Source organism: Lipophrys pholis (assembly GCF_963383615.2).
Source record: "Lipophrys pholis genome assembly, chromosome: 8".
Classification (NCBI taxonomy): domain Eukaryota; kingdom Metazoa; phylum Chordata; class Actinopteri; order Blenniiformes; family Blenniidae; genus Lipophrys; species Lipophrys pholis.
In genome coordinates, this window is record NC_137630.1 from 19,858,356 (window position 1) to 19,999,434 (window position 141,079).

Here is a 141,079-nt window from a genome sequence, read left to right on the forward strand (position 1 = left end):
AAGACAGTGATAACAGTTTTGAACATGAGCTGAGCTGCCCGATTGTCTATTTCACCAAAAAGCATGTGGGTTTGTTTGTTTATCACACTGCACTACATTCATATATTACTGCTTTTTTTTTTTTCAGTACTTTCTTTGTTTTTGTTGTCTATTATTTGCCTGACTGATTATTTGCATATTTTAAAGACTCTGTTAGACAAATTAGTGTTGTGGTGTTCGAATACAATGGCCGCAAAGTCTTTCTATGTCCTTATCAACTCTTTTGTGTTTATGCAGGAGTAGGACTTTTGTAATGACAATGTTCACATTGCTGTAATTAAGTAGATAAGAGGTTTTTAAGAGCGTATATGCTTTTGTGAGATCTGCTTTTTAAAATTCCCCAAATGGCGCAATCATACTTTTTAATAAATTGTATCTTATTATTTTATCCAAGAAATTATTGCCTTACATCTGCAGTTCTTTCTATAACAAATAGTTTTTGTGTTTTTTTCATACAGTAAATTACTTGTCTAAAAAAATACTTTAATATAAGTATTCAAAAATACTTTACGCCGTCATGTGAATAAAGAAGACCATTCGTCCGAGAAACAAAGCCATATGAGACTATACTAAATATATATGGACATATACTAGATATATGAAAAATATATCAAATATCAAATAGAAATAATATGTAAAAATACATTGTACAGGATTTATTTTCTCCACAAAGTTCTGAAGTCTCATCCGTGGATGAGTTGTCCTCTGGGGAATGCTGTCAGTGGACGAGTTGTCCCGGGGTAGCAGTTGTCCTACAATCTCTCCAGGGCTGCCTGGAGACACGTTGTGTTGCAGGGTTGTGTTCACCTCCTGACACACTGAGGACACTGTGAAATGTTTTTTTAAATACACAATTGTTTTGGCTTTTCTGAGATTTACAAATTTCATTACCAGACGGCCATTTGTTGAAGAAAGTCTAAAAGTGTTACTATGCCACATTTTTGGGAATTACTTCAACCAAAATTCACTTGAAGGAAATGGAAATACAACTGTCCGATGGCGCCACCTACTGTTGACATATTGAAAGCATCGCTAGAGGCTCGAGACATATCCACCAGGGGGCCACCAAAGACCACTGACGCTGGTGTTTAAAGCCCTGAAGAAGAGGTCAACTCAGAGGTCAGATCTGACAGGGTGGCCAAGAAAATATGCAAACGTCACATTATGTTACTAGAAACCGCTGACTAGATTCGATATTCATATGTAGAAATCATTCCCCCCTGAGTGAAGAAATGCCAGTTCAAGACTTTAGACATTAAAGTCACTGTGAACCAACATCCCTAAGTGCTATTTATATATAATAAATATGATGAATTATATTGAAAAGCATTAAATGACCCAAACTCAATAATTATGCTTTAAACAATGCATTTGGTTTCTACAAAAGATTGACTGCCAACTTTTGAAGAAAAGAAAGAATTAATTATATAATTCGATATGCTCATGTGCCTTATGAAGGCCTAATAATCTCCACACGTTTGGTATATTCTGACCACAACTCAAACTATTGCTGGAGCTCTATTGTTCTTGCTAATGAATTATCTGCAGTGACATCTATCTCTATATGTCTATATCAATTGATTTGTTTTTCATAACTTAACCGCAAGTGTTGTTAAACACATAACATAATATGATAAAGTGAACATGTTTATTACATGAGAAGCAAGTTTTTGTATGATGCTGAGGGACATACAGTTGATGAGGTAGGTTGGACCACCTGACAGAAATCAGGGACATTAAAAACTAAATAATCCTGGAAATAAAGAATGAGAACTGCCTCCTTTTTAAATGGGTGGAAACTGATTTCTTCATGTGAATATTCCTGAAGATCTTCTAAATTTAAAAATGGACAACGCTAATCTTCAAGAAAAAATACTGGCCCTGACAAAAGAGAAAGAGCTAGTATAAAGCAACTTAAAACAACAAAGGAAGAAGCGCTTGATCACTCGATTACTTCAGCAATATTCCTATTTATCAGAATTAGTTAGCAATAAAATACAAGCAGTTTTCTTTTATTAAAAAAAACAACTTGAAACTCATGCTGTTCATTGAAGTAAAAATGTAGAAAAAATTCCTTAAAAATCTTATCTTTAAATGGAGAAAAAATCCTGACTGAAGATTTCATGATTCATGCAGGGAAAAGTGAGCGATAGTTATCTTATTGTGTTTGTGTTCATTGAGCTTTGGAATATTTACACTTTATTTGTGTTGTCGTTTGAGTATTGTATTTATTTTAATTCCACTGTAGTGTTCTATCATCGTAATCGCTGTGCACTTTTAAGAATGTTAACTTTTTATTAAGTTTTCTGAAGAGAATGACTTTGGGAGAAGTTTCAATTTTTATTAGATTCAGACAAACGTGCATTATGTATGAACAATTTTAGGGTGCGCTTGTATTTTTTGTGAGAAAAAAAAAAAAAAAGCTGCATTTTTGTTTGTGATTACATTGTATTTCACTGGTCCTGTGTCTTTGACATCAAATTTGAGTTTTATTTGACTGTTTAAAAATATTTATATCACAGTATTCAAAACATTTTTGGTGGCAATATCATTCCTCAATATGACCTCTTGGAGTGGTTATTACAAATGTGAGCCTAAAATCTGTGTGCAAGAGGTCAAAACAGATATTTTAATGTGTAAAAATATCAGGTAGGCATTTTATATTTTTATATGTATCTTAGGTTAGAAACATTTTCTGTCTTAACATTTAATATCCTGAAGCACTTTTGTCTCCCACTAATAAGATACACCTGAAACACTTTTGTGTTTATTCCACACCTAAAAATGTAACATGAATATCTGATGATCTCCATAGGAGGGTGTCACCAGCAAGAGTGAAAGGTCAAGTCTTCTTTGCACATGTGAAGTTAGTAATTTAAAAGATGTGGTGAAGAAAGCAGATAGGTGTGTGAGGATCAGCCTCAGCTGATACAAAGCAACAAGGCTTGTAACTGAGAGTCTCGGCTTCGCCCTGATGCACACTGACATGCAAACAACGTTATGCAATAATAAAGTGATTACACTGAGGTATTTGTGCCCTGTACGTTGTGCCAAAGAGGGAAAATGTCAGTGATGTTTGTTGTGATCTCGCAAATGTTAATCATGTGTGATGACTCAGCACTAAACCCTTCAGATTAATGAAGAAGACAATATGAACTCCTGTAAGCAGATGGTACATAAATGAGACTCCTGTCTGTCTGACATACGAGACCAAACCTGTTTTTCTTTCCTTCGTTGAAAGGAAGTCAGATTTCTCCACTGGTTGGGCAAACATTTCACTTCAATGCCACCATACTTGATACTTAATATTTGTGGCCTTTCAGGATGACTTCTGCTGGCTTGCATGTGTTTTACATCACCTTCAAAGCTTGATTGGGGGACAACAATGTTTCTTTAAAAGACAAACTGGGGAGCATTTTACTCATACATGTGTTGTGTGTGCTTCAGACACCAGTGATTGATAGTCTCCTCCTTTCCGCCATTAAGGTTAGGGTTAGAGTTAACCCGAACCCTAACCACCATTAAAAATGTAAGATTGACAACTGAGCTATGGATATGGGACAGTTATGCAAAGATGGATGTTTTCAGGTCATAATGTGCAGACATGAAGTATGTAGGTTAAGCAGCCACAGATGCCTGAATAGCACCTGTGAAGGTTGTGACCCTGGCAGTCGTCTTGCTTTGTGGTAGATAGTGTATCTCACTGGACAACCAGCCACGACTAACTTTCTAAAAGCAGGTGACATCTATCTGTGTCAGGCTCACTTTTCTGGATAGGGACTTAATGACATTTTACCCCATTCCAACACAAGTTGTTTCTTTGAGGTGGTGGGGTCAGCCTGTCAGTTGACTCATTCCTTTGTGCGACTGCAGAATGAGTCATCTTCAAGCAAATTCAAGCTAATGTCTTATAAGCATTTACTTTTGTGCTGTGTACCTGTTTGCTCTGGACATTTCAGCCTCCTCCCACGAGGAAGCATTGACAGTCAAATTAGTTTTAATGTGTGAGTGTGTCAGTTTGTGTGTGTGAGCTTCCTCTCTCTGTAAACCCAGCGATGGATTGGTGTACAAGATGTACTATTACCTTTGTCAGCTGGAATAGACTTTTTTTTTTTTTCCCCCACAATGTATGTAGCCAAAATGGGTCTTGGCAGAAGCCAAGGCTTATTTTTGCCAATCCCTTACAAAACCATAAAGTTACCCAGGACACCAGTGATACGAGATTAAAAAAAAACTGAAAAAACTAAACATAACAGAAGTAATGCGGACGAGAGAAAACAAATACAGACAAATAGAACATAACAAAAGTAATACAAGAGAAAAACAAAACAAAAGTAACAGAAATCATTTTTCATTGTAACCATTGATTATTTTACTTGTCAATGGTTTTTTGAAGCACAACGAAGATTTACACATTTTTAAGTCCTCACTAATTCCATTCCATAAAATGACTTTCAGGGATTGAACAGAGAACAGAGTGTGCATCAGGACATGCCTGTTAACGTCTGTCAGAATCCAAAGGTACTGAAAACACTTCTTGTGCTACTTAAATAATTTCACTTTGAAATATAATGCAAGCCTATGAAATATGACACTTGTAGTTTTGCACTAATCAGCCTTTTTATTGTTTGAATAAATCTGCAACACAGGCTCACACGCTGAAAGAAATAATTCTCAGTCATTTCCACAAACACAAAAATAATTTGTTGAGTTAATGTAATTTAATCATGTCACACATTTCCATCTATTCATATTAAGTAGATTGAATCCCATGTATTCCTATTGTCTGAACAACATGTATTAGAATGAACCATTTAACAAGAAGAAACTCAATATGCTCATGTTAATCAAACATATTTCTGATATGTCAACTGAAAAAGAGAGTGAAACAAATTCAGCTCTGAACAGGTTTGTTTGTTTGTTTGTTTGTTTGTCTTCATAAGAAAACCTCCTGCCGAGAAATGCATCCCCCTGACCCCCATTTTCTTTCTGCAGCTGCACTTCACCCACCCCACACCCTGGAAACTGCAAGTCCCAACATAACTTGAAATAAAATAGAATATGCAACACTTCCCCTTCAGAACATAATAATTATAGTCACTGTTCATTTATGAGTCCTGAGGGGGAAAAAAAGTAAACACTTGTTCTCTTATGATTAGACCTGCTTAGCTCCGTATATATTAATATATAAAATAACTTGTTTTAACTGTATGCTGTCATACTGACATTTTAACTTATATGCTATTTGTTGTGTGTTCATTCTATTCTATTCTATTCTATTCCGGTAGTATTTGTCGGGAAATGTTTGGAGAAAATTATTTTGGGTTGTGTGTTCATTCTATGCTATTCTATTCCGGTAGTATTTGTCGGGAAATGTTTGGAGAAAAAAAAAAAACTGAACTCAAAAAAAAACCAATGGAGATGCCGGGGATTGAACCCGGGGCCTCATACATGCAAAGCATGCGCTCTACCACTGAGCTACATCCCCTACTGGTGCTGTACGGACTCTGCACAAATTTATAAATTCATATACCATGACTAAAGCGTCGTAAACTGAGCAGTAGACGATGTTAAACGAGTTATTTATATTCCAGTCAGTTATGTAATCTCAGTTTACAACATTATCCTCGATTCAACTCCAGAACCTGTCCCATCAAATGATTTCTAATCTATGTGCGACTGCAAATTTGTTTTTTGAATGATTTTTGAAAAGAGCTGGCCTTTTTTCAAGAGCAGAGCTGAACTGATGCCAAAATAAAGGTCTGCAGGGGACACTGTTGACTTTATTGCTCTGTTCTTTTTTAGTTAACCCTTGCCTTGTGCTATTTTTACACTGCAGGTCATGTTTTTGGTCATAGTCAGGGACCCGTCTGAGCAGGGCGGTGGGGGTGGGGTGCGCTTCTTCCCATGCTAACTCTAAAGCAAAAATAACTATGCAGATGAGGGACTATTTCATGAAATATAGCATTTTCAAGACAATATGTCCATGCTGCACTGAGTCAAGCCCAAGTGGGCGAACTCCATCTTTGTAGCCTCACCTTTGTGGTACCCTGACACTTTAGGTTATTTGACATACCTCCCCAGATCAAGTTTCACAATATCCTCCAGGGGATTGAAGATGAAGGGCCGTTGTCCCCAAACCCTCCCTGGAGAGCACAGTCTGTCCTCGCTCGTGCAGTGTTTATCGGTGCACCCTTGCCAAGGACACCACTTCCAGGCCATATTTGTTCTGGCCTTGTAGGGACAGACCCATGGCTGGCACAAATGAGGGCTTTGAGAGGGCTGGGAAGGAGATGGAAAAAGGTGAGGGGCTGATACCTTCCAAACCTCTGTCTGCAGCACTGAAACGCAAGGGTGGCTGAAAAGAGGTGCCACTTCAGAAAAAAGAAGGAGGGATACCACCCCTGTTACTGTTGTAGTTGTAGTAGTAGTAGTTGTTGTTGTTGTTGTTGTTGTTGTTGTTGTTGTGTGAATTGGGATTGGTGATTCAAAAGCATCATGCTGACTGTGCTGATCGAGTAACAAGGAATAGTAGACAAGTGGTGTGTGTGTTATGTGCTGACAGGTTGTCTGAAGACCGTACAGTGCTGGTTGGAGACGGGCTGTGCGCAATATGAGCTGCATGTAAATGTGAATATCTAATAGCATCAACAGTATCATAAAGGCATCAGGAAGTCATTCATGTTTTGAAATCCCCCTTTAGAGGCTTCATTCTTTCTCAGACCAGTGTCTGCACGACTTCAAGGTAGGCCAGGTGCCAGCTCGCACTGAGCAAAAGGCAAAGTACACCACGTCACTCCTCTGTAATGTAGGACAGGGAGACAACCAGCCTCACAGTCACAGTTGGTTCACCTGTTAACCCAGCAAGCATGTGTGCAGATTGTGCAAGGGACCATGCAGCCAAAGGAAAACCATGCAAACGCCACAGGGAATGACCCCAGCTCAAAATTAACTTCGGACCTTTCACCGTGGGGTGACAGCATATTGTTACACCACCATGACCCCCAGATTACAATCCTGGGAATGTATTTACATTTGACCTACATGGCATACGTTGCACTGAAAGGTTTGGTAACACATTAGAGCAGGTTTGACTTCATATCTTTTCGGGGGGGGGGGGGCTACTGTCTTATCATCAGTCAGCAGCCAGCTATGCAAAGCCAGAGGGGCCAGAGAGGAGATGGGCCATCACAAATAAACTACACAGTATGAAATAAAGTGCAATGAGTTCAGATTGTAACAAAAATGGCTGCTCTTGTTTATGTTTGAATCATGAATGTAACTCACCTGGTCTGTATTCTAAGTAAAATAGATGTCTGAACATATCCTAAGCCATTTTGAAGATTGAACACCGAAACTGAACGATAAGTGTTAGGAGTGTCTTTCATATCCAGCGTGCCCTGTCAAGATTGGATGACACTCAAACTATGTGTTTCAAGCATCAACACACAATATGCTGGACTTCTGAGTCAGCCGACTCAACCTGTCTATAGCCACGCCTTTGTCTTTATAACCACAAACAAAATAGTTGTGTTGAGAGTGCTGGGTTTGATTAGATAGAGCCATTTGCATCCGTACACACTGTTGGGTGAGCTGTGTGAGCTGGGGCAAGGACAGACATGCTGTTTAACAAGAGCTGCATATCACATTTATGAACATGTACAGGGAGGGAGGAGAGAAGGAGGGGAGACACGGCTGTGACCTTTCACACATTTCTCCAAGCAGCTCGGGAAACTGTGGGAATCCTGTGAAGTCGGGCAACTTCAGTGAACGCTCCGACATGGATAAAGTAACAGGATAAATGGCAGAGAAGGAAAACCTGTTACAGGTTCTCTTTCTGTGCCCTCAAACTGCATAGTCAAATCCCATTTCTCTGTGGCTGATGTGGTTTTGCTTGCATATATCCAAGAATAATATTTACAAATAACCTGAGTTGGGCCTATTGTTGATTATACCTATTGACATGGTAAGACCTGCTGCAAGTACATGACGGGACAAGTACAACAGGCCAGTGGCATCTCTGATTACTTTAGCGACCACAGACGTTAACACAAATACAGATGCACACTCTGTCCTTGTTGAATGTTTGTGTTCACTGTGTTACCAGGGTTTGGATATCATTATCATCATCATCATCATCATCATCATTACTGGTGAGTGAATGTGGGTATGTGCCTGTCGGAGTTGCCTAGCACCTGGTAACTGTATAGGCTGAAACCTTATCATCCTGACTTCAGAAGGCTCATCGTGAACTCCTGCTATCATCTCTCACCGGTGGATCGAGCAGCATGACAAAGTCTTTATGAACAACTCAGATAGAAGACCTAGGAATCTGGAGGGGGTAAAAAAAATCCTCTCAGGTGTGGTTTGTTTGTTTTCAGTTTGCATTCAAGAAATCCAGTTCTACGCCCTGCCTATATTACACACATGCAAAAGCTACGATGACTTTTCAGCTGATACCAGGAAGCTGTTCTTCAGTGAAACTCCTCACTGGTATAAAGTAGACTTTTTTTTGTTGATTTTCTTTCTTTTTCAATAGCACTTTATCATCTTAATAACTACAATATAGTGCTGTCAAGAGTAAGGGGCGAGAAATGACCGATTGTGTATATAACCATGAATTTTGAAAATTTACACACAGTGAGTTACGGAGTTTCACCATGACCTCTCAAGCGATTTCTGAAGTTTCTGACAAGTGTAACAAATTAAATATAGAGTGATAGATTAAAATACTATTTTTTATTCAGATATTACATTTATACCAGTCACAAAAGAAAACACTTCTTGATTATGGGTGTGCCTTTAATTAGACGACTTGACTTTGTGCCTGATGTAAAGGTCAAATACGAATAAAATTTTTATCGTAGCTCCTGTTGGACTGAGTTCCTGAGAATATATGAAGCTGAAACCTTTGTACAACTTGGCATCATGTACAAACTGACCATAGATGTGATTATTCCAATGCCAAGCAGCTGATCAAAGATCTGTAAAGTTAATTGAATGTAGCTGCTTTGGTCAGATTTTCACATTTTAAAGATTATAGCTGTTATAGGGAAATACTTTTTTTCTTTTTTTTTCTTAATAACCCCCCCCCCCCCCCCCCCCCCATACACATTGACACATGGACAAAGATTACAGCTCTGCTCACAGACCCAAACTATGGAGACTCTCAAGGATTATGTGTATATATATATATATATACATACATATATATCTGTATAAAGTTGATCTTTCACCCAGACGAACACGTGCACACACGCAGACACAACTGTGTAACCACAGACACACACACACACACACACACACACACACACACACACACACACACACACACACACACACACACACACACACACACACACACACACACACACACACAGTTATGTGATCACTCAACCGTTTACACAATCTGTGGCAATAAAAGGCAAGAGAGGATATTCTCTAAGTATTACAGACTGCCTGCATGGCGCACAGATGACCACCAGGGGTTTTGAATGAGTTTGAGGAAGCTCATTGGTTACTCAAATGCTGCATTCAGAAAAGGCACATTTGATAGGCTGAGAATCACACAGAGGTCCTCCTCACCAAGGCGGAGTTAAAATAAATGGCATCGAGGGGGAGGGGAGTGATCTCTATTAACAAATTAGATTTAAAGTAATATTACACCTTTGAAAAAAACAAAAAAAACAACTCACTGACAAAACCTTGTTTGATGACATTAAAATGTAACCTAAAATGTGAACTATGCACCATAACATTTCAGACAACTTGAGCAATCCAGACATGCTCAGTCATTGGTCCTTTCAGGATGTGACATAACAGGTTTGTTGCAACAGCTTCTCTCTCTGCAGCTCGAATTGCTTTAATTAAGTTGGCAATAGGTTTGCTGTCAGCAGATATTTATTCCCACTTGTTGTAGGCTGCACTGCATCTGGGGCTCAGTGATGGGTCAGTTTACCCTCCCCCTCCACTGGCTGCAGGTTGACAGCCCTTCTTGCCCAGCCCCCACCCTGCTACCTAGAGGCCCGGCTGTGGCGGGTGTAATATTCTGATTGGCTGGTTTGTTTGGGGTAGGCGGTACCGGGGGCGCGGTTTGGAGTATTGTGATCTCACAATCAGCTGTTTTGTACGTTCTACATTCTGATCCGAGGATCAGCTGGAGGCAGCAATAAACACAAGAAAAACCTGCAGCGGAAGAAGGAAAAAAAAAACAAACACAGAGGAAGAGAAGCAAAAAGCTGCAGATGTTATGATCTGAAATCATCAGTGTAATATTTTTTACACGAAGCCCTTCTTCTGAGAAGAAAGCCTTTTATTTTTATATTATGGTGTTATAACTACCTCACATAAAGGCTAACTAAAGCTATGCTTTAAGAGTTGTCGTTTCTACTGTGTGTGAGATCTCGTTTACAACTTGAACAGTGCTGCAAAGGCAGGTAAGACATCCTTTATTATTATTTTTTCACTTTGAATCAATTCTAACTGTGATGTGTGCCAAAGTATGTGCTCTGGTGATGTATTCTACACAAGTGAACCATCCTACACAAGTTAACCTGCAGCATCGCTCAAGAATTTGTAGGAAAAAAGACAGCAGATACCTGTTATAGTCAAATCATATAAGATTTGCAAGGCTTTGTCTGTGAACGTTTCCCTGCATAGATCTGCTCTGCGTTATATTCGGTGATGACCTATTATTAGGTCACGAATAAATTTGATAGCAGTCGGTCCGTTGGCTCAAAGCGAAAGGATTAAGTAGGTTCACACGTCGTCCTATATTTCGAAAAGCCTGTAAAAAAAAGCCCGTTTCTCCTTTACCGGACACCATCGGTCGTTGTTTTTGCAAATTGCACCAAATGCTGATGTGGAGTCGATGGCGGATGTTGACGTTTCTGTAGCAGGCGGGCCTCTGTTGCTCGGGATTTTATTAATTTGATTTCGGATACATTAAACTATGTGATCCGGTTATATATATATATATATATATATATATAAAAAAAAAGATTTATAATAAGAAACCGGCCCAGTCGTCGTCTTTCGTCGCTGAGCCACAACTGTCATTGCTGTGACCCTTCAGCTGGAGAGCTTAGACGGATAATTCATGTTTAACCTGGATAACCAGCAGTGAAAGTCATGTCTCCCCTCGCTCGTCGAGTTTGAGATTTTCATCCAAATCCCAAAGTATCGTTGCGTGAATAAAATGTAAACACAGCTGCCCCGAGCAGCGTTCGTGTATTTATTTATTTATATGATTTTTTTTTTTTCCATAAAGGATTCAGCGGTCGCAGTCAAACACGGGCGGCTCTTTATATCCGGATTTTTATTTTTTACTGCATCGCGTTGCTAAAAGCATGTAGGAAGTCTTTTCACGGCTGTTACATCTTATATTTTTACTGTTTGTATCGCCAATGGGTTTTTTTTTCCTCCTCTGGTCACAAAACAGCGTCAGTGACGTCGTCTGACGTCACGTGCGTCTTGTTTTCATACGACGGAGCCCCGCCCATTCAGCTCGTCTCCTCCTTTTTAAAGAGAAGGAACATCAGCTAACCCGAACTCTTTTATAAGACTAGTTTTACTCTGTGAAGATGACATTGCGCTGTTTCAAATATTGCACATAATGAACATTTGTAAAGGCTTAAGCTGCAGTGGGACTGTCATATGCTGTATCGTGTTTTTAGATTAAATAATATGGGTTTATTCACCTCTGTGATAACACCAAATTAGGCATATGAATCCTAAAATGATCTTGTCTCTGTATAGAACCTTGAGATAAACATACATCCTATCAAACATTAAAAAATGAGGTTTTGCAAATGTATTGTTTTTATCCTAACATGTACTCACAAGCATAAAAAATAATAATGAAATTATCACAGATTGACACTCAAGTAAAACCGTTTTTAATCTAGATTTGCAAAAGTCTCAGTATTGCGTTTGTGGCCTCATATATACACCTTGTTTTGTGGGATTTAAACTGTCAAATTTAGTGACACTGGTGGCCTAATTTATTTTAAACCACACTATTATACTTGTGGAATCACCCAAAACACCAAAGAACAATATTAGTGTTTCCACCATATGTAACCTGTAAACACAAAGTTCCTCTTCGTCATATCAGTGTTTACTATTGAGGACCTTTAGGCAGTATCGGTGTCTATATTTACATAAGTTCGACAGCCCTAAATGAGCTACAAGCACCAAACTGAAGAAAAAGCTTTTTTTTTGCTATGCTCAGTCTTGTGTGGTTCTGAGTGTGCATGTCACCTTGTGCAAAGAAGACCACGAGGCCTAGTCACAATCATGTTGTTTATCTGAATTTATTTGCCATGGTCTCATGATTCAAGTTTTTTTAGTCCAGGAAAGCAATCTCAGTGTTGTGAATGGACCACAGTATATTAGTCGATAGTAGTCTCTTTGGCGAAATGTTTTGGGAATTTTTTACGCATCACTGAAATCAAGTCAAAATGACACCTACCAACCGTAAAAATTAAAACACAGGGCTGGTGTCCCAGTACTATCTTTGTGTGTAGGCATAATGATGTGCTTAAACATTTTGTCTTTTCAACTTATTTTCCTTTTTTTCTTTTAATTATCACTTTATTATGTCATTTCAAATATATGCACCTATGCAAAGAAAATCACAGGTAAGGTTAACCTTACTAGGATCTCTTGTGACCAAAGAAGTCTGCAGATCATGATTGCGATTCTGATGTGTCTTTTCATTATGTTCCTGGTCACCATGGAGATTTTCCAAATATGGGCAAAAAGTGTCAGCTACCTAACACGCATCCATGCATGTCTCGCCCCAATGCCCCTCAGCTCCATGAATCCTTCTCACACAGCTTTCACATTTTTCCATGTGTGTCCTCCATTATCAGTCCGTGTATTATGTCAACCCATTCCTTTATTTACTGACAAAAGAATTCTAAATGAGCTTCCCCTTTTGGGATTATCGAGTTGCATTTCAAAAGGTCTATCCACTGAAATAGATTATGACTCTTTACAACGCTAAGAATAGCATACAAATATTATATAACATAATGCATCTAGCCTGAGATATTTAAATATGAATCAACAAACTGCAGGAGTATTGCAGGATTACCTGCACTCTGAGGCCTATTAACTCAGTGTGCACTCTAACAGAGATTAAATCAATGACACCCTCAATCTTTAAACATGTAGATGTTTGTCTTAGAAGCCATGACGGTTCAGAAATGTGTTTAACATGACATCAGCGGGTTCAGTTTCAGGTCTGATTCTTGTTCTATCTCCATGCATTAGTGCCCTATGTCATTTCAACATGTGCACAATTACTTTGTTTGACTTGACTGAATGGTTCTTTGTATGAACTGTTTTCATCATGACCTCCTCCTCTTCTTCTACAGCCGTCCATCTGGCCTTAAACTGTGCTGATGGGTTATCAGCTGAGGGGAGTCAATGTCAGCTGATTTATTTATTTCTCCATGAAACAAAAATTTTGTTACGATTGCATTTATTGGCACTGAGTTTTTATACCAGTGTATCTCACAGCATAGGGCATAATAATGGAATGGCCTGGACATCATCTACAGTATACCATTTCTGAAAAAGGAATTCTCATTCAATGCGGATGCGAGAGGGACCTCATGGAGGTGATGAAATGAGATTAAAGGAGATCGGTGTTTGTTGTCATGGAGATGCTGCAGCTTACATACATGAGCAAAGCTTTGACAGTTAAGAATGTCAGCACTGAGAGGCAGTCACACAAACCTTCCCCCCGAATGTTCTAGTTACTTCATGTAGTTTTACAATCAACATCAATTCAGTAATTGATTCAGGGAAGGCTGTATCTTATTGTCTTTGTCTAATCAACTGGTTTGTGGTTGGAAATATTAATTTTGTGAGGAGAAACAACGTCATTTTCTAACAACAAACTATGCTTTTCTTTTTCTTTCTCCTTTTCTGCAGGCCTTTGCTCTAAACCAAGTGAAACCTTACATTTGCACTACAGAAGCCTGTCCAACCCCGTTGGTCAATATAAAAAAAGAAAGATCCTACAAGAGGCTTCAAGTGGAGAAAAAAAAAGATACTTAAAGAAATCAGACAAAGAATAGCATAAAACAACTAGTATTAGATATAAAAGAGAAATTCCAAAAGGCAGCTACAGCTTTTCTTTGTGTACAACAAATAAAAAAAAAAAAAAGCACCTGTCATCGACATTTGACATCACGAGCAGCCATGTTCCAACGTCTTAGCAATCTCCTGTTTGGAGAGGTGGAGGAGGTGTCGGCCGACCTGAAGGGGCCCAAGCCTTGTGTGACGGAGGCCGACGAGGAGGGATGGATGCTCGTCAACCTGCCTGGTGAGTCAGAGAAATCATAAATAGACTGGTGTCAGGTTTTTAAAACCACAGCAGAGTGACAATTTCTAAAATAATCTCTTTTGTATTGAATACATTAGAAAAAAATAAGAATTCACTGTGAAATAATTTGTATCCTGGCTTCAGTAAAATGTTCAGTTCGCATGTGTGCTTGAGTAGTTACAGAGATGAAGCTGACTAAAAGACAAACTTCTTTTTTCCAAGTTTGGCCAGCACTTGTTGGTACCAGTCAACTTATTCCTCAGATTTGATGAAAATGCTGAAAAGGTTGCTTAAATCATCCATCTTGTTGACTTCGATTACCTGAAGCCAGTCAGGGGAAGTTGGGCACAGCTAAATGGGATATTTTTAGTGCACACAGCTTTCTAGCTACCGTACGTAAATCCCTTTTTAGTGAATCTGCAGTCTTGCTTGCGTATGTGTACCACTGACTAACATTGGCAGTGGAAAAATAACGGCGGGGATGATGGAGTGGAGTGACTAATCAGTTCGGGCGTGGCTCAACTACACTGCTGCTCATCCATATGGCTGCCGAATCAAAAGTGTTGTCTGTCGAGAGATGGAAACACATACTTATCTGTAAACATATTGTCCTTTCACTTTGTTTATGATCTGGATCATGACAAATGCGACTAAGTAGGACAATTTGCTTTTGTGCATAACATTAGAACAAATACACAAAGTCAAGACAAACATTATGTTACTGACAAAATTACAACCTTAGAGGGTCAACACCACTAATGATATGACTCTTTTATGTTTTGTGTTTCCTTACCCCCCTCTTCCTACCCTCCTTCAATTTGTTTAAATTCCCTGACATTCCCCACACTGGTATGTGTGCGCGTGCGTATGTGATTCCTTTAAAATGATCCACCTCAACCCGCATGGCTTTTTTGAAAAAATCTGCCACATTTGCATAATTTGTACATCTACCCCTGTCTGAAACATCTGTCTCTATTGACCACTCCACCCCTGATCTCATCTCTGCCATGTGCTCAGAAGAGTGCATGATGCAGTTAGAAGATGAGACGGGAACCCCACAGATTGCACAATCATCCTCAGAAAGTCCTTCATCAAATCACCAAAACACACAAAACAGGACTGAGTGTCCGGTCCCCAATCCCCACCCACCACACAAGCGTCGTAGGACACATAAAGGCCGTGCACAGGGTGCAGTAGTATCATCAGACCCCCTATTTTCCCCCAGCGCTAGTCCATCGGACATGGGTGCCACATCACCTGTGACCCAGCCAAGACGAGCCAGACTGTCCACGCCCTCCTCCACCCCGTCAGTGTCCCCAGGCTCTGGGACTGAGTGTGGGGGCAGTGGGGGTAGCAGTAGGACAGGCTCAGAGAGAGGCTGCATGGATGAGAGCTGGTTTGTCACCCCTCCCCCCTGTTTCACTGCAGAGGGAGCCACAGCAGAGGCCAGCCCGATGGAGGACCTGCTCATAGAGCACCCCAGCATGTCTGTGTATGTCTCCCCGAACAACCTGTCCATGCTCTCCAACAGCAACCTGTCTGTGGTGGGAGAAGAAAGCATGGTCAGTCTGACAAGCACCGTGAGGTAAGAAATCTCTATACTTGACCCACACCTGCTTTTCAAGAGTTAGTATAATTATCACAAATCCAAATGTTTTTTTTTTGTTTGTTTGTTTGTTTCTCTCCCCTCGTAGCAGAGTGGCTGAATCTGCCACTGCTCCTGCTACCCGTGGCACCGCCCGGGTGACCCGCGGAGCAGCTGCCCAGGCTGGAGCCCTGGCTAAAGTCACCCAAGTGGCCCGGGTCCAGCGTAGCAAAGCACGCATCGAGCGGCGCCATCTGGCCCGCAACCGCATCCAACGTCAAAACCGCACCAGGGAGCAGGTCCCTCGCCACGCAGCTCACGCCAGAAACACCTTCCTTCACCAGCCCAGCAAGCGCAACTTCTGCCATTAAACTCCCCAGTAACCAGAGCTGTCACTCTGAGGGCATTAGTAATACACAGTCAACTCTAAAAATCCCACTGAGCAAAGAGTGGTCCAAAAAACATCTGTAAGACGTCATCTCTATATCTCCAAAAGGCATCTTCATGAGGTATAGAGATGTCTTAAAGACATGTTGTTGTTTTTTTCATTGCATTATGTCATCCAGAGGTCTTGTCTGGACGTTCATCTGACGTCCTAACAGGACATCCATGCAATGTCCAGGAAAGACGCATAAAAAACTTTCATTCTGGCTTCCCTGGAGACGTCTTAAAGATGTGTTTTGGACCACTCTTTGCTCAGTGGGGATATTCACCCACAGCATATTTGTTTAAATTACTGCACATCTTGCATTATTACTCAAATAAAAATAGACCAGTATTTAAAAAAAAAAATTTGGTTTGGGTTTTGGCACAAACAAGTTTTGAATTGTAGTTTTATGCCCAGATCTGCCCTCTGATTAGATTCTTCTTGACCTTTCTCATAGTTGTCCCCCAGTGCAGTATACAAATAATTTTTTTTAAAAAGTCTTTAAAAAATTCATGCAGGTAGTAGTAGTAATGTCAAAGTACAACAAAAACTTGAGTTGTAATAATTTTCTGCACTATTAAAGCCTCCCTCTTATCTTTCAGTAGAAAGGCATGTTTTTCTCTTGTTGATGCAACACTTATATTTCAATATCAATTAGTTTATTTTGCTCAACTGAAAATCAAAAAATTTACATGTACTCCATTCTGACTGGTGAATCTGACTTTTCTGGTGGAAACAATGCAAAGAAGCATTCTTACAGTAAACACAGCTCGACACATCTACAAAGCTTTTATTTACGGATGCTTCTGACAAGATGTCCTTTATTTTGTTCGGAAGAGATGGAAGAGTATACCGCGGTGGGGTTGGAGCGAGAGGCAATTCACAGGACACTTGTTTCTCTTCAGTCACATTTGCAAACATGTAAATGAAAGAAAGGGCACAAAACCACAAAGCAAACAAGATGTAAAATTCCTCTCCTCTAACCCTCTGAACGCGAAGAGCAGGTAGATGATGGTGAGAGTATGAGCAAAACAGACTAAAGAGTAAAATAATTAATTTGACACTGAAGGTAACAAAGTTAGGAAGGACAGGTTGTGGGAAGGTGTTTTGTAACCCTAAGCAGCTTAAAGGAGAGTTTTCTGAATTAAACATCCCGCCTCAATGGAAAACACTCAGAATATGGTTAATGTTTTGCATATTCAAGTGACTTTTCCAGGAAGATGAATTAGTTAGACTCTTTTCGTGAACAGGCGTAAAAGGGCTCCTATTATTCATTGCATCTAAGTAATACGGATGCAGTAAAAGATGCCTTTGGGTTACAGGTAAACCAGGTTATGGTAAGTGCAGAGCGGTAATGGCTGGAACGCTTTATTTTGTTTTGTTACAGTGTTATATACCTAATTTTGTTCGATAAGTTTGTAGCATTAAGTTGCAGTCTCCTTTTGCATGATTCCACCAAAAGAGAAAACGGTTCCCAGAACTGTTCCCACTTTGTAGAAGAAGACAAAGTGCTTGTATGACTGTTTGACTTCTAAAGTCAATAAGTTATATTAAAAAAAAATATATAAAATGATAAATGAATAAATAAATAAAATAAAAATCTACTCTGGAATCCTGAAGCGCATGATGATCATTACATAGTTTACAAACTTAAGTCATGTGCCCGGCACACGTCAGTCATATTCATCTACAGTGAGTGTGCTGTGATCCTATTTTATCCATGTGAAGACCAAAAAAATCTATATATGATCGATCCTCATGTCAGTCACTTTTCTTGCAAATTAAAAAGTAACTGAGTTCACAGAAGACAGCTGTAAGGAGGGAGGAATAAACATTTCCTCAATGCCTCACATGAAGCATTTTCCCCACATTCACCACAATGATCACAGTGACCTAACGTCTGCTCCATTATTGTCCCTTTCTTGTGAGCACATCACGCTCTAACAGTGTCCACTTAAAAATCTAGCTTACTGATATGTATTCAACAACAATAGTAAACAATGGTGCTGAAGTGTATACTAATGTTTGTAAATTATTTGAGACATGGATGTAAGTTTGCACTGTCATACTTTCTGTGAGTCAAAAGTTTTAGCGGTGTGCTGTGTGCTGGTTTTTGTTTTTGTTTTGTTTTTTGTTTTTTTTCCTTTTAATTTTTGTTTTGATCCAGACTGCGCGTGAGAAAGTGTGCCGACACCTTATATACTAGAAACTCTTTCTTTAAAATAATACTGATAATAATATTTGTCATTTGTTTCTCTTGTAAATATATACAACTGTTTATAATGCTCCATTAGATGTCAAAGTCTCTCAGGACTTTAGTCCTCAACATTGTGTCCAATGGGACTGATGAGAATCCACTCTTTGCCTAATCTCTGTGCTCATTTTCTAACCAAGAGGGCATTCCAGTGGCCAAAGTGATGTCTCTGCCCCAACTTCAGTCCCATTCTGTTGAGAGCACCAGAAAAACAGCGCTAGACTCAGTGTTCATGTGCCATAAAGGCAAAACACTGCCCTCCAGAGGGGCCACTCAGCACCTGCTGTATTCCAATGCATCCGTGCTGGTGGATTACAAGACAGATTGAGAGTCTTTGTATTCATTTCATGGTTGTTTAAAGAAAAAAAAAAAACATTTGTTGTTTTGATCTAAGATCAATTAACTTCCCTTGAGTCGCATACCACACAATTGTCTTTTCTGCCAATAATCCTATAAATTACTATGTTTTAATCAAAATATGATAATTTATGACACAATTACTATTTCTGTTGTAAAGATGACCATGATTTGTGTTGTTTCATCCAGTGCAGTGAATGTTTCTGTGGTGATGTGAGTAGACACATGTTGATCTCTGTTTAGGCTTCCACACTCTTGAGGTTTGACTCTGCCTCTGAAATAGAAAAAAAATGTGTATAAAACAGGGTAATAATGAGAGATCACTGGCATGTGTGCGTGTGTGTGTGTGTGTGTGTGTGTGTGTGTGTGTGTGTGTGTGTGTGTGTGTGTGTGTGTGTGTGTGTGTGTGTGTGTGTGTGTGCGTGTGTGCAAAAAGCACTACAGACACTTGCCACTGCAAACATGTCATGTTTTCCCTATTTTTAATTTTTTTTTCCTTTCTCGCCAGTGTCATGTAAAATGGAAGTGTGTCTTTGGTATGCTGTGTGTGATTATTGAAAGTTGTGGTTCTATGAATTTATGAGTGGACGTATCCAGAATTGGGGAGAGGGAGTGGTCACCCGATGTGTAGCTAGGGCTTATTTCACTTGAGGGGTGTGAACAAGGACAATGTGAGGCAGAAGACAAATAGTTCAAATATTTAAAAAAAAAAAAAAAAAAGACATGAAATGTGTTGTAAAAATTCTAGCATATGCTTGTATTTTCCCATATAGTTATTAGAACAGTTGTTCAATAATAGGATGTTTTAAATGAAAAAAAGCATTGAATGTCTGGGGAGTTTCATATGTTTTATGTTGTGCCCTGAAATAATGGCAGCTTAAAAACATTTTGGGTTTCACCCAAATTACATCTGAATTAGTACACCTCTCCCCCCCATAAAAATGAAATATATATAGACATATAAAAATCGGTGTATCTGATATAGTTGGTGATTTGTGCCTTTCACTATTTCTGCATGGTTTATGTGATGTATCAATTTCCATCCTCAAACATGGACTGACAGGCAAGACCTATGCAAAAAAATCATCGAATGGGTTATCCAGCATCCATTCAGAAAACACAGATACCGTCACCAAAAAAAAAAAAAAAAAAAGTAACACCACCAATAAATTCTCAGGTTAACACCTGAATCTTGTGTCATTATTTTAATAACACCCACCAGTGGTGGACAAATTCATACATTCAAAACTGTACAAATAAATGTAGTCATCAAATTCAAATGTAAAATAGTTTAAATTCTATGTACCACCTCAGTTATGATTAGAGAAATTGTGCCAGTATACTAGTCATATTAGCAGTCCCCAGGACTTTATCCTTGTGATTGCCTCAGCAAAGGGAACAGAGTGACAAAACTCAAACCTGCACAAGAAGAACATGCAAACGCCACACACTCATCCACCACACTCAAACTAGGAATATTGTCACTGTGACTCAAGGGGGGGAGGCATGTTTTTTGCACTGTGGGGGAAGCCGGAGTACCCTGAGGAAACCCACACACACACGGGGAGAACATGCAAACTTCACACAGAGAGGCCCTGTATTTGAACCCACGGCTTTCTTGCTGTGAGGCCACTGCGCCCCCGTGCAGCCGAACTGTCCGGTTTGTTTGAAAAGGAACTTGAAAGACTGAACATAAAGAGAGCACTGAGAGACCCAGAGGTGGGATTCGACAGAGGTTCACTAAGCTGTCAGGAAATATGTCTTATGAAGGTGGAGAACCTATCAAAGAAAATGTAAAATAGGGAAGACGTTGAAAATCCAACCAACTCCAAAACAAAATATACCAGGTGATTAGGTGGAAGCGAGCTACATCACGTCATATTAATCCCCTTTCTGGGAAAGGGAGCATAATGCAAAACTTCTGAATGATTTCACATTTATTACAAATTAACAATAACAGTCATAAAATTAACACAAAAATATGATGATATAGTTGTGCTCATCATTGGGATTGTCCAACTCCAGATGCTAACTGTACCCAAACCCATGTTTTAGCAGAGCAATCTCAATGTTTGGTTGTAATTTATCTCGCTTATTACGCAGACTGATGGACTTTTTAACAGTACAATCGCAGCAGGTAAGGGTCAGTTCCTCCACCAGGTCTCCTCAGGGCTGTGTCTTTTTCCCACCTTCATCTAATTTCTTTGGTTTTTTTATTCTTATCAGCATCAGCTAAAGTTTGCTGACGACTCCATTTTCTCTGTCTCCTCAGCAGAGATGATCCTGAACACGCATCATGTGGATTTAACTGAATGATGTGAGTCTCCCATCTCAAAAATAAATATTTACAAATTGAAAGAGATGTTTTTTTGACTTTTGAAAATAAACATTCAATCATTTGATCTGTGGCTACATCTGAACCTGTACCTGAGAACAATTCTTGATGAGTAACTGATTACTGAAGCCAATGTGGGCTCACTTTGAAAGAAGGCTTATCAGCAAATATCATTTTATCAAAGGCTCTGCGGTTTTAACGTAGATTCTACATCCGTGAGAATGTGTTTCAAGATGTTATCATTAACCTTTACCTTCATCTGCTGATTTTTTCTTGTAGAAATAATAAGCATTCCCTGTGACAATCTCATTGATGTGCACAGTTGAGAAAAATAAATAATTCTAGAAGGCCACATGGTGGAGGAGCGGATAGTGTTCTTACCTTGCAGCCAGCAAGTATGTCATGGCTTTAAATACTGGCTGGGCCTTTCTGATTGGCGTCTGCCTGTTCTCCTGATGTGTGCTTGGGTTTCCTCTAGGCACTCTGGTTTCCTTACACAGTCTAAAAACATGCATGTGAGGTCAACTGGTGATTCTAAACTACCCTATAGGTGTGAATGTGAGTGTGCTTGTGATTGTCTGGCTCTCTGTGTTTGCCCTGGCATGGAGTCGACTTGTCCAGGATGTACCTCGCCCATAGTCAGCTGGGCTGGACCGTGATCAAGATAAGGCAATATGGAAGAAGGATGAATGGAATAAAGCTGGATTGATCCTGCAGACAAACCAGTGTCTGCCACCAGCTCCTCCTGGGTACAGATATACTCAGATACAAGACAAAAACACCAATTTTATTTGATGTATTTGTTGTTTCCTTTAAAAATTGTCCATTGTAGTTTGTGATTGAATTTCAGTATGTTTTTTTTAAGTAGAATAAATCCCAATTGTCTGAATTTGGGGAACAAAAACATAATGAAATGATTTTGGTTAGTATTTCAAAAGATTTTACAAGCACAAAAGGAAAATAGAAGTGTACATTTTCAATTAGAACAGGGGTGTCAAACACAAGGCTCGAGAGTCTTGAGCCAAAGTCTGCCTGCAAGACGCTCCAATCCACCCCGCCAAACCATCAAGCAAATTGTAAAACATTGATGATTATATACAATAACAATTTCCTAAGAGTAGAAGAAACAAGACAACACTGAGACTTGAGCTGAGATGTCGGTGATACTGCCAAGATTGCTGCCTCATTGCCAGCAAACTAGACTCAGAAGTATGCTGTCAGGGTGAGCTTGTAAAAACATGCACATTGCAACAGCTATCGAAGTTTTTGAGACAATTCACTGAATCTTGCACCTGAAGGCGTCATTAAAATCGGCTTTATGTTGCAAATGTAGTCATTTTGTGATGTAATTGTTTGGTTTTGAAAAAAAGTATCAACATATTAGTCAATCAATCTCTGCACCACAACAAAGAAACACTTTAAAGTTTAAAATCAAGGTTTCCATGGCACCATTTCATCAACCCACTCAAGATGACATTGGATTCTCTGTGGGCAGTCAACTGAAATGTGTTTGGTCTTGAAGATGCAAAAGTAAAATTGTCTTTGTCTTCTTCGTTGGAATAGTAAAATTCCAGTTATTTGAAAGAGTTCCCTACAAAGGTGTTAACGCTTGTTTCGAGACATAAAGGTTTTCGAACCTGAAACCTGAACTCTTTCGTGCAGCAGCCTTAAAAAAAAGAAGAGGGGAGGTGCCCAAGGTGTGTGCACCTGCTATAACCTGCCTATCCACTCCCTTCAGTTCACCTACATTTAGATGCTGATAGCGACCAAGGTGAGCAATGTCATAGCAGAGAGACAGTTAAGAATGTAGGGCTTTTAAAAAGTCAAATCTTAGAGAAATCCCAGGCCCGGAGGCCGGCTGCTGTGAAGTTGGTTTCACATTGACGAGCAACCCCGAGAGAGGTGTGTATTCTAAGATTGTGTCTGGGCAAATATTGTTAAAGGAATCGCCACAAGTGGTAGTCGGTGTTTGTTTTACGCGAGCAGGTTTTTGCCATTTGCCTGTGTTGAAATTCCAGTTCCGCGCCCGGTCTGACTGGTCGTTCCGACCGGTAGTGTGAAGCTAACTTCTCCGAGCGGCGCTGTGAGCAGTAATTCAGGAGGTCGGATGAGCTGCGCGCGCACACACGCACACATCTCACCTGCCCTCCTTAGAACCGAAATACCACCATCTCCAGTGGGGGGGGGGCGGGTGTGTGGTGGTGGTGGGAATTTCTTCTATTTATTGGATTCCGCGCATTGAACGACGCCGGTAGGTGACGTTAGATCCGCGCGGAGCTTTTTTATTTATTTCTGCGTAGCTGAGCTGATTTAAGAGGGGTGTGTTTGTTATTTACACCGGCACGCGGAGGCGGTGGAGAGGAGCGGCACCCTGCAGGCTGCCTCTGCGTCTTTTTATACGCGTAATTACACTGTTTCATCCTATAATGTCGCTTTTCGGCCCCGCGTATATGCGCAGACACGCGAGCTTTGCATGCTCGTATTGATTGCGGGATATTTACGATAGGTGTTTGGTGTAGGAACTAGTTTCAGGGTGGGTTAAATGTTTGCCTATTGAAGCTCCTTCTCAGAACTGGTTTATTGTTTTCTGCAGGTCTCGCTTTCAAATTTGTGATGGCCTAGCAAGACGAAGAAGAAAGAAAACCTTCAAAGAAGCAGCTGCCACGATATTGTAATACAGGCGCTTAATAAAGCTACAAATCCCTGTTGGTGGGAGTGTATCCTATCAGGTAAGTCTGGTGCGTCTGCGTCAAGGTATTTAACACATTTTTTTTACATTGTTATTATTATAGTAAGATAATTTAGGTAATAATATGATAATAACTTATAGTTTTAATATTATGAGAGAAGATGATCATGTTGCCTTTGCTGTCATGGTGGAATACAGTGAGATAAGAAAGCCACACTCTCAGTAGTCAAAATATAAAGAAGCAGATAACAGATTGCAGATGGTATAGAACTGGTATTTACAATCATAATGTCCACAATCTGAGGGAAATCAGAGCTGAGACACATGATAATGCAATATAGACATTTGACAGTGCCGATAAAATGCATATTTATAGACACACAAGAATAACTTGTATGTCTTTTTTTTTTATAAAAAAATGTTACTCTGCAATGTTGGTGTGAGTGTCAGATATATAAGCTATAGTTCAATGTTTTGTTTAAGTCTCTTTCAGTACACTGTTGTTAAGGTTATTGGGTGTCACACAACTGCAAGCAGAGCTGAACTTGATCGCGGGCAGTTAATAGAACTTTTTCAATGAACTGTGTTTCTGTACAATAATTTTATTAATTACAAACTCAATTAAACAATTGAATATTGATTTAATTTAATTTTTTAAAGTGTGAACTTATTGTCATTGACCTTTCATGGATCACCTTCAGTCCACATATTGGGAATCACTGGTTCACAATAGATAAGAAGCAGGTGTGACAGAAATGGACCTCCTGCAATAACACTTTAAGACACATTACAAGGGCTCAGTTTGTGGAGCAAATGAATTTCAATCCCCATCTTACCCTGTCCATATGTTGAATTGTCTTTGTACAAAAAATCCCCAAGAAACTGTTTCTTTTATCTTGTAATAGCATGAAGAATTTAGAGCTCACAAAAAAAGGCTTTGTGGTTTCAGGTTATGTGCATTTTGTACCACGAGTAACATGCTGTGCAATCAGGAACATTCAAATATTTGTTTGGCATGCATTATGTTGTTTGCATTGTAACGTTCTGCTTGGAATAGTTTTGTTTCCATGTTGGTGTGCTTGAGATTAATAAGGAATGATGGGATGATCCATTAAAATGTTACAACCTGGAATAATGTTGGTGGAGAAACTTATCGAAGATTTGTGAAATATTATTTCAAATATCTGAATGTGCAAACCTCTAGTAGATCAGGTTCAAGTTGCTGCTGGTGGAGGTTGAGCAATTTGCATGTAACCTCGGCGTGTGAATAGGTGACATAAACTAACAGCATAAAGTGCTTTGAGACTGATTAAGTGTGGAAAGTCCATCATCCATCTACTGTATCACTGCAGGAATCAGCAGCAGCCATCATGCACAACCCAGCACCTGAAATTGTGGCGGGATGCCCAGGTGGAGTCGTGGCGGATAAAGATGTTAATCCAGAGACGACCTTGGGCAGTGCCTACTCCCCTGTGGACTACATGAGCATCACCAGCTTCCCCCGGCTCCCAGAGGATGATGTGACAGCTACAGAAAACACCTTGAAATCTCGCAAAGATGACGACAATGTCCTGAGTGAGCAAGACACAGGTCAGACAGACACCATGTTATCAAATGTACTTTACTCCAACACTGTTATGTAGACTCCACCTTGAGCCTGTTAAATAAGCGACAAACATCATTGTCTGTCATATATTTAATTGATTTCATTAGTGTAAATAGGTTATAACCCAGTCTTCTGCTCTTCTCTGTACAATCCAAAGTTGTTGTTTTTTTTAATGTGTATCTCAGATCCAGATATGTTTCTGAGGTCGGCTCGCCTCCAGCGTCTCCCCTCTTCTGCTTCAGACTTAGCAAGCCATGACATAGCATCCCTGCAGGAGACCTCCAGAGACCCTTTTAATGAAGACTGCGCTTGTCAGCGAGATAGACTGACCGTCATCATCACAGCCTGTCTCACCTACGCTACTGGGGTCACTATCGCTCTCATCATGCAGATCTACTTTGGAGATCCTCAGGTAGGGTTGTTGATGAGTCTTTCTGTGGTTGTACTTGTTTCACAGTGTTGCAACAGGTTCCCTCCTCCTAAGAGCACAAGTGATTATGGGATTATGCATCTGTACCTGGTTTTTAAATTCCCTCCCACTGGTTTGTTTATTCAGATCTTCAACCAAGGAGCAGTGGTGACGGATGTAGCTCAGTGTACATCTCTCGGGTTTGACGTCTTGGGGAAGCAGGGGTCCAGTGTGGACGCGGCCATTTCCGCTGCACTGTGTCTGGGTATCATCCACCCTCACACCTCTGGCATAGGAGGGTGAGTTCAAGAAACAAACGCGTCTCTGCTCATAAGGACTGGCACTGATGTTTGGTAGCCTTTCTGAAGATCGCTTTTTGTTTTGTTTATATTCAGCGGTGGCGTTATGTTGGTGCATGACATCCGTAAGAGTGAGACGAGAGTCATTGACTTCAGGGAGACAGCACCGTCAGTTCTCCATGAGGAATTGCTGCTGGCAAATCTTCATCTCAACGTAAGGGCAGTTCCTGAAATACTTTACGTTTGCCGAGGCGGGTTAACATATGCACCCTTTTCATATGTTACATTTAGCCTGGTCTGCTGGTGGGAGTACCGGGCATGCTCAGTGGGATGCATCAGGCACACCAGCTCTATGGCAGGTACTGTAATTATCACTCCCTGCTAATTTCTACTTGTTCTCATATTATAAATAGCTGCAGGCCGTATGCAGACATCTGGATCTTGTGTATTCCCTCTTTCTTGTTGCAATTCCAAGTCAACTATGCAGAGGACCAAGATGTTTTATCCTTATATGATATTATTGACATTTAACAAAGTCATTTCTTTAAGAATGAGCAGATCAGAGTGTTTGCGTGAGCTTTAAGTATATTTAACCAAACCTGGCATTCATGATGTTTGACTTCACCAGAATGCAGTGGAAGGATGTGGTGTCACTGGCAGCAGATGTGGCCAGAAATGGCTTCAACGTCACCCATGATTTAGGTAACAGCACAATGTAATGCAACATATCAGTTTCATGGCCAGCCACAGCATAAATATTGTGTGTTATGTCTTTAAAGCTGAAGCTCTGGCTGAAGTCAACGACCAAAACGTGACAGATGCATTTCGAGATTTGTTCCTACCCAACGGCCAGGCTCCGCTTCATGGATTATTCACCAGGCGACTCGATTTAGCAGCTGTTTTGGATGCTGTTGCAGAAAACGGGATATCTCAGTTCTACAGTGGGAATCTGGCACAGGAAATGGCAGCAGCAGTAAGGACAAGATTGTTTTTTTTTTGCAATTTCCATGGACAATTATATAATTAGTCATGCATTCTACATAATGTAAATGTTGTGTCACTTGCAAACAGAAAATTCACAGCTGTCCTATTGTTACTAAATAGAAATTGATCAATAGATGGGTCAGAATTTCCTCTATATATGAAAAACACAAATCACGTATTATTAAACCAATGCCTTACTGGATTGAGTAATGACATGAACACCTTGTTGTCATTGAGATTTGTCCTTTTTAAACTAAATATTTCAATGTCTTTTTTGTTTTTAGTATAAACGTGTACATATAATGAGGTGACTGCGATGTCACAATATACCCAATCTCCATTTTGTATAGGCACATGTGAAAGGCGGCGTGCTCACAGAGGAGGACTTTGGAAATTACAGCACAGTCGTACAGAAGCCAGCAGAGATCACCTATCAGGGTAAATATCCGTTTGCCCATATTTACAGTTTTGAGGTCTCCTTGAAGGAAAACAATGGCATCGTGATCAGATTCTATACCAATACCCGCTCGATGCAGGCTAGATATGTATTTATCTGGAAGACGGGGCTAAGTTGTGTACTGGTTAGCACTGCTGCAGCACAGTCCAGGCTCCGTGCACTTTGCATGTTTTCTCTGTACATGTGTACGCTGGTTGAAGTTAATTGATGACCAACAATTGGCTGTAGGTGTCAATGTGACTATCGCTGTCTTTATGCTGTGACAGCCTAGCGATCCGCCCAGGGTGTAACATGCCTTTTCCAATTAAAAAAAGATGAGATGAGATAGATGTAATACAGTGTGCATCTTCACTCTTTGTTCCGAATTTCATGGGCCGACGATGCATGAAAGGATTAAGAGATACATCCTGTATTTAATATGTAATTAAATCCATTTGTTGTATCCTTGTCCCATAAACACTTGTAAATATCAATCAAGCTCACTGATTTGCTTAATTTTTACATTTGACTGCTTTTTAACTTTCTTTGATTGATGATTTTTAGTTTGAATGTTTCATTTAATTGTGAATTGAACGCGGCAGTCATTTCAACGGTCACAATTTAGTTTTTCACTTTAGAAACAGTTAATCCTTCTGTCTTATGACCTCGTCATGTTCCTTCAGGACATCTCGTGATGACAGCCCCGGCCCCACATGCAGGAGTCGCACTGATCACTGCACTCAACATCCTGGAAGGCTTCAACATTACCAGTCAGGTGCCCAGGAACAACACCTATCACTGGATTGCAGAGGTAGTACAGGGTGTTTGTTTTTTCTTCTTCTTTTTGTTGCTGTACTCAAAACAAAGTGTGTTCAGTCTGTGTTTTGTTTTCTTATACATTATTAATTTCTAATGACTTCTAGGCTGTGAAAATAGCACTGGCCATGGCTAGTGAGCTGGGAGACCCCCTGTATGACGCCTCTGTCTCAGAGATTGTTTCCAAGATGCTGAGGTAAATAACACCATATATAATCCATCACAGTTCGTTGTAACATTTCCATTGACTCTAACCTTCTGACATACCCATCTCTCAGTAAAACAGAGGCTTCACTGCTGCACCAGATGATCAGTGACACACAGGCGTTTCCTGCCAGCCACTACACCACAGCGTTCACCGTGGAGGACGATGCAGTGGCTGCACAGGTCATGGTGATGGGCCCAGATGACCACATTGTATCAGTCATGAGGTATCTCCTGCTTTATTTGAGCTGTTTTATGTTGTGAGAGTGAATTGCAGCGGACATGTTGGACCTGATTATTATAGTTTTAACTGAGGTCACTTTTCTGCTTGTTTCAGCTCATTGAACAAACCATTTGGAAGCAGGATCGTGACTCCTTCAGGAATCCTTTTGAATAGCCAGATCCTCGGCTTTTCCTGGCCTAACAAAACACTGAACTCGTCGCCTAATCCTGTACTTACCTTTCTATTAAAATAAAAAAAAAATAAAAAAATATATATATATATATATAATATATATATATATATACACATATATACACACACACACACAGTATATATCCGTTGTTTATAATTTTATTATCGTCATCTTTGTTGTTTTTCATCTTTTTGCTTTAGCATAACAGCCTCCAGCCTGGAAAAAGGCCCATGTCTTTCCTGATGCCCACAGCAGTGAGGCCGGCTACAGGTTTATGTGGCACTTACGTAGCTGTTGGATCCTCAAATGGAGAAAAAGCACTGAGTGGCATTACACAGGTAACCTAATTGATTGTGTTATTACTTACTGCATTAGGAAATATGTTTGATTTACTTCTGTACCATGCAGTTAAGCTACAACAGACTTTATTAAAGATGTACCTCATGAAAAATCCCGAAAAAGTGTCGCCAAAACATCCTATTCAACCCTTGGTGTCTTGCGGTACAGTAATATATGCTCATGATTACCTATTATTCTGATCCTGCACAGGTGCTGATGAACGTTTTGTCATCCCGTAAAAACATGAGTGACAGTTTAGCTTCTGGGAGACTTCACCCGCAGCTGCAACCCAACACACTCCTGGTGGACTGTGAGTGTCTTTCAGCTGGTTTCTCCATTTTACAATGTCGTCGGTACAATTGCCCTCTCATGCCATCACCGAGGCAACACTACCCTCAGACAAGGAACTACACTTCCTTTTTTATTATGTTATGCTTGTTCGTGGTTAATTTAGAAAGCAAATTTCACTTTTCATTGATCAAAAACACAGGGAGCATATGTTTTAATGTCTTAACTTGCGTTGGAGTTCCCTTAGCGAGGCTCCCAATTATTTGGCGTGCATCAGGAAGGGCATCCAGTGTACAACCTGTGCCAAATCAGGCATGAACTGCTGTGTGACTGCAGATGAAAGCAGATTCAACGTGTTTGAGTTCCTCTACTTTAATGAAAAATGCTGATTCAGTAAGAAGCAGTCAATTTTATGTTTATCTTTTTGCATGAACATTGATTCTGATGTACCAAGATTAGAGACAATACAACATCTTTCATTGATATTCATTAAGTCTACCCTTTCTTTATGAAGACACCTCAAATGTGATTTTTTTTTTTAAACACTCTATTTTTAGGCTTGATCTTCTATAGTACATATGTTTACATCTCCTTCCTACTTTTTTCTCCGGTAGCCGAGTTTTTGGATGAAGATGTGGAACTGCTCCAAGCAAAAGGCCACATAGTTGAAAGGAAGGACGTCCTCTCTCTCGTTGAGGGTACTCGGAGAACCAGTGACTTCATTATCGGGGTGAAGGACCCTCGCAGCGCCGACGCTTCCGCCCTGACTATGTCTAACACGCCCTAGTGGCCTCACTCTCCCGCGCTCATTCATGGTTCAGAGGCCGAGACCAGAAAGTGGCTCATGAGGGAGTAAAGATGCTGCTGATAAACTACAGAAATCTGGTGGAGAACCTCTGATTTCAGAATTATTTTGCACAGAATCCTACAAAGAATCACGATTTCATTTTGAAGTGACAGTCAGTCATGGTGCACACTGTGTTGAAAAGTCTGTTCATACTTATAGAGGTTTAAAGCCTTCAGGCTATATTCTGTAAATCAGGGCACAAACGTGACTAGAATAATCTCGGAATCATTCCAGCTTTTTTTCAGAAAGTCATAAATGTGTCTCATTCAGCAAAGTCTTCATGAGTGGGCATGAAAACATTAAAACGTAAAGTGCATTGGCTTCATAGAGCTACTTTTCTCAACCAATAAAACAAGATATTTGAGAGTGTTCAACACTTTCTTTGGGGTCAAAAGTATATATAAATAAATAGATTCTTTGTAAAAACAAAAAACGAGGAGCATATAAAGAATAGTAATGACACAGGAGAAGGTCAATGTTAAACCTGTAGAGTGTTTAAACTGAATTTCTTCAAATCATGTTCATCAACACACACTGCAAATACCACAAGTAATGTAACGGTGACAATTTTCCCAACAGAACTACTTGAATGGAACGGTGTCAAGCAGTGGTTCTCCTGCACTTTATGTGGTGTGTACCTGTGAAAGGATGTGGTTCAGGAAAGCTGCTGGAGCTTTACTGTAGCAAAATCTCACTGGTTCTATAGGACCATGTTAGGAAGTGACGACACCATCGCATCTCATATTTTGCACGTGTTAAATTTTGCTGATTTTAGATTAACTGTATTTTATGGTCATAATTTAAAAACATTGAGTTGCATTGGACCAGCTCGTTTTAGAAAAAGATGTTATTGTATGTGCCTGTTTCTGTATATTTATGTTATTAAGTTTTGCGTTGCTGTTTTTAATTCAGAACTTACAGCATTTGTGAAACATTGCACTCAACACATAAAGTGTATATTTCTGTCCACGGTGGCCAATGCTGAGTGATCTAGCAGGCTGTCAACCTTCCTCTCTCTCTCACCCTGGGTACAAGTGCAATATGACTGTTGATGTTTCTCTCCTGTACAGTAGATGCCATACCTTAAGGCACACATTGCACAACATGTGTTTATTTCCACTGTGCATTTGAATCTGATTCATGAATTTGGCACTGCTGGAATCCAAGAAATAAAATGTTTGCACACATTTTAACTCTGTAAATGTCTCACCTCTCTATTTGTTTGCAATGTTTTTGATCTTACTTTTGCTGTTTGTCAATATGTGATCTGATTAAAAACTGAAAACACAATAGAGATGTACACATGTTGTATTGATTCTTTTGCGAATTAACGTTTTCGATAACTTCTGGATTAATTCACAAACTGACTGGTTTATCAAGAATTTATTTTATTAATGTAATTTATTAAGAAGTTTTCTTAAACATGATGGTTGCTTATGAAGAATTTTCGTGCTTGTAAAATCACAATGCATGAAACTACACACGATTAAAAAATCAAGCAAGATCTAATTAAAATTTGGTGTTTAGTTGCTCCATGCATGAAATGAGAGCATTGTCTATGCCAGGCCTGGAAAGTAGGCTTAAAGACAGGACATTAAAGTCAGGAGATCATAGCAGAAAAATTACTTCAATTTTTACTAGTTTGTGTTCTGTTTAGAAATTCATGTTTATTGTTAATGTTTGTGCCACAAAAAAGAAAAATTGCCAATTCATTCATCTATCAAGAGAGAGGTTTCTTTAATTTAATTTATTTTAGAGACTATTTAACTTTACTACTACTACTACTACTACTACTACTACTACTACTACTACTACTACTACTAACTTTATTCATAGAGCACTTTAAAAACAACACAGTGTGTCAAAGTGCTGTACACAGACAAAAGTGCTGTACACAGACAGAACAATAAAAACAAAATAAAGCAAGAAAAATAAGTAAAAATGTTAAAAACAATACAAGTCAACCTCTCAGACTGAGTTAGAAGCCAAAGAGAAAAAGTGTGTTTTTAGAGACGTTTTAAAAACAGGAAGTGAGTCGGCCTGTTTGCTGTGCAGAGGCAAGTCATTCCACAATATTTCCTCTTGGTCCTAGGGACAAACAACAAAGACTGATCTGCCGACCTGGGAGAGCGCGAGGGAGTGTATGGCTGGAGCAGGTCGGACATTTACGCTGAAATTTCCTTGGTTGGTTCTACTTCCTTTATGTTTTATTATGAAACCCCCCACCGGATGCAGTGACTTCTGTTAGCTCAACGCCATTTCTGGCTTGCTTCTTGTGATTCATGTTTTGTTAGCTAATCTACCGAGCAGAAATTCACCGGTTGAAGTTATTTCCAGACGATCATGTGTGGTAAGACCTTTGTTTTGCCCCTGCGGCGTTACACCAGAATAATAAATAGGGAGCTGGAGGCGACGAACAAGGAAGCTAAGATGTTGCGTTTCAGTGCATTCACGATGAATTACCTGCTATGCTAACCAGCTAACGTGGCTAACGCTAGAGCTGTCTGGGAAGACTGCGTGTCTCCTCACGAGCCTTCGTCTTCTCGCGTACTGCTGTCAGAAATCTTCACATTTGACATGCTAGAATTGAGGTGAAAAGTACGGGAAACAAGTGATCCCTGCGCGCTTTCCGTTGGCTTGTGTTCGTGCCAAGGCCTGGACCGCTGCTGCTGGGCCCATCATGTCAACCAAGCTATCCACCGTTTGTGGCAGTGAACACTAACGTGAAGAACACGGCCGAACAGCTGATATATGAGGCCTTTTGTAACGCTTCAATGTGTGTAGTGATTATTTTAGCATCACTGACGTGATGACACTGACGCACAGGTGTGTTAAAGTGTACTCCACTTGTTTAAGGTTCGTCTGATCACAGAATATATTGACTTCTCTTTTATCTCTGGTCTCATTTTGGACCTTTCTGAGTGGTCTCTAGCCCCCTCACAGCACCTGATGTATCAGATATTCCCTGCAAATTAAATCTCACTTGCGTCTTTTGTCTTTTCTGTCGTTTTATTGAAAGTGGATTTTGAGATGTATTGTAAGGTGTGTGTCACTGCACTTTATCACGTTGTCCATTCTCAACTATCTTTACATGTACAAGTCATGGCTCCCAATTACCCCTGTTCAAATTAATTTCATCCTCTGTCAATGCTGCTTGTTTATCAATGATCACCTTACTTCACTAAGGCCCTTTCTGTTATTCTATCACTTGCTACTACGACACTACACACTGAATGATAGTACTTAAATCTGTGTTTTTGCAATCTGCTATTGCAGCTTAAACCAGTTTGGACGCCACTCCTAGCAATAAGGGAGGATGGCACACAGACCTACCCCGCCTGAGCTATCCCAGAGGACAGCGGACCTGGAGCCAGATAATGAATCTGACAGGGACTCTGGAGTCGGGGATGAGGCAGGGGAGGATGCTGACAGTTGCCATGGAACTGCAGAGGAGGAGAATGCTGGGACGCAAGATGACTTGGACGAACATAGCGGGGAAGGAGAGGATTTTACAGTCTTTATTGCATTTCAAGGGACTATGGATGATGAGGACTTCAGTCACAAGCTTGAAACAGTCCTCAGTGGGATACCCAATGTACTTGATATGGGTTAGTTTGATTTTCTTTACCTTTTTTTTGTTATACAAATAAACCGTATGGATACTAGTTACTGATGGCTTTTTTTACAACTCTTATTTTTATTAATCATAACTCATATCCAAATATATTTGTGTTTGCATCTCAATGATGTTTTTTATAACACTGTTAATATTGTTGTTGTAGGCTGAGTAGTAAAACACTCCTAAATAGTAGTTACGAGTCAATTGTTGAATTGTGTTCACATATTTTTCAAAAGCACTGACAAATTCAATGAATATGTTTTTTTTTAAGGCTCTGAGAGACTAAAACCACAGCATGTGGAACCATGGAATAGTGTGCGAGTTACCTTCAACATTCCTCGAGATGCTGCTGAGCGGCTCAGACTGTTGGCTCAGAACAACCAGCAGCAGCTCAGAGATCTGGGGATTCTCTCTGTACAGATAGAAGGTAACAACACAGTCTTCACACTTTTTTCACTTCATTCGTTTGTTTTTATTTTCCTCTTGTTCGTGTGAATCCCCTGCATTGACTGTTATGAAAGCCATCTTCTTTTCTTTTCCTGTGCAGGTGAAGGGGCCATCAATGTGGCTGTGGGACCAAATAGAGGACAAGAAGTCAGAGTTAATGGACCAATCGGTGCACCTGGCCAGATGAGGATGGATGTGGGCTTTCCTGGTCAGCCTGGCCCAGGTATTTATAGACTGAGTATAGCTGTCAGGAAGAATTTGTTTCGATTTAGTTTGATTATTTTTCAAGTATTTCGTACAAGAATAAAACTGGATGCTTTCTTCCTACATATTGAAATATTGTGCATGTATTTCCATAAGCAGGAGTAAGGATGGCAAACCCAGGGATGGTTCCTCCTGGGCCAGGCATGGTTAGTCAGACGATGTTACCGGGCAGCAGTGGACAGATGCATCCTCGTATTCAGAGACCAGCCTCACAAACAGGTTCAGGTCTTTTTTTCTTGTACTTCAAACGATACACGCAGGAATTTTCTATATGTTTGGGCTTTTGCAATAGTGTCACATATTAACTGTCTCTCTTGGTCACAGATGTGATGGATCCAATGATGCCAGGGATGCCCATTCAACAGCAGCAACAACTTCAGCACCAACAAGCTGGTCCTCACGGCTCTGGCCCCATGCCTCCTCAGGCTGCTCATCACATTCAGGCTCTGCAGGTCGGGAGACCCCTCAACCCGGCCACACTGCAGCAGCTCCAACAACAACACCACCAACAGCAACAGGCTCAGCAGCAGGCTCAGCTCTCCCAGCTTGGACCGAGACCTCCATTCAACCCATCTGGTCAGATGGCTGTACCTCCTGGTTGGAATCAGTTGTCTTCTGGAGTCCTGCAGCCGCCAGCTGCTCAGGGAGGTCCTGCCTGGAGAAAGCCCCCACCCCAAGCCCAAATGGTTCCACGTCCACCCTCCCTTGCTGCGGTTCAGACACCCAATCACCCTCCGCCACCGTACCCGTTTGGCAGCCAGCAGGCCGGGCAAGTATTCAACACCATGGGACAAGGACAATTACAGCAACAACAACAGCAGACAGGAATGGGTCAGTTTGCTGCTCCTCAGCCAAAGGGCCAACAGGCAGGCCCAGTTGGTGTCACAGGACCACCTCGACCTCCTCCACCCCTTCCACAAACTTCTGGGCCTCAGGGCAACCTAACTGCGAAGTCCCCTGGCTCGTCTTCATCTCCTTTTCAGCAAGGTTCACCGGGTACCCCACCGATGATGGCTCAGAGACCCACAACTCCACAAGGTTTCCCCCAAGGTGTTGGTTCACCAGGAAGAGCAGCCCTTGGCCAACAGGGCAACATGCAACAAGGATTCATGGGAATGCCCCAGCATGGACAGCCTGGTAAGCATTTCCTGTTAAACTGAAATGCCCTTCAGAATTTTATTATTATCTATATACACGTCCACCCTTTGCATCACGCAGTGCACCACATCTCCTTTGCAAAGAGTTGATCAGGTTGTTGATTGTTGCTTGTGGAATATTGGTCCACTCCTCTTCAATAGTTGTCCTGTCTATTCAGCATTTTAATATGCCACACCTGTGAGGTGGATGGATTGTATCTGCAAAGGAAAAGTGCTCTTGAACACAGATTTAGACAAATTTATGAACAACATTTGAGTAAAATAACCCTTTTGTGTACATAGAAAAGATCTTCAATCTTTGAGTTCAGCTTATAATGGGAGCAATGACAATTGTTGTGTTTATATTTTTTGGGGTGTATGTGTGTGTATATATAACAGTTAAATGTGTAACAATGGAGACCTTGGAAAAGTGCAATCCCTCGATCACTAATATTCTCTGCAGGCATGCCAAAGCGTCCCATGGGCTTTCCAAATCCAAACTTCGTTCAAGGTCAGGTGAGTGCCAGCACTCCAGGAACCCCTGGAGGAGCAGCCGGTCAGCAGCTACAGAGCAGCCAGGCAATGACTCACACAGGTAAAACTTCTACAACGCTGTTGACATGGCTCAGGGTTTACCCACATTATTGTTTTACAGTTCATGACAATTTTGTGTGAACACTGCTAGTGTCCTGAAAATTCAAATAAGTACATGTCGCTTGTTTGTTTTGGGGACTTCTAGGAGCAAGGATTTGTCATTCCCGACATGCAACACACAATTTATATTTGATCCAAGATATCTGTCACTTTCATATTTGAATAATTGCTTGGATGTGTTGACTGTTTTATATGGTATGTCTTTGCTTATCATGCAGAGGTAACTGTTGATTAATGCCTATTTTGTTTTTATTTGTTTTTATAATTTTTTAGGGAGGTGAATTAATTCAAACCACATTAAGTAACTTTTTAACTTTTTCCACTCCGTTTAACATTAGGAGCCCAACCATCGGCGTCCACACCAAACTCAATGCAAGGACCACCCCATGCTCAACCCAATGTCATGGGTGTACAAAGTAACATGGCAGGTCCACCTCCTGGCACACCTGCTGGTCCGAGTATGGGCCAACAACAGCCTGGCCTTCAGACCCAGATGATGAGCCTCCAGCATCAGGCCCAGCCTGTGTCCTCCTCCCCCAGCCAGATGGTTCAAGGCCAGGGTGGAGGTCAGACTGTCCTCTCACGGCCCCTCAGTCAAGGGCAGAGGGGAGGGATGACCCCACCTAAGCAAATGATGCCTCAACAAGGCCAGGGGGTGATGCATGGGCAGGGTCAGATGGTTGGAGGCCAAGGGCATCAGGCCATGCTCCTACAGCAGCAACAACAACAACAAAACTCAATGATGGAACAAATGGTGGCCAACCAAATGCAAGGCAATAAGCAGGCATTTGGAGGCAAGATCCCAGCTGGGGTCATGCCTGGCCAGATGATGCGTGGCCCATCTCCAAATGTACCCGGTAACATGGCTCAATTCCAGGGCCAAGTTGTCCCGCAGCAGATGACCCCACAACAGCAGCAGCAAATGGCTCAACTTCAGCAGCAGCAGCAGTTACAACAGCAGCAACAGCATCAGTTGCAACAGCAGCAGCTTCAACAGCAGCAGCAGCAGCAGCAACAACAACACCAACAACAGATGAACCAGCAGCCACCCCAACAAGTCCCTATTGCTGGCAACCCTAATCAAGCTATGGGCATGCATGCACAACAGATGAGACTTCCTGCTGGCCATCCACTCATCCAACAACAGTTACAGCAGCAGCAGTTGCAGCAGCAGCAGAAGCAACAACAGGCCATGCTTCAGCAACAGCAGCAGCAGCAGCAGCAGCAGCAACAACAACAAGCAGCTCAACAACACCCACATGCTATGGGAGATCCAAATGGTGGGCCAGGAGAATTAGGCGTTCAACAAATGGTTCCTGACATGCAGGCACAGCAACAGCAAGGCATGATGGGAGGGCCTCAGCACATGCAGATGGGAAATGGGCACTTTGCAAGTCATGGTATGAATTTCAACTCACAGTTTCAAGGTCAGATGCCAATGGGTGGACCCTGTGGACAGCCTGGAGGATTTCCTGTCAGCAAGGATGTCACATTAACTAGTCCTCTGCTGGTCAATCTGCTGCAAAGTGATATCTCAGCCAGCCAGTTTGGACCTGGAGGAAAACAGGGAGCAGGTGGGGCAAGTCCAGCAAAACCCAAAAAGAAGAAACCAGCTCGAAAGAAAAAGCCTAAAGACGGGGAAGGACAGCAGCAAGCAGAGGGTCTTGGGTAATACTTAGTTTTATGGGGCATCATTTAGTTACATGGCTGTTTTTATTCCTTATTATTTTCATTCTTTGTCCCTTCTCTTTTCTTAGTGGTCTTGATGTGGCAGCTGGCATGGAGGATGCAGAACTGCCAAATCTGGGTGGTGAGCAGAGTTTGGGCTTAGACAACTCGGGCCAGAAACTGCCTGATTTTGTTAACAGACCTGCAGGTGAATTGTTACACTTTTCAGTGCTTTTTATAGGTCGTTGTCATAGCTTTATCTATTTGAACTTTGTTACTGTGTTTACATGTACTGTCTTTGCATTTGGATGCTTTAACCTAGGTTTTCCTGCTCAAGCTGGTGACCAGAGAGTATTACAACAGGTACCAATGCAGTTCATGCAACAACAACAGCAGCAGCAACAACAGCAACAGCAACAGCAGATGCAGCACATGCAACAGCAACAGATGCAGCAACAACAAATGCAGCATCAGCAGCAAATGCAACAAATGCAGCAGCAGCAGATACAACAGCAGCAGCAGCAACAATTGCAACTGCAGCAGCAGCAGCAACAGATGCAACAAATGCAACAAATGCAGGGTCTCCAAAATGCTCAAGCTCAGCAGGGGATGGCGGTGCCACAGAACTCAGGCCAAGGCCAGCCCCAAATGCACCCTCACCAACTGCAGCAGCAACAGCAGCCACAGCAGCAACCGCAAACTCAACAACCTCACCTGCAGCAGCAGGTAATGTTATCAAAATGTCATAGTTTTATGTCTAACAATTTGTTTATGCTAAATGTTCCATTTCACATTGTAGCAACAGCAGCAGCAACAACAGCAGATGATGATGATGCTCAAGATGCAACAGGAGCAGGCAAAGAATCGCATGCCCATCCCTCCAGGAGGGCAGCTCCCTCCTCGAGGCATGGTAAACCCCCCTGATGTTCAGAGACATCCTGTTTCACAGCAAGGTAACATGCCTGTAATGATCAACCTGCAAGGACATGGAGGGGTACCACCATCACCTGACAAAGCTCGAACACTGCCTCTCATGGTAAATCCACAGGTGAGGACCAAGCACAGGGTCACTTGTCAACAAGTCATGACAACCACATTTAACTTATGAATACACCATTAATTATGTTTAGAGGGATTTATTCAATTGTCTTTGTTTATCCTTCTAGCTTGCAGGAGGTGCTCGGAGAATGTCTCATCCTGATGTAGGGCAAGCTACCCAAGGCCAAGTATCTGAAGAGGCTGCTGCAGTCACCCAGCCAAAACAGGACAGGCCTGGTGGCCCTGAAATCGGCGTGCAGCCTGGAAATGGAAACCAGCAGATTATGGCACCTCAGGGTTCCAACGCTCACATGATAAAACAAGGACCTGGTCCAACTCAAATGCCACAGCACACTGGAGCCAGTCCTCAACAACAGTTAACCACTCAGCCTCAGCAGGGAGGCCCAATGCCAGGCCTTCATTTCCCTAATGTACCAACAACCTCACAGAGCTCCAGACCGAAAACCCCAAATAGAGCCAGCCCCAGACCATACCACCATCCACTCACGCCAACTAATCGTCCACCCAGTACTGAGCCCTCTGAAATCAACCTTTCACCAGAGAGGCTGAATGCCTCTATCGCAGGGCTCTTTCCTCCAAAAATCAATATTCCCTTACCCCCTCGGCAACCAAACCTAACTCGAGGATTTGACCAGCAAGGTCTTAACCCAACAACTCTAAAGGCCATTGGGCAAGCCCCCCCTAGCTTAACCCTCCCAGGCAACAACAACAATGGTAATACGGGTGCAAATAATGCTAACAACAGTCAGCAGCCTTTCTCTGCTGTGCCCGGTGCAACGGGTGTTAAACAGGACAAACAGCCTGGAGGACAGGGCAAGAGAGCAAGTCCGAGCAATAGTCGGAGGTCAAGCCCGGCCTCCAGTCGCAAGTCCGCTACACCAAGTCCAGGAAGACAAAAGGGGACAAAACTGGCTGTCACATGCCCTCCTCAGCAGCAGTTGGTCAACCCACAGGGACAGACGATGTTGCTGAGTCCCTCGTCAGTACCTCCAAGTCCAGTTTCTATGCCTTCGCAAGTGAGTGGAAGCGTGGACGCACAACAAACCCAGAGCACAATACATGGAATTCAAAGCAATCCTGCTGATGGAGTCCGGGAAACTCTGGCAATGATGGCACCAGAGCAACGTCAAGTTTCCCAAGTTCAGCCTCAGCCACAGGCTTTAAGGGAGTTATCAGCCCCCAGAATGGCAAGTCCTCGTCTGCCTGTGCCTCAGCAGCCTAAACCTGACGTAGAACTTCAGGCTGGCACAGTCGAGAGGCAACAAACACATCCAACACCTGTGCAGGACTCAGAGGTTTCACCTGCTTTAAGATCAGCTCCAACGTCCCTTAACCAGTTACTGGACAATGCAGGTGTTCCAACCATGGCTCAGCGGCCCGTACAAAGTAATACTGTCAGAGAGGTTATGGGAAAGGACAGTCCGAAGTCTGCGATGGACTCAGAGAGGCCACCAGCCAGCAATTCCCAAACTACAGAAATGTCAACTCCTGTTGCTGCTACTCCCACTATGACTGAAACAGAAACCAAGCCCAAACCTGCTATTTCATTCCCTACTGGCAATCCTAACTTGCAGCCTTCTTCAGTTCCCAGCTCACACCCTCCTACTAACGTGATCTCCAGCACTTCACTCAGCCTTACCCAAAACCCCAACTCCACTCTGCGTGTCAGCCAAAGTCCCAATATAAATTTGACGCCTACCCTTTGCAGTACTGTCAGTACCAACACTAATACCACATCAAGTGTAAGCCCCAGTCCAGTCATCTCTGGTCCGAATAGCTCCGTTTCAATTGTTAGCACTAGTTCAGGCCCCAGCGCTGTTGTAAATCCAGTTAATACACTTTTAAAACCAAGTCCTAGTCCTAAACCTGTGACAAGTGTTCACTCAGTCATACAGATCCCCGCCTCTTCCACCACTATTTCCCCAAGCCAAATTACTGTATTTGTCACCTCCAATCCCATCACTTCTGCCTCCACCGCACAGGCACCCACTTCAGCCACCATGGTGGCCGTTGCTAGCAAGAGCATAAGATCTCAGGACATCCGGCAACAGAGCCCCGCCTCCCGACCTCAGTTTATTACCACCACCCCTGTATTTATTAATCCTATTTTTCAGGTCCCGGGTGTATCTGTTGCGCCCAATTCAACGGTGGTATCTCAGCCTGTCACGATGATGGGGTCTATTCAAATGTCCACTACAAACATTCAAATTTCTCCAGTTCCAAGCAACACCATTTCCACTGCAGCTAACATGACCAGCACTCAGACCTCGAGAAGTGCTCCTGGAACGGTCCATATCACCACGAGCATGTCGTCATCTTCATCAGCACCTTCCCCAGTTGGCTCTCTGGTAGCTACTCAGCAAGTTAGTACGGGGCCCATCAAGACTGAAAGCTCCAGCGAGATATTGTCTACTCAGAAATCTACTCTCTCAATCCGGCAGCCCTCTCCCCACCCAAGCCCTTCGGTATCATCTCCCTTTCAGCCACCTCTGGCTTCCCCTCCTCCTTGTTCCAGTCCTGGGGCTGTTAATGTGGTCCGAAAGAGCCCCATGTCTCCCTCTCCAACTGCTCAGCTGAAAGGTAAGCCTGCCCAGGCTGCTGTAGCTGTTTCTGGTGCACCCGACACGCAGCCAAGTGCTGTAGAAAGACCTCCACAGGTGCATCCAGGAGCTGTATCACAGCAAGTGTTTCTTCCCCCTGCTAGTCCAGCTGTTCAGACTGAAACACAAGTTCCTCATGCAACTGCTGCTGCTGCTGCTCCAAACAGCATTACTCTCCCTGCAGTCTCCTCACCAGTCACAATTCCCGTCCAAGTCAGTGTTCCAAGTCAAATTGCCAGCCAGACTCCCGTGCTTGCGTCAGCTCCGGCCTCAAACCCAGCTCTGGCCGTAACTTCCCAAGCTCCCATTGTCACTGTAGTTGGTCCTACCACTGCTGTCCCTACGTCTGCCTTGCTCTCCACGGTCCCTCCTGTGCAAAGTCCCGTACCGTCCATCGTTCCAATAGTGGTCGTACCTGCACCCGTTCCAGAGGTTCCTCCCACCGCACCTTCTTCCAGCGCTAACGCCAGCGTGGCTCCATCAGGCCAGTCTGACCCTCCAGCTGTGGAGACCTCCATACCACCAGCAGTAGCACCTGCTGAAACCATTCAGACCACCCCAGGTAAAGACATAAATTCACACTACAACAATCATTAGAGCTGTATAACACGGATGGTGGTTTGGAGACGCCATCCATTAACAGGTCAAGATGATGACTACACAGAAGTAGACACAATGTTACTGCTACAGTAAGGTGTAGTTCTTGACATTTGTGATGCCTTTTAGGGAAACCTTTGCTCTGTGTAAAGCTGATAGTAATTATCAGTAATAGTGGAGAAATGACAGTTAAGTTGAACACATTTATATTTTAGAACTTGTGTGCTGATAGTTTGCATGATCAGTAAAGCATGTGGGTTGTTTTTTTTGTACCTGAATTAAACTAGGATCTTTTATTGTCCTAGTACCTACTCAACAAGAAGCTTCACAGGAACCTGCCACTGAGAAGACGGGTAAGTGTAGTCATCTCTGTTGTATGGGTAGTTAACATTGCTTATAATATTGTAATGCCATCATCAATGAAGTGAGTCAATTTGAACTAAATGTGAAGTTTTGTGCTTGTTATTTAGGTGAAGAGTCCTCGGCAGGTTCGGAGCAGGGGTAAGATCTTTTTATCTTTGTCCTCCAAATTGCGATATCGCTAAATACAATGCTTTGTGGGTTAGGGTTGTTATGGTATCCGTTGCACACATTTTGCAAACACTGGCCCTAATCTTAAGACTCATGCTCTTGAAGAAGAAATACTTAGACATTTCAAGCTCTCCTGAAACTGAGACAAACAAATGAAACAAATGAAGAGAGTTCATTTGGTTGCCCATGGGTGTACACGGGGAAAACAATGAGCCACGTGGCCTCAGCACATGGTATGTACGATTAGCATGTTACAATATAAATATGTGAATGCATGTGTGAAAGCAAGAAAGCTTATAAGAAGAAAACAATTTTACTGCCTGATTGTGATTTGTGGCCATTTCTTTTATTATGGGTATTGTCACAGAGGTCTCCAACCTCGATCCCCTAGAGCCCCTGTCCTGCATGTTTTAGCTCTCTCCCAGTTGCAACACACCTGATTGCAATGAGGGGCTCGTTATTGGGCTTTTTCACAACCTTGGTGATGACATCATCATTAGATTCAGGTACGCTAAAGCAGGGAGAGAGCTAAAACATGCAGAGCAGGGGGCCCTTGAGGACAGGAGTTGGTCACCCCTAAGTGTTGTGGGAGTGAAGCCATGTTTGTATAGCACAGTTTATAGTTTACCGCTGTTTTTCCACTTCTATCACAGATGGGCAAAGAAAAGAAAGACGCCCATCAACTTAGTCCCAAGGTATGTATTTTAACAAGTTTACGCTGCAAAGACACGAGCAGTAATCACGTCGACGTAGTGGATGCTGTCGGGGTGAAGATGGACAGTATCTGTGGTAGACGAGGAAAAACAGCAGAGTCCTGATTGGTATTCTATCTTTCTGTGAGTAGAGCAGAGTTAATTAACACCATTGCCTGTTTAGTAACAAGTAGATGTGTTGTGTTTCCCCTCCTTGTCGTTTGTTGTTTGTCTGATTCTCCCAGAGCTGCTGTGGAGAAGCCCAAGGGTCCGAGCAGACGCAGCTCACGGGCAGAGAAAGAAGTGGAGGAGGAGCCGGTAGCGGACAGTGGCATGAGGAAGCGGTCAGCCAGGCCTGGAACCAGCGCAGCTGTTAAAGGTAACCCAACTGGAAGAAAAGAAGAGTTTACTCTCGATGCTTTGCTTTCTCTTTAACACTTGTTTCACTTTGTACTACTGCAGCAGAAACTGGAGCCAGTCCCACCCAGGCCAAACGAAGGAAATCTAAATAGGCACAAACTGTTTGTGGTAACCTGTGAACTGTACTGTAAATGTTTTCTTTTCTGCTGTGAATCACTTGATATTGGTTTCGATCACTCAAGAGTATGATTTTTTTATTTTAATTTTTTTTTTCTTGAGGGGGTGGGGGGGGGGAAGAAACCATGTACAGATCATTCGAGACAGAGTGATGTTAGTTTTGTCCTTGTTATCATGTGAGACTGTAGTTAGAATGTGTGCATACAGTTTGTGTGAATGTGCTTTTTATATTACATGCTGGATTAATCATGTGAAGACTGATGAATAAGCTTAATAAGTGTAATTATGTTGTAAAACTGAAATAAATTTTCTACTGCTTTTGTTCTGTGAAATGGTGCCATTTAATTTGTGTTACTGTTATTTTAAAGCAAATCTGAACTGAAACAATCATGAAGCGTTGAGATAGAAGTAATGTAGCAGTAAACAACTCATTGGAGCATTTATATAGCGTATCTCCTGAAACTATTAGTCTTGTTTTAGAGCAGTGTGGTTAACTTTTATCTTAGTGGGGGGCACAAAATTGTAATCTTGCCTCGGGTGAAATTGTTATTTGAACAATGTTTGAGAATTGAAGCTAATATTTTATCTTAAAAAGCAAGTTGACTGGCTATAAATCAATCGCATTGAATTCAAATGCAAGTGTTGGATAATTTCAGATTAGGTTGATTAGCCTACCCTTCTGAGTGCAGGGCTTTGGTTTTTAATATCCAAATAATAGTATTCACTCTTTGTCTCTTCTCCAGAGACCACATCACTAAATAATGGTCACTTTGTATGTTCAGTGTTACAAGATTGTGCAATAGATTCTTCCAGGACCATTCCCTTCCACAGAGAGGCTGTTACCTGATATCTTTACTCCTATTATAGGAGTCTTGATTCATTTTGAGGAATTCCTTTACTAAATCTCAGTTAATATTTGTGAGACTCATTTAATGATTGTGGACTTTTAGATTTGCCACTCGGGTCAGTTTTCTGTATCATTGATTGGGTAGATAGTTGTGTGTGTGGGGGGGGGGGGTCTATTACAACTTTCTGGGTTGATTTGGGGCTCAGGCTTTAACTATAAGTAGTGGAGTTTATGTTTTCCTTGTGCATGTACAAGGGTTTTTAATACCTGTCCTGTTTCTGCAGACAATATCAGATAATAGCTTTGTGTCTCCGAATCAAGCATAAGTCTTGGTGAAAGGCTGCATGTCTGCGTCTGCCCTGTTGATGACCTTTGACCTGTCCAGGGTTTACCCAATGACCAGATGTGACAGTACAGTGGTAGGGCGTTAATGCTATTTTCCGGCAGTGGTGTGTGTGTGTATATAGTAAATTGAAGATAAGAAGGTATTCTGTAGCACTACTACATATAAAGAGAGTAGACAGGTGGTGAGTTGTTTATAGTGAGTAGATAAAGGGTATTTTTTTATTGTAGCAGTGTTTATATAGTATGTGGAAGAAATATTAGTAGTAGCTATATAGTGAGTACATAGATCAGTGGTCTGAAACTCAAGCTGTGCTGGTTGCCACAGCTGATACTGTCACCCTGTGTAAAGTCGTACCAAAGAAATGCACACGCATTTCGTAAAAGTGTTTTTTCCCCCCAAATATTGTATAATGAAACAAAACTACAAAGAGTCACTTTTGATCTGTTTACACATTCTCAACTGAAGCTTTTCAATGAACCAACAAATTGATAAATAAATTGGTCCTCTCATTCGAGGTGCCAGACAACAATTATGATCATATTTACTTCACAATTGAAAAAATAAAAGTATACACAAACTTTTTGTTTGCTAATGTAATATATTTTTGGAAAACAACGGTTTCATTCACCACTATGTATTCAAACTGAGCATTTAAAAAAATATCAATTACTGAACATCTAAAATGAATGCAAGGGACTGACACAGTGAGTTGATGGAGATGGTACATACAGTTTGTACTGGTTCTGTTAAGGACCCGGCATCCATTTGTATGATGAGTAGACAGATGCTGAGGAGCAGTGATACATGCTATTTTCTCACTGTCTGTATATGAATAGTAGATGTACAATAAGTGAGCAGACAGTGACTAGTATATAAGATGTCACTTTGTAGCAGCAGTGTGTATATAGCGAGTATAAATAAGATGATATTCTGCAGCTGTTTTTCTCTCAGTGTTTTCAAATAGTATGGCAAGAGCTGCACAATATATCAAATCTATCACTTTCAACATGCAAACCAATGATCAGCATTAACAAATTAAAAAAGTTCAATCAAGACAGAAAAAGAAAAGCACAGTTTGTTTAGAAGAACAAAACTCAGTGCACAAGGTATTTTGACTTAATCTAATTAAGTGTTTGTATTGAATGCTGTGAATGCTGCTTCTAACAGACTCGGTGGGCTGATGGAGGTTAAAGGTGAACTGATTCTTTTTTTTTTTTTTTGAAGTAACGTGGTAAAAGTACTCTGGTTCAGAGGAGCAGCAGCCTGCAGCTGACTCGCTTTGCTGATGCGCATGCGCACTGGCTGAAGGCTGGGACTCCATTCCAGGCAGAGACCGAGGCTACCCGGAGCCTGAGCCCGGCATCCTGAAGCCCGAGCCCGGCATCCTGAGCCTGAGCCCGGCATCTCGTCCAGCTGCTGTCTGCTGGGAGAACTTTACCTGCGTCTCAAACAATAACCACTCGACCATGAGCGGAGATCATGGGCGCGGAGACTCTCAGGTAGTCAATAATTCATACATTTAGTGCTCAGTTTCCATCAAATGGTCGGTAATAAACGTCATAACACGGTATAACGGTGAATAAAGGTTAGGCCGGGTTGTAAGTCATCCCGTTATCCAGAGACAACTTTTGACCGAGGGGCATTGTAGGATTTCATTGTGACAGCTTTATTTCCAAGTTGAATAACCGAGCTACCGGCATTTTTAAAATTGCAATATTAAAACAATTTTTTCCCTCAATTTTCAGGTCAATTCTGGATCTAAAGGAAGCGGTAGGTCCTCTGATGATGGGGTTTTCTTTATTTACTCACATGCACTCTGGTTTCTTATTGCAGCCGCGTCTACCTGTGTGCTGTTAGTTTTTAAAGGACAGAAATGGCGTCCCAGAGACTAAGTCCCTTCTCCTACTCTCTCTTGCGGCTATTGTTCAAAAACAGGCTCTGAAATGCACACTTGCCGGCCTTCTATTCTCCATCTGATGGGTTATTCCTGCAGGGCCTGGCGTCCTGCAAATTACGCATGCGGTGGATGGGCGATATTTAGGCGCAAATGCCCCGAATTTTAGAGCCGAAAGTGGCCGAATTGAGGCTGAGGACTTAGTCTCTGCGCCATTTTCTTTTTTCTGTGGAGCAGCCAGGCGCCGATCAGTGGGCCGACAGTCTGCCGCCTTCATGGAGGCGAGAGCCGGTGGCCGGGATGCCGGGAGCCGGGAGCCGGGGGGGGGGGTGATGAGCCTGGAGCCCGGAGCCTGGAGCTCCTCTCCTCCGCCTCACCCACCGCTCACATTTATCCACTCACCTGACAGACAAAAGATTCCCCACATTGGACTTTAAAACTTCAACACAAAGTTGCATCACGTTACTGAAAACATTTTTTTTTACACAAGTGTCCCTTTTCTGTGCCACACATCCAGGACAAGGTCCCTCACTCCTGCAAAGTCTACTCTAGAGCTCTAACAAGTAATAACGGGTCAATAAGATCCATTATCAGAACATTTTTTTTTATCAATAATATAATAAATTGTTACATTGTTGAAGTAGCATTTCAGACAATCATTTCTAATTGTAATAACTGCAGTCAATAATGTAACTACACATACATATGGCTGCAATTATTGGCAATGAAATATTTTCTTTGTTCTTTTTGTGCAGTTTAAAATAGGTATAGTGGATGGGAGTGTTGTCATATTCATTCAATGAGGACACATAGTCTGCAATCTTTTTTTGTTTTATTACATTATTGGGTAGTTATTATGTTATCGGCTTTATTGCATTGAGAATGGCCAACATTATTTTGTTATTGGTTGTTACAGTGGGACAAAACCAACCTTGCAGTGGGAGCTGGTTGGGTGCGATGTGTGTTAGTGTTTTATATGACAAGGGCAGGCTGATACTGTTATTAAACTGCCATGACAGCAGGGAGCCACAAGGTGATGATGAGGCCAAATCCAGGTCCTCCTCAGGAGGGACATCACTCAGCAGGACACTTTTTAATATCAGGACTCCAGTTTAAATCATTATACACTAATTATTCATCTGGCAGCACTCAGGTGTAAAAAGCTATTTTCCATCTCAAGTGCCTTCATATTTATAGTACTGTGTAAAGGTTTATACTGCTGTAAAGGCGAACAAGCCGCAAGTGTTGAAAACCACAAAGTATAATTGCGCTACCAGTTTATTTTGGTAACCTAATGCAGATTTCAATGTGGAAAAAGCTGGATAGAAGTGCTTGTATGACCATCATTTGTTTTTAAAGCCGCATCCATTTTTCTATATTCATTTTGTTTTAGGAACTCATGTTGATGTGCTTAAAAACATCTTGTACAACTTTATGCACACAGGTCTTGTGTGCATATAGCCTGCTTTAGATCCGTCTTCCTCTCCATTTAAACCTACACAGACTACATTATTATTAATGTGGAGCCAATGAGACACTGTTGGTGTGATGAATAGTATACTATTTATTCACGTTATTCGTAATCACCTAAAACCTTTTTTCGTACATTGCTAGAAATTATGCTGTAGAGCTATCTTTAATAACTCAAGCGTGGGGGTTGACATCCATCAATATTGACCAATTAATCTTAAATAGTGTCATAAAGGATTATTATTATTATTATTATTATTATTATTATTATTATTATTATTATTATTATTAGATTTTGTGGTATTTAGTTGTTTTTTTCTTTTATTGTGCAACTTGTCAAAATTAATTCACGTATATCTTATTATACACTTTGGTCAATTCCCTGCCTACAATTAAAATTCATGTTCTCTTAGTTTGGAGCAGCCATCTTTAAAAACAACACCAATTATGTTTTCCTCTGGTCCACAAAGTGTGAAAGCACTATGCACATGTTTTCTTCATATCTTATATGAACTACAGTCAATCAGTAGAACTTTATTTGAGGATCACCTTGACTAAATGATGGGATGAAACCATTGAAACAGGAAAACCAGGTTAATAAATCCATCATACAATCTTCATTAAAATCCCTGCTGCAGATGTACCTTTTGATGCTACCAGTTATTCCAGGGTGCTTCCAACAGCTCTCGGTGTAAAGAGCAAGCGACGCCTCACCAAACTCACCAAATTTCAATCGTTAAAGAGTGCTGCCTGGCTCAAACACTGTGGAAATTTAAGTTGTGTCTCTGTTTTACGTCAGCTGGCTGTGTCTGTCTTTAGTTTTTGGAGTTTCTGCTCGTTGATTCCTGTTTTTGGTTGGCAGTAGCAGTGGAGTAGATATGGTCAGATATTCTTGTCGCTTACAACTCTGTGTGGTAGCCTTGGACCTGAGCTTATGCTTCTTCTGTCTTTCTTTGACCGACTCAAAACACCATCTGCTGGTGCAAATATGTATCGCAAAAGTAAACGCGCTTCGTTTCATTTAGGTGTTAATATGCTGAAATATTTTATATTGTACCAAAACTGTAAAAAAATAAAACCTGTACGGTGAGCACCAGAAGCTCGGAGTGTGATGGATGTGTTGTACTTTTCTTTACCTGACTTTCTCTTTGTTATGCTTCTCTGGGAACATAACTTACAGTAATTGACTGCAGGATGATGGATGCATTTACTTAAGATGCTCTGGAGTAGATTTTCTCTTCAAAGTCAGATAAACTATATGTAAACCAATAGATAAGAAGAACAAGTTCTCAGATTTTACACAGTCGACAAAATATATCTGTCCGTGCTATTTTCAATGGTGCTGAACAGGTTGTTCTCTTCTCTGGTTGGCAGATGCTCACAAGCATAGGGACAAGCACAAAGACAAGGAACATCGACACAGAGATCACAAGAAAGACAAGGAGCGAGAGAAATTGAAGCACACCAACAGGTAGGGTCACTCTTTCTTCTTTCATTTGTTGTACATCTAAACCTCCGATTGGTACCACGGGCAGACAGCAGCTTGAATCATTGTTTGAATTTTAACATATTTATTCACATTCTAACTAATGGAGCTCTACCATGTTGAACCACTCTCATAACTTCTTCACAGTGTTTGTACTTTCAATCAGAGTGGGACATTTGCAGTTGTTTCTTTTGGCCTCGTTACACTTGTGGGCTGCAGTGTAATAGCAGAGTAATGACTTTGGCTTGTTTATTTTGGCACATGCCCCCGAATCTGTCATCGTCTATGTGATGTGATCAAGTGTGTTTTGGTGGTGGCTGCTTCTTTTCTTTTCTTTTCTTTTTTTTTGTCTATCCTCTTGCACTTGATCCCTGACCTCTTTGGGTTTTTTTGTGTCAGTGAACATAAGGAGTACTCGGAGAAGAAACACAAAGACAAAGAGAAGCTGAAGCACAGCGACGGCAGCTCAGACAAGCACAGAGAGAAACACAAAGAGAAAGACAAGGACAAAGAGAAGAGGAAAGATGAAAAGGTTTGTTTGTCGCTCTCGCTGCGTCTTTTATGTGCTTTTGGTGTTTTTTTTTCCATCAAGCCTTAATGTCCCTGGAAATTTCTATGATGAAACAAGAAAAGATGAATTGTGATAGATACACAAACAGGTTCGCTTGTTTCCCATGAGTAAAAGTGTACACATTAAGCATTTATAATCACTGAAATGACAATTTTTATCCAAGAATATTTCAATCACACAATCATGTGTCATTTACGTAAGGATATAATACTGTATGATTAAAAAGAATATACTGGCCAATTTTAAGAACATTTCTCTATTTTCAGCACAAAAAGTGCCACAATTCTCACAGAATTTATGTAACAGATTGCATAAATGATATAAGCGCCACTGTGTTGTCATGTATTGTATGATTCTCAAAGAAAGTGTTGGAAAACTTGATCGCGCTCATACATCGATCAGGTGAACCGACTGGAAGGAAGTTATGTAAAACAAATCAGCAGCAGCAGCAGCAGCAGCAGCAGCAGCAGCAGCAGCAGCAGCAGCAGCAGCAGCAGCAGCAGCAGCAGCAGCAGCAGCACTATTCTCATTATTTTTTATGTAATTGCCAACAAATACAAAATTTGAAAGAAAGTGGACGACCGCTGTAAGATACTAGAAACGATCATATCGGGTGAAAATGTCGTTAAAAGAAAGTAGCTGATGCACATGTAATTTCTTTTGTTCTTCACCCCCCCTCACAGGTTCAATCGTCCCACTTAAACAAGCCTAAGAAGGAGAAAGAGAACGGCTATGTGAGGTAAACAACATCACTTTGTTTGCGTCTGAGATGATTTAAACAAAGTGAGAAGGTAGCTCCGCCTGTCAGGTCGGGTTTGTAATTTGAATGTTTTGGTTTTTGAATTTTAATTATGTTTCATCAGTTTCATAATATGAACTTCAATGTCTTCATTCTGTGACTTAGAGGCTCCAGCCCTTCAATTAAGAGCGAGCCTGAAGAAGACAATGGTTTCTACCCTGCGCCTCAAAACAACAAGAGCTCCAAACGAGAGTACGACGATGAAGAGTAGGTGTCACCGAAACCCCAAATCCCAAACGTTTGCTTCGAGTTGTGCATTTTCTTTTGGCTTGTTTGTGTGTTTGATGAGAAACTCCGCGTGTTCACAGTTGTGAATACAGACCCAAGAAAGTGAAGGTGGAGCATGACAAGAAAGCCAAGAAAAGGAAACATGAGTATGAAGAAGATGACGAGGAGGAGGTTTGTGAGCTTATAGATAGCAGCTGGCATGTTCTCCGTGCTGTAAGCATTTTGTGACGTTGAGATTTCATGTTTTGTCTCCCTTGTTTTAGGATGTCAAGCACAAGAAGAAGACAAAAGACAAAAAGGCAGCCGATGGAAAGAAAGCCAAAAAAGAGGAAGAGGAGAAATGGAAGTGGTAGGATAGTTTTGTTGGAGGAATGCCCGTTTCACCAGGAATTATTCGCTAATGCAGCACATTGTGCTGACAGGCTCTGTAGTGTTTTTCTTTCTCATGCGAGCGGCGCGATGTTGTTGTCTGTGTTAATTAGGTGGGAAGAAGAAAGATCCACCGACGGCTCCAAATGGCGCTTTCTTGAACATAAGGGCCCCGTTTTTGCACCTCCATATGAACCCTTACCTGGAAAAGTTCGATTTTATTATGACGGTGAGCCTCTTGTAATATCATGGATTAATCATTGTTCCGACGTGACTCCATTTTTATCCCATGCTCACTTGCTGTTTTTGCAGGTAAGTCTATGAAACTCAGTGCTCCTGCTGAGGAGGTGGCCACGTTTTTTGCCAAGATGTTGGATCATGAATACACCACAAAGGATATCTTCAGGAAGAATTTCTTCAAAGACTGGAGGAAGGTGAGCCGAAGAGACAGGAAGTATTCTCCAAAAACATGAGACTGGACTCTGGAAAGGGTGAGAAGTTTCTCAGGTGAACACGCTTCAGATGTCTTCTCTTTTGTTTAAGGAAATGACATCAGAGGAAAAGTCGGTGCTGACTGACTTGAATAAGTGCAACTTCAGTGAGATGAGTGAGTACTTCAAGGCCCAATCAGAAGCTCGGAAACAGATGTCAAAGGCGGAGAAACAGGTAGACCAGCGGTCACTCACGCTCTCCCCACCTCGGAAAGAGTGTGGAGTGACTCTGGTTTATTTTGACGCACTTGTAGAAAATCAAAGAGGAGAATGAGCGGCTCCTCCAGGAGTACGGTTTCTGCATCATGGACAACCACAAGGAGAGGATCGGAAACTTTCGCATCGAGCCGCCGGGCCTCTTCCGGGGCCGAGGCGACCATCCAAAGATGGGCATGCTGAAGCGCCGCATCAGACCTCAGGACATCATCATTAACTGTAGCAAGTGAGAAATGTCATTATTTCTATCGTCCGTCCATTCATCCGTCGATTCCGGAGTTTCACCACAAGGTGGCCCCGTCAGACCATGATAGGCACCAACGTGCACCCACTTGATAAGATTTGTATGTGATTCTTAAATAATGAGGTGAAAATGTGATGCCTCGTCACATTAGAAGATATTAGATATTTTCAACCACAGCCAGATGATTCACCGGCCCCTCACTTCTTTTTAAACTTCCTCTCCATCTTGTCTCTCACATTGATCTACGCTCTGATGGCAGTCAAAAGCTTTTAAACGTGTCACATCCTGAGTTGTGGAGCTTTGAGACGCCATCAGGAATACAGTACGGCCTATGTATCGCTGCTATAGACTTACACACATGCCGGCACTGTGTCAAAGGTAATCTTCCTGTTAGAGGTCGCTCTGTCTGTGTGAACAATAACACGACCCTGCAAGGACATCACAAGGCTCTAACGCTCCTCCATACACTCTTGTCTTGTAGCTGTAGTTTTCACACCATGAACTCAGCCACATTAAGCTGTCGAAACTGAATATCTAGGAGAGAATGCACATTATTCTACATAAAAACTCAAACCCGGCAGAAATCCCCTCAATGCTTTAGATTCGATGTCAAATGTTTAGTGGACCTGGCTTTTTTTTTGTAGGGACTCCAAGCACCCCAAACCTCCTCCAGGAACAAAATGGAAAGAGGTGCGCCATGACAACAAGGTCACCTGGTTAGCATCGTGGACGGAGAACATCCAGGGCTCCATCAAGTACATCATGCTGAACCCCAGCTCCCGGATCAAGGTAGCCGTGCCCTCACACCTTCAGTCTCCATTTCTATTGGTTTTCCTTTGGAAGAGAAAAAAGAAGAGTTTGTGGCTTTGTGCAGGGGGAGAAGGACTGGCAGAAGTATGAGACGGCGCGGCGTTTGAAGAAGTGTGTTGATCGAATCCGTTCCCAGTACAGAGACGACTGGAAGTCTAAGGAGATGAGGATCAGACAGAGAGCCGTGGCTTTGTATTTCATCGACAAGGTGTGTGAGTGTCGGGGGGAAAAAGCCTGTTCCTTAAGTTCACCAACATTTCAATCCTCAAAACAGTAATTTCACATTTTACATCTTTGCACTGACCGTGCTGCCATGGCGTAGCTGGCACTGCGAGCGGGGAATGAGAAGGAGGAAGGTGAGACGGCGGATACCGTCGGCTGCTGCTCGCTGCGGGTGGAGCACATCAAGCTGTACCCCAAGATGGATGAGCAGGAGTACGTGGTGGAGTTTGACTTCCTGGGAAAGGACTCCATCCGCTACTACAACAAGATTCCTGTGGAGAAAAGGGTGAGGAGCGAAGAGAGAACGAGAGGAGAGAGGCGCATAGTGTTTGTGGTTTTATGAGGGAGGTGTTGGGTGTGTATTTGACAGATTTGGAATTTAGTGTAAATGAGATAAGAAGTTTGTATGCTGTGGAGGATGTTTGCACTGGCAGGTGATCAGACACCGAAAGCTTTCCGTCAGCCTGCCTCTGAGGGGGTTCTGTTTCCTGCTATTAGAGTGTACACACACACACACACACAAAATGTTGAATTTCCAGTATCAGATTCAGAACCTTTCTCCATCAACTTGCTACATCATGACATTATATTCCCACTCAAAAAAAGTAGAAATACTCACATGAACATTTAATTTAAAACGCCTGCATTTTGGTTCATGGACCAAAACAAGACACCCCCCCCCTCTTCTGGTAGAAATGTGATGCTGCATCCAGGAAGACACTTTCTGATGACTTTGTGTTGTCGTTTCTTATCAGGTCTTTAAAAACCTCCAGTTGTTTCTTGAGAACAAGCAGCCCGAAGACGACCTCTTCGACAGGCTCAACGTGAGGAACATTTGCATTTGGTCCTTCCTGAGACTCCTTGCATTTAAAACCGCGCTTCTTTTGTGATTTTGTGTCATGCACTGTTTCCTGCAGACTTCTATCCTGAACAAGCACTTACAGGAGCTGATGGACGGACTCACAGCCAAGGTTTTCCGTACCTACAATGCATCCATCACCCTTCAACAGCAGCTTAAAGAACTAACATGTTGTGAGTCACAGAGCAGCTTTTTTGATAACTAAACAGGAATTAAATGAACGATTACAGACTTATACTTTTACTAATAATCTTTCTCCACATGCCGCAAAGGTGGGGATGAAACAAATGGTTTTGTTTGCTGTACAACCAGAATCTTCAGTCGTCTTTACTCCCATTTGTTCTGTTTCCGTGTGCAGCCGAGGATAGCATCCCGGCTCGGATCCTGTCTTATAACCGAGCTAACCGGGCAGTGGCCATTCTCTGTAACCACCAGAGAGCTCCACCAAAAACATTTGAGAAGTCCATGCAAAACCTCCAGACCAAGGTGAAGCACTCGCTTGCATTTAGTCGTATGTGTAAAGTGTAAAAAAGTTGCTTGTGGTGCGAATAGTTTTCTTTTGTCTTTTTGTGGCAGATTGATGAGAAACAGAATCAGCTTTCAGCAGCCAGGAAGCAGCTGAAGGCCGCAAAGGCCGATCACAAGGCTTCTCATGACGACAAGAGCAAAAAGTAAGAAAGCCTGAACACCGCAGGACGATTTTATCATGGACTTATTTACTGATTCTCAACCATCCAGTCAGAAACATTTTCTGTGTCTGTGTCTGCGTCTGCTCTGCTTTTCTCTCTTTCCTTCTGTTTCCTTTGTTTACGTCTTATTTCTCCTCTCTGTTTGGATCAGGACTGTGGAGGTGAAGCGTAAAGCTGTGCAGAGGATAGAAGAGCAGCTGATGAAGCTTCAGGTGCAGGCCACTGACAGGGAGGAGAACAAGCAGATTGCTCTGGGAACCTCGAAACTCAACTACCTGGATCCCCGCATCTCTGTTGCATGGTATTTATGTTGCACAGCAGGCACTTGATTATATGATTATTTAGAATCCCATTATGGTTTTGAAAAAGGTGATATTAGGCCGGCTAAAGAGGCTGGATATCTGTGCTTGGGCGAGTGTGCGCAATGGATATCTACCTTGGTGACAGAAAGGCAGGAAATGCCCTTGCATTGTAGGAAAAGGAGCAGCACAAGCAAAAAAGCTAACGGCTGCAGAAGGAAAATAAGAGGAAGAAAAGCGTGTGAGTGCCAGGAACAATGGGGTTTGTTTCTGAAAGCCAGGGAGCGTCCCCAAACAGCGGTCCTTCCTCCATGTGGGAAGTCGATGAGGAGCCGCGGCTGAATGAAGGGCCGCAGAGAAAGGGGAACAGTGGCCCACCCTCCCTAACCAATGCCCCACAGCTATTTCTGGAGAGCCTCCTCCTGCAGCACAATGGATACTGGAATGCTCCGTGCTCTGCCTGCTTGTCGGGCGAAAGGGACGGGGTCCCTGTCTACAGGGTGGTGCATGGGAACCCGAAGTAGAGTAGACGTAAGAACGCGAGTGACAGAGGTGAAGATCCAGTAACTGACGTCAAACATATTCAATCGGGAGGTTTGAAAGATGAAGAGATGACCCAAAACAGTTGTTATGTAATCACAGCGGAGTAGTGATTCCACAATTATTTCCTTGGCTAAACTCAGAATTTTTCCAATTTTCCATTTTCTAATGACAAAATAAGTTAATTAGTGATGAAACGACATTTTAGTGATGAAAACAACAGCCAGATTTCTGGTTTCAGTTCAGATTTGTTCGTTTTCTTAGAAAAGAAATCATTAGAAATGCTGTAGCAGCTGCTCCGGCAGACAAATAATTCCAACAAATAAACTGTAATACATCTATATGCACCTACCATCAAGTCTCTTGATCCTCAAGGTGATGAGACCAGATCTGGAAGCAGCTCAGAGAAGATTCTAGGGAGGAAGTCAGCTCGTCCATCAGAACGCATCAAACGCTTCTCCACACTCTCAAAAAAATGGTCTTTCAGCAAACCGACAGCGGACTGTTGTCGAGCGATGTCAAACTGAAGGCAGGACTGTTGTTGAACGAATGTGTGTAGACAGTAACACAGTCTGAGATACTGAAACAGAAACACAACATCACGTCTGCACTGAGCCTGCGTGTCTTATTTCCAAAGCCGAGATCTATGTATCTCTATCGATTCCCTATCGATTCTCTATAAATTATCTTATATATTCTCTATGGCTTCACAGAAAAAGGTTGATTGGCTTTGGAAAAAACTAAAAGGGTCCTTTTCAGATGTTTAATCTTGCAAAATGATTAAGAAGGGTCAGCATTTCCACAGCGTACGGCTGGACAAACTTGAAATGATGAACAGACTCAAAAGCCTCGTGCAGTCTGTGTGAAGAAGCTAACGTTGGGGAGATGTGATGTTGTCTGTGAGAAACATTGAATTGCATATGTGCAAGTAACTCCCAGCACAGTGTCGTCGTCTCTTTCGTCATTATTTTCTCCGATCTTACGTGTATCTCTTCCTGCAGGTGCAAAAAATACAGCATTCCTATTGAGAAGATCTACAACAAAACCCAGCGAGAGAAGTTTGCCTGGGCCATTGACATGGCTGAGAAGGACTATGAGTTTTAAACCCACGTGACGTTCAAAACCTTTTCTACGCTTTTGATTGTAAGCTGGTTTGCAGTTGATGTCAAATGATTCCACTGTGTGGTTCCCGCAGGGCTGTGAAGGAGGAGGCAGAGACTCGGCTGAAGCTGTGACGACAGGTCGATAATCATGTTGTACATACAGATTGGTCGTGTATCCCAAATCAACTTTTAAACCATTTTGAACAAGCCGCCGAAGGGCGTCTCTCTCTCTTTCTCTCTCTCTCTCTCTCTCTCTCTCTCTCTCTCTCTCTCTCTCTCTCTCTCTCTCTCTCTCGGAAATTTACAGTAGTGTGTATGTAGCTGCAGCTTTCTGCCCATGACCCTACACCTATAAACACAGTGGTATTATCTTTTGTCAGATAAAATGTACTGAAATTTGTAAGCCATCAGATTTATCGAGAAATTCTATATTGTCATAGAATAATGAATTAACAAATGTTTGTACGAGGGACTGTGAGGAAACAACCCAATATGAGGAATTTCAATACGTGACAGTCTGATGACAGTGTGGAGAGTAGAAACCTTTAGCTCACAGAATTATTAGCACACGGAATGTCATCTTTTTTTTTTTTTTTTTTTCCATTTAGCTTTAGTTCGCTGTTTATTTCAGGGATGTACATATTTTCGGTCCTTTTTAGTGACTAAATTTCAGTGTTTTTTAAAATGTGTGTTGTATGCATTGTCAACTAAAAGCTCTTCATTGCTCATATGCAACCATGGTGTGTCTGTTTCCTCAGTTTTATAATGAACAAAGTGTAACATTGAATCACGGTTACTTGAACCAGCTAAAGCGCAGCGTGTGTTTTTATGTGCCAGAGCTATAAGAAACTGTTCCTCCTGTGGCAGAAGGGTGTGGATTTACCCCCCAAAAAAGAATAATAATCACAAAATCTGTCATTGTGGCGTGCCGTTTTTGTATTGCTGTGATAAAGCAGAAAGTGTCTTTGAACTGATTTCCAAATGTGAATGGATATTCTAACTTTTAAGCATTAATATTCCTTGTTATCTGATCATTTATCACGTCACCTGATCCCAGTGGATTGAATGCTTATTGTTTTGAGCTTTGTAGTTTTCACAATAAAAACGTCAACCTTTCCTTTTTTTGTGTGTGTCTTTTAACTGTTTTGACTTTTACATGTTAAATAGAAAGAAAGAAAAACAACTGTGTTTCTGAGTAGACAAATGATTATTCTCACAGAAGTAATCACAAGAACTTAACCAAATCACAAGTAATTTTCCAACAAATACATTTTGATAGTATAATAAAACAATTCTATTCCTGGTGTACAACTGATAATGTATTAAATTACATGTTGTGGTCTGATGATAACAGTACTGAGAGTGAGTGGGGGTCTGTGTCTTTAAGAGGCCGACAACAGGCAGGAGGAGGAGGAGCGTCAAGTTACTGTAAAACACATAGGGCGTTACCGGAAGTACGGCGAAGAACTCTAAAATAATTGCACATTTAGTCTTAAAACAATGCAACGCTTTATTGAACTTCATTTTTAGGGTTTCAGTCGCTATCAAGGTCGCTTGTGTGGCACTCCAGGTGCTGTCGTGGGTTAGATGCCTTGCTCAAGGGCTCACAGTGGAGATGGTGAAGTGATAAGGAGCATTGGAGCCCACCATCCAAAAGAATGTGTGATATAAAGTTGTGATCTGCTAATTGAGTGAATAATAACAAGTTGTCTGTGTCACAATATAGTTGGGCTATGGAAGTAAACTGAAGTACCTGATTCAACCTGTGTCTGTTTAATTATAGTGAATTAAAAAAAGAAAAAAAAGATCAAATAAGGATAAAAAGAGATCATTAAGAGAATGCATGATTTTAGAAGAACTCGGTGAGCGTGATTTGTGTTATTGTGAAAGTCTGCAGCGGAAGTGATCTTGCGTTCTTGCGCTCTTCACGCTGGTCTGCTGTGGGGGGGAAGGGCCGGGCTGGATCCTGGAGCAGACCGACTTGCGTAGTCTTCGCACGGCGTCCACAGACTATCATCCCTCCCTCCCTCTCTCTCTCGCTCTCTCTCTCTATGGACGGCCGGAGGGGAGAAGAGGAAACCGGGATTGTTGTCGTCGGGACCGCAGCGCCTGTGGAGGCCACAGCGATGATTTAATCCCGGGTGGGGGTGGCGGAGCGGTGAGGGGGGGGGACCCGGGAGAAAGACGACGGCAGCGCAGGCAGAGGCGAGAGGAGCAGCCGCCGCTGGAGATGTGCAGTCGGGCCGAGATTGCGGCGGTAGGTAGTTTCCAGGAGCCCGAGGCAACGAAGTGTTGTTTTTCCAGCTCCGGGCCAGCAGCTCGCCGCTCCGGGAGCTTCACTCCCCCCCTCCCTCCTCCAGCGGGCTCGGACTCCTCACCGGGGCCCTGCGGAGCGGCGAGCTCCCACCGGCCGTGTCCACGCCGTGGAGGAGCCACAAGGCTCTTATTACACTGTTATCCCCGCAGCCTCTCCGCACCTATCCCCCCCCCCCCCTAATCCCAGGAAAAAGGGGAAAGAAAAAGAAAAGGCCAGGAGAGAAAGTTTTCCTTCCTGCAGCAGGTTCCAGGCCTGTTGGTGGTTTGTGTTGAAGCCAGTCTGGATTGAAGGAGAAAGTTATCTAGTGGGGATTATTTTAATCAGCTGTCAGGTTTTTTGCTTCTGTTAATGATTAAAAGTGTCACCACAGAGCATCTCCTGTTTGAGATTTATTCCCACATTATTGATCATGATCATGCTGTTTTTGAGTGGCACACAGTGTCCTGGACCTGGAGGCTTTTGTGGCACATATTAGAATCCCACACTAAACCACACCACGCTGGATTAATCACGTATGATAGTCTGATTAAACCTGCTGCAGATATCACCTTTTTGTTGGATGTAACTAAAAATCTGGCACATTTCACACTATTAGAAATGACTTTGCAAGATAACTTTCCTCTTTAAGTCAGAACATAGATGGGGATGTTTTAAAACGGACACTGGAAGTTGTCTTGTGCAGGTGAATAAATGTTTCCAGGGATTAGACTCCTGACAGCATCAATCTGTGCACACACACTCGGGAGTCCCCCCTCCTCGGGAACTGTTGTTTCATGGGCTTCCCCTCCCTCTCCTCTCCTCTCCTGCTGTAGGTATCCCTGTCTAGGCCTGGACTGAGCAGATTGTTCTGAGAGGAAGCGGATAACAAACAGGGGAAGTGAACATGGCTGGGACCTCTGGCTTCTTTTCCAACGGACCTGTGCCGTGGATGGACAACGACACGGAGATGAACAACCTGTACCGAGACCTGGAGCTGGGCACAGTACTGACGCTGTTTTATTCCAAGAAGTCCCAGCGGCCGGAGAGGAGGACATTTTTAGTCAAGCTGGAGACCCGGACCATTGTCTGGACGCGGAGCACGGATAAAATAGAGGGCGAGAGTGAGTAGCAAGCCGACACAAATGTGCCACAACTGGTTAGTTTTCATACATGCGACAGCCGCTCTGTGTTTTGTGTTTCTCGAATGCTTCGGGACAGGCTCGGAGTGCCTGGCGTGATGGCGATGGCAGTAGTGTAGGCAGACACACGGAGAGTCGTGTTAGTGGAAGAAGTTGCTTGTAAAATGTCCCAGGAGCTGAAAAACACAACTTAAGAATGCGGGAGGAATCAGGTTTCCACAGGAAAGAGGTTCGGTTCAGAAAGAGCAGGTGCAAGCATCAAGTAGCTGTTTGCTTCCACAAATGTATTGATAAATGTTTTGATGTAATCCCGGGTCAAAGACGAGGAAGCCGAGTCTCTTGGACGTGTTAATGTGGATTAATGCACCAGGAAGCAGACATCCAGGTTAATCTACAACGAAACTGAGGACGTGCAGGCCTTTGGTGAGTCGTTAAGTCGTCCGTCTCTCGGGTGGCAGGATGCTTAGTGCACAGCTGCACTCTGCTCCGGATGCAACAATAACAACACACACACACACACACACACACACACAGTAACAAAAGCACGGTAGACTTACGTTTATTTATTTATTTTCTATCTTCACACAGTATCATCTTCATACGTCCATGAGCTCAGAGCTGCCACCTGATACCTCCCGGAGAGGTGAAATTGGCCTCAGCCGCTCATTAATGTACAGAAATAGAATATCAGGGTTTTTACCGGCAGCGTGCGATCATTCTGGAAGGGTTTGGGCCGTTGTGTTTACCCCCCCCCCCACCCTTATCAATACCGAGCAGAGAGTGGTGTCCATTAAGTTTGGAGACAGCACAGCAGTCCGCAGAGAGGTGGAACTCGTTTGGCCCTCCATCCAAACCTTATGTTGCACTTTCTGACTTCTTCCCTTTTAGTTTGTGTCTGAAACGTGCAGTTTCTCTCATGATAAAGACGTGTGTACACGTGTGCGTCAATGTTGAAGCTAAATATACTTTACTGATGCTTGTTGTCTGTATTTAATCGTTCTTACTCGTGATTAACCTTAACTAGCAGCATCGCGGTGCTCCTGGGGGGGGGGGGGGGGGTCAAAGGTCATGCTCAAGGAACCATAATGGTGACCTGGTCAGCTGTGGGATTCGAACCGGCGAATCTCCAATCCCCATTGTGCTTGTCTAACCTCATAAACACACACATATAAACATGTATATGTGCTCATGCGAGAGTTCGGTTTACCGAAGACGAGTAAATTCAGAGTTCGAGCTCCAAGAAGCAGTTTGGAAGGTCTTGCAGGAAAACGTCGGTATCATTGAACTCATCTTTTGCAGAAATGTGAGCCGTGACCGACAAAGCTGCTTGTGTGTGTTTTTACACTGAAGTAGAAAGCATGCCGTCATCATAAGTGACAAATAGTTTCATATAATACAGAAGCGCTCAGTTACATTAGAGGGCGACTGTTAAAAGTAAAACGTCCCCTCAAGTGAAATGTCATTTATCAGATGGTCTGGTTTGCGTGGGTCGCCATATTTCCCCCACTTTCAGTCCGCTCAGGGTTTTTACTACAGCTTCTTATGAGAGACATTTTCACGGGCCAATGTCAGGTTTTTATGTCTATTTATGTACAGGACTTTAATTCAGCTGTGACTGTATAAATACATTTTGGGCACAAATGGCCACACCAAGGAATTCAGGCTTTCTACAGAAATGATTTAAAGGGTTTTTAGAAAGAACTTTATTCATGGAAGTGTTTGTTGTGTAGCTGAAATATACTAAAGATACATTTATAATTTAGCTAAACATCTGTCAACGATATGCACCTAAAAGGTAGCGAACAGAAAGCAGAACTGTTTATTTTCCTGTGAGGCGTTCAGATCCTAACAGGTTTTAAATGTGACCCCGTGAACGTTTCGCCACACAAAACTCCCACTGCAGTCAGCATTCCTTCTTTCTTTGAACACGTCTCCCCACGCGTACAGCTTTGATATAAGATGTGATGCTTTTCTAAACGACACAATAAAAGAATCTGCTGGTTGTGACGATATGCCAATGCAGACCATTTAAATCTTAAAAGTGAAATGGTAGAATTACACCCCTTTCAAACTGGGAACGTTTCACTCTTTAAAGCCCGCATTTATGCGTTTACTTGAGGAATTGTAAACTAATTGTTAGCATATTTAGATTGCGTATTTAGCCCATGAGCTCCACGGCAGTATTTCCATGTGTGTTGGAATTGATGTTATTGACTCCACGTGCACCAGTTTTATCAATTCACCGTCTCTTCAGACGGCTCAGTGTTGCAGAGGCGAAGTCGGTGTGTTTGGGATGCATCTGGAAGTCATTGTGGGGGTCCGAGACGCACGTGAAGGAGCCTGTCTGAGCCTTCAGCGTTCTCAGCATCCGATTTAAAACCGTATTCGGAGACGAACCCAGTTTAAAAGTTTAAACATTGAGGGACGTGAGCGGATCGGTTTGTGTCTGTGGAAAACCAGCAGCGGTCTGACTTGTTCCACCTTCGGTGTGCTGGAAAGGGGAAGCGAGCTCCCTGCAGCTTCTCGGGCAGATATTCGTCAGGGGGAAAAGTCTTGAAGCTATCGGAGGAGCCCGACATGGATCAGCTGATATGAGAGTGAAACATTAACACACACCCAGCTGGAAATGAAACGAGCTGCAAGCAGCAGGGGAAGAAACTCGGCTTCAAAACAAACCTTCACAAAGCTGTATTCCTTTTCGTTTAGTCACAGCATCTGTTTTTTTTTTTTTTTTTAAATCATAGCTTCCCTTCATGTGTAAATCTATCTGGAGTTATGAACCAAACGGGCCGAAGAGTCGAGATCTTAAAACCTTTTCTACCTTGTAAACTGTCAACGATCAAAAGAACTGGCTTCAGATTACCAGTGAATGATTAAAGTCACCACCCAGATGTGACGTGTTAACCCCACCAACATCTGGATTCCTGCTCAATCATGGATTTTATACCTCCCATTCCTATATTTGGTGGACTTCAGTGGTAAAAGCCCACCTGAGGTTAATCTGTCGTTTAAGTTGTAGACTTTGAAACGACACTCACACTGACAGTAGTTTTACATATTTAGGACTTCTCCTTTTATTTGTCTTCAAAACTATTCAACTTCTGGTCACGTCTTTGACCTCGATTGACGGAAAAAATTTGAAGCAACATGAAAGCTGAGGGATCGACATGAACTCAGGTTTAATCTACATCCATTCAAGTTAATTCCATTCTTTTCCTCCCCAATTCTTTCTTCATCACCTAAATCAAGGCAAAGGCTGGGGGAAAAAATGAAAAGGCAGGATATCCTCTGATTTCTGATGAAACAGCAAATCTTTCACCTTTGTTTACTTAAAAAAAATAAGATAGATAAGAAAACCCGCTAACAATAATTCATCAAAAAATAAAAATCACACGGACAGAAAAGGTTTCCCAGTTTTCCGTCCTGAAAGTTGTGTCTGGTTCTTGTAGAAGTTGTTCACGAGGAAGGAAGGATGTTGAGGTGTGGGAGTGCGTTGCAGCATAGCTTCTCTCATCTCTCTTGGCAAAGCTCACACCTTTTTGACTATCTCTTCATTTCCTGTATGTGTGTGATGCCCGGGGTCCAAATAGTTTGACTGAAAAGCCTAAAAGTGTTGTCTAACAGATCAAGCTGTCGAGAGGGAAGTCTGCCGGCCTTTGCGAGCGGGCGATGCGATGTGATGTACGATAAAAGAGCTCAGCCTGGTGAAATCTTTTTTTTTTTTTTTTTTTTTTTTTTTTTTTTAAATGCTCGAGAGCCAAAACATGCAGATTCTCACCTATACACCAGCACAGATGTGGTGTGTAGGCGACTAAAGCACAGGATGTGTGGTTCTGGGGCAGGAAGGGGAGCAGGAGCTGAGAAGTGTGTGTGTGTGTGCGTGCGTGCGTGTGCGTGCGTGCGGTTGCTTCACAGCCTTTGCACTCATAAAATCCTCTGGCTCCTCATTATCAACGTCACAGCAGAATTGTACGTGTACTCGTGTGTCTTTCTGCAGTTTTGTCATTCCTGAACGTGAGGTGGCGAAAACCAATAATACAAAACAAAAAAAAAACGGTGTCGTGAGCAATGAAGGTGTAGCAAGTTTTCAAACCAAATCTGAAAAGCTGTAGTTTGAGGGATTGTTTGAGTGTTTGAAAAAAAAACCCCCAAAAAACCCAGTTATGAGTTCCTGAAAACTACACCTTTTAAAAAGAGAGAGTGCACAAAAAAACTGGGAAAGTTTTCTGAATCGCGGCACATGCCCTCTGCACCGCCTGTAGTTTTTGTCTTGCTGCACCGTCGGCAGAGATTAATTTTGTAGAGCAAGACGGTGTAAAGGGGCTCCGACGTCTCCTCTTCTCTGTACATGCAAAAACACCAACTGATGGCCTGGCATTTTCACCGTTGAGGATCATTCCACGCAGTGAAGCTTTTCCAAAGCGACAAAACAAAAAAAACAATGCCGTTGACCAGTCGTCCTCGTGGAACAGAACCTTCCTGAACCTTGAAACACTCGGTCACATCCTTGTCACTTTCAGTGGCTAAACCCAAACTGGGGTTTATTAAGTCTTGATAAGTTGTTTTTGTCATGTTAAATTAGACAAAAAGTTGGTCGAATTTTGTGTTATTGGGGGGGAAAAAATCATCCGATTTTAGAAAATGTGGCTCACAGAATGCGTGCAGATCACAATGCACATGTAGATTATGTAGAAATCTAAGTTGGAGATTTAGTTTTTTCTCAAATGAAGCGTTTCAAGAGAGTTCAGTGTATCTGTTATAAATTTAGTAAGTGGAGTATTACACAGGGAATTATAAGTAACGTGAGATTCTGTCCGCTTAATAATTACTTGAAAATATTGATCGGGTAAAAGGTAGAATATGATGAGCGTATTCCTTATGTTTTAAAGGTAAACTTAAGCAGCGGTGAAAGGCTCTACATACCGTCATGGAGCTGTCATGGTTACATAAGAGACGTTTGTGCGACTGGAGAATCTCAATTTTTCTCTGCAGCTGAGTTGACGGGGCTATGCGGATATGTGGCCAACCGATGTGTTTCTGTCTCTCCAGTTGACATTCGGGAGATAAAGGAGATCCGTCCTGGACAGAAGTCTCGGGACTTTGAGCGTTATGTGGAGGACTCGGCGACTCGTCTGGATCAGGCTCACTGCTTCGTCATCCTGTACGGCACCGAGTTTCGCCTTAAGTCACTCAGTCTGGCAGGTACGCACAGTTACTCTCATTTCGGTTTCTGAGATAGAAAACCCTCATCAGCCCCTGTATTAGCAGTGGGCTGGACCTCTCATCACCACCACCATCAGAAGTCTATTCTCCTCTGCTGCTCACTGGATATTCCCTCCGTTATGTGTGAAAATAACAGCAGTTTGTGAAACTCTCAGACAGCAACCACGCTCATTGGGGATTGCTGTCTGATAATGTGGCTGGTGGGGTTTATATCGTCTTATCCGGCACTGTAAACTTTCCATTGAAAACTTTTACAATAGTAACTTTGTGGGACACCTCAGCTGTAAACAAATTCACAATTACTCAACTCCACCGAATGCTTTTATCTGTCGTTTCCTCTTCAGCGACGTCCGACGAGGAGATGACCATGTGGGTGAAAGGGTTAAACTGGCTCGTGGCCGACACGCTGAAGTCTCCAACGCCGCTTCAGATAGAAAGGTGCCGCGAACCCGAACAAAACACGGCTCAGTTGGGCAGTATTGATCACAATCTGTGACTTTTTTTAACGCACTAAAACCAATTGTGTTTTTCAGATGGTTACGTAAGCAGTTTTACGCCGTTGATCGCAACAGAGAAGACAGGTAAGCAGGACACCGATACATAACGATGTCAGTAGGATAGGTTTTCTTTGGGGAGGGGGGAGGGGGGCCTCCTCCTTGCACCCGGCTTGTAGGTGTCTGAGACCACACTGTTGAGGTGTAGTGAAGGAACAAACCACTCAGCAGCACACCAGCAGCTCTTCCTGCTGCAGGAAACGGGGGAGATGTGCAGAGATGTTTGTCTGCCACGTCCCTTTGTTTCACACCGTTAAGGGTCTTTTTGGGCCAAAAATCATCTTGGCTCTGCAAAATGAGATGAATTCAAAACAACCCGGGCAGAGCGGCTTTTTGACAAGATTGTTCAATTCAAGAAATGTCAATCCATCTTGACGAGTGTATACATCCATGTTTGTCTTGTAAAGTTATTTATTGAATTCCATTTTTTGGGGTGAAAACCTGTGTTTAGGATATCCTGTAAGGATCTGAAGAGCATGCTGAGCCAGGTCAACTACAGGGTGCCCAACATGAGGTTCCTCCGAGAGAAACTTCCGGTAAACTCCTTCGACTTATCGCATTAAACCCCCCTCCGTTCCCTTTCCGTCACATCTCCCTGCCCACTTCCTGCTCTCTATGCTGCAGTTTGTTACAATCTATGATTTGCTGTTGATGATCAGTTTTTTTTTTTGTTGTTGTTTTTTTTCTTGGTCTGATAGGACTCAGAGTTGAGGAATGGAGACGTGTCCTTCAGCCAGTTCGCCCAGCTGTATCGCAGCCTCATGTTTGATGCTCAGAAAAACGTAAGTGCTGTCAGTTTATGTATCCACAGATTGCCCCCGGGGCTTTAACCCCCCCCGCTCCCGCCCTATCTGATGCCCTGCCAAGGCTCACTTCACCCCCCATCTGTCGCTTCTCAAATGGCTGGCAGATCAATATGGACCAGCTAAAAACCCACCAAACCCCTCTGGTGGAGGCCATTAGGACACACACACACACACACACACGCACACACACACACACACACACACACACACACACACACACACACACACACACACACACACACACACACTCAGACAGAAAGGCTGGGGTCAGATTAAATGGATGACCTCAGTGCCCTCCCCCTCCCCCACAGGATGTGTGTATGTATCTCAGTGACTTGTACATTAAATGTTTGAAGGAGCATCACTTTGATTAATTAATGGAAATTATCCTCCCGGCTCCTCTTTCAGCTGGAACTCCCATTTCTACAAAGGTAGATTAAAATCACACACTCACACACGTTTTATGGAGTATTTGTGTTGGATGTTTGCCCACCAAGGTGATATTTTACTTCCCCCGGCCAGGTTCGCTGATAAACCAGAACAGAGGATCTCCTTAGAAGACTTCAAGAACTTCCTTCTGGAGTCCCAAAAGGTTATTTCTAATTAAAAAAAAAAAAGACAGTCTAGATTTCGTTTCATTTTGCAAGCTCCAATCCATTTGTGTTTGTTCTCCAGGAACTGTGGGCCACAGACAACAACAAGGTGCAGGAGTTTATGTTCCGCTATCTGAAAGACCCCCTGAGGGAGGTGGAGCAGCCTTATTTCCATCAAGACGAGGTGCACACGCTCTCATCTCTTTCCCTTTATTTCCCCCACTTGTTTACTTACAAATGGAAAGATTGACACGTTTTCACGGGTTATTTTTTCCGATGCTGCCTGAGTTGTGCTGTTGGTGTGGGTGTGAGACATAATCTGGGCCTAATGCATCTTCCTCCCACCCAGATAGAAAAGGTTACGGGGTGGCTATGTGTGACAGTTTTTCTGGTCACTTCAGGGTTATGAATTACGAAATATTAATCCCTGGGCAACTCCAGCCTACTGCTTTTTAACCAGTCATTTAAATCCACCGTGCTAAATATATGTACATTAACTGAAACCTGGGATTAAAATAAGCCACAGGGGAAGATTTGTAGGTAAATATATGCTGAAAAGATCAATGTACATTTATTTTTACAGTGTATTGTACTGAATGTTTTTTAAAACGACTTTAAAGTGATTACATTTTTTATTTAAATCTGTGAAGATTTCCCCTTGAATGCACATTTCGCACTGGTTAAAGTCGTAGCTGATTGAATCGTTTTGCTCAAGTTTAAGTGAAAATAACTGCAAACATCTGATTTGTACTCCGAGCAAGCGAATGGCAGATAATTCTCGGAAATGTGGATATGGATGATCAGCAGCTGCATTTAAAGTCACTTTTCAGTCCGTTTGATTGACTTTGCTCCAACCAAGAGATTCATTTACTTTAATAAAGTCATCAGATTGATGCGATCCAAGGTCTGATTCAGTCAGTGGCTCAATCCCACAATGCTTTGCTTTGTTGTACGTATGATCTGACATCCAGCTTTACCCAGAAGGCACATGAGGAATCCACTTCACTACAGTAACAAATTACAAATACTTTTCTCGTTGCCATGTCTGCTTTCTTTCCACCTCTGTAATTCACTCTACAGTCAAAAGTCAAAGCATCCAGTCTGCAGCAGTTTACAGTGCTCATTAGAATACAGATCTCTGAGAATTAAAATGCTTTCAAATTTTATTCACATCAAATCCATAGTGAAGACTGTCTTTTTCTGTAGCATCCTCTCATTTCTGACTGTTTCTTGTTTCTCTTGTGTAGTTTCTCACGTACCTGTTCTCCAAGGAGAACACCATCTGGGACTCCTCCCTGGACCAGGTCTGTCCAGAGAACATGAACAACCCTCTGTCCCACTACTGGATCTCCTCATCGCACAACACGTAAGAATCCTGACGTCTATTGAATTTGTCCACATGTTCATGATCAGGCCCCGAGAGCGCCGAAGCTGAAAACTCCCATCTAAAACAACGGCGTTTGAACTGACTGCCTGCATCAGATAAAAGTGTATCATTTAACAATCATGCTCCAGAAAGGAGAGGCAGGCGTGGATTTTACAGGAAAAATGTATTTTCCCTCCCATTGAAAAGTGTGTGAAAGGCCGTTCAAATGATAACCCCCCCCGTGCTGGATGTGAAACAATACAGGGGCATGAACATTTCCCATAATGCTTTGATTGACTTTCAATTGGCCTGCTGAGTGTGTGAGAAGTATTTACTCCAGCCAACAAAGGAGAAGGAGCCTTGTTGATACGGTATTATCAGTATGTTTGTGTTACAACCATAGTGTGTGTGTGTGTGTGTGTGTGTGCGTGTGCGTGTGCGTGTGTGTGTACTGGCATTATGTGGACTTGTGAAGGGAAAAAAAAAAAAATAATTGAGAATCTTTGCAGTTTTATGTTGTGTTTTTGAATGACCTCAAATTGTGGCTAGCCTGTACCTGGAGTTCTCAAAGCGTGGGAGAAAGCCCCCCCCCCCCCCCAGTACTTTAACCACATTACGCCCCCTCAGCCCACCAGAAGTCTCAAACCGCACCTTCCGGGACAGCAGGATTTCCTGATGGTTTTTACATCATGAGATATCGTTCTTGGGCAATGAAATATGTTCGTTAGAAACAAGAAAAAAAAATTCAGCTGATCGGTTCAGTTTCCTCAAACGCCAGTCATTTAAATCAGCTCTGATCCAATCAGGACATTCCTAATATTTTATGCTTTACACTAAAACGAAAGTTATTTATAGTTCATCATGCTAACTTTTTGATGCTCCAGCCCCATTAAGATCAAGCTGAAGTTGTACAAGTTGTTCAAAGTGTGACGCAGGTGTGGAAACTGAAATCTGTTCACAGCCTTATATTATGTGACCCGTCTTAATTTTGAGGATGAAAATCAACTCCTGCGGGTAAAATAGTTAGATTAAGGTCCCATTTAGACTTAGGAGGAGGTTTAGGGTTTGACACGGTGCAGGTTGACTGTTGATGGTGTGGATGTGAGTGTGTTTTGTGTGTTTATTGACCTGACTTGCTTACGTATTTTTAGCTACCTGACGGGAGACCAGTTTTCGAGCGAGTCGTCCCTGGAGGCATACGCTCGCTGTCTGCGGATGGGCTGCCGTTGCATTGAACGTGAGTGCGCGAACACACACACACACACACACACACACACACACACACACACACACCGCTTACCTTCCAGCCTTATAATTAAACGTCTTCCCCGCCTCCTGTCCGTCTGAGTTCAGCTTTTAATGCAGCTGCCACCCCACCCTGACAAACACACGCACACTGTTACACAACATGTTGCTTTTACACCGAGACCTGGTTCGGCAGGTTTCTATGAATAGACCTGTCTTTGTTTTGTTTTTTTGAAAGGGTCTCTTTACCTCAACTTGAAAAAAGTCCCGATACTGGTCTCGTGTGATTCATGTGCTCACATTGTGATGGATGAAACGATATATTTGTTTGTTGGACAGTGGACTGCTGGGATGGTCCAGATGGAATGCCAGTCATCTACCACGGACACACCCTCACAACAAAAATCAAGTTTTGCGACGTGTTGACCACCATCAAAGAGCATGCCTTCGTCACTTCTGAGTGAGTCCCAAGGAGCTGAAAACATGCCGTTTCTTTTTATAGCCGCAGAGATGTCGAGGTGATGACAAGATAAGAGATGCAGACATGCACACAGACACATGTCAGAGAAAACAATGTGGCACGGAGGCAGATAATGAGAACCTCGCACAGGTGAAGAGGTTTTGTTTTGAGTCTTTCTGATGTTGTGCAGCTATCCCATCATCCTGTCCATCGAGGACCATTGCAGTATTGTGCAGCAGAGGAATATGGCCACCCACTTTAAGAAGGTGTTTGGGGAAATGCTGCTGACCAAGGCGGTGGATATTGCAGCAGATGGTTTGCCCTCGCCCACCCAGCTCAAGAGGAAGATCCTCATCAAGGTGAGACGGCACCTGGAGTCATTAATTCAATGAATTTATGATTGGTTGCACAAAACAAACTGAAAAGCTTTTGATCTGCTGCAGCATAAGAAGCTTGCAGAAGGCTCTGCCTATGAGGAGGTGTCCACCTCCACCCCTTATTCAGAGAACGATATCAGCAACTCCATCAAAAATGGCATCCTTTACCTGGAAGACCCCATCAACCATGTAAGACTTGGATTTCTTTTCGTTACTTCTTGTCACTATAGAAAGTCATTTCACATTAACGCGTTTTTAAAAACAAAAGTAATGTTTGAATAAAAGACTGAAATTGGGCCGAGCACATTATTATCCAAACGTAATGGTTATGGTGCATAATACCAAATGGTTGGCAAGTAAATCACAGTCAGTCAGTGTTGGAGGAACTGGTATTAGAATGTATGTGATGAAGGTTTTTTTTTAAGCTTTTTAAGTGGTAGTTGACGTAGTGCTCTCTAATCATTGGGATTATAATGGTTATTATGGCACTTCATTAAAAAGGGATCGGAGAACTACAGAAGCAGTTTCTTAGTCGGAATGATTGAAGTCGTATCTTCACGTGACACATGTTTCTGGCGCTTCTTGTATCACTTTACTGCACTTTCAGATCATTTAAATATTTCATCCAACAATACAAAACGACAAAACTTCACCTTCTTCACTTCATCCTCTTGTCCTTTTCCCTCGCCCTCAGGAGTGGTACCCTCATTTCTTTGTCCTGACCAGCAGTAAAATGTACTACTCAGAGGAGACCTCCAGTAATCAGTGCAATGACGATGAAGAGGAGCACAGAGAGGTTAGTAGGCATGGTCTTGCTGTCGATGATTTCTCACTATTATTTGAAGTGCACGAGCTGCTGAACAGTAGTGCAGTTTATTGGCCGTGGACACGCTTCGTATGTCGTGACTGTGGGCTGACTAATACTCTCTTTCCAGGTCTCCAATGGTATGGACCAGCATGTGACAGAGAAGTGGTTTCATGGAAAGCTTGGTGCAGGACGGGATGGGAGGCAGATAGCCGAGAGGCTCCTGTCCGAGTACTGCCTGGAGACTGGAGCTCCGGATGGTTCCTTCCTGGTCCGAGAGAGCGAGACCTTTGTGGGCGACTACACGTTGTCCTTCTGGTAACATACTTACAGTTTAATATTCTGAGTGTCTCCAAATGACATTGTAGCCGTGTTTCAGGTTTTTTGCTATTACTGAATAGTATAGACGTGGTAGAGCACCGAGCATGAAAACCAGGGAGGTTTATGATGACTCGTGTGTTGACTTACTAATAGAAGCGGCCGAATAAGACCCGTTGGCACAACAATCTCTTCAGCTCGGAGTCCAAGAAGAATGGAAATATAGCATTCACCAACTCAAAAGGAAAACTCCCACAAATGCACTGTGGGCAGATTGAAATCTTACATACTGTATGGGATCATCTCCAGAATGTCAATGTCTGCAGTCGTATTCATTTTGTTAACCCTCTTCCGGACCATCTTCACTCCACAGGCGTTCGGGCCGTGTGCAGCACTGTCGCATCCACTCTCGCCAGGAGGCGGGGAGCCCCAAGTTCTATCTGACCGACAACCTGGTGTTCGACACGCTCTTCGCCCTCATTAACCACTACCAGCAGGTGGCTCTGCGCTGCAACGAGTTCGAGATGAAGCTGACCGAGCCGGTGCCTCAGACCAATGCCCACGAGAGCAAAGAGTGAGTCCTGGACTTTTTCTGCGCCAGATGAGAAATCTACTCGAATGTAATTAGCTTCACCAGCCATTATGGTGACGTCTGGTTGTTTCTGTCAGGTGGTACCATGCCAACCTGTCCAGGAGCCATGCGGAGAACATGCTCATGAGGGTTCCTCGTGACGGGGCTTTTCTGGTCAGGAAGAGGGCAGAACCCAACTCCTTCGCCATTTCGTTCAGGTAATACAGCCTGTTAGGGGTGATACTCGAAATCTATTACTTGTGTTCTGTATACCCGTACTGAAAACCCATCACTGACATGGGAAGAACATGCAAACTGCACACAGAATCCTGAAATCAAACCTGCAACACTTCTTGCAGTGAAGTTGAACCTCAAAACTATGATTACACTACCTCCTTCCTAAACTAATGGTCCGAGTCATTACTTGTCCTAAAGGATTTTTGTTTTACTCAAGGCAGGTCTGATTTAAGTCACCTGTTTAAATAAACTGATCATGTCCAAATTACAATAGCATGTTTAAATTTCATCCTAGGCGGTGTTTTCAATTTTAAATTACAATGACAGTGTTTCCTTCAAATCTATTTGAACTTTATAAATAAAACCTTCATAAAAAAGACCTGTTGCACAACTGCTACTACTGATTCTATGATAATATTATCAAAGATGATTTATTTTTTTCATGTAGCTGTTGCTGAAGTAGGTATTGTTTATTTATAGATTAATTCACTTCCTTATAATTAGCTATTAACGTTAAGACTTACAACAAGCGTAATAGTTCTGTCAGCATAGCTTGACTGGTTTAACCTGTCGGGCCAGAATTGACCTCCCAGTACTGTGGCCTGTGTTGAACTTCAGGCTCGGTTAGAAATAAACTTGATCTGTGCAGAATTCATACTCATAATATTGATCTTATTGTGGCTCCCAGACCTGTCATTATGTCAGCAGCTTTTATTATTGCAATTAACACAATGTGACGGTATGTCACCATCTTGAACAATCACTGTCACACCACATGTGGCACATCGTAGCGACCGTACACACTGGCGTTGTGGTTTTAAATGCAGTCTTCCCTGTGATCTCTCCACAGGGCCGAGGGGAAGATAAAGCACTGCCGCGTGCAGCAGGAGGGTCAAACCGTGGTGCTGGGAACCTCCGAGTTTGACAGCCTTGTGGATCTCATCAGCTACTACGAGAAGCATCCTCTGTACCGCAAAATGAAGCTACGCTATCCCATCAATGAGGACACACTGGAGAAGATAGGCACTGCTGTGTGTATAACGCCTCTGCAGCGTGCTCTTACATTTTTATCCCGCTTCGTAATTGCATTGACTAATGCTTTAAATATGAGGAAGGCCACACGCCACAGATTAAAAAAAAAAAAAAAAAAAAAAAAAAAAAAGGGCTCATTATAAAAACTTGTTCTGTTCTGATGGTGTGCTAAAACTTCCTGATAAATGATGACTTGTCGTCCGCCAGGAGCCAGACTATGGGTCGCTGTACGAGGGAAGGAACCCGGGATTTTACGTGGAGGCTAATCAAATGCCAACATTCAAGGTGAGTGTTCAGTTGGAAGGTGTTACCATGTGGCGACTCTCAGAAGTAAAGGAAAAACGTGCTGCCTTGTACTTTCAGTGCACGGTGAGAGCCATGTACGAGTATAAAGCCCAGAGAGACGACGAGCTCTCCTTTACAAAGAACGCCATCATCTCTAATGTGGACAAACAGGAAGGAGGATGGTGAGTGAGTGAGTGAGTAGTATAAATCCACTCAGGAAGCAGCTCTTAATTATCCATTTCGGCTTATCAGATTTTTTGTATTTTTTTAGAGCTTGAAGAATAGAGGTGTGGGAATAACTGAAAATCTATTTTGACGTCATCGTTGTGAGCGCCACTTCAAGGGTGCATCGACGTGAATATTTCCAAAACCACATCCTTTCCTTTCCTCTTGTCTGCCCCCGCCTCCAGGTGGAAGGGAGACTGTGGAGGGAAGAAGCAGCTCTGGTTTCCAGCCAACTACGTGGAAGAAATCAGTCCGTCGGCAGCAGAGCCCGATAGAGCGGTGAGCATCAAACCCTTCAGATCAAATACATCAAAGCATACCCAAAGGTTTTATTTTTTCACATTACTTGTTGGCGAAAGTATGAAACAAAATACTAATTTCGTTCTTTCCTGTCCTTAAATGAACAAGAAGAATTTTTTTTATTTAATTTTATTTTCAAGTGTATTTCACTTTTCTCATCTGACTTTATAACAAAATACAGTTAATTCTTACAGTTGAAATGAATGCAGTTTATACAAGAAAAATGTATGCTTTTACCATAATAAATGTATAAAATTACCTTCATGTATCTATTAAGCTTGACAATAAATATTTTCATCTTGTGCACTCTTATCTGAAATACACAAGGGTTTAAGAGTTGAATAGACACCAGAAGTGTTCAGTTTAGAAGCGCCTCTGAAATCATGAACACTATAAAGCATTTCAGCAAAGAGTAAAAATTTAAATTACTGATTTTATGTGAACATTGGCCCTTTTCCATTTTGCAAGATCCTGAAATGTTTAACAGACATGAACCCACAGTGAAGCAGAAGATTTATTTTATTGTTAACTTCCTTACACAACTCTGTCCTTCACTCAAAGTCTTGTAACTGTTGATTTCTGAGACAATTATCACAGGTATTGTGATCTCGCTCGTATGTTAGATCTCACTAATTGTTAGTGAGGGTATTAATTCCCAGATTCATTTGATCCTTTGAACTAATATACAGCAGTCTTTCAGTGAGCCGCAGCAAAGAAAAACAAAGGTTAGATTTGGGTCACCAGCGTGTATTTCCAGAGCGGTGCCTGCTCCCTCCGCAGGAGGTCACCGTCCATCTCACAGCATGTGTGATGTGGAGTGTAACTCCTTTAATCCTCCTGTGTGTCCTGCAGGAGATGACAGAAAACAGCCCTCTGGGGGATCTGCTGAGAGGAAGCGTGGACGTGTCTTCCTGTCAGATCGGTGAGTGGTCCCTTCATTTCCCGGTCACCTTCCTCCTTTTCTGGCTTTCCCGAGCATAACCTCATAACAGCCCATTTTTTGGTTGTAATAGGACCCCGTCATCACTTCCTTTACTGTCGCATTTGTCCATTAATGGCCTCTTCTATTATTAATTCTCCCTCATTTGCTTGTATTATTACTCTTGCTTTGCTCACAGCTCTGGTGTGTTATCGACATCCTCCAGTTGGGTCGATAAACTCCCATTAGTGTCGGCACAAGCTGTCCTGCAGTGTTGTGGCCCGGTAGCTGCAGTGGCTACCTGCCTCTGCTTCTTAGCTGGCCTGCTGGCTCCATCTAGTGGTAGTATAAGGATCTGCTCCTTAATCAGACCGAGGCATTGCGAGTGGTCCTTCTCAAAAAAGGTCCAATAGAACATGTGAATCAAAAGATTATTATATTTTTTTTTATCAGATTTTTATTGATGCAGGTCAACTCAATGAGAAACATTTTAAAAAGTGATATGTCGCCGCATAAAACACTGCATTTTAATTACCTTCAATTAAGTAAATTAGAAAAACCTTTAATTGATAAACTCCACATAAACAATACAATCTCATGATGTAATCTGCTATAAATATTCAGTCAAGTCTGAAATAGTTTCAATAAAAATAATCGGACAGTTTTGCTGACGGCGTGACTCAAATTCTGAACCTGTTCTCCAGAGTGAGACTGCAGGCGTGTGAGATCTGTACGATCAATGAATGTCTTCCTTCTGTAAACTGTTAGAATGGATGGTAAAAGAAGATTATAGAATGATGGGGGGGCACACTTTAACTGTGTCATTCCGATGCCAGACGACGATGCTTTCCGATCGGATATCGGTATGAATCCTAACTTGTCCCGTGTCGTCCCTGGAAGTGGTGCGTCCTGACGGGAAGGGCAGTCGGCCTCACGTCTTCTCCCTGGTGCCCAACACGTCCCTGCGAACCGGCCCGGTGCTGGAGGTCGCTGCCAACAGCCTCGACGAACTCAAGGAGTGGGTGTCCAAGATCCGCGAAGTCACCAAGACTTCAGAGGCCAAAGTGAGTGCACAGATCGGCCATAACATTATAACCACTGAGGAATCACAGATTATGTTATTGTTGGCGGCACACGTCGGTGTGTGGAGGCAGCAAGTGAACATGTTGACCACAGAGATGATGTTAGGAGCAGCAACGTGTTTGACATGGGCTGAATTGTTGTGTGAACGCAAAGCTTCATTTCCTCTTGTGTGCGTGTCCAGCTGGAGGAGGGGAAGATGATGGAGAGGAGGAAGAAGATCGCACTGGAATTGTCGGACCTGGTCATCTACTGTAGACCTGTGCCGTTTGATGAAGAAAGTAAGCCGCTTTAGCGTTGGTGATGTCACGCCGTTGAGAACTGCATCCTACGCAGGTATATGTGATCGCGTCTTTCGCTCGGTTTGCTTTAGAGATCGGCATGGAGCGAGCGTGTTTCCGGGACATGTCGTCCTTCCCAGAGACCAAGGCAGAGAAATACGTCAACAAGATCAAGGGGAAGAAGTTCCTGCAGTACAACCGGATGCAGCTCTCCAGGATCTACCCCAGAGGCCAGAGGCTGGACTCCTCCAACTACGACCCACTGCCCATGTGGCTCTGCGGCTCTCAGCTGGTCGCACTCAACTTCCAGACTGCAGGTACCTTCTTCGCTCCTCGAGCAGAAAACAAATCCTGCAATCCTTTCTTTCTTCGCGTACGCTTCACCTTCCTCTTCTCATGTGCAGACAAGCCCATGCAGATGAACCAGGCTCTGTTCATGCTTAACGGACGCAGCGGCTACGTCCTCCAGCCGCCCATCATGAGGGACGACCACTTCGATCCCTTCGAAAGACAAACGCTGCGAGGCCTCGAGCAGGTCACTCTAGAGATAGAGGTGAGAATGGAGTGTGTGTGGGGGGAGGGGGCGAGGCCTCTTCTAGAGTTTTAAGTTTTTTGCAGTTTCACAGTTGTTCAGTGGCAGACGCGCTCCACAGGGTTTTACTGCTGTTTACCAGAGCCTGTGTCTGACTCCATTGTAACAATATAAGTTGTGTTGACAGTGTTCAGAGCCTTGAAATCCTGGCAAGTGTAGTCAAATTATTCACTTCACATATGAAATTTATCATTTTCTTTCCCCCACTCAACATTTCTCACTTGGTTTTCTTTCCTTCTCGTCTATTAAATCCTTCCTTTGAAAGACAGCTGCTCCATGGTTTCCCCTAAAACCTTCACCTCCCTCCCCAATTTTCAACATCATTCTCTGTCATTCATTCTTTATTTAAAAAAATAACTCCTCAGAAAGTTCAGTGAAAAACAGAACTTTGAAAAAAAAAAAAAAACCACATTAATGTGACAGTTCAATTGTTAACGAGAGATTTGTGAGGAGATCATAAACCTAAAGCAGAAATATTCAGAAAGGGGAGAAACAAAAGGTTAGTGGGAACCGACACAAAGGTACGTCACCTGTAAAAGTAGAGGGAGAGGACCTTAATGCATAAATTATAATCTAAGCACAGCCTGAACCTGAAGCAGCATAACTAAAAGGTTTCTCCACCCCTTTGTTCGATTTTCTTCTGTGTGTGTGCGTGTGCGTGTGCGTGTGCGCGTGCGCGTGCGCGTGCGCGTGCGCGTGCGCGTGCGCGTGTGTGTGCATCACTGTGCTGAAACGGATGTTTTCTCTGAACTTTGCCTCGCCGCCGTCTCCCTCGAAGGTCCTGGGCGCGAGGCACCTGCCCAAACATGGCCGCGGCATCGTTTGTCCTCTGATCGAGATCGAAGTGTGCGGGGCGGAGTACGACAGCGCCAAGCAAAAAACCGACTCCGAAGGTAATTTTAACTCGCTGCCAGTGAAAACAAACAAGTCGTCACTGTTTACTGGATACTTTACACTGGTGTCGTTTCCTGTTTGGTCGTATGAAAACAGGAAGATGCACCAACAGCCAAGTCGCAGGGAAAAACAACGCACAGCGTGAGCGCAGGTTGAACTCTCTTCTCCTCAGGTTTCACTGGCTGCTCTGAAGAAACATGGGGGGAGGAATTTACTGATAAGATGCAGGAATGTTCAGAGTTTCTTGCCTCTCGTTGCCTTTTTTTTTTTTTTTCACTGTACTTTGCATTAGGAACCATAATTACAAATAATATGATCCACTAGATGTGTGTTTTTCAAAATGTATCTCTCGGCAGTAGAACAAAGAAGAGCGATTACTGTGCATCATTAGTTATATTTCCAAATCATCTTCTCGGTGACACTGGTCATCCTGTCACTCATGGATTCAATATGAACCGTGGAGCCAATGTGATTCATTCCAACCACCGATTGCAGAAAAGTTGGGACCACGTGTGAAATGTCAAAGATGCACAATCAAACGTCTTTGTGCAGCTTTAAATCCTCTGGCGGGGCCCTCCTGGCTCGGCGGGGATGAAATCCGTTAAAGCGCACCTTTCGCCTTCAGATCGGACGCGTATTAAGTCGTCTCTTTGCCTCCAGCTGACAACGGTCTGAATCCCACGTGGCCACGGAAGCCGTTCCAGTTCACCGTGTGCAACTCCGCCTTCGCCTTCCTGCGTTTTGTGGTTTATGAGATCGACATGTTCAGCGACCAAAACTTCCTGGCTCAGGCGACATTCCCCATTCATGGACTCAAAACTGGTACGTGCTCTGAACAGAGATAATAAAGCAGTTTGGCAATCAGCGCTCTGACAGTCTTCTTATTGCACCAGGTTACCGGTCGGTCCCTCTGAAGAACAGCTACAACGAGGACCTGGAGTTGGCGTCGCTGTTGGTGCACATGGACATCATCAGAGGCGGGGTGAGCGGCTGCGTTTCACTAAACTTCTTTTTCGCCGGCTTCACACACTCTTTGCAAAACTCTCAGCCTCATATTGTCAGTGTGAGGTGAGAGTGCTCACCACTACATCGACGGGCGCTCAGAGAGCTGCAGTGAACTCCCGCTGTGTCCTAAACTCGTGTGGGTTTGCCGCAGCTGTAAAGAAGAACGCTGCCGTGTGAACAAACGTAACGTGAATGTTGTTTTGACTGTGAAATCGTCCGCTCTGAAAAAGAACTCATGTGATTCATCGGCCTCCGTTCTCCCTCCTGCAGGATGAAAACGGGGAGGTTCTGAGTCCGCTCCTCGCAGTCGGAGCCACGTCGGCGGTGCCCACGTCGACCCAAGTGGGGCGGGAACGTTTTGGGGAGCTGGGCTCAGTGTCCTCCATGCCCTCCATGTCGCCGCTGCCCCAGTCTCCTGCGCAGGCCCAAGCGCAGGCGACGGCGACGGCGTACCGAGCGAGGGAGGGCTCCTTCGACTCCCGCTACCAGTCGCCAATAGACGACTTCCGGGTGTCCCAGGAGGCACTGCTGGACCACATGGACCCCCAGAACAGGAGGTAAGCGGGTGGGGGGTTGGGGTTTATGACGCGGCTGCGGCCTGACTTTGGACTGCAGAAGATTCCAGACGCTCTCCGGTCTTTGTCTTCACTTCAGGATGTTGCGGAGGACCCGAGTGGGCGGAGAAAACCGCGTCTAAAGTCCAAGCCAATCAGGAAGCGTTTCTGTTGCACCCCCCCACCCCCTCCGCCACCACCCCCATCCCGCCACCCCCCCCCCCCCCCCCCCCAACCCCCTCCGTACTGATGATGTCACTGACTGCTGTGAACACTGTTTCCATGGAAACGCCCACCACCGCTTTGGCCTACATTTCAGGCAGCTCTCCCTCCCTCCCTCCATTTCTCCGAACGCCACCCCCTCCCCTCCAACACCGCTCGCCTGAAGGGAGGGAGGGGCCCGGACCGGGGGAAGGCGAGGTGGGGAGGGATGGTGGGGGGGGTTGGCGTCGCTGAGAGGAAGCTGACTGCCACAGACAGGAAGGAGAGATTGACGGCGGTGGATCAGTAGACGCGCCGGGCGGGTCGTCCTCTCTCGTGTTGTCGGCGTGCGCCACAGCTGCTTAGTTCAGAGGGGAAGAGAGAGCTGTAAATGGTATCAGTTTGAAACTGTTTTCACTTAACTTTTCTTTGCTCTACTCTATTTGGCGTATATGAATATATATATATATATATATATTTATTCCTGCTGTGCTGTTGGCCAGAGATCAGCAGCGGCTGACCTGCTCTCAAAGAGCTCCTGTCTCCATGTTTTTAATTATTATAATTATTTAAACCTTTAAACATTCATCATGTGACTTCTCATTTTTAATGTATATGTGTAAAACATGAGGGCTCTCTATGGCTGTTTTTATTGTCTCTCTCTCTCTCTCCTCTGCTTTAAAGCGCCTCCAGTTTAACTCCTACCCAAAACCTGGAGTGATATTAACAAGTTTTTTTGGTGTTTTTTTTTTTTTTTCTTTCTTTACATAAAGGCATCAGGAAGAAGCCAGTTTGTGTTGGGAGCAGTGAGAGAGCAGGCGGCGTCGTATGCTACACATATAAACACGCGTTCTGTGTTTTAGTATTTCTAACTTACATTCCAAGCGGAAAAAGAAAACAAACTCCACGTCATTCCATTTTTCTGCGCCTCTCACAAGCCAGTCACACTTCTTCAAACGCCGCCCTCCAACTTCCCCTCCCCCTCCCCCTCCTCCCCTCCTTGCTCGGTGCGCGTCGAGCATCACGCCCCGCCGTGACGGCACGAGGGGGCGCCCAGCCCCTCGCAGTGTTTGCCGAAGCAGGACCAGGGACAACGGCTAAGCCTTTTGTTCCCTCGGATTTCCCCGGCGTTGTGTTCCCACTTCATCCGCACGTCATTCCGCTCGGTTATTAACCGCCGCTGGTCTCTTAACATGTCGCAGTGTCAACGTTTCAAATGCCATAAATGCTGTCATTGTGACAATTGAGGATCGGGATTGTAAGAAAAATATTCAGTTAACTATGCAGCTCAGCGTTCCCCAGGATTTATGATGCAGCATGTTGAAAATCTGGGTTTTTTCTGTTTTTAACCGACATTTTCAATCTGAGTACTACGTCTGGCTACTTTATCCACCTTCATGTGTCGTAATCTGTTCATTATAATGGATTAAAAACTAAAGAATGTCCAACGGATGTGTATATAAATGAAATAAGTCCTGAGAAGAAGAGGAAAAAAAAAAAAAAAAAGTTTTACTCCAGTGTTGGTCAGCATTTGTAAAATATTAGTTTTCCATATTTGACTTATAAATCCAGTATTTTGTTTTTGCCACCGTGAGGTTTACGTTGCCAGGAAAGATCCTCAGTTCTGATGCGTGTCGCAGCATCACAGGGATTAGAAGTGTTCCCAACAGTTTTTGAGGAGTTTTGTCAAAGGATTTCAAGAGACACTGCCGTGCCATCCGACCACATCTCCACTGCTCCGTGTACTCCGTGTACTCCGTAATGAAAAAAAGTGCAGCGAGGGAAGTGAGTGACGCCGGCTGGGGGATGAAAATGAATGTGTAAGTTTCTCCTTTAGGAACTTTGGACTGGTCAGGTTTCCCTCACAAGTGCAGTCACGTTATTTCCTGAGTTTGCTTGTCGCTGTGCTGTGGCTGCGTTTTTGCAGCCGATGGCAGGTGTGACCCTCGACAGTGTTCATTTACAGGTTGGAACAGTGGGGGGGGGGGGTTTCTTCTGCTTGTACGTGACGACTACATGTTACCGGATATTATCGCTCGGCGTTGGACCGCTGAGACGAACCTAAAGCCATACAGCTTGACTTGACAGCAGCAGGGTCCGGAGCGAATCTGCAGTATGTCGATATTGGATGCAAAACCAATATGAGGATCCAAAAGCTTCATTTTTTTTATTTTGAAAGAAAAAATTTTAATTTCCCCTTTGTGGTCGACGTGTGGCGCCTCCATCTGTGTTCACACTCAGGTGTTGTGGTGACTCGTGTGTCCCCGACCCTGCTGTTGATCCCTAAAATCCCACCGAGCTTTAATGAGGTTTAACCATCCAGATTGAGTAAATAACATATTGGTGCAGATTGCCTGCGACAGTTTCTTTGTTTTTTTGTTTTTTTAAATGCCTATTTTCTTTCTCCTGTCTCGACCGTTTCGTCAGCGACCGCCTCATTTACAATCGCCTTTCTGTAACGTGCCTAAACTATGGAGAGGAAAAGTATTCATTTTTAATTTTGCCTTTCATACGAAACATATTCAAGCCTGAAAAGTAAATAAAATACTTAACTACTTTATACTTCTCTGTCTTTTTTTGGTCCTCATGGTTGCGTGTACGCAGACGTGTTTTGGTTGGAACAGGAAGTTGCTGCACGCTCAGTCTCAGACGTGTGAAGGTCGCGCGAGCGTCACTTCAGGGACGCGTCGACGAAAAATCCCCACGCTGAGACTTGAACAAACTTAACTACGGTGCTGTTTGACGCTCGCTTCTGTTTTGATTGAAGAAGTTTTGTATTATCCAAATGTGCATAAGCAGAAATGGTCATTTACATATATTCAGAACATTTTCAAAGATCTACTGTGATGTAGTGGTTAGCACTCCAACCTCACAGTTTGAGGGTTCCTGGTACGAATCCCGAGATGTTTTAGGGGCTGAGAAACTCAGAATGTGATTATAGTTTTAAATAGAGGGTGTTTTTTTTTTTTGACATTTGCATCAACATTTCATGGTGCAAATGTCAAAAAGGGTCTTGGGAAAGGAAATGGTTAAAAAATTATGAATAGTCTGGACTTCACTCACCATTTTTCACTCAACTTGTGAATTAATTCTATTTGTTAATCTGGAAATATATATATATTTTTTAATACATCTCTTCTGTTAATTACTGCCTTCTCCCTTTGTGTAGGCAACGTCCACATTTCCTCCAACCAAATATTCTCAGTTAAGAGAATAAATGTCACGTTAATACAAGTGAAACATTAAGACATTTTACTCCTCGACACAAAAACCCAACAAGTCCATTCCATTCTGTTTTACATTCTGTTTATTCTGCAAATACCATCTGTAAAAATTATACATCAAGCCTAAGTTTGGAACTCTGATAAAAGTTCACAGTTCTTTTACAGTCAAATATGTCCGATAAGAAAGTCCCATAAAAACAAATGTACGTCAGCGACGTGAAAAAAGCACTTGATGCTACAACACAAAGCAGATTCCAGACTTCTTTTCTTTCTTTTTAGACACAGCAGGGTGCTTCGCTCTCTTTGGATGACACATCGTTCCATTTCGAACTATTTCAAGTTCTGCTTACACAGAGTTATGTACAGGGGAGGAAGAAGATGAAAATCATGGAGAGAGAAGAGATGTTCAAAAATGAACATCGTAAACGTGTCACATTCGGTACTGTGAACAATCTAGCTAGCACATTTAAGGTAAACCTGCGAGTACGAAGTTTGTGTCGATGAAGAGAACACGTTGGAGAGATATGATCCACTTTATTATTATTTTTTTTTTGTAAGGCCTCAGCAAGCACCTGCAGCAAAGACCTGCGCAGCCTTTCGTACCTCGGAGCAATAAGAGTCTCGCACTCTGCTGTCGGTGTCCGAGCCTCCAAAGCCACAGAGCGCTTCTCCCTTTTTATTTTTTTTTCCTTTCTCTTCCTTTCTCCCATCACAGCAGGCGTACAAAACACAGTCCGTCTCACCCCTCCCTCCCACACCGCCTCCTCCACTCCTCCATCTCTCCTAGAACTTCCTTCTGGAAGGGAAAATGGCGGACAGGAGAGTATCAGTGTGTGTGTGTGTGTGTGTAACAGAACGCTGGAGAAAAGAGTGGGTGGATGTTGAATGGGGGGGGGTGTGAGTGTCCATCTATCGACGTGGGGGAGGTCACGTCTACCTCTCGGGGTGTGACGAAGGCAGGGAGGGGTGTGGGTGGGGGTGATTTCTAGGTCCGTGTGTCCGTCTGGTGATCCGGTTACGAACACATCTGCCCTCCTTTAGTCCGACCCCCCACCCCCCCCGGGGGAACAAAGACCACCTGCCTGCTGAACTCCATCCAGGCACAAAAGGCCTCTTCAATCAGTTCCTGCAGCAAATAAAAGGAAGAAATCAAAACTCAGTCTCAGTTGCGGCCCGTCACAGAAACACAGACAAGTTTCCTTTATGATGATACACGGCGCACTGGCAGTGTCAGGCGAGTTATGACGGCACGCTGCGTGACTCAGAGTGATCAGAAATGTGTGTTTCACTTGAACGCATCAGAGCCAGCTGAGACAGTCACACACACTGACGGTGAATCACACCACAACCCGAACCCAAAGTCAAGTTCGTCTGAGCTGCGATGATCAGAGAGGAAACTAATCAGCCACTTTTTCTGCTTCCAGTGTGTCACAAGTGATAATTTGAAGCATTTTTGTCGTCATTTATAGGAGAAAATTGAAACACATTGTGGGAGTCATTCCATAGTTCAAAAAGTGTTTTTATCATCTGCTCCTGAGCTGAAGTCGCAAAACTCCATCAAAACCAGGGAATTCATTACAACTGATGTATTAATCGATCTATCGCTGAGTGATGTCACATGTAATCAAGAACCGGACTGGTTTCCATGGTAACCGGTGACCACCTATGTGCAGTGTGAAGAAGGAACTGGAATAGATTTATTAAGAAGTCAATATTAGATGGTGTATGGAGTCTGTCCAGTGAACCAATACAAAGAAGTGAGATGGTTGGTTAGAATTACGATAAACTATTCTGCATGTGTTCATTTATTGTATGTAGAATAGTGGGGCAGCACGGGGGTGTAGTAATAAGATAAGCTGTTTGGGACATTTGCATGTTCTCCCTGTGTGTGTGTGTGTGTGTGTGGTTTCCCCCCCAGAGCCCAAACACATGTGTGTGTCTGAAGGGGGAGTGGAGCAAAAAAGGAGGTGGCCAGCTGTGAGTTAAAAAAGGACTTTCCCTTTACTAATCCTCCCCTATTGCCTCTCTAATCAAGGGCTGCAGGGGGCTGCACCTTCACCCTGCTTAGTGGTCAGCCTGACATAACAGGTCACACACATATTGAAAAGGTACAATTTAAATAAATAAACACATCTTTGGACCACAGAGGTGAGCTCTGCATCACTGACTTGCCCACATGGACATTTCTCACATTTCAATCCATTCATTATGAAATACATTTATATCATGTCCAAATATGACGGGAACTTCTTTATAATGCTTCAGTAAAAACCTCAGATTTTCTCTCTACTTGAACATGTGATGTATGGCGTCCTGCTGACACACAAACATCTTTCCAAGGCCTTGAGCACTTGGATTTGAAAATCACTGACGGTGAAGGCGACAGCAGGCAGTCAGGTTACCTTCAGCAGCGTCCACAGGCTCGTCTGTCCCCGCGTCCTCCTCTGCTGCTGCCGCGACGCCGCACACCGACGGCTCCATGTTCTCCTCCGTCCCGCCGCCTGGCTGCTGCTCGAGAGGGGAGGAGCCAGTCGTCGGCGCCTCGGCCGCCGCCGCCCCCGGCTCGATTCCTGTGGTGTGAGCAGCAGGAGCGGCGGGCTGTTCGATCCCGGGCGAAGACGCCTTGGTGGAGAACCAATGTCGCACCAGGTCTGCCGTGAGGCTGCTGGTCTGAGCAAGATCCTGCAGCTGAGCAGAGAGACGCATCGCGCTGGTTATTTTAGGAGCGCATGCTGTAGCACTCCGCGCTGCCATACACTCCGTCACCTCCTACGTACAGGAGCTCATGGAAGATACTAATATTTACACACGCTCATTTTTCTTTTGCACCTTTCCTGATGACACTTCCTGTTTAGGGCTCCATGCAGACCATTTCTCTCTCTCACCGATATCTGATTACTACTATTGTACATAAAATGATCTTTAATAATCATTTCTCAAAGTAAAACATATCTGAATGATCCGATTGCAAAACAACTTCTGGTGTCTATCAGAACGAGGGAAGAGAAACCGTTTCAGAATTCAATGATGCCAAATAAATTATTTACATGAAAATAAAAATGTATTTACACGACACGTAAATGGGATGAGTTCAAGATATCTGTGAAGACACATTTTACACTTGTCTATTGCATAAAAACCATGTGTATAGAAGACTGTGCCAATAGTTTGATTCTAGTATTTCAGTCTACTTATATAGACAGTAAATTGTATTTACATTTGTTTTTTTTACCATTTTATTTCTTAAAATGACAATGTGATAAGTCAAGTGACTGAGAAGAAAAAAAATCTATTGGCTTTTTTTTAAAACCACAAAGTGGTATGCTTTTTTTTTCTCTGAAAAAGCACATGAGAGCCACAAGAAAAAAAACTTTTGCTCTTTTTTTAGGTTTTTTACTCCTCCAAAACCCCATCCAAACCAGGACACTGATGAAGTTTCACAATGCAAACCAATACCTGGTTACTGTTAGAAGTATATAATAATAGGGTTCATGTTACAGATATAACCTGATGTATTTAACTATTGTCTTTATAAAGTGACGACCAACTGATCGGGTGAAGCTGGAGGTTCTTCATGTGCCCATACAGGAAGTAAATCGCAAAGTTTAACATCACTTGTGCTGAAATATTTCTGCAATGGGCACCTATTACAACTATTGACTTTTTCTATAATTGGACTTTATTCAACAGAAAATATTCTCTCTCCATGATAACAGAAGACATTATTTTGTTGGAGCCTGGTCCTTACCTGCGACTCCTCCACCCTGCCGTGGGCGTCCAGGTGAGCCTGCAGGACCTTGGCGTCTCCCTTCTTCAGGTCCTCCTCCAGAGCCGTGGTCTGGTACGCCTCCAGCCACTTCAGCTGGCCATTCTTCTGCACGTACCGACTGTCCCCAAACCAGCGCACCACCTCGGGCCTGGGCAGGCCGGTGGCACTGATCAGTTCGTCGTACTGAGTGGCACTGGGCCACTGTGTGCGGGCGTAGACCTGCTTGAGCAGGTGTAGCTGCTCCGCCGTTTTCTTGCCGCGGACGGATGTGGGTTTGGGGGAGTTGGACGGTTTGGGTTTGGCGGTGGGGGCTGAGGTTGAGGCCGGGGAGGAGCCCAGTGTGTTGCCGGATTGAGGCAGTGAAGCCGGGCCGTCCAGCCCTTCGCCTTCCGGCTTCCCGTTGGCTTCGGTCACCTTAAGCATCTTCAGGTTTATTTTGATGGGGTTGACTTTAAGCTCTCCTGAGGCGTCGTCTCTGTGCTTCTCTTCTCCGTCCACCTCCATGGCCTCCTCCTCTTCCTCTCTCAACGCCCGCTCCGCCTCCTCCTTCTTCCTCTCAGCTGCCACCCTCTTCCTCTTCTCAGAAAACCAGCCGTGGATCTCCCTCCTGGTCATCTTGGTCTCCGATCGTAGTCGGTCCACTTCCTCGCTTGAGGGGTCAGGGTTTAAGGCAAAGCTGGTTTCTAGGGCCTTAACCTGAAGAGAACACACATTTGGATTGTATGGTCAGAAACCTGAGGGACAATTACTGGGATTATTACTGACAAAGACAATTTTAACAAAAATATAAAAAAGCGTCAACTTTTCTGCTATTTAACTTACTGAAATGTAAAGATTTCTCTTCTCACTACAAATTTGATGCAACATAGTTCCCCCTCATTGCATGTGTTTTTTTATCTTCAATAAAATGGTATCATTAAAAATGCATTCAAATTGTACCGTGTCATTCAGGATCTTAATGGATTAAGTATAAAACAAAAGCTTCATTCATCACTGTTTTAATAGAAGGGAAAGTGTTTGTGCTGGTTAGAAGAAAAAAAAAAGCATGTCCTTTAAATAAGTCATATTTGTGTTTGCAAAACTGTAATAATTGCTTTTCACGATTTCAAGGCCTTAAACAACCTGAATTAGTGTGAAATTGATTAACCGATTGATTTCTATGACAATGAAATAGGACTAAACCAATATAAACGAGAACTTTTCAGACAATCCGCTGTGTTATGCTGGAGAGAATCAGTACAATTCTCCTTTAATAAAAAGTTAAATAGCTGAGGAATCCTACTGAAACTTAAAGCTTTGAGCGTCTCACCTGGTGGGGCTCCCTCTCTTTGTAGCGGATAGCTGTGAAGTCAGGAGTAGGCAGTCTAGGGAGTCTGCGGGAGGGTGTGGTTGGCGATGTGGGCGTCTGAGCAACAGTGGGGCTGAGGCCATCGGAGCTGTGCGGGGAGGTTTTCGCCCTGCAGATGCTGCTACTTTCGGAAAGGTCGATAGGGTTGGCACTGGAACCGCATCCTGTTCCGGAGGCGGCGCCCGGCTTATTCTGGCCTCCTGGTGCGCGGGGGCCTTTCAGGTTGCGAAAGTGGTAGCGGCGGTCGCTGAACCACTTGCGGACTTCTCGCACGGTGAGCCCGGTCAGAGCGATGAGGCGGTCCACCTCCTCCTGGTCGGGGAACTGGTTCATCTGAAAACTGTCTTTGAGGGCATTGAGCTGCTCGGGAGACTTTTTGCCCTTGTAAAAAGTGGCGTCCAGGAAAGCACTGAAAGGCGTCCGGGAGCTGGGCGTGCTGCTCTCAGCAGCTGCAGGTGGGGGGGAGGGGGATGGGGAGAGTGAGGGGGACTTGGAAGCAGGAGAAGACGCCTCTTCCAGCTTGAATGATGGAGAGTCGCGGGCAGAGGCGTGGACATCATCTGAACCTGTGCTAGTTGTGTTTTTCTTGTGGCTGCTACCATTTGTAGCTTTACTCTTCTGAGCATCGTTGCTTGTTTTATTGTCGATGTTCACATCTTTACTGTCGGTTTTGACCTTTTTCTCGCTCTGCACAATGCTGCTGGTGTTACTGCTGATGCCGGTGTTCTTAACATTTACCTGACTGCTACTATTGCTCTTGTCGCTGGAGTCGGCATTGGTGCTGCGGTGTTTACCATTAACACTGCTCACCTTGCAACCGCTGTGGTTTCCATTTCCTAGACTGAGGTTGATGACGCTCGCCTGACTGTTACCAATAACATTACTCGTGCCCCCTCCCCCACTCCGACTGCTGTTACTGCTGCTAATGGTGTTGCTCCCTGTGCTGCTGCTGCCCACCGCCCCCACCAGCATGCCGATACCTTTGTCCGCCATCAGGGCCGCTGCAGGTCGGGCCTGCATCATGGGACGAGCTGCCGCCTGAGGTTTGGGAGTGACAGCCAGGGCCACGGGGGCACTGCTAACCTGGATACCGTTTGCCATCACAGGCTGCGTGACGATGACGCCGCCCTGCCCCATAAGAGATCCCTGCAGGATGTGAGGGATCCCCGTGGCGCCCAGCGAAGCAGGCAGGACTGTAATGGTGTGCTGAGCCGGACTGTGGTGACTGTGAGTCTGGCTATGTGAGGTGGCGGGTGCAGTCTGAATGATGGTGTTGAACATCTTCCTCCTGGCCTCCTCTATCTCCTCGGGGGACCAGCTGATGCCCTGCTTCAGCCGCTGGGCTGTGAACCAGATCTTGATCTGCTCTTCAGGGAACTTTGTGACCACAGTCAGGTAGCAGAGCTCAGCCTTTGTGGGGTACGGGAATTTACTGAAGGATGTCTTCAGGAAGGAAGAGGAGTCCATGGAGGCACTGTAGGTAGGGATGCTGCTCAAAGGAATCATCACCTGGAAGAGGAAAAGATGTGATAATCAGTGGAAATCATCACATCGCTGGTTATCCAATTAAAACATTCGCAGTAAAAAAATTCAATCAAATAAAAATAATCGATACCTTGGGGAGATTTTTTGAGGCCGAAGATATGGAAGTGGAGGAAACATTTGATGAGGCCGTCGTAGGTGCAGAATGATGAAAGTTCCTGTTTTGAACAACTGAAACCACCTAAAGGAAAACAAACAATTAAAGCTATTGTGTTACTGAAATATGAAAAAAGTGCAAAAACCCTTGCCACTTTAAAAAAAATAAAAAAAACCTGAAGCGAACTCTTCATATCTAAAACTACATTACTTAAAAGACAAAAACAAACTTGCAATCAGTACTCATAAGTTTAAGGCAGCATAGCTAAAAGCTAACTTTTACCTGTGTGATGGGCGTCTTTAGCATCGGCAATGCTCCTGAGCCGTTGACTATCTGGATCGCCGAGGGCAGCGTGACTTTAGTCGTCCCATTGTGGACAATTGTGGAAACATGAGTGACAGCAACTGCAGCGGTTTCTTTTCGTTCTGTGTCTTTAGATGTCAAAACAGAAGGCGTGTCTGACGACGGTGCCTCGGGGACCGCGTGAGGCACCGCAATCCGTTTCGACTCAGACTTTCCCTTCAGCATCCTCATGATGGGGGTTTTAGTGATGGAAATCTCACTGTCCTTCCCCATCTCTGCTCCGGTCAACAAACTCTGCTCTACAATCAACCTGCGGTCCCTCCTCTTCAGATGCAGAGTCGTGTTTAAAGTGCTGGGATGAACTCTAGCATTGTGCAAGGCCAGCCCTTCGAACTTGGGTGATGAAACACCGCAGCTAATGCAAAAAAAGCTGGGGTCCGCACGAAAGTCTGGATGCCCGGTGTAGACGTGATCCAAGAACAAGTTAAGGTCGTGGGTTTCAAAGTTACAAGGCTTACAGGTGTAAATACCAGCGCCATCTTTGACGGGGTCCCCTGCGTCTGGTTTGGAAGACTCTCGGAGGTCGAGGGGACTGTGCCTCTCGCCTCCAGAAATCCTGGATTGACGGAGAAGAACAGGAGAGTCCTGCTGAGCGTCCTCTGATGGGGGGATGATCTTGCTGGGGATCATACAAGGGGTCGTTGACTTCCTCTTGCTGGCCATGGTGTGACCACGGAGTGGGGGAGGAGGGGGGAGCGTTGGTCAAATGGCTGAGAGAGGGGTGTGAGAGAGAAGTATGGGTTTCTGGTTGACTATAGGCCAGGCATGGGGGAGGAGGGAGGGCCGCGGGTCTTTTCCATAGGTCCAGTTGTGGTTCTCGCAGTAATTTTGGAGAAAATCCTGAAAGAAAAAAATAAATAAAAGAAAGAACATGGATTTAGATCATCAGTCACTACTAAGGATCCAACGCCTATAATTTAGATATGGTTAGTTGCACAGAATTATACATTTCAAAGAGATAAAGTGGAACGTACAAAACATGGGATGAAATCTCTTACTTAAAACCAGATTTCATGCTTTAAAAAAAACAAGTCGCACAAAGATGTTTCCAGGTAAAAGGTCAACGGCACAGGTAAAAGGGCCTTTCGGAGGGGAAAAAAGCAAAAGTCCTTCAAATCCAGAGTTGCTCATGAAGGTTTCATTAAAGGAGATCAAGTCTTCTCCTCTTCATAAAACTGAAATCTCTCTTTTATGAGGACTCTCAAACAAGCCGAGTCTCCCTCTTAACTGAAGGCTTTTAGGTTGAGCTCCTGTCCTTACCCCCTTGTTTCCCCTCCCCCATGCAACTCCATCTCACTTCCCCTCTTTCAGACACACCCCCAGAGTCTGAGCACATTCTGTGTTTCTTTTTTTTTTTTTTTTTAACCTGCCTTTAAGAAAACAAATAAATCTGTAGCTTAAGATGAACACTTTTATAAAGATTCCTCATACAATTTGCCTATTGAATGTGTTGGTGGAGATTGGGATTACCTTGGAACTGGACAAGTAGATGGTTCAGATGAGGTTCCTTAGGAATACAGTGACGTTGATCATGGAACGTGCAGATTTCACCTCTTACAAAGTCCCCAGATTTTCTCCACAACTCTTGCTTCCATGCCTCTGCACAAAATGGCGAAGCTTCCTGCGGAGTGGTCCCCCCCCCCCCCCCCAGCTCGCCTCCCATTCCCTCCCTCGGGCAGAGCGCTGGTGATGCAGTATTTTAGTACAGCTCCAGGGCAACTAACTCTCCAAGTCAATCTGGCCCCCAACATGACACTTCGCACACAGAAAACTCATCAAAGGTTCAACAGCTGGAAGGAGTTTAAAAGTAAAAAAAAAAAAAAAAAAAAAGTACAATCTCTCAATAGTCAGCTCTAACAAATTGGTTCTGAAAGCACATCTTCAACGAGGCACACTCATCATATCGGGACTATCTGAGCATCGTAATTTTTCCAGGTGAGCCGTCCACACGCTCAATAAATATGACACACATCACACAAATACCACTTGTTCAATAGCAAAGTTCTCTTGTAGCCACAAATACAAATCACTGTTTTTCTCCTCAAAGGTCATGGTGCATTAGCTCAGAGCACTTTTAACCCTTACAGAACTAGAGTGTGACAAATGACCATTTACACTCGGCCGAGGCATTCAGGTTCACTTTGCTTCATTTTTAAATTCAGTTCCTCTACCGTCTACGTATGACGCACAGCTCATTGAGGACTGATGTAAACATTGCTGGATTCACATCGAATCAGTGTGTCCCTCTTCTCTTTGGGGTCTGAGTACGAGGGGTTAACAGGCAAATAAAGTTTGCTACTGTGCAGGGAACGTGATGCCCCTTGCCCCCCCAGAGTGAGAGAGAGAGAGAGAGAGGGAGCCTGTCCTTGGCTTGGGCTGTGGTGCACCCCTCCTACTCCCCTGCCATTCAGTTCTGCATCAGGGGGCACCACTCTGCCAAGGCAGCCTGGTCACATGACCAACACAAAGGCTTATGGGTGGGCAGTCTCACAGCCATCCATCACGTGGTTCTGCTGGGTGTGGGTGGCAGGCGAAGGGAGAGGGATAGCGAATGGGAGAGAGGACGATGGGGGATGGGCGGTCGGTTAGCAGGGGTGTTAACTATCGTGGAGGAAGCACTGAGGTGTTTCAGTGAGGAATTTTCCTTCCTGATACCCCCCTCCGAGTCCCCGGCCCAACCCTGTCCACCCCCGCGCTATGAAGCCCACTTCTTGCTCCAAACTACAATCACATAGTCCCCCCCCCCCCACAGACACACACCCTCCTTCCTCCCCCGTGCAGGACAGACTGGAATGTTCGGCCAGTGGACATAACCTGAAATTCAGCTCCAGTGTCTGTAGCTGCACCCACATGCATTTCAGCAGCTGTTGAAATAAATATTCCTACAAACATCAAAAACTCAAAATCTTCTAAAAGTATCTAGTCCTACAATAATGAAAGCTGTGAAAACTAACTGATGGAGTCCCAGCTGCTCCTAACTTCTCATGTCACCTGGATGGCATGCCAAAAACATTAATCAAACCAACCCGCAGCAACGTGAACACATCAGCACTGCTTCAGAAAGACAAGGCCGCACACAGGTGAGGACCAAAACAAGGTGAGCCGCTATTGGCAGCTCAAACCGTCTCAGCGATGCCAGGCTCATGATGATTTGTGTTGCCTGACCGCAGCAGTTATTGACGGGGGTTTGAATGCTGCACATACAGTATGTTTGACTGACCATGTGGCGGCGGCGGTGGATTTGCGCCTGTTATGCGTGCAAGCATTTGCATGTGTGGGTTTCCTGTGAGATCGAGAGTGGAACTGAGGGAGGAGCGGTGGGGTGAGGTGGGCATGTGTGATTGCATTTGTGAGTGTGTGCACGCCGTGCGGGGGTGGCTGCTCGCATGCTTGTGTGTGCGTTAGGCTTGTTTACTGAGGTAGTCAGGTTGCCATTTTTACCGCGTGAGAGTCACAGAGCTCCCCGTGACACACAAAGGGAGCGTTTTTGACCCTTTGGTTCGTAACCTATATTCTGTTTGCCTCATCAATGGCTCTGCACAGCTTGACCTCCTTTCATCCACGGCCCGACTCTTTGTCGAGGCCTGAGCTACATCCTCTCTCAGCACGGGACAATAATAGCACTCGCACAAGAAATCCCTGGCTGCACAGTGTAGCTGCATGACAACGACACTCTTGGTCTCATCACTGACAACACAGGTATGATATATCTGTGACAAACTAATTCTCTCAGTAGGTAGGAGAATAGGTGGACACAAGCGTTCCTTATTGACTCAATTTTCCGTTTCCCACTTTTTCCTCATCTCTTCCCCCTCACTCCCCCTCCTTTTCCAACAGCCTCTGTGCCCCGTGCCTCCCCTCTCTCCTTCTTCTCCTCCCTCTCCGGAGCAAGTTTGGCCCAGGGAGACGGGTCGACAGCGCCACTGGTGTGTTACTGTCCCCATGGCAACCACCTCCTACCCCTCTCTCTCACTCACTCCTTCCTCCCCTCTTTCTCTCACCAGCTCATTTCTCTAAAATGCATGCATGTGGGTAAACACGCCTGTGCCATCCAGCCCCTGGCTCTAGTAGGGCTTGTTTGTTCCACACACCCCTGTGAGTGGTATTTGGAGAGTCCCTGCCCTGCTCCTATTTCAGTGCCTCACTGGCGCGGTGTTGATGTCTCCCTGCTAGGTGTGGTCACCGTCGCCAAGGCACGCTATTGGCCAGAGGCGATGCCGTCTCTTTCCTGTCAACACGGTGCCCGAGTCTGTCCAGACTGTTTCCCCGTGCACTCTGGGCTCCTGTGTTGGGCCCGCGGGGGCCCAAGTCATCTCGGGGCCTCCTGCACTCGCTGTAGAGCAGGTACCGACAGATGAGCAGACAATGATAACTGGGCTGAAGCAACCACTTGCGAGGGACTCAAAAACGACCTCCAACCTCATGTGTATTGGAGCTAATTATCAAGTCTGCACCTCCCCAGCACAAACCCTTTCCTGTCTACGGGCGTCTGCGCACCAATACACAACTCCTTCGCCATGGTTTCTACCGTCTTGCCAGTTTCACCTACTCGCACGATGAGCAGCCCCAGCGAACTTTTTCCTGTCAATCACCTCTAGGGTTTTGCTCACCAACAAACACAGCTCGCTACTGTAAACGCTGACATCTAAACTTCCTTCCCCGGGTGTTCCAGTCTTCACTCAATCCTGGCAACAACAAGAAAACCTCAGTGACAATGCTCCCACAGTGTCTTTCCATCTGATCCTCAGTCCAGTTTGGACTGCTCTCAGGTCAGGGAATGGATCTGCGTGGGTTGCAAAACGGCTGCATTGCTGTGGCCACTGCCGGTGCATGCGTAAAAACTGGGTTTGCTGCGAGGGGAGGGAGGGAAAAATGGCGGCTCACCATGCTCCGTGCTGTCCAACCTAAAATGGCTGACATCACAAGCTGTTAACCAGCCAAGCAGAGCAGGAGAGGCTGCTCCCGCTGCTGACCCAAACCTGCCGGCTGCGGACGTGCAAGGTGAGTACGCTGCTCTGCCTCAAAGTGAGAGAGGATCTGGAGAAGAACCCGAGTCTGTTATTGTGGTCATACATGGCAGACATCTGCAAGTAATTTGTAATTATGGATTAGTGCAATAAAAGAAACTTATTCAGAAAGAAATCATACAGACCTAAAGCAATGCTGGTTTTAATGGTGTGATCAGCAGGTCATTACAGGCTGATAACAGAAAACAAAACAAAGGGAGTTTCAAAGTGTGAAACAAACAAAAGCGCAAGGCCAAAACAAGCAATATTTAGAATAATCCGCTCACACCAAGCAGCTAAACCTGTATGGGCTGCAAAACAAAATCTGAGGAGGAGAAAAAGCGAAAGCTGGGAAGATGCGAGGAAGAGAGGGGGTGAGCTCAAGACACAACAACACAATGAAACACAAGAAGAAGTGAAAGTAAAGAAGGATTTCGGCACAGCTTTCACACATTCTAACACCAAGGGCTGGTGCAGCCACACTGTTGGTCCATGTGTGCTCCAGGTGACTGATAAATAGATGGTTGGATTAAGCCCGGTGTCAGTGCCCGGAACTCACATGGACGTCAGACACAAATTAGCGGTTTGGAAAGCCTTGCTTTTAATCCGTGGAGTCACACACCCTCATGACAACACTGACATGGGAAATAACCCAACTCACATGGACGGCATGGAAGGAAAACATCAGGTGAAGATTAAGCAAATGTTTGTCAACATAAACATATAACAAACAACCTGGTAAGAAAAATAATAGGATGTAACAAAATAACACACTCGCCAACCAGTTTGTCCACTTTTCAAAGAGCGGTTATGGGACATAGTGTTAGTCATTATCATAACAAGTGAAGAGATCAGTGATTGTATGACTTCTTGAATCTTTTCACAGACCAGTGAAGCAGACACAAAGTATCTGGACTGTATCTTTGGATTAACCCCCCCCCACCTAAAAAAAAGAAAAAAGAAAAAAAAAAAAGGTGCCTGCTCATCCTTTTTCTCAACTTGCGCGGAGTGATACCACAACTTACCGGGGGCTCGTGTGCCCGCATTCTGGGTTCAGTGTGAAGCCCTTTAGGAGGAGCCCTCCCCAGCCCGCAAAAGAAAACTGCTCTCCCTCCTTGCCTCCCCCCCTGCTTGGCTGTCGCCATTTTAAAGCAGGCGACATGCAGCTGGCCAGCACCGCTGAGCCGCAGACGCAAAGGTAAGATAACAAGTTTGAGGAAGGTGAAACACTCGAGAAACCGTGAAGCCGCACTCACCTCGCTCGGTGGGACCTCTTCATGTGCAGCGCAGCGATTGAAAAGTTTCCACGGATGAGGGCTCGGAGGAGCCACAAATGGACCGGGAGGGGGGGGGGATCGAGCTTCACTGATGGTAACTTGTAGGTGTACGACCCCCCTCTCCGTCCGTCCGCTGCTGCTCGCCGTGACACCGGTCCCGACTGCGGCCGCCCCCCTTCGTCTTATTGCGCCTGTTTGTTTGGAGAGTGTCGGAGCCGAGGCAGGCGGCGGAGGGAGGAAAATACGACGGACGTACCGAGGGAAGAAGCGCTCACGTGACGCACACGTCACTGACGGTGGAGTTGGCGTGAGAGCTCGAGCTCCACCGCTCCGGCAGCGCGAGCAGCTCGGACATCCTGTCCCGGCGGTGACCCCCAGACATAGAGGGGGGCGTCCTGCCCTGCTGCTATAACGGGACAAACTGCCCCCTCGGTCCCGGGGAAGTGTGATGCTACTGCGGCTCACACCTGTCCCCTCTCCTCCCCCTCCAGGTAACCCCTCTTAAAGAGACAGTACCCACTTAATCACGTCACAGCTGAGGATGGGAACAAAATAAAGTATAAAGTACAGTACATTGCAAAAAAAAAAAAAAAAAAAATCACAACAAACTTATAAAACACTAATCTGTCATTATGTTCTTTTATTCATCCCCGTGTGTGTGTGTGTGTGTGTGTGTGTGTGTGTGTGTGTGTGTGTGTGTGTGTGTGTGTGCGCGCGCGCGCGCGCATCTATACAGCCAGAATCTAGTTAGTAGTTGCTTTCTTACCTGCCAGTGTGAAAATCTTTAGAATACAACTGAACTCCACCTCAAAATCTTCTATTCAGGATTATGGGGCCGATTCCAGGGGGCAAAAGGAGGGAAATCCCTGGATTTTATGTTATATCTTAGTGACTCTTTCAATTACAGAGTTAATAAACACCTTATTTTTGATCTCAGTCTTAAATCTTGGCAAAAATAATCCATAAAAAGCATTTCAAGCCATTAGATTAGAGCCGACAAGATGGGTGTCAGATCACACAGAAGAGGTTTGCTTTCAAACTTGCTGGCAAATAAGCAACATGATAACACCATCTATTCATCTTCTTTATCTGGGTGTCAAAGATCCAGCTCGTGCACCAAAACTGGCTGGCAGAAAGTCTAATATGACAAGTAGGCTGACCATTTAAACTCAAGCCATTCGCTTGAATTTGTGCCACAATATATACTTTGGTTTTTTAATCCAGTAGTTACAGTGTTATAAGAGTCGTTGACAGGCCAATGAAACCTGAGCTGATTAGATCATTGATGCACCAATGAAAGCCAGTTACCCCACTGATGAAGTCGTATCGGCCTATCTGAGTATGAATTTAAAATAATATAAACCCATCGGTGCACCTGAAGAGGTAAAACGAGCCACTCATAAACAGACATATCATAGAATTGTCCAATCATTACATTCAATAAAAAGAACGACATTGACATTATAACAACAGCATCAATCAACACCTTCTAATCCAGCTTTGGTTTTCTGGAGCCAGGCCAAGCTGATTATAAATTGAACTGGAGACCGCCTGGACAGGTCTCCTGCCCATCACAAAGGAACAGCGAGACACACATCCATATTTATGGGCAGTTTAGTCCCCAATCACCTCAATTGCATGTTTCTAAACTCAAACTGGAGACATTCTTACTGTGAAAACATAGAATTCTTCTTGGAGTTCTTTACCTCAATTTATCTAATTGTCAATACAATATATATATATATATATATATATATAGTTTGCTGAAAGAGATATTTTTCCATAAAGTCAGATCAGAAAAAATAACTACACTTAAAAGATTTTCTTTTCTTTCCTTTTCCTCCCTTTAATTGGAGAGAAGTCTCTATGTTGTAATGTAATGAATATGCCTCTTACTTCATTTTTGAACTCCACTACTCACCAAAAGTGTGATATTTGGGTTCAGGTGAAATTTCAGGATGAACTTAAAATGCACTGTAACGTTTCCGGTTGGACAAAACATTTGAATGCCCATGTCCAGCTGTTGAGCGTTTCAGTACTTTTTGCGCAACTTTCTGTTTTTAACAGGAAGGTTAATGGCAAAATTCACAGCGGGTGTTTGATCCATGTATCCACCAATAAATTTCCTGATTAAATTAGAATTTAATTAACCATTGCGAGGCTTCAAACAGGAAGTCCTCAGACAGAAGTGTCCACTGAGGTTAGGGTGTCAGAGTGTCATCAGCACGTTGAACAGAGACACAGAGCGACTTGGAAGACTCACAGAACGGCATAGAGAAGTGGGGCATCCTTTGGCCTGCGCTGATGACCACTTCATTGTGAACAGAGCCCCGAAGAACTGAATGATGAATGCCACTCAACTTCAAGCACATTTAAAAGAGGTGGGAGGCACTCATCACATCAGACCATTGGAAACCGTTTACATCAGTGTGGTCTTGACGACCTGGAAGGGTACCTGACCACATCACCAGGCGTAGGCATTGTTATTGTTAACACTTTTCATACATTTTTCCAGGCTTCAACATTTTTGATCGATGGTCACCTCATTAATTCCTTTCACACCATTTCATAGGAGATTGCTTGTATTTAAATCCACTTTATATACCACACAACTTACTGCTACACTGCTTGAAATGTACTCATTTGCAAAAAAGCAAGCTGGCTGTTTTGGAAAACACAAAAGTACTCAGAGTAGGCATATTGCTTACGTTTTAATTACATTAATTACATACACTTGCATGCATAGGGTTTGAGGCACTTGTGTTTGAAGTTCACTGTTTGTTTGTACCACGTTTCTACAGTTTTTAACTGTTTCAGAACCTTGGTCACCTTTATAATGCACCATCCACACCACCTCATCTTAGATCATTTGTTCATTTCAGTTTAGATCCGCCCAGCAGCACCAACCGATGCCCCATAAAACAGTCCCGAGTCCTCTTCAGCTCTTTTTGCCACTTTTGGGAATATTTTTGGCAGCTCGGTGGACAGACAGTTAAAGTAATTGCATGTTTAATTGTGCATGAATCATGCTTTTGTCTTCAAATTGTAATGACACTGACTGCTGAGAACTCGCCCGTGCTGGTGGACAAACGGGTTTTCTCTCACTGAGGAACAGTCAAAATTAAACATAACAATTGTGTATAACACTTAAATAGCACCACAAAAGCTACACGCTCCAAAATAATCCCAGAAAGCAACATTCGGTTGCGAGCTACAATGTATGCTTCCTGGAATTAAATCATTTGTGTCATAGAAATGAACCGTAGTGCCTTAAAAAAAGGACAAAAACCAGAACTAATGCTGGAGATGTGGAGAGCTGTTGACGGCACAGAAGTGTCACTTTGTACCCTGCAGATAAAACTTCTCCACTTCTCAACTTATTACTGAAAATGAAATGTGCTGACTGTAATGCTATTTACATGTTTTTATTGATTTACCATTGATCTGTGGTTATGTCTGTAATTCAAGTCAAAATAAAGATGGCGACACCCCCACGCCATCCTGAATGAGCCTCCGCCCAGTGGATCAGCCTCCAACAGCACAACTGGAACTCTCTTTGTGTCTAGAATCTGAAAGGTTTGAAACACGCGTTATTTCTCACTGATTCCACAGCGTATTAGACCTGAAGTTACTGGTCCGTTTTCTCTTCACTCGCTCATAGTCAAGCTGCGAATTGCTCCAGCCGCCTGCAACATCAATTGGATCAAGTGGGCTAGAAGATGGTTGCATGAAGAATATATTGTTTACTTGTCAGCAAGTCTGAAAGCAACCCCGTCTTGTGATTTTGAACACCTATCTCATAGTCAGATCTTATCCTGAATAAACTGTTGCTCGGAGTGAGTTCAGATTAGGGCCTAAACTGTTATGTCAAAATCTATGTCCTATTCTTGTTCATTTAGATCATAACAGGAGTAGTTATGAATGTTTAACAGTCATGACCTCGCATCCGTGTTCATCTAGAATTGGGACAATGAAATCAATCTCAACCTTCATAAATGAAGCCCTCTGTTGGACGGTAAAGAACACAACAGAAAAGTTGTAATGCAGTGAAAAGTACAAGTGAGAGAGCATCAGTTAATAATAATAATGATAAGACATTGTATTTGTAACGCACTTTACATTTAAACAATCTCAAAGTGCTACAGAAAAATAGAAAATTACAAAATAAAAATAAAAATTGTTCAAAGAAAAGGTAGGTCAGGGCGAGAAAAGTCTCTTAAAGTTTAAAAGGGACACATAAAACATTAAAAAAAAAGGCTTTTTTAAAAAGATAGGTTCACAGTTCACTGTGGGTACTGCACATTCACGTGTTTGATTATTTTTCCTAAACTTTTCATTCAGTAACAATTTAGAATAATGATTTGCTTCATTTGGGGAAAACTTTTTCATGAAAAAGAAAATTTGAAAATATGAGCAATGGACATTGAAGAATATTGTATATTTTGAAATCATTCAGCATAAATCTTATGTGATCTCAGTATCTGGAGCAAACATTACAATATCAACATGGAAGATATGATTTACAGTGAGCAAATTAGAGCCACTTCACACAGTAAACTAATCTTGAATAGAAGAATCCTTGAAGGGGTAAACATCCATCATCTGTGCGTGTCTCATCCAGACTCGGGATAAAAGGACGGAGTATATTACAGTTGGCATCGAGAGATTAGCAGACTGCATCCTGAACAGATCACAGGGAAACATAATCAGAAACACATTCACACCCATAGATAATTCAGTGTCTCTAAATAACCTTACAAGCTTTGTTGTTTGTTTTGTGGAAGGAAGCCAGAGTCCATTCACTCATCCATCTTCCATCCTACTTTATCCAACTCGGAGCTGTGGGAAGCCAGAAGAAACCCCGGCTTGGACCGAAGCCCAGACCCTCCTGCTATGAGGGAACAGTGCTTACCGTGAAACTAAATGCTGAAAACAAACAAAAACACATGATTAAAATGTGCATAGTTTATGCACACAATTACATCTCGGTCTGTTTTCGCCCATTTGTATGAGAAGGGTTTGCAGGTAGAATTTGATTCCTTTTATGTCGAATGAGCCAATTCAAATTGTAACATTCATGTGTTGTTCACAGCAGTTATTGGGGGATAATTACAGTATTACAAGTGGCTTATTGCTATCCTTTGGCAATGTCCATTAAAATAATTACACCGTTACCAAGTTAACATACTAGGAATACGACAATTAGCAAACACTATCTATTTTGACTTTTACTTATTAAAAAAAACTGTAATTCTTCAGTCCAAGAATTTTTATTTTTTGTAGGTATGAACTAATCCTCATTTTCTTGTTTGAACATTGTTAATTTCATTGAAATCATTCAATTACAACATAGCCAGGTCATGGGATTTTTACAGAAAAACCCAACAATTCCATAAGAATAGGAGACGGTGGAAAGAAAACTCTTTTAAAGGCAAGAAACCCGCAAAACCCGACTTAGAGGTGAAGAGTTTCACTGAAACCAGATTCAGAAGTGGATACTCTGTGCAGAACGAGACTCAAAGGCGGAGATTTTGAATTGCTCGAGTTGGAGGTTAGACAATAGAAAGAGAGAAGAGGAGAGGACCGAGACAGAGAGCAAAGAGCAACCAAACAAACAATAAGCTAATCCTCCCTCCACAATCCCAGATCCTACAGGATAGGGCAGAACCAAATGGACAGGGTGGAGAGAGACAGAATGGCAGTATGTATTGGTAATGTCTGGAGAGTTTAGATAAGATGCTTGATGTGTTGCAGTTTAACTTGGCGATGGTCCATTTCAACAATTCCTTACTATAAGCTTTATTCAGTTGGATAGTTTTAACACTGATAAAAATAAATTTTTCAGAATCAGAATCATCTTTATTGGCCAGGTATGTTTAGCATACACAGAATGTGACTTTGGTGGACTGTCCTCTCTTTGTACAAATGTAAACAATAAATGATAGCAATTAACAAAACAATATATGAATGAATGAATATATATAAACAAGTAATTAAAGACTAATATGTACAAGACTAAATAAGATAATAGATAATAGTGCAGTGATGAAGTGCAAAAGGATGATGAAGTAATATGAGGTGGTTAACTTTCAGTATTTACATTATGGAGTGTGCATTGATGATCATTTGAATTAAATAATATACGTAAATGTACATTCACAGTGACAGTTTTGTTCCTGGATTATTCCACAGCGGCATGTCTGACATTCTGTGTCTGTTTAGCCTTCATCAAAGTGACAGCCTGAGGGAAGACACAGTTCTTATGACAGGTTGTTTTGCTGTGCTGGATGAGACCGATGTCAGTTGAGTCGTCTGCAAACTTCAACTTCCTCCTGAATGCAATAAGGGCCTCATTATTTGCCTTTTTTACAAGCTTGACAATGACCTCAACATCTGATTAAGGTGTGCTGAAGCTGGGAGAGAGCTTAAACGTGCAGGACACCGGCCCTCGAGGCCCGGAATTGGGGAACCCTGGTGTAGAGGGAGAAGAGCAGTGGGGAGAGAACACACCCCTGGGGGGCGCCGGTGTTGATTGTCCGGGTGCTTGATGTGATGCTCCCCAGCATGACCTGGCGCCTCCTGTAAGTCAGGAAGTTGGTGATCCACTGACAGGTGGAGGCCGGCACTGTGAGCTGGGTGAGTTTGCAGTGCAGGATATTCGGGATGATGGTGTTAAAAGCAGAGCTGATGTCCACAAACAGGATCCTAGGGTAGGTCTATGGGGTTTCCAGGTGATGCAGGATGTAGTTAATTTATTATCAAACAAGTACATACATTTGTAAAAGAACAACAACAGATACAACAGTACAGTACCAGGTTGTCTTGAGCCATTCCTAACTGTAGTCTCTATTAAATAGAGCTGAAAGTAGAGGTTGTGTTAGCCTCTTTAACTAAAGAAAACAGACAAACAGATCATTGATAAGAGCTGTAGCCTTTACAAATGGGTTTTAAAGGTTTTTTTTTTTTTTTTAATTTAATCAAAAACAACCTTATGATCACTGCTTTTTTGAACGTGGATTTGCAGTATCCGGCTAAAGCCGCTGGGTGTCGCTGTGTTTTTCCTTGGTGGTTCTGCACTCGCCGTGCGGAGACGTCGCACTCTCTGATTGGCCGCTGCAGCCCGGGGTCAAACCACAGCGCGCACGCGCAGTTTCTCCTTTTAAGGTTAGCGATTGAAATCTGTCAGCTCAGCGGAGCGCAGATTGAACTAATACCTCGGAATATTCCTCTTTACTGTGTGCGTGCGGTCAGTTCCGGAGACCCGGGGCCAGCTCGACGCTTCGACACGTTTGGACCGCAACTTTTTGACGCCTGAGGCCGAAAGAAACGCAAAGAATGACGAGCAGCTCAAAGCGGAAAGAAGAAAGTCATCTGCTGAATGGGGGTGTAAAACAGTCCACATGGAGCAAAGCCTTCTGCAGTACTGCTGTCTGGGAGGAGAAGGTCAGCCTCGGCTACACATTAATCGTCTCAACGCTGTTAATGTACACATTTCCCCCCGGCAGCGGCTGGCCGGGCTACGGATTAGATCCACAAAATGAAGCCATGATCTTTAGGTTCAGGGGCTTTTCTCAAAGGTTATCCAACTTTATCTTGGATTTATCAGAATAAACTAAACGAGCTCGAGGAGTGGAGTCCTTGTATTGTTACTCAAACCGGATGGTCAGTTGTGTAAAAATGTACCTTCTTTGGTGGTTAATTCCCTTATATATTATTGCAACAGACTAATATCCTTATTATTGGTGAATTATATTCTCGAAGAGATTACCTGTTTTTGGATTATAAAAGCAAGACATTCCTGATTTTGAAAAATAAATCAAATTAAAAAATTGAATGCTATAGTGTTGCATGTCTTAGATAAAGCATTACTCCTGATTATAATCTTAAAATGATTGACCCAACCCCCCCCCCATCATAACGAAATGAGACAATTCATACTGACATTCTGTTTAAAGAAAATTAACTCAACTGTGTATTTTTTTCTGTCAAAGCAGATGATCAAAGTTAATCCATTTGTCTCTGAGAGGTTACCAGTCGTTTATCACATATCGGATTAACTCCCCACAAAGAACATGAAACATATTCTGAGGATCATACTATGTACTACTGTGTTAACATGATTCTTTGTTTGTTTTGGCAGGATGAGTTTTTAGATGTGATCTACTGGCTCCGACAAATAATTGCAATAATCCTTGGTGTGATATGGGGTGTTGCTCCGTTGAAAGGATTTCTGGGAATAGCCATGTAAGTACCGTTTACACTTTGATTAAACATTGATAGTTTTCATAACGGATCGCCTCAATAACTAGTTGTGTCTCCCCTCCTTTGCCTCCATCAGATTCTGCATCATCAACGCAGGCGTCCTGTATGTATACTTCAGCAGCTTTCAGCAGATCGACGAGGAAGAGTATGGAGGCACGTGGGAACTCACCAAAGAAGGCTTCATGACATCTTTTGCCCTGTTTCTGGTGAGGCTGATGACATTTGGGGAACCTTTTAATCCTCTTACAATCTTAGATTGAAGGTATATTAATTACAAAATTCTGCACATAATAAACTCACATTTAAACGTCCAGCGATATAAAAGTGTATCTATTGAATTGTATATAAATGTGTGATTAAAACAGAAGAAACAGTTGAGCGCTACACCAGATAACCATCTGCGAACATCTGTGAAATTCTTACTGCATTAGTGAAATAACTCTTTTTCACATTTTGTGGGTTATAGCTAAAGTAAATTTGCACAGATCCAACTTCTCAGATTCTGTCGAATTGTTTCAATTCCATTAATTCTCTTAAATGAAAGAATCTTCAACATTATTATGATTGGTTGAGCTTATCCGAGTTTGAATGGACACTGCTGTTGTGGGATTGATTCCATCAAACCAGTCAATTGTTTTGCTCTTTTCCAGGTGGTGTGGATAATCTTTTACACAGCTCTACATTTTGACTGAGGAGTTCAAAGGACACTAAATACGAACATTTCCGTTGATGTAAAATTGTGCAGACACAGGAACGCCGTGGCAGGGGGTCGGCAGATACTACATACAGTATGACTTCTCAGTGTGCAGCGCATCCTAGGAAAGCGACGTCCAGCGAGAACCCAGCGATGAACACGTTCAAATCCTCCTTATTTCTTTCATCTGAGGGCTCCTTCTCGAAGGCAGTTGCCATTATGCTTCCATTGTGCTACCTTTCCTTCCTCCCGCCACGTTCATCATTTGTTTGGAAACACTAAAAAAAAAAGAAAAAAAAGAAAACTGAAATGTTGGGCTGAAACTGGTCACCTGAGGTCTGAACCGTCTCTTTGTGTAAAACCAATGTTTTTCTTGTTTGAAAAGGCGACAGCAAAGTCTTGGTGATTAATCCATGAACGGCAAGTTTCGACTTCAAAATACAAAAACACCACTCCTCCAAATCTCACTCCCACATTGTATATTTGCTTTTTTTGAAATTAAAATAAAAGCATTAAAGTTACCGTTGAGCATACAAGCTGCATTATACGCCCTATTGCCAAAAGTATTTGCTCAGTGATCCAAATCTTTGAATATGTGTGTTCCAATCACTTCCGTAGCCATAGGTGTATAAAATCAGGCTCCTAGCCATGTAGACTGTTTCTAGAAACCTTTTGTGAAAGGGTTGCTCGCAGGAGCTCGGTGAATTCCAGCGTGGTACAGTGATAGGTTGCCACCTGTGCAGCAAGTCCAGCCAGGAAGTTACCTCACTGTGAAAAATTCCATAATCAACCGTTGGTGGTTTTATAACAGTGGAGACGATTGGGAACATCAGCAACTCAAGCCACGGAAAAAAAAAAAAATCCCAGAGTTGACTTCAAACCGATAGAACACCTTTGGGATGAATTAGAACAGAGACTGTGAGCTCGTCCCACAACAGTGTCCGACCTCACGAATGCCCTTCTGGAAAAATCATCCAAAATTCCCATAATCACACTCCTAAACCTCGTGTTAAGACTTCTTAGAAGAGTTGAAGCTGCAAAGGGTGGAGCAACATATTAAATCCCATAGTTTATGAAAGGGATGTCAGTCAAATTTATATGCGGGTGATCGAATACTTTTGGCAGTATAGTGTATGTCAAGCAGTCTGGTGATTTCGTAGTCTGTTAAAATAGGATTCAGAACAGCTTCATTTGCATTTTTTTTCTTCCTCCTCCAGTATATTTTAAATAACGTCTGAGCTGCTTCTAACAACTGACCATTCAACATCAGAACCAATGCTGTTTGTGAGGTGCACATATCGGCGGCTAATTTCCAGCCCCCCGGTCACTTCAGTCAGGAACGTTTAACAATGCAACTGATCTTTCCAATAATCTCATTTCTGCACAGCAACAACATGGAAACATGCATGTTGTGTTGGGATGGCCACAGATTTCAAGTCAAATGGGATCTGTGCACTGCCATTATTTGCTTTTAGTTAATCTAGTTGTCAATTTACAATAACCGTAGTTGGCAAGGTAAAGGATAAAAAAGTTAATTATTTAAATCTAATATTTTTCTCACACGTAGCTTCCAGTTCAAAGTCTTATCTGTTGTTTTAAAATTAATTTAAAGTTGTCTGTAAATTCTGTACAATGTCCCTTTTGTCGAATCCACCCTGTATTAAACAGATTTATTTGTATTTATGTTATATCATGTTTGATGTAACATAGTCTTCAGTATTTTATAGTGAAGAAATTTTGAAAACAGTCCTTGCGACGTTATTGTAACGATTATTATTAGATATGCAGCTGGTGTGTGAAAGGATTGTATTTTCTGATCAAATCTTTTGGGAATCATTAAACATGGGCTTTGTTTGGCCTCCATTTTCAAAGAGATGGTTTGTGTTTATTGGAATAAGATGGAAAGGTTAGTGTTGACTTGTCTGGATTTGAATAGTCACATTATTTCTGTTTTAGTACTGTTTGTGTATGCACTCTCATTTGTTTTTTTTAGGGCAGCGGTCTAGTCTTTATGACCAAAAGCTGTTTTTGTGACTTTCCACCAAATCAAATTTAACGGCAGCCGCAAAACATGTCCAAGCTTTAACACAGCTTATAAAGTTTCATATATTGTTGTGATACAAAGAACAACCTATGTTGCGTTTAGGAAGTTTCAGTTGGATAGTAAACATTTCATGCCATTTCCAGCTATTTTTATACCTGATTTTAGCGGTTTCATCCTTTTATTCAGCATTTTATTTGGACAGTTTTGACATTTTAGCTGTTTTTCTCATTTGGGCTCTTTTCTAAAAATAAAATCTTTTTCTCTTTTTCCATTTTTAGCTATTTTATACGGAAAATTTGAAGTGCCAGTTGGATTAGTTTCACGTTATTACAGCGCAAACACAGAAACAATCACACAAATCAACATTTAAGGACAATTTTAGTGACTCTCAAATACATGTTTTTGTACTGTGGGAGCCCAAATGACAAACATTATTCATGTTAAGAACAGTGTGAGATGTTTTCACTCTTCAACAAATCATGACAAGAATTATAGGGGTGGAGGAAAATGCATTTTCCTGGCAAGATTAACTCCTTTTAGGTTTTGAGAACAAGTTATGGTTACATGGTAGGGGGGGGGGGTCGGGTAATTCAAACTACGTAATTATTGGTTTGGCTTGTCATAGGTTGCATGTAAATCTATGAACTTCACTGTTTAGCATTAACAAAGGTTAAAAAGAGAATACAAAATGTGTACTGAGATACAGCTTACGCTACAAATGTGAGTGGTTTAAAGGAGACATATCATGCTTTTAAATCCTTCCTTTTTACATATAAATCATACAGTTGTGGTCTATACAACGCGGAACTGCAATGCTTGGGTCTGAATTCCTCATTATTATAGCTCCACAGGCCCCTTTTCAACCCCTTTTCTGATGTGCTTCTGAGAGCAACTCGTTTTGGGGCGGTCTCTTCAAATGCAAATGAGACACTTCATACCCCGCCTCCTCTCCAGGTTGCAGAGGTGACACTCGGTTCAACGCCACCCTGTTCGGCCATCTTTGTAGTTTGATAGAACAGATACAATTATCTAGCGGCGCAGAAACTTTATATTCACACATTATTTACAAAATGTCAACAACGGAAGATTTGTCCATCCAGCCATACATGTTGGAGCCAGAGTCGGACCCGGCGGAGCGAGATGAAAATGACGATGATGCACCTACAGAACAACGTCTTCATATGGATGTAACGCAATGGTGTGTTACTATATTTACACTAACTTCTCCATCCATGCCCACTACTACAATACTGCCTGTATTACAACGACTATTTAACACAGAAGTTACATTATAATCTAAAACGAGCACACAGCGCTAACATATGAAGACGGTGCAACTGCTAATGCTAACAAAACAATAACAGGGACGTCTTATCATCACACCTTTTAGCGTTATATACAGCTTACCGAAGTGCTCTGTTCGTCGTCTCCATAGATAGAAGGAACTGACCGCTCAATCAGACCAAGTCTTTTGGCAAATCCTTCTTTATACTGGCGGAGGTTGCTGAAGCAGTCATTCTTAAAGTGCTTCGCGCACACAAAAATGACCTTACCCACAGATGTGGGTACATTTCTGTGAAAAATAAAACTCAACCAGGCACTTCGAAAAGGTTCTGATGCTGGGAGACGGTGTAACCAAGCTTGTGGGTTACTACATCCAACAACCGAACATTTCGACTTATCCTCTCGTAACTTCGGTTGGACTACAAAATCCCAGCGAGAAACAAAAATGGCGGATTGCTCGAAATGTCGATGTCCTAATTTGGCAGTTCCGCTGAGAATACTGTGACGTCATTGTTCAAAAAACGTAATAGAGAATAGAAAAATCGAAACCGATCGCAAAATATGACCAAAACAGAATATAAAGATATCAACGGAGCACCTGAAGAGACTACTTTGAACTTTTCTGTACTTCTAAACACTCTAAATATACAACAAAATGCATTTAAGGGCTAAAAAAGTGGATTTAGCATGATATGTCCCCTTTAAGTGGCTGCTGTTGTTACATATAATAAAATGAAAACCCAGTCTTCTGAAACCACTTTCAGAAGAGTAGTTTCAGTTGGATGCTTTTATTACAATGTAAATAGAATTAATTCAACTCATTTGACCAGTAAATTAATACACGAATATTTCTGGGACAAAGTCGACAAGAGTTGAAAGATTATTGAATTTAATACTGAGCCGTAATTTATGATTTAGAAGTAGCAAAGTAAATCACGATTAAATAATACAGTGAAATGTTTTACGTGGGCTGCTGTGTGGGACAGTGGTTAAAGTTCTGGTCTCAGAATTAGATGATTGTGGATGGGTGACTCACTTTAAAAAAAATCTAATGAAGTTCTGAGATAGAAACACAGATGAATGAGGCCAAAGCTACTGGTCCAGTGAGAAAAGTCACGACATCCCCATCATCCACCATAACCACAAGTTTTCAGCCTGTGGTCTCAACTTAAAACCAACATTTCATCACTGGGGCTTACAAAATTACCAGTTAGTTGAGTCCAATGTTCTAGGTTGGAGGATCAACCAGCCAGTCCAACAGAAATCTGCAGATGAAGGACAAATAATATTTTATACTCCAACAAAAATGATTACCCTGCAAACCTATTAATCATCTAGCGACCTACTAATCATATTAGTGACAGACTTCATTGCTGCTCTTTTCTCCTCAACTGTGATAAATGTTATTTATTGCACAGATGCTGTTGATTGAAGACACATTTTAAAGTCGTTCACGTTTATTTTGTCCTCATTGGAAGGTGACCTTGTCATTTCCTTGGTTTAAAATGAGACTCCAACTTGGTTTTTTATTCAAAATGTTTGCTTTAATGCTTAAAATCCTACGTGCCTCCTTGTATTCTTATAAGTGTCAGACAAATACAAGTGAGAGTTAACCCTCTCGTGAACACGTGCTGCTGTTTTCAAACACTTTTGACATCGTTCATAAATCGTGACGTCATCGCGCGCGACGAAAACTACATGTGACGTAGAAACCAAGATGGCGGCTCCCCTCTCCACGATGAAATTTTGGAAGCCGGGTAAGTCGTAATAAATGAATGAATTCCGGGATCTGCTGCGTGTTTTCAGCGGTCATTTGTGCGCGAGGCTCTACCGGGGAGAATCAGCGGGCGTCGGCGCGGCTGCTGCGGCGTTCAGCGCTGCTGCGTGCCGTCTGCAGCCCCGCTTACCCCCCCGGTGCAGCTCCGCTTAGCCCCCCCCTGTACAGACTGCACAGACGAGGAGGCTGGAAACAACACTGAGGACAAGTATTCGTAGATTAAAGTGTTATTTCCCTGCTTTATGGTAGTTCTTTGATGTTTCCAAATATCAGGACAGGTCTAGGAGTTCTTGTTCTGAGAAGAACCCTTGTTAAACCCTGCCAGCAGTGACAGCTTAAGAGTAAAAGCATGCTCGCATCTGAATAAAACATCTCACCCTCCTCTCCACCATCTGCTCCGCTCCAGGCACCGAGGCTCCGGGGATCTCCGAGGAGCGGGAGCTCAACACAGAGACCACCGGCTCCCCCATCGTCTTCAACCCCCACGTTGCCCTCTCCATAGAGAAGCAGCGGCAGAAACTGCCCGTTTTTAAGGTTTCACCAAAACTTCACTGCTTTTCTCAATGCCACGATTTTTGGGCTGACGGTTCACGTTAAGGCTGGGTTTGAATGTTTTGTTGAAGAGCCGAGCCCTGCAGTGAAATTTCAGATGCTGGTGCTCATTCTAATAAAGAGGACATGTCCTTCACAGTGACCTATTAATAATAAACCTATGATATGGTCCATGCTTCCTGCCTTTCACACTGTGTTTGCTGGAGCACCATCTACATTTAGTGGTGAAAGATGGCGAAGAGGTTTATTGTCCAAGATCTCATGCAAACTTTCTTATTTCTACAAAATGAACAAGTCACAGCTGCTGAATTAGAAATAAATGTCCTGTGCATGTTAAATAAGAGCTGAGTTCAAATCTCTAAAAAAGACCATAAATGTGATGTTTGTAATGTGAGACTGCTTTCTGACATAGTTAATTAGCCCACTTTTAAGTAGCAAATGAATATTACCTTTTCTGCAGTGGCGACCCTCTCTCACCTCATAGTGAAAATATCCCTGGTTCAAGTGAGGGCTGGGGGTATTTCTTTAAGGAGTTTGCCTGCTTTCTCTGGTTTTCATCGGGGAAAACATGCAAATGTCACACAGATTAAGTTGGGGACAAAACGATCTGTGTATGTTTCTGTGTGTTTGACCTCCCAGGGTATAACCTGCTGGTCAGCTGGAATTTTCTCCAGGGCTCTGTGACCCTGAACTGTATAATGTAATATAGAAGATAGATTACTGAATGTCTTTTGTAGCGATATGTTCTTTAAGGTGAATATAGTGCAAGTGATTAAATGTGGTTTATGTTGTCTGTCGTAGTCCGCGATTAACACACATCTTGCAAAAAGAGGCTGAATCATAGTCCAGCTGACGCTGGGTAGAAGGCTGGATAAACACAGAGAGACAATCAGACTTTTACCCACAAATGAATGTGCTCTTTAGGGGATGTAAAGGAAACAAGAGAAAAACCCACACAGATCCAGTGAAACCCCTGCTGGGATCAGGACTTATATAATCTCGCTGTGAGGCAATAGTGTTAACCCCTGGTCCATCATCCAGCCTCTTTAAGCAACGTGTTCATTCAGAGATGTTAAAGCTATAAGCATGTATTTCATTGTCAGTTTTACACTCTTATGCATGAAGTTCTGCTCATTTTATTGACTTAAGAAAAGCGGTGAAGTCTTGAAATGTCCTTTATTAACACTCTTAGGTTGACCGACCTGTGCCACTCGTTGTTGAAAGCATTTCTTATTTTTGTCCTATTCAGCACAGAAACAACATCCTGTACTTGGTTGAGAGGTACCAGACAGTTATCATAGTGGGTGAGACCGGATGTGGAAAGACGACTCAGATACCTCAGGTTTGTATAATTCAGCTCACCGGTAAATGTTTCCCCTGCATTTGTTAAGTCTGTCCTAACAACCTGCAAAGTCAACTATCGGATTGAACTGTGAAAGCAGGCTGCGGCGGTCTGACACTCTTCATCCCTCCTCACTGCTCTGCTGTTTGAACGTGGCCTCGTCTCGATGCTGTGTAGCCTTCTTTGTTTAAACCGCATCAGCTCGAGTGTTAATTTATGGAGAGTCGGCTATTCATGTGCTTGTGCTTCTGCCTTTTGTTTCCTTTCATCTGCCCTCCATCAGTACCTGCTGGAAGCTGGCTGGGCGGCTGAGGGGAAAGTAATTGGAGTGACACAGCCCCGACGTGTGGCCGCTATCTCGGTAAGAGCACCCGCTGACGTCCTCGTATTGCTCAGCCCCGTCTCTCAATGCCAAGGCCATTTTTCCTGCAAGCGATTGTGTCGACGCTGAAAGACACAAGTGTTTAAAACTTTGTTTGGCTCATAGGTAGCGAACCGTGTCGCAGAGGAGCGGGGGGCCCTGTTGGGCCACGAGGTGGGCTACACCATCCGATTCGACGACTGCTCTGACCCGCAAGCCACGAGGATCAAGGTAGCCGGTGCTTACAAAGCGTTTGGCTTTCAGGAAAAGTGGCCTTTGCGCTCGTTTACAGCTGAATAGTTTGTGTGTGATCCAGTTTCTAACAGATGGCATGTTGGTGCGAGAGATGATGGCTGACCCACTTTTGAAAAAATACAGGTGTGTGATTCTAATTCCTGCATGAAATGTTACACACTCCATCCATCCATTGTTGGTACCACTTTATCAAACCCGGGGTCAGTGAGGTCAGGGGACACCCTGGGGAATACTTCAGTGTGGTCACTAGGCTCAATATAATATGTGAATTTGTGCTTAGCACAGCGGCATTCAGACGATCCTCAAGAAAGGGAAATGCCATTTTCCAGGAGAGCTGATGGGTCAGTGGGAAGCTTTTTTTTTTAGATGTGCTTTGAAGCAGGTTACATTCAGGATAAGTTACCACGACAACACACTCGGTTTTCAAGGTTTTCCTGGTATTCAACTTTTTAAAACCAAAACATTTTTTTTTTCAAAATCTATAATTATCTTTGATTATAACCAGTTTATTATAATTAATTTGATTTTAATTTGAATTATTTTTTGGGGGGGTGGCAGCTTTTAATGAATTGCTTTTGATCTTTGAAATAACAACGTAATAATAGCTGTTAATTGTAATCTGTGTTGTTCTGTTATCCTCAGCGTTTTGGTTCTAGATGAAGCACACGAGAGAACTCTGTATACGGACATAGCCATCGGTCTACTAAAGAAGGTAATAATAGACGATACTTTCCCACGAATACATCTATCCTTTAACTTGTCAGCCTTGAGAAACCATTTTTTATTGTGTCTCTCATTCGTTTTTCTCCGACTTGAACAGATTCAGAAGAAGCGCAGAGACCTCAGGCTGATTGTGGCCTCTGCCACGCTGGACGCCAAGGTGAGAGCGTCATTAAGATGAGCAGATAAAAGAGAAACAAAGGCAGGCTCGGTGAAAGTTGATGTCAGGTCAGATCACATTGTCCTGACAGCCGCGATACTCCGATGATAGAAAGACACAATCAGGCCGCGGCTGCTCGGCTTTAAGCGCGTCAGCTGAAACGCAGTATCGGACATCTGCTGTACTTTTTGGTTTAAAAAGGCTTTTTATCTGCACACGTGTTTGGCACCTTGAGACTTTCCTAATGTCAGATTGAGGGCAAAGACTTTTTCTTTTATATACTAAAGAAAAAACTCTGTTCCATTTAAAATGGAAGTAACTCCTGTACATAATTGTTCCCTTTTAATTACTGGTAATATTTTTGTATCATCTGAAGAAATTCCACGACTTCTTCAACCTGAATGAGTCTGGTGATCCAAACAAAGACACGTGTGGGATCCTGACCGTCGAGGGACGCACCTTTCCAGTGGATGTTTTTTACACCGTCAGGTATTCCTCACTGAACGCCCTCAATTGAGGAAATGGTGCCGAACCTGTGTCGTCTTTTCTGAGTGTCTCTGGTTGGTTCTCAGTCCAGTCCCAGACTATGTGAAGGCCACAGTGGAGACGGTGCTGAAGATCCACGAGACGGAGGACGATGGGGACGTGCTGGCCTTCCTCACTGGGCAGGTGAGGATGTGAGGCTGTGCTCACAGGGCTGTGGGCCCCCCTGGGCCAGGTTAAAGTCGGAAAACTGAGACTCACTTAAAATTATACGGAGAATTCTTTTTGTTAATGTGTCCACTGTAAGATGGATTGCAGCGCATCAAAACAGAATTAATAACAAAATAATACAATGTAGTGGAGGAATAACATTATAATCACAGTCCCAAGAAAAATCGTATGATCTTGATAAAATGGCATAAGCTCAATAATGTCCTGATGAAATTGATTTCACTGCCTTAGTAGGGAGGAAAGCCAAGAAAGCAGCTCCGCTCCACGGAGGTGATGCACATAAATTACAAACCGATTTAATGTGCTGGAGTAAATGTTTTTGTGGTGTTTCCACCCGTATGAAGCAGCCAGAAAGGGTTAGTTTGCTCACAATAATCAAGATCTGCTGAAAGAGTTTGTGACTTATTTCACAGGCTGTTTTTACATTTGTTACATTTGGATGCCTATTCAGGTCAAGCTGCTCTTTGAAAGGGTTGAGGGTCCAAGGCAAAGTTCAGAATAATCCAATCAAACGGGCCGTTCTGATGGCACGCCTTCTGCTGACATTGGCACAGTAGCCTGCCGCTCTTTGGGTTTCTCATGAGCTGTGACGGTTTTCCTCCCTCAGGAGGAGGTGGAGAAGGTGGTGTCCCTCCTGCAGGAGCAGGCCAGGTCTCTGTCACGATACGGGATGAAGAAGCACCTGAGAATTTTGCCCATGTACTCTGGACTTCTCTATGCAGAACAGATGAAGGTGTTCGAGCGGGCTCCCTCGTCTGTTCGCAAGGTAACTGTAGTGATGTCACATATTCTGATCTGCCATGACATTTTCACCTGTGATGCATAGTATTCTTTTCTGTGAAGACCTGCGTATTTTATTTGCCACAGGTATCATCGCAAAGAAGTAATAGGTGTGATTCACGACATCTGTCAGTAGAGATATTGTTATAGCTTATATGAATTATACAATTTAAATAACTCTGTTAGATTACATTTTATTCTGTTTTAAAGTGGAGATGGTGTTAAACCTTAAGTTTATTGTATCTAAATGGGTTGTCATTGGTAGCCATTCATTCAATCTCTATTTTTCTCAGCTTCTCCAAAGCCTCATCTTTGCTATTATAAAGACGATTATAAAATGGAGAAGATGTCCTCCAAGGTCACAGCCGTCAACGCCACAGTTTACTCTACAAACACTCTTTCCTGTCTTTGTCCTCCTTTCAGATTATTGTGGCCACTAACATCGCTGAAACGTCCATCACGATCAATGGAATTGTGTTCGTCATCGACTGTGCATTTGTGAAGCTGCGGGCTTACAATCCTTGCACGGCCATCGAATCGCTGGTGGTCACTCCCATCTCCAAAGCCTCGGCCAGCCAGAGGGCCGGCAGAGCCGGACGAAACCGGCCGGGGAAATGCTTTCGACTGTACACAGGTAGGATTCGGGAGCAGAGGAGGAGCGTGGCCGGATGAAGTCTGTCAGCTGGCTTGTGAATTGTTAATATTTGTGTTCAGGCTCATTATTCTTCTCCCTCTGTTTTCTTTCCACTTCATCTTTCTCCCCCTGCCTTTGTCTTCTTATTGCCCTGTTGCCTTTCGTCAGAGGAGGACTTTGAGAAACTGCCTCCTTCCACTGTGCCAGAGATGCAGCGCTCCAATTTGGCCCCTGTCATCCTGCAGCTCAAAGCATTAGGCATTGACAACGTGCTGCGGTTCTGCTTCCTTTCTGTGAGTAGATCACTTTGCATCCACAGGGTAGCTGTGCTGTGTTCGCTCACCGTGAAAGAAATTGTACTTTACATTTTAATTAGCAGGAATGGCCCCTGGCCTCTGAGCCGGGTTGCATAGAAACCATAAAATTAATGCAATCAATGTTTGTTCTAAAGATGTAATGACTTCCCAAGTGCACACTAGAGTCCCACTTCATTCTGCCTTTAAGAGCAAATATTGTACTTTAAATGCATTTCCCTTTAAATTCATTAAACAGCCTCCTCCAGCTCAGACGATGGTTCAGGCACTGGAACTTCTCTATGCTCTTGGAGGTGAGAAACAGGCTGGACAGCAAGGCTGCAAGACGAAAGTCTGCAGTATTCTCAACACGGACAAATGACATAGCTCTCACCGATGGCGCGTCTCTTGGCAGGCCTGGACCATTACGGCCGTTTGACTGATCCCATGGGTGTGCGGATGGCTGAGTTTCCTCTCAGCCCCATGTTCGCTAAGATGCTCCTGGAGTCGGGAAACTTCGGCTGCTCCAAGGAGATTGTTACCATAGCAGCTATGATGCAGATTCAGAATATATTTGTCGTGCCAGCCAATCAGAAGAAAGCTGCCGTAAGTTAAAAACTAAAACTTACAAAAAATATGCTTTCAGAAGGATGTGCATTATTTTTGGCACAAATGCTTAGTCAGCATGCTCATTATCCCATTTTTTTTGCTATCACCATGCAGGCGCGTGAGCACAGGAAGTTTGCCGTGGCGGAGGGAGACCACCTCACTATGCTAAACGTGTATGAAGCTTTCATTAAGGTACAATAAGCTCTTGTGTTAAAGTCACACTCAGTGGCAGGAAACGCCATTCAAATTCTGGTCCAAACCCAAAAAAAGTTAGAGATGAAGTTGACTTCAATCAAGCCCGTGTGATTTTTTTTCTTTTCCTTTTTTTTGTTTTTTGTCCTGCAGCACCAGAAGAGCTCCCAGTGGTGTCAAGAACATTTTCTTAATTACAAGGGTCTGCTGCGGGCCATGACCGTACGAGAGCAGCTCCGCCGTCTCATGAACAAGTTTAAAGTCCCACGGACCTCCAGTGAAGGTGTGTGTGTGTGTGTGTGTGTGTGTGTGTGTGTGTGTGTGTGTGTGTGTGTGTGTGTGTGTGTGTGTGTGTGTGTGTGTGTGTGTGTGTGTGTGTGTGTGTGTGTGTGTGTGTGTGTGTGTGTGTGTGTGTGTGTGCGCGTGTGTGTGTGTGCGTGCGTGCGTGCGTGCGTGCGTGCGTGCGTGCGTGCGTGTAGAGTGTATATGCAAGCTTGTAAGAGGAGAGCAGTCTAATTGAGCGTCGACCTGCCACACAGGTGACCCTGACGTCATCTTGAAGTGCATTGTATCTGGATTTTTCGCGAATGCGGCCCGAATTCACCACTCCGGATCCTACAGGTAAGAGAACAGCTTGTGAAGATGCTCGTTTTCAAGAGTGAATGATTCACATCATGTTTTACATTCTTTATTTCACTTCACAGTACTCACTTTTTGTTGCTTTGGCAGGACCTTGCGAGACGACCGTGAGCTCCACATCCACCCGAGCTCTGTGCTTTACGGAGAGAAACCCCCAAAGTGGTCAGTACACGATCTTATATAGACGGACACATTCCTGACGAGAAAAGGGGGGAATGTTTGTCATGTTTTGGTCCTTTTCAGGGTCGTCTTTAATGAAGTTGTGCAGACATCGAAGTACTTCATGCGCGATGTGACGGCAGTTGAGTCGTCCTGGCTGGTGGAGCTGGCGCCGCACTTCTACAAGCAAGCTACAGTAAGTCAACAAAACCAGTTCTACATCAAATTCATCTCACGTAGTTTTGAGGGGCTTTCACCGTATAATTCTAGTTACATCAGCACTTAGAGTTGTTCCTAATGCACATCGATATGGCTTTCTAGTGTTCCAGTTGATCAAAACACACTTTGTCACCAAAGCAGATCTTTAAACCTCCATGTCTTCCTTCACTATGGATCGTCTCTGAGCTCTAAATTTCAATGTTTCTAAATGACAAACTACTTTTTTTGTGACAGTGAAAGAAAACTCTTGTCAGTGAAGTTACATTTGGATTAATTGGACCTTTCCTTTTACATGCTTTAGATTTGTTCAATTCAAAGGCGTAATAGAGTCATGATTGTGGCGTCTAGTCCCATAGATTGTCATCAGATGATGAACCGATGTCGCCTGAGTGTTGAGGTTTAATTCACTTTAGACTGGACGGCACCAAAGTGTCGACCTAAAATCAGTAATGACCCATTTTGTCACTCAAGTCTCCACAATGGAAAACCTAACTTTTTCCTTAACAAGATCACTTCTGTTTATGTGAGTCTTGTGATCTTATTTAAATTAGTGAAAGTGATCGTTCTCCTTAAATGTGAGGTTTGTCTGTATTTTATTACAGATGCAGTTTAAAAAAAACAGCTTTCACATATTGTTCAGTGATTGCACCCAAACTGAACTATTTCAAGCCTTTTTTTGTTTTTTCATGATCATTTTAACTTATAAGTGTCACAAAATAATCCGACATTTTGAAAGATCATATGTTTTTCTTTTGATCAAAATGGTAAAAATGATATGTTGTGAGATTTCCTTTTTATTTGCAGACTCTGATTGAGCACGGGGGCTCAGTTTTAACCAACCATGTTTTCTGTCTCTCAGCATGGTTCACTGGCCAGCAAGCGATCCAGAGTCCTCTGAATCCGGAAGACCAATCTGCCACTGTGCCCCTCCTCATGTCACTGTATATAGAGATGTAAAATATATTTATTGTCCACCTGCACAACTCCTCCTACACCAAGTGGCCACGTTACGACGAGATAAATGGGTATATTTGTAGAGTTTTCCTCGTCTGAAAGCAACTCTCTTGCTTTTTGGCGACGGCGTAGTTTATACGAGAGTGAATGGTGACGAATGCGAGATCAGACTAGTGTCCATTTAGGCATAGTCATATGGTTCATGCATACATGTATATAGTCAGAGCAGGCTCAGGTCCAGGGAGCGGCGCCTGTCCCACAGGCCCGCCCTCGCCTGGTTCTCAGCTCCATTATTTTTTTAAGTGCTGTATTTTTATTTTTTTTTCCTATTTCAGAGAATTGGAAGACAATAGACTGTGAGGATGTTTTCCCTTTGAGAGACTTATTGGTTATTTTTTTAAATTAGTTTGCTCCCTACATAGCCTGGGTGCCTTTTTTTTTTTTTTTCTTTCTTTGAATTATTTCTTCTTCTTTTTTTTTAAATTTCGGAGTAATTTCTGATATGTAAAGGCTTCTGTACCTTCAGACAGAATGTAAGTAGTGGTATATATTTTCAAAGACTGGCTGCAGACGGAAACACGTTCGTTTCAGTTTGAACCTCAGAGCCTCTAATAATGATACTGTGAAGGGATTGCATTACTTCAAGATTCTTGTTTTACACTCTGTATTTCCACAGTATAGCTCGAACTTAATGGCCTTGTCACCACTCTGTGCCAGTTTTTTTTCATTAGCCGGTGTCACATTTCATTTTCAGGTGGAATTTGTAATCACACCCCAACATTGTAAATGACAAGCTGTGAAATTTAAATACCACACACACACACACACAAAAAAAAAAAAAAATGAAGTGCCATTTGTTGCTGTGACGACATCTAAAGCCTCAATGAGACAGTAGCGTTTATCCCGTTTCACAGCCATCATGAATGAGCTCTTCTTGTTGTAACGTCTTCTGTTATCACATTCCAGTTTGCAGTACAATGTCCAGTTAGAATATATGAATTGTATTCCTCGTTGTCTCTCATTGCGCTCTCAGAATATGCTTTCATTTTGTTTTTGTACTTGGGTCGGCTTTCTTTGGACTTTGAGGTATTTGGCCCTGGAAGTTTGAAACATTTCAGTGAGCTGTTTATTCAGGTTTTTCTCATCTCGCTCTGCTGTAGTTTTCCAACCAGTGGGGTCACTGCTGTCACACACCGTCACATCTGTCTGCATGTCGTTTTGTACTCGGTAGAACTTCTTCTGGAGGTTAGAACCGTAGATTCAATTGAACTAAACCACCCACGGTACGACGCACCACACAGTAGATAGACTAAATCAACTTCAACTAAATGAATATAAAAGTAAAGTACCTTTGCATGTTAAAATGTGACATAAACTTACACACTTAGGATCACTTCGTAGGCCTACCGCAGATGGTAATGTTTGCAAATGTCTTGCTCACTCCTTTCCGTGCAGATGCTGAGTATGTATGCACAGTTAAAGCAGTAATCTGTAGATCTATGTAACTGCTAACCCCTGAGATAAACAATGTCATCTGCCATTGAATCCTCACACTGTCAAAATAAAGCCTTATTGTCATACACATGGGTTTGAGCTTTCATTCTTTTCTCTTTTCTCTTTTTTTTTTAACGTTGCACTTTGTGTGCAGTACGCGTGTTCACCACGGGGTGGCAGTCTTGTACCATAAACTGCTGAGCCCCAGCACAAACTCGTCATTGGACGCAAAGCAGGTGTGTAACAATGTCAGCCTCTATTTGTTCTCATCATTATTAGTCTCCAACTGGCTGTTCTCAAGCCGACAACATACTTTAAAGCTTCAGGATGATAAATGCACGGGGGAGCTGCAAGAACAGGTATTTTTCTGTGTGAATTGGTTTTAAAACGTGAGCTATGACAAATACAAAAGAATATGAACACACACACACACACACACACACACACAACGTGTCTTTCTTTTTTTTTTCATGGCTATATTCATGTAATGTAATGTGTGTTGTGCAAGGATAAGCACTTTTAGGTCTGAGTGGATCCCATTTTATTACCAGGTAATGCAGAAAGCACATTTCTTTCTTGCTATAGTAACACAAAACAACACATCACTTTTCTTTCGAAAGCACGCGCAACCAAAAGCTAAAAAAATGTAAATCGGTGTTATTTAGTAACTTTCTGACAGCGTCAACAAAAAACGTTGACATTTCACGCTTTGTGAAAATTTGTGAAAAACTTGTTGAAGGGGTTCATCATCTCGGACAGCCATGGGTCCTTTTTGCCAGAATTTACATATACTTTGTTGTCATTGTTTAAGAGCTGCGAAAACACGACGACGGTGAAACAAGGTGAAGGAGGCACTTCAGCAATGAGATAGAGAGTAGAATAGGAATAATAAAACAGTACAAACCAAAAATAAAGGATGAACTGCACCTTCGTATTGAGTAGATTTCTAGGTTACTTGTTTGTTTTTTTCTTGAATCCTTGTCGTTCAGTCACACCAGATACAACACTAACAACAGATCACGTGCAACTTCACAGTGAGAGGATTTGGGACTTCTGCCTCCAGAGAAATGTCATATTTTTTTTTTATTTGTGGATTTTGTCATTGTGTGTGTTAAACATTTCACTAACTACCAAAGTATTTACAAACACTATCGAGCCACTTGCTTACACAGGTAGGCTGTAGGCTTCTGCTGCGGTGGCAAGACTGTAAAAATACTCAGCTGTAGTTTGTTTCGCTAATTAATTAATTAAGATTCACCAGCAGATCAGCTTGTTAGCCTGCACGCGAACTGACGTACTTAGATAAAACCCGCCTCATCTGTCAAGTTTCAACAATTTTCTTTTTTTACCAAAACCAAAGTGAGCGTGTTTATCATGTTTCGACTATTTACCAATACAGAAGAATAGTCCTGACAGAGTTACTCCTGCAGGTCCGAGTGTAAAGGTTCAATTAAACTATCTGAATCTGAGTAATATTTAACTTTTAAGTCCTTAATAATATAGACTCCTGTTGGTTCAGTGGTGAGAGCTCTCGTCTCATGTTGAGAAGGTCATTGGGACCTTATTGTGTGGAGTTTGCATGTTCTCCCCACCCGTCACTTTTCTCTTTTTGACATGATTGTCATCTTCAAACTAGTTGTTCTGTAATAGCGACCCTAAATTGGGACTGTGATGGACTGGACTGGCAACCTGCCCCTGCCCCGCTTCCCTGAATAGAAGTGCAAATGAAGGGATGATCACACTTCTCAAACTTGTTCAGGGGGGCTACAGACGTGTAAGGTCACCAGGATGACCACCACTGGGCTCAATGAATCTTGGCGCGAGTTTTGCTTTTAACAATCCATCTAACTACATTCGTAAGTGTCACTTAGACAAATTGAAAATACAAAAATAAGCCTTAATACAGACTATACATAAAGAACGGGCTAGTAATTCTCAGGCACCGTGTGGCTTCTTATCAGATGGGGACACTTGGAATGCACACCTTCATTCAGTCAGCACCACACTGGGATTTGACTTGAGCGCTTTATGCTCCTATCTTCAGGCGTTTCTGGACAAACGGAGAATCCAACCACGGTACATCCGTCTCGATGTCATCTAAAGAAGAGGAGGGACTTCTCTCCCCAATGGCGACATCGCGGACAAAAAACAAGTAGGAGAAGAAAGGCTGTGTTTCTACATGTTTTTCAGTTCCACTCAGTTGCCCATTAGTGTTGTCTAACCACATACATGTGAGGTGACAGCCGGAGGTATCAGTGATTAATTGCGAGCGTGTGACTTGGAGAAGGCAGCAGCTTGAACAGGTTGTGTGTATGTGCTTGAATGTTCCTCACCATATTTCAGTGCTGTCAAAAATCATTGACATGTTCCGTCCAATTCACAGAATGTTTAACAGTTTTAAGGGCCTTGATGGGAAAGCAAGTCATGTGTGGATTGTAATTACCCCCTGTTCAAAGTTTAAACATGTTTTGAAAGAAAACAATCTGGTTAATATTTCTCCTTCCTATGAATGATCAGTAACGAGTGCAGTTTTTTTTTCTTTTTTCTAGAAGCTCGAGTTTTTTGGACAGAGTTGTAGTTTGCATGAAGCTTTAGTTTTACTTTTAATCAGATTCAGTGAAGAAATGCGATGAGGTATTTTCAGTCTGATAAGAGAACATGTCAGCTTGGAGTCTCACAATGACAAGCGTGTTTTAAAAGTATCATAACTCTGTGCATTTCATTGAAAAAGTTCAAATGGACTCAGGTGTACTTGTTTGTTTAGGAAGACAAAGAAAAACATGCATGCATTCACATGATCACACTTCCAAGTCAAATCACAACAATAAAGGGGTTTTTGTATTTTATTTATCTCACTATAATTAAGTGAAGGTTTTATTATATTCCACATATGATGAGTTCATGCTGCTCAGAATATTTTTATTGCTTGAACAGGGTTTTATTTCCGAGCAGTTGTATGCATGAAAACCCCCCCCAAAATCCCAGCGATTTCAAGCATGGGAGGAATTTCTACATTTGGGAGGGAGGATGCAATCAGTAGCATGGGACTTGCAGGGGCCTCCTCGGGTGACAAATTGAAAGTGTCTCGGTCTAGTTTATAGCCCTGATCAGGTCAAACGAAAAATATTGGAGGTCTGGGTGAGGAGACAGGCCCGCCTGGTGCAGATAAATGGACTGATCATTTCTTATTGAGAAACAATTCCTAAAAGGTAGTTTACTGTGTGACTGGGGAAGCGGCGAGCGGAGAGCAGAACGCGCACCCACTGCTCCCTCCCTGACCCTTCCTCCACCGCCGGAATTAAATGGATAGAGAGAACGCGTGTTTCTGATGGCACTCCTCCGCCAGAGAGACACTCCATTTGTTATGAAGTAGGGGTTCTGATGAAGTGTAGGGAGCTCCTTTTTCTTTTTTCTCCCTTTTTTCATCCTTCCTTTCTCAGGCACTACAAGGCCGGCCTTCAGTCTGCTTCACATGAAATGGATGGAAGGAGCCGATTGAATTTTACACTCCCCTGGTCATGATTAATGTGTTTGGTGAGGACTGTCTTGGCAGTAAAACTCCACTACCACTAGCTGGTGCTCAAGCTCCTTCACGGTTGCAGCCTGTAACTTTGCAGGAGGGTGCTGTAGCTGGGCGGCTGTTAGAATCGGCCGGTTTTGTTGAAGAAACCGGTCTTCACATAGCCCACAACCCCTTTAACTCCCCTCTCCTTGTGTTAATAGAAAATCTCTTGCCCACTCGCTTGTTATTACTTCACGGTCAGTTTCTCAGTGAGCTCTGTACCCAGTGTTACTTGGCAGGCCATGCTGTAAATGTCAATTTATCACTTAACCCACTGTTAAAGGGTGGGAGGCCTAATAAAAGATGCCAGGTCGTGTTAGTGGATTACTTAACGGATCTGTCGGCTTACTTATTCAGACTTCATGCATAGATGTGTCGTGACACCAGATTTATAAAAGTGGATTGTATTTAATCTATATATGGAAATGCTAAAAGCAATGCTGTAAATTAAACAGTTATCTTAAATTATGTGTTGTGTCATGCACGTGCAGATCATTTTATCTGCAGTCAATCTTTGTCCCACACGACGCGTGGGTATCCTCAAGTACACTTGCTTTTTTGGGGGGGGGAGGGGAAGTTGAATATAAACCAGAAGATGTGCTGGTTGATAAATGAAGTCTTGGTCAGTCAGATTGCTGGTCTCTCTTAAAAACAACTCAGCCAGTCTCAACGACACGTGACGGTTCAAGAGAGGTGGAAAGGTTTAGGTAACCGTTTACATGTTGCAGAGAAGTCACAACAACGTAAACCTGAAGACACAACCAGATTGTTCTGCTCTTTATTTACCTTTTATATGAAGATGTACATTTTTTTTTCAAATTACACTTTTGTGATGCATTTCGAATATAAAATATGAAATCTTGTCTTAAGGTTCAAGACTTTAACAGTTTTACTTTAATCAATGTAAAACCCAGTGACAATCTGATCAAAAAATCTAAAACTTGTCTTAATATCTCCAGATGCCTGCAGGCGTTTAGTGAAGTAAAAGAGTGCCTTATGAGGCACTGATAACAATTTGTATTTAAATGTTTACATCTGAAGTTGTTGCTTCAAAAATCCTGAATGTATTTATGTTTTCTAATGCAATTTCATAGGCTAGAATGATTTAGAAGCAGTTAAAGTCGTTTGAACACGACTCCTTCATTGCTCCTCATCATGTTTGCATATCTCTTACTTGGTTTGCGGTTGTTATTAAAAGCACAATAGCAGAGGGGCGATCAGATGTGGGTGTGCGACATCTTTAGTGACATTACAAGATGCATTTTCTTCTCTGACATTTTCTCCTCCCATTGCACTTGCTACCAAAATGCCACAAGAATGTGAATTTTTCATGTTGTTAATGGCAGCGAGGCTGGAAGGAGCGGACTGGATTTACAAAAGTGCCTTAGATGAGAGATCAATAAAGAGGTAACTGAGTGGATGAGCCAGACTAAGCAGGAATAGTCGGAGCAGGTTTAATTTTGCATAAATAATGTACAGTGTGAGACAAGGGAGAAAGATAGAGGTAGTGCAGCTTCATAACTGGTCAATCCTTTTTTTTTTTAATCTTCTCTTCTAGATAAAGCCTGTTTTTTATATACACAATATTTGATTTACCTCATTTTATTTCAGTCATAATATAGTTTCTTCATCATTGCTGTCCACTTGTTTTTTTACATGAATTTCAACCTCCACTCGCAACACATCAGATGTGTTTATATAGTTGCACACCAATAGAAAGCACTGTAAGTGGGTTGTACGTTGCCCTGCTGGAGCTCCGGGAGCATCCTACTCCACAGTCCAAGCCCCGCTTTGATCATCAGGACTTCGCTGGATGATGGATGGAGCTGTCTCCCCCCCAGGTTGTCATCGCATCTGTTGCGTAGAGCTCACTATAGTCTGCTCAGCTGATATCTGTGTGCACAAAGATAGATCTCCACTACTGTTTGTGTGTGGATAGTTTAGTGGGTAACGGAGGAAAAGGAGAAACGCAAATAGACTTTTCGGCACGAGGTTAACATGGTTTAAAATTATTGTTCTCTCACATTATATAAGTAAAGAAATCAATTGATTTTTCATTGACTCTCACTGAGAGAGAGGATCCACAGCTGAGATGACTCCAGACAAAAGTATTTTATGTCCCTGAAAAGGTTCTGGGGGGGGAGTTCTCAGACCATCCAAAACTCTACAAAAGGTGTTAGGAGGTAAAGGTAAGAACACAGAAGGGAGAAGATAACTGGAGATAAAAACAATGGGAGAGTGACTAAGGAAGGGATGGCTGAATGAGGGAGAAATCAATAGGAAATCAGTGTTTGGGGAGGGCCTGTCGTTTATCAGGTGACACGGTTAAACAGCGTTAAGGCACTAAAAGTGAAAAATAAGGGCCATCCCCATGCTGGTATTGATCACAGTGGAATGGGACGGCAGAAGGCCGAAGCCACTAATAAAATAAGACATATCTGAGTGGGAATCAGCCAGGGATCGATGGGTACGGTGATCAAGGCCAAAAACATCTTCACTGGGATTTAAGCTTGTTCTGCTCTCCAGTGCCCCTTTTACACACCTTGGTGTGACCAAAGGTTAGGCGTGATGGACGTGGTCGGTTCCCTGATCGGCGACTTGGCCTGGACTTGCATGTTGTGAAATATTTGTGAGAACCTATTTTGCTGCTCCTCTCACAGAAACACTGTAACACAACCTGTATCTATCAATTATCGAAATTAGTTGTGACATTTCAACATAATGTCATCAGTTACCGATACAACAACGCAGAGATCCATCCATCCATCCATCCATCCATCCATCCATCCATCCATCCATCCATCCATCCATCCATCCATCCATCCATCCATCCATCCATCCATCCATCCATCCATCCATCCAACCCGAACCCATTGGCTTGAAGATTTGTCTTGAAAATGAGACAGTAAAATATAGACCTGAAGAGGATGGGTCCTTTATTACTTCTGCTTTGTAACACAAAGCTCTGATCTTTGAGCCGTGGGACAACTGGAAAGCAGTATTAGTGTCTGGCATGAACCATAAACACATTTTTGAGAAGATACCACTTTAGTCTGCTACACTGATGAATAAAAAAAAAAAACACAGCACAATGACACATCTCTGCTCCTCCAAGGTTGTCACAGAGACATTTATGGAGTTTTTTTTTTTTTTTGTTTTATCCATCCAATTCAAATAAATGTAGCGTGATTTGTAAAATGTGTTGATAAAAAGGTCTTAAATTTGTCTTAATGAGATTACTGCTTAATTCTTGTTTCGAATTAGATATGAAACAACAAAGCCATGAAACACTTCACAAAGATTGGTCCTGAGAGTTACTCTGCCATCAGTAACACAGACATCTCTCATTGTCGTTCGCTCTTTATCTTTATCTGCCCTCATTTAAAAGCTGCTGTGTTGGTGTCATCATGCCAGAGGTTTTGTCTCAAAATGGGCCATAACAAAGAGAAAAAAAAGTGGGAAATCAGTCGTTGGGGCTGTTTAACATCTGGCAGTGAGGGTTTAACGAGTCTAGTAAAGCTTAGACAAGGAGGCTTTTAGTATTATTCCAGTTTCTTACTTCTGCTTTAGTATCAGAGCAGTGGTGTAAATAGGATATCTCCATACAGAGCACAGTTTTCTTACTCCGTCTAAGTTTTTTTTCCTCCCATTCTCATTTATTGCACGCCAGATGGTGCAACACGGATTGTGCGGAGCAGATATGATAGCGGAGGTACTTGGAGTGAAGCTCAGGCTCGTGCTCCACACGGACACCCATTCCAGTAATTTGAAAATCTCGTCTGTTGTTTTTCTGTGTATTTAGTTCTTCATAAACAGATGTCAGTGGACCTAACTCTTCCCGAACGAGGACGTTGGATGTTCTTTGTCTCTGAATCCCCTCCAGACTGTGTCTGTTTCTTGTAATCGGTATATCTTTCAACATCTCGTACATAAAGACTACAAAAACATTCAAATGTGTAGTAACCTCTGGCCAGCCGCTCCGGTTCTTGGAAAGTTTTGGTCGCTGCTGGATATTCAATCTCTCAGCATGTTGATGTGCTCGCGGCTGTGCTGTTCGCAGCATTCAGAGTGAAATTTCCTGTGTTGTGCATAAATGTGAGCTGGCGCGTTTAGTTCAGATACAGTGTCATTGGACAGTAGAGGGCATGGCAGAAGTTTTGTCCAGGACAGTGAGATTACATGCATTGTGACAATTGGTGGAGTGTACATGCTACATGGCCTATCGCCAGAATTTATATCAATAGGGAAAATCTTTTTTTTTTTTTTTTTCTTGTATCTCCACATATTTGCTTGCTTTGTACTGTTAATGCTTAACAAGTGCCACAAGTGAGAGGCGACTGAGAAGAGAGTGGTGTGACAAATAGCAGCAGATCATGCAGAAAATGTGCAATGCTAAACATCAGTTACTGCACATGGGAGAAATTGTGTGTTTGTGCAGTGTTTGCTGTCCAAGGAGTTCTGTTGGGGAAGTAAAGGGGGGGAGGTCGCTATCACAGCTGGGGATATGGAATTGAATACATGGCTTCATTTTCACAGTTTAAAAAATTATGTTGAGGAGGGCAAAAAATCTTGCTTGGGTTTTGAGTTTCTTTTGATGTGTCCTGATGACGATTATGAAATCCAATAAAAACTAATTAGGAAATTAGGAGGCAGATCAATAAGGTTTGCTCTGGTGGAGCATAGCTGTGTGTGTGTGTGTGTGTGTGTGTGTGTGTGTGTGTGTGTGTGTGTGTGTGTGTGTGTGTGTGTGTGTGTGTGTGTGTGTGTGTGTGTGTGTGTGTGTGTGTGTGTGTGTGTGTGGTGTGTGTGTGACCGAGAGCAACGGTCAGTTTCTTGTCGACCCCCTTCTGCCCAGGGAGTGTGTTGCAGCTCTGACCCGGCCAAAGCAATTGTTACTGATACTCCTCTGTGGATTCAGTCGGCTCTACCCTCATACGGCTGTAATTTATATTTTGTTGACTGCCGGTTTCTCCGTGCGTGTGTAATCTGATTCTGTGAGTTATCGTTTTTGCTAATTTCATCCTTCTAATGTTACACCTAATGTACCCTGAAACCTCTTTATTGCACTTTATTGCTCCAGCTTAGCTTTTACTTACTTAATTTACTTATTTGGATTCGGTTTGACCACCGCAAAAACAAGTGACGTAGTGGTGCTGCGCTGACAGGAATGTGATGGAGAATTGTATGAGGTTTCTGTTTCGCCCTTGTCTTGACAGATGAATAGCCGTGTTCAAATTTTATACAGGCTATCTTGAATTTTACACTTTCAGCACTTTGACAAATGAGAGCAGAAAAAAAAAGTTTCGTATTCAGGAAATTAATATTTGTTTTTATGATGGACTTTCTAACTCAGCTCCAGACAAATGATACCAAAAGATCTTTTCATTTCAAACCGTAGTGGTAAAAAGATCGGTCTGGATACGAATCCATCCAAGATTGAAATTTTAACCGGGTGGAGGGACTCAGTCGGAGCAGGATTTTAGTCTTTGGGTATGTAGGTGAGAGGTAGTTCAAGCCATTGGCCTGTTGGATAATAAATGACTTTCTGCACTAGGCCAGGCCAGGTCATGAGGATCTCGGGGTGAATTGGACAGTACGATCCTCTCTTTCTGACACATCAGTCCTCTCCTTGGCCCTACTTGCCGCCCACCCTTCAGTATGGAAACGGGCCCTTATTTAGCGGCCGGACTCGTCCGTGTCCGCAGCCGGCGATTTGTCCTTGTCTAATTACGGCTGCTGGCTGCTGCCCGCGTGCACATGACTAATGGAGAGGCCTGGAACAGGGAGGGGCGAGGTTGGGTGCAGATGGGGGGGCCAGCGGGGGGAAGAGGAAGCAGTGGACGAGCAGACCGGCCGCTGGTGATTTGTGGACCAGGCACTCTGTCATTGCCCTAGACCCATTTGTCTTCAAGAGCAGTCGGGAAGAAGAGGGGTGGAGATGGAGGGGATGGCGGTGGCAGCGGCAGCGGGGGCCCCAGGGCAGAAAATGGTTTACAATGACTCCCATTTTCCAGCACTTTCATCCTTGGCCGTAGCGGTCTGCATGGTTTGCCAGAGATGGGATGGAATAGGCGGCTGACGTGATGTAGGATGTGACAGAAACCTTGACAGTTCACCGCTGCTATTTCTTTTTAGAGGGTTGGCTTGATGGCCACCCTCCCGCTCCCCTGAGAACAAGCCTTATCTGTTTTCTCCCTGTCATAAGGCACAGTAGATTCAATGCTCCACCGTCTGGATTCAAACTTAGATACCAATCTCGCATGTCTTCCACTATACACATATATCACCCACAGCTTATACTTTGGCTGCTGTCTTGTATGGTTTATATCAGCATTCACTGCTCAGCAAATGTAACTCATACAGACATGATAGTTATCATAGACAGTCAATAAGATTATTGATTATTTGATTATAATAATACATTTTCATGGTGTTGTAATTAAAAGAGATTTCAGGTACATTTTATACCTGCTCCTCGTGTTTCCCTGGCCTTTTTCCTGCCTTTACCTCCACTTATTTGCAGGTACCTGAAGCCATCAGTGTCCTTTTACACCTGGAGTCCTGATGAGGCCGAGTTTAGGTTTCCTTTGCCGCTCAGACAAGAAAGAGCAGCAGTAGGGCAGGGGCTACTAACTCTGTATTGATTTTACACAGTTTTTTATCTGGCCCCCTTTTGCTCTTTCTACAGGTCTTTTTAAGTAAATAAACACAAGATTTGTCATGTTTGTCCAGGGAGAGGAGGGGGTCGATGGAGGGGAAAGAGGGATTGGTGGAGGTCGGGCTCAGGCCTCCACTGGGTTAGCCATGATTCATTCTGCCATCTCATGGATGGAGGGTTTCGGGTAGGATTGTTGAAGGGTGCCTGTGGAGCCTCTCTCTGACCTCCCTTGCTCCTGTCCCTCCCCTAACGCTCCTGGGCAGCCCTGGTCCTAAATCACCGGCTGTCAGCGTGTTGGCAGAACAATGGTGCGGGGTCTTCTGTTCCATCTCAGGCTCCAGCCGACTGGACATGGTTTCCTCCATCGTTAGTGTGAGCTCGTACCCTCTCTGGTCTTCCCTGGCCCCTCGGCCCCACAGGGCCCACAGGAGGCCAGAGATGAGGCTTAGCCTGACCATCTGATGAGTTGCTGGGCCTGTTGGTGTGGGGGCAGGGACAAAAGAAGATATCTCATGGATATTATATTCACTTTCTTTACATGTTCCGTTTGTATTTCCCTGGTCTTGAGATGTGATTTGAGTTTAGGGACAATAAATTGTTGTCAGCATTAGAATATAAAGTTTCACATCGTCTCAGTGAAGATCATGATAAAGGAATCTCAGCGATGGCTGAAACAATTACTCTGACAATCTTTAGATACGTTCTTGAATGGAAAATGGTCAACATTATGACCATAACATACTTAATTGTTGTCATTCACAAAGAAAAAACACTTTCCAGGTACTGCTTACCATTAATGTGACTATCTCATATTGTTTCTCTGCTTTTGGGCTTAAATCTTTCAAAGTATCTTATTGGAAGAAATGAATAAATGCAGACGAAGAAGTAATGTTTATTTAAAGTCTTGAATGAAATGGAATAATTGCGTCAGTCGTTGGTTTCACCTTTACTCTTTTCTTGTTGATCTCCATTGTTTGCTCTGACTTTCGGATTTGCCCTCGTCGTTTTGCTGTTTAAAGTCAAGAGGCTGAGGTCAATTTATCAAATCTTCTAACTGAGGGCCGATCAATATGTCAGCAGCCCAGCACTCCCTCAGCAGTTATGATGATGTCCGTGGACCTGCGCCTGCCTCCGCTGCTGTTACTGCCGCTACAGCGTGCTGAGCAGGGGATCGAACCGCGCCTGTCATGGGGCCTGACGGAAAGCATGAATCACTATTACTGGAGCTGCTGTTTGCCCGCCAGTGCTCGGCAGACAGACTCTGATCCTCCGTAAGTGGTGTACCACTCTGGACCACATGAATATACACCCACACATACACATGCATGTCATTTGTTTATTGAAAAAAAAATAAAAAGATTGACATAAAGGAATGTAAAGATGAACCAGATCCACTGAAAACCTACATCATTCATCCTCCCACACATTTAAATGTGCACACTTTATCACTCAATTAAGTGTCAGCTGGTATTTGACCCATTAGCTCCTGGAACCTGATCCAGGCTGCTCACCACCTCTGGACTTGTTATCCCGCTGTGAGCTCAGTTGAGCGGGCCCGGATGGGTTCCAGTTACCCCCCTAATCTCATTGGAACGCTTTAGCCACGGCTAGCGGATGCCTGCATGTCCGACAACCTGCGCTCGTACTAATAGCGCCATGCTTTGTGTTTACGGCTCTTGTGTGCGTGTTCACGCACGTGCACAAGACAGTATGGATCTGTTACTGAATAGTGGGCGCGGGGCTGGGGGAATAGGATGTTGAAAAATTATTTGTGTGTGCGTGTGTGTAAGCAGTGTGTTTGTGTGTAGAAATAATATTCTAGTTTACAGGATGCAATTCCCCTTAATATGCCCATCCTAATGTAATTTGGCGTCTATGGAGTGTCTGTGAGCCAGGCTGGGCTGGTGTGTGTTTCTGCTGACTGCTCCTGTTTTGTGTTTATATGGATGAGTGGCTCTCTGGGAGAGCATTATGCATCCTTTTCAGCATTTAAAGATTATGTGCACGATGGCGGCAGAAGCATTAGACAAACAAGGAAATATGTCTTTGATTAAAATATCTTTTATCTCTTTATTGATTAAAAGGCTTCGTTTGGTAATAGAATGTGTCTGCCCCTCCCCTCCGGGCCTTTCTTTTTGTTCTTCTGCTTCTTGTGTTTTTTTCCCCACTTCCTTCGCAGTAGCTGTGAATTAAAAAAGAAATTTCACTAAGCAGGGTCCAGTTAAACAAACATAGTATCAAGATCAGTTTTCTGTTAGATGCCATTATGCGGTTGTGAACTAAGAAAAAATGTATTTATGTTAGAGAAAGATTTAATCTATTAGTTATATGACAGAAAAACAGCTAAACTCAATTAGCATTTAACTATAAACATTTTTATGCTTTAATACATGTCAGTATCACCTGCTTTATTTTCCTTCTTATCGCAACAGAGAGACATATTTTGACATTCTGTCATGCTTTTGATGTACGAGTATCACGAACTAAAAACAAAAATTTATTCTTGTGTTTTGACATCATTTGATTTCATTCTCAGTATCCAGATGTTGCTCTTCAATGATTTTCTCCCTGTGATTGCCTCAACCCTTTCTGGAGCACTCAGTAAAATGTGTGTAAATTGATTACTTCAACCCTCAGGTGTTGCTGAGGAATATTTCTATGATTCAACACTTTGAAGGTTGCATGAACATATCTCTTTAAAAGCATTAGAAAACTGAACACAAAATAGCACATTTGTTGAAAAATACAAAGTTTCTTTACACATTTAGATGAATTTAACATTGTTAATTGAGAAGAAAAACATAAAGAGATGTACAGATGACCAAATATTTCATTGTTGTAGGTATCTTCAAAACTTTATGGACATCAGATTAGATAGACTATATGTTTTGCTCCTAGATTTCATAAGAACAGTGCTGTGTTAATCATTTACTTATGAGTCGAGGTGCTAGAATTAGTTTTTCCTGCTTGCACATGAACCTTGTAAGTGGAAAAAGTTTGGGTGTAAAACCCTTTGAACCTTGACTTCCTTCGAAGGGTCGCACGTGGCAGCAGGCTGACACTCACATTTACTGAAAACACACCGATCGGCTTGCCTAGCATGGCTTGACGATCTCTTGTGAATTCTAGACATGAGGGTCAAGCTCCGTATGTAGCTCATTAGTCAGGTCAGGAGACAAGTGGGGTGAAAGGCCAGATCATGTCTTCAAGTCAGAGCATGTTTATCTGTGCCGGTGAATGCCGCACGGTCAGGCTGCTGGTCTGTCTGCTGATGACAAAGAGCCACAGAGGAGGAGAAGTGTGTGTGTGTGTGTGTGTGTGTGTGTGTGTGTGTGTGTGTGTGTGTGTGTGTGTGTGTGTGTGTGTGTGTGTGTGTGTGTGTGTGTGTGTGTGTGTGTGTGTGTGTGTGTGTGTGTGTGTGTGTGTGTGTGTGTGTGTGTGTGTGTGTGTGTGTGTGTGTGTGTGTGTGTGTGTGTGTGTGTGTGTGACTGTCTTGCATGCATGATGTGGAGATACTGAGCTGAGGCTGAATGAGAACAGATGGAGATGTGCTCTTTAATTAACCCTGCAGAATCACAGGGCTGAAAACAGGCCTCGGTCCGTGAATAACATCCAGCACGTTCGGGGTGTGTGTAAGGTGCAATGTTAGTGTATATGACTTGCGTGTGTATGGAGCCTGCTATGGAGTAGCCGGAGCATCGACCCACTCCCCCCATCCCCCTTCCCTAGAGCGGGGCGTTTTATTTCTCATTAGCGGGCAGCAAACTGCTGGGGGATGAAATTTGCTAACAGGAATTAAAAGTGCATTAACACATCTGAGAGATTCATTTCTGCTAATAGTTTTATTAGTGCTCTGACCTTTCAGTTCATTAGAGGACTGCAGGAAAAGGGAGGGGTGGAGAAAGGGGAGAAAGGGCTGGATAAAAGGGTCTTCAGGCTTGCTGTACTTAGGTAGACCTTTGTGAAGTAGATACAATTGCAAAGCGGACATGATGGCAGCAAATTCCTCGACTTGTAAAGCTTTTTTGATTTCTTTTGGTTGTAATCGCCTATTCAGACATCCACACAGTTGTCTACACGCATTCCCCTTCAAACACGTGAGCCCTCTGTAGCTTGTTCTAAGATGATAATGGTGTCTGCCACCTCTTATTGCTGTAGAAAGGTGGCTGCTCACTCTCAGTGGCCTGATGCTCACCTCCCTGCAGTCAATTACCAGAATTTATAACACAATGTTTTTCAGGTCTGTTAGCGCTTGAGTGTATCACTTATCCAGCCGGTTAATTGTTTATGAACTCTGCCCTCCCCCTCTCTCTGAAACAGACTGAGAGAAGCAAGAAAAGTGCAGCGAGTGTGGCAAGAATGCCATTTGATGAAGGAGAATGGGTCAGAGTCATAAATGGTACTTTAAATATAAAGTTCACCAATCAAGTAAAACAGTAACTGCTCGATGTCACAGATGGGGAGAGGGACCGTTTGAATTTACCTTAGCAAGGAGGACTGCTAAAAGGTAATTGATGTTGTTTTCTTTCAGTTTTATTGGGAAGCAAGTGGAGCAAGTTACAGTGCAATTTGCTTCCCCCTGTTCCCTATAATTAGCACCTTACAGAAATGAAATAACATTGACGAGAAGGTCAATAATCCTGATCTATAGTGAAATTAATCCTGCTATCGACACAACAAGCAAACAATACAATTAAGTGCAGAGGGAGGAGAGAGGGGAAAAAAGAAAATGGTAGGAAAGGAGCAGGTCTGAGGAATAGGATGTGTTTTATCTCTTGGGTTCACTGTGCAGAAATCCTATGAAGGTTTCTAATTAATTCATCCATTCTTAATGAAGGCAAAGCGAGGAACCAGGGATTATACACGAGGAGAGGAAGGAACACAATTAGAGATACCAGCTTAATGATTGCTTTTTAACTTGCTGTTGTTTTCCCTCAGTACTTAGTTGGTACATTTATTGTACCTTTTAAATTCAGCCTCATATCCGCTGTGCGAATGACATCGAAAATATAGTTGAATTAAAGTTTAGTCAGAAGTTAATTTCACAACTCTTCAGGAAGGAGCTGCCTGTCATTTCCTCATTGGTATTGACGATGGATGTTTTGAAGATGTTAGCAATGAAACAACGTTTATGTTTTTATCCTTTGCACCTGTTTAATGTTTCACTGATACTTTATTCACATTTTATGGATTAAATTACAGATAACTCTATACTCTTACTATGATATGATGAAATTTAAGGTATGTTCAAGATTTCCATATCGAACACAGACAACTTACTTTTAAGTTCGTATCTTGTCAGCATGTTGTAAGCTGATGTAGCAACTGGTACTTGTGTTAGATATACCAATGGTGGATGACTGTGCAGACAGATAACAAACTACTGAGGTTTTTGCTTCTTGAGGAGGTTTATTCGCACATAAAGTCCTGGCTCATTCCTCGCAAAGATTTGATTGCACATTGCAATTGTCACAACTGTACTTCCTATAATCCCGATGTTATTTTCTTCATGTGTGTCACTTCACATAATCTCTATGGTGAAAGTTACTCTCCATGTTTGCTAATGTTGGCGCTTACATATAATTTGATATTTCAAAATGTAGCCAAGGAGCTTATTTATAACCACGTATTAAAACACATTTCGATATATCCCTCTCCTATTGCCTTTTAAATAGTGGCGCAGTAAGGTGGTGCTCTCCTCATAGCAAGTTGCTTGTGTTCGTATCTAGGCCAGGCTTTTCTTTGTGGAGTTTGCATTTTCCCCCTGTGCGTGGGTTTTTCCTGTAGGTACTCCAGTTTTATTCAACAGTCCAAAAACCTGCATGTTAATCGATGACTTAAAATTGCCTGTGACTTTGACAGCCAGCTGGGAGAGAGTAGAAGTATGATTGGATGGATGGATATATGTCGCCGGTACTTTTTAGCAGAAAAATCCTAATGTGGATATCTTAATGTGTTTACAGTCCTTACCCAATGCTTGTGTTGCTTGAAAGAAGCATTACGACAGCTATCTAAGTCTTTTTGTTTACCCATGAATTTGATGTCATCCTCAGTGTGTCATATCAGCGAAATTGAGCGAGATTTCACGCAGAGGGAGAATGCAAGCCTCCTCATAGAAAGGCCTCGATGGCGAGCAGTTTCAAAACAGTGCAAACTGTGTGCTGCCTTGTGAATTTGCTGATTTAGAGCTGCCCGTGTTCACAAAGGTCTATAAGAGTACTTCATGGTATGTCCGTAAAGCCATAAAGGCACCACTTCTTGTATAGCAGAATTACAACCAGTGTTCTCGATAAATACTCAATGAAACCTAGTCAATAACAAAAATCTAATCGGAACATGATACATATTAACAACATTGACTGTTGCCTCTGATGCTGTAATGCACCTGTGTGGTGGGTCTCAGCAGCTAAACTCGTACATCACCAAAACAAGAGGAATCCCATTCCTGTCGGTGCACAGCAGATAACCCAGTGCCAGTGACAGAGGGGGCACGGTGCTGGTTCCAGCTGAACAGCTTTAACTGGCGTTGGACTGGCCTGGGGATCTCGGGGTGAGCAGAGGCCGTGCATGGTGGGCCGCCCAAGCGATGGTGCATCTGAGCGTTGGAGGGTGAAGAAGGATTGCCTTTCAAGAATTACGAGCCATTAAATCAGAGCCTGGAAATCTCAAGGTTCCCCAAGACTGCTGCACAAGGAATCTGGGCTGGAGAAATATTGTTTATGGTTTAAAAGGCCTGGCGATGGATTTATAAAAGAAACATTCATCATTGCAGGAAAACGGAACAAAACATTCCGGAAATAAATACTCACTCTATAGGTATACTTGTCACCCAGACAGCACAATAACAAGTGAATTGGGAAGGAAATCCTTCATTTGCTGGCAGCTGGCCCCCAAAACAGGCTCTGTGTGTGTTAGTGTGTGTGTGTGTGGGTGTGTCTGTGCACTGTGTGTATGTGATGGCACACAGCAGTAGGTTTGACTGTCCAAATACCTTATTGTATAAAATCAGATCGGTATTTTTGATCTGCATATCCCTCTTTGATTCATTTGCACATGAAAAAATTTAATCATAGATGGTGATTTATGCCACAAAGTTTTATCTGGATTAGTTCTGGGAATTGTTTCACTGCATTTATTTTTCAAGCATTTCCCACTTGAACTGACAATTAAAGTGAAGCCTCCAGTAAACGTGATTAACAGTATTGATTGTCTCCGGCTGAACCGTCCCTGAAAAAGAAAAATATGGCTTTAGTGAAGTAGCATTTTACAGGAAGGTGATGGGCTTTCTTCAGTGATGTGACCTTCAGACAGTGTGAGGAATCTATGCTGAAGTCTGAGTGGGGGTTCATATGACGTGTTGTTATCTGTCTGTTAAAAAGCTGCTAGTGTTGATTCTGCTGTTGGTTTAAAACATTTTACCAAAGGTTTTGGCAGGTCTCGCTTACTGACATCAGTTTCAAACAAGTACTTGTATGTTTTGGAAGATCCTTCAAAGACTGAATTTGTCTCATCATGTTATTTGTTTTTTTATTTACATTAAAGGCTGTATTTTGCTCAAGCTGTAGCTAGTGGTTAATAATCTTGAAAGAAACTGCCTGTCAGTGACTATTTACTATAATTTTTTACTTATTATATTTCTGTGACTTAAAAGCAAGTTCAGTTTCAGGTACAGTTAAATGTAACTTCCTGGATCTTGGTTGTTCAACCGAGTGATGTAGTGGTCAGCACTTTCACCATGCAGAGAGAATATCTTCATTTGTGGGCTTTGGAGGAATTTTAATTGAAGCAGAGGTCTGCAATCACATTGATATTGTTGTGCCTGTTTGATATTATTTAGTCTATGAGAGTGCCATTATTACCAGCACTCTTCAACAGAAATTCAAAAAGCTTTCTAATTACAAAAATATTACAGTCATATCTGCACTTATATCTGCACACATTGCCACCTGTGTGCAGAAAACTGTATTTCCACTGATGCTTGTTGAAGGTGTTTGTTCTCACACTCACTTTTCTTTTGCGTTGTACGGGGCTGTTGTGTGGGCAGATTCCCTCTGGGACATTACGGGCTGTGACCAGGCATTCTTGAAGGTATTGATTGATGAATCTATAAGATTATGCATATTGAAGGGTATTGATGAGCGAGGATTTGACCAATGCCACGCTCTTGTACACACTACTCCTCATGGGGATTTTTGACTGGGAAGTGTTTATCTAATGGAAATGAGTTGAAAAGAAATAGAGCCGAAGAACAGATGACAGTGATGAAGTGGTGTGAAAGGAAAAAGGAGTGTGGGAGAAATCACCACTTGAACCAGACATGTACGTATGTCATTAGGGCGGTGTAGAGATAAAAGCACAAGGGCTCATGTAAATGTGACAGTGGCTTGTGTGTGTCCGTGTGCACCGTGCCCAGGAATACAAGGTGCTGACAGTCGGTGGGCAGACCTGTATGTGACTGTGTCTGTGCATTGATCGATGGGCTGGCAGGGCAAGGCCGTGGATAAGAGTGCAAACAAACTGGGTAATAAATGAGAGCAACAGAGGAGCAGTGATGGGGCCCACTCCCAAGCTCCTGATGCATGCCGACCAGCCCTGGCAGCCATTTGTATTAGAAAAATGAGGAAGCTGTCACCAGGAGGAAGAGACAGTGTTCATCCCAATGAGGAAGAGTCTCTCTCTTTGGTTTTCACTCCTTCTTGCTCTCTCTCTCTCTCATTCACACACACAGAGAAACACTTGCACTGTGGATCCCGGCTCAGCAGGGGAGTAATCAGGCCGAGGT

At 43.0% G+C, this 141,079-nt stretch overlaps 8 protein-coding genes across 19 annotated transcripts; 7 read left to right on the plus strand and 1 right to left on the minus strand.

The window, feature by feature from the left end:
- The first annotated feature begins 10,167 nt into the window (after positions 1-10,167).
- On the plus strand, positions 10,168-20,170 carry tp53inp2b (tumor protein p53 inducible nuclear protein 2b). 3 transcript variants are annotated; one of them, XM_080470593.1, is made up of 4 exons: positions 10,168-10,475; positions 13,984-14,377; positions 15,395-15,962; positions 16,072-20,170. In XM_080470593.1, the coding sequence occupies exons 2-4, from the start codon at positions 14,254-14,256 to the stop codon at positions 16,331-16,333; spliced, it is 954 nt and encodes a 317-aa protein (XP_080326719.1). In that variant the 5' UTR covers positions 10,168-10,475; positions 13,984-14,253; the 3' UTR covers positions 16,334-20,170. The 3 variants fall into 3 exon arrangements, with proteins under 3 accessions (XP_080326719.1, XP_080326720.1, XP_080326721.1); XM_080470594.1 differs by having other exon boundaries at positions 15,398-15,962; XM_080470595.1 differs by having other exon boundaries at positions 15,806-15,962.
- Positions 20,171-23,076: 2,906 nt separating this feature from the next.
- On the plus strand, positions 23,077-31,969 carry ggt7 (gamma-glutamyltransferase 7). 7 transcript variants are annotated; one of them, XM_080468704.1, is made up of 17 exons: positions 23,077-23,237; positions 23,929-24,064; positions 25,377-25,614; positions 25,816-26,042; positions 26,187-26,338; positions 26,435-26,552; positions 26,630-26,697; positions 26,967-27,040; positions 27,118-27,311; positions 27,673-27,760; positions 28,442-28,569; positions 28,682-28,770; positions 28,853-29,005; positions 29,116-29,230; positions 29,395-29,532; positions 29,744-29,843; positions 30,436-31,969. In XM_080468704.1, exons 3-17 carry the CDS (start codon positions 25,395-25,397, stop codon positions 30,606-30,608), a joined length of 2,037 nt encoding a protein of 678 aa, XP_080324830.1. In that variant the 5' UTR covers positions 23,077-23,237; positions 23,929-24,064; positions 25,377-25,394; the 3' UTR covers positions 30,609-31,969. The 7 variants fall into 7 exon arrangements, with proteins under 7 accessions (XP_080324830.1, XP_080324834.1, XP_080324833.1 ...); XM_080468708.1 differs by having other exon boundaries at positions 25,873-26,042; XM_080468707.1 differs by having other exon boundaries at positions 25,377-25,599.
- Positions 31,970-32,895: 926 nt separating this feature from the next.
- Positions 32,896-44,802, plus strand: ncoa6 (nuclear receptor coactivator 6). 2 transcript variants are annotated; one of them, XM_080469712.1, is made up of 17 exons: positions 32,896-33,018; positions 33,945-34,276; positions 34,559-34,714; positions 34,835-34,957; positions 35,095-35,217; positions 35,323-36,135; positions 36,598-36,729; positions 37,127-38,456; positions 38,546-38,664; positions 38,779-39,182; positions 39,256-39,504; positions 39,623-42,677; positions 43,018-43,065; positions 43,183-43,213; positions 43,897-43,938; positions 44,181-44,314; positions 44,398-44,802. In XM_080469712.1, exons 2-17 carry the CDS (start codon positions 33,985-33,987, stop codon positions 44,445-44,447), a joined length of 7,101 nt encoding a protein of 2,366 aa, XP_080325838.1. In that variant the 5' UTR covers positions 32,896-33,018; positions 33,945-33,984; the 3' UTR covers positions 44,448-44,802. The 2 variants fall into 2 exon arrangements, with proteins under 2 accessions (XP_080325838.1, XP_080325839.1); XM_080469713.1 differs by having other exon boundaries at positions 32,919-33,018; positions 35,098-35,217.
- Positions 44,803-46,983: 2,181 nt separating this feature from the next.
- top1b (DNA topoisomerase Ib) lies at positions 46,984-59,072 on the plus strand. Its single transcript, XM_080468499.1, has 21 exons — positions 46,984-47,164; positions 47,411-47,435; positions 50,404-50,500; positions 50,915-51,047; positions 51,770-51,825; positions 51,991-52,092; positions 52,194-52,284; positions 52,377-52,462; positions 52,596-52,711; positions 52,795-52,916; positions 53,026-53,148; positions 53,228-53,415; positions 54,078-54,222; positions 54,308-54,451; positions 54,566-54,751; positions 55,221-55,289; positions 55,383-55,497; positions 55,683-55,810; positions 55,901-55,995; positions 56,165-56,314; positions 57,854-59,072. The coding sequence occupies exons 1-21, from the start codon at positions 47,132-47,134 to the stop codon at positions 57,954-57,956; spliced, it is 2,307 nt and encodes a 768-aa protein (XP_080324625.1). The 5' UTR covers positions 46,984-47,131; the 3' UTR covers positions 57,957-59,072.
- An 815-nt stretch (positions 59,073-59,887) lies between these two features.
- Positions 59,888-83,867, plus strand: plcg1 (phospholipase C, gamma 1). Of its 2 annotated transcripts, XM_080468665.1 has the most exons (33): positions 59,888-60,212; positions 61,085-61,372; positions 66,440-66,592; positions 66,958-67,051; positions 67,147-67,194; positions 67,619-67,703; positions 67,866-67,949; positions 68,382-68,404; positions 68,496-68,565; positions 68,649-68,750; positions 69,814-69,932; positions 71,084-71,169; positions 71,517-71,637; positions 71,828-71,996; positions 72,081-72,203; positions 72,709-72,810; positions 72,950-73,137; positions 73,511-73,711; positions 73,807-73,926; positions 74,796-74,976; positions 75,185-75,262; positions 75,341-75,444; positions 75,673-75,766; positions 76,640-76,709; positions 77,607-77,770; positions 77,971-78,067; positions 78,160-78,384; positions 78,472-78,620; positions 79,438-79,552; positions 80,214-80,375; positions 80,447-80,535; positions 80,829-81,115; positions 81,213-83,867. In XM_080468665.1, exons 2-33 carry the CDS (start codon positions 61,156-61,158, stop codon positions 81,253-81,255), a joined length of 3,963 nt encoding a protein of 1,320 aa, XP_080324791.1. In that variant the 5' UTR covers positions 59,888-60,212; positions 61,085-61,155; the 3' UTR covers positions 81,256-83,867. The 2 variants fall into 2 exon arrangements, with proteins under 2 accessions (XP_080324791.1, XP_080324790.1); XM_080468664.1 differs by having other exon boundaries at positions 75,185-75,444.
- A 732-nt stretch (positions 83,868-84,599) lies between these two features.
- zhx3b (zinc fingers and homeoboxes 3b) lies at positions 84,600-98,223 on the minus strand. The gene is made up of 7 exons (XM_080469250.1): positions 97,919-98,223; positions 91,576-92,496; positions 91,270-91,377; positions 89,616-91,163; positions 88,286-89,002; positions 86,940-87,225; positions 84,600-85,663 (listed from the first exon to the last, which is right to left on the minus strand). Exons 2-7 carry the CDS (start codon positions 92,317-92,319, stop codon positions 85,653-85,655), a joined length of 3,414 nt encoding a protein of 1,137 aa, XP_080325376.1. The 5' UTR covers positions 92,320-92,496; positions 97,919-98,223; the 3' UTR covers positions 84,600-85,652.
- Positions 98,224-105,072: 6,849 nt separating this feature from the next.
- On the plus strand, positions 105,073-107,296 carry rab5if (RAB5 interacting factor). Its single transcript, XM_080468529.1, has 4 exons — positions 105,073-105,382; positions 106,080-106,183; positions 106,278-106,407; positions 106,852-107,296. The coding sequence occupies exons 1-4, from the start codon at positions 105,275-105,277 to the stop codon at positions 106,891-106,893; spliced, it is 384 nt and encodes a 127-aa protein (XP_080324655.1). The 5' UTR covers positions 105,073-105,274; the 3' UTR covers positions 106,894-107,296.
- A 4,617-nt stretch (positions 107,297-111,913) lies between these two features.
- dhx35 (DEAH-box helicase 35) lies at positions 111,914-122,164 on the plus strand. Of its 2 annotated transcripts, none has more exons than XM_080470365.1 (21): positions 111,914-111,980; positions 112,407-112,534; positions 113,802-113,894; positions 114,178-114,255; positions 114,382-114,486; positions 114,572-114,633; positions 115,153-115,222; positions 115,331-115,390; positions 115,767-115,879; positions 115,963-116,059; positions 116,712-116,870; positions 117,308-117,518; positions 117,687-117,811; positions 118,071-118,125; positions 118,227-118,417; positions 118,535-118,612; positions 118,766-118,895; positions 119,152-119,233; positions 119,342-119,413; positions 119,495-119,606; positions 120,489-122,164. In XM_080470365.1, exons 1-21 carry the CDS (start codon positions 111,941-111,943, stop codon positions 120,525-120,527), a joined length of 2,100 nt encoding a protein of 699 aa, XP_080326491.1. In that variant the 5' UTR covers positions 111,914-111,940; the 3' UTR covers positions 120,528-122,164. The 2 variants fall into 2 exon arrangements, with proteins under 2 accessions (XP_080326491.1, XP_080326490.1); XM_080470364.1 differs by having other exon boundaries at positions 111,937-111,980; positions 120,434-122,155.
- Positions 122,165-141,079: the final 18,915 nt, after the last annotated feature.

Excerpts from the sequence above, each read along its gene's own strand:
- ggt7 (XM_080468704.1), top strand. The coding sequence starts at position 25,395 with ATGCACAACCCAGCACCTGAAATTGTGGCGGGATGCCCAGGTGGAGTC. Across the intron at positions 26,043-26,186 it reads TCTACTTTGGAGATCCTCAG|ATCTTCAACCAAGGAGCAGT; the intron begins GTAGGGTTGTTG and ends TTGTTTATTCAG. Across the intron at positions 28,570-28,681 it reads CCTATCACTGGATTGCAGAG|GCTGTGAAAATAGCACTGGC; the intron begins GTAGTACAGGGT and ends AATGACTTCTAG.
- rab5if (XM_080468529.1), top strand. The coding sequence starts at position 105,275 with ATGACGAGCAGCTCAAAGCGGAAAGAAGAAAGTCATCTGCTGAATGGG. Across the intron at positions 105,383-106,079 it reads CTGCTGTCTGGGAGGAGAAG|GATGAGTTTTTAGATGTGAT; the intron begins GTCAGCCTCGGC and ends TTGTTTTGGCAG. Across the intron at positions 106,408-106,851 it reads CATCTTTTGCCCTGTTTCTG|GTGGTGTGGATAATCTTTTA; the intron begins GTGAGGCTGATG and ends GCTCTTTTCCAG.
- ncoa6 (XM_080469712.1), top strand. The coding sequence starts at position 33,985 with ATGGCACACAGACCTACCCCGCCTGAGCTATCCCAGAGGACAGCGGAC. Across the intron at positions 34,715-34,834 it reads TCTCTCTGTACAGATAGAAG|GTGAAGGGGCCATCAATGTG; the intron begins GTAACAACACAG and ends TTTCCTGTGCAG. Across the intron at positions 36,730-37,126 it reads CCAGGCAATGACTCACACAG|GAGCCCAACCATCGGCGTCC; the intron begins GTAAAACTTCTA and ends GTTTAACATTAG.
- plcg1 (XM_080468664.1), top strand. The coding sequence starts at position 61,156 with ATGGCTGGGACCTCTGGCTTCTTTTCCAACGGACCTGTGCCGTGGATG. Across the intron at positions 67,195-67,618 it reads GATCGCAACAGAGAAGACAG|GATATCCTGTAAGGATCTGA; the intron begins GTAAGCAGGACA and ends ACCTGTGTTTAG. Across the intron at positions 71,170-71,516 it reads GGGCTGCCGTTGCATTGAAC|TGGACTGCTGGGATGGTCCA; the intron begins GTGAGTGCGCGA and ends TTTGTTGGACAG.
- dhx35 (XM_080470364.1), top strand. The coding sequence starts at position 111,941 with ATGGCGGCTCCCCTCTCCACGATGAAATTTTGGAAGCCGG. Across the intron at positions 115,223-115,330 it reads CCATCGGTCTACTAAAGAAG|ATTCAGAAGAAGCGCAGAGA; the intron begins GTAATAATAGAC and ends CGACTTGAACAG. Across the intron at positions 118,896-119,151 it reads CCCACGGACCTCCAGTGAAG|GTGACCCTGACGTCATCTTG; the intron begins GTGTGTGTGTGT and ends CCTGCCACACAG.
- tp53inp2b (XM_080470593.1), top strand. The coding sequence starts at position 14,254 with ATGTTCCAACGTCTTAGCAATCTCCTGTTTGGAGAGGTGGAGGAGGTG. Across the intron at positions 14,378-15,394 it reads GATGCTCGTCAACCTGCCTG|AAGAGTGCATGATGCAGTTA; the intron begins GTGAGTCAGAGA and ends CCATGTGCTCAG. Across the intron at positions 15,963-16,071 it reads AGTCTGACAAGCACCGTGAG|CAGAGTGGCTGAATCTGCCA; the intron begins GTAAGAAATCTC and ends CTCCCCTCGTAG.
- zhx3b (XM_080469250.1), bottom strand. The coding sequence starts at position 92,319 with ATGGCCAGCAAGAGGAAGTCAACGACCCCTTGTATGATCCCCAGCAAG. Across the intron at positions 91,378-91,575 it reads TAAAGACGCCCATCACACAG|GTGGTTTCAGTTGTTCAAAA; the intron begins GTAAAAGTTAGC and ends GTTTTCCTTTAG. Across the intron at positions 91,164-91,269 it reads CCTCAAAAAATCTCCCCAAG|GTGATGATTCCTTTGAGCAG; the intron begins GTATCGATTATT and ends TTCCTCTTCCAG.
- top1b (XM_080468499.1), top strand. The coding sequence starts at position 47,132 with ATGAGCGGAGATCATGGGCGCGGAGACTCTCAG. Across the intron at positions 51,048-51,769 it reads AGAAGAGGAAAGATGAAAAG|GTTCAATCGTCCCACTTAAA; the intron begins GTTTGTTTGTCG and ends CCCCCCTCACAG. Across the intron at positions 51,826-51,990 it reads AAAGAGAACGGCTATGTGAG|AGGCTCCAGCCCTTCAATTA; the intron begins GTAAACAACATC and ends TCTGTGACTTAG.